Source organism: Ictidomys tridecemlineatus, chromosome 12, assembly GCF_052094955.1.
Source record: "Ictidomys tridecemlineatus isolate mIctTri1 chromosome 12, mIctTri1.hap1, whole genome shotgun sequence".
Lineage (NCBI taxonomy): Eukaryota > Metazoa > Chordata > Mammalia > Rodentia > Sciuridae > Ictidomys > Ictidomys tridecemlineatus.
In genome coordinates this window covers 2,150,865-2,287,030 of record NC_135488.1, presented here as the reverse complement: position 1 = coordinate 2,287,030, position 136,166 = coordinate 2,150,865, and the positions used below count along the sequence as shown (strand labels likewise).

Sequence of the window (136,166 nt, the reverse complement as noted above, 5' to 3'; positions counted from 1 at the left end):
AGGGCAGGTCTAAAACCAAGTCCTCTCTCCAGAGGGGGTAGGTGCTTTCCTGAAGGGTCCCCAGATGACACATTGATTGTTGGGATCAGAAGGCTGGAAGAGAAGCTGTAGGCTGGCTAGGAAGTGCACCACAGCAGAGGTGAGCCACCCCGCCTGACATGGGACCCTGAACCAGCAGCAGAGCCATGCTCTCGGCAGCAAACAGGGTGCCGGACAGGCTGGGGCAGAAACAGTGCCAGAAAGTCCCTAACCGGGGAGCAGCAGCCTTTGCCACAAGTAGACCTGGCTCCATCCAGAGGACTGTCTCCCGTGGAGGTGAGGAGACTGGAATCCTGGGAGATTCCAGTTCCTGAGTATCCCAGGAATGGCACCCCTCTGGAAGGCGCCATCCGCATCATGCAGCTCCCCAGAGGCCACACTCTGGGGAGCACAGCATCTTGTTCCCTGTATTTCTCCTCCGTCCACCCCTCTCCACCTCCATGGCCGTGGCTTTTCCCAAACTCACTATGCAAATGAATTTTGAGGCTGAACATCTTTTCATGTTTATTGGTAATTTCCACTTTCATCTTGGTAAACTATCTACTTGCAATCTTTCCACTAGTTTTCATTATTTTATTTATATTTTGGTACTGGGGATTGAACCCAGGGGCTCTTTACCATTGAGCTACATTCCTAGCTTCTTTATCTTTTTATTTTGAGACAGGGTCTAACTAAGTTGCTGAGGCTGGCCTTGAACAGAAATCCTCCTGCCTCAGCCTCCTGAGTAGCTGGGATGACAGGCTGCCCGCAGCTCCACAGTTCTTCCTTTTTCACTAATTGGTATTAACCCTTTGTCTGTCTTATATGTTGAAAACATTTTCCCAAGTTGTCTGTCTTTGGATTTTATTTATAAAGTGAGTTTTCATTTTTATGTTGTTAAATCTTATCAGTCTTTTGTGGTTTCTATCTTACTTGCAAAAGTCTGCCAAGGTTATAAAAATATTCTTTTACCATTTTTCATACTTACAAAAGTTTTAAAAAGCAATAACATCTAGCATTTGGTGAATTAGAAAATGATACCCACTCCCGACTGAGAATGTGAGTTCTGATAGCCATCTGGAAAGTTCTCTGGCTGTAATTACTAACAGGTAAGAATGTACATATCTGTGTCTCATCTATCCCATCTTAGAAATATTTTATTTATTTATTTAGTACTGGGGTTTGAACCCAGGGGCACGTAACCACATCTCCAGCCTTTTTCTTTGTTTAACATATTTTACTTAAGAGACAGGGTCTCACTGAGTTGCTTAGGGCCTTGCTAAGTTGCTGAGACTGGCTTTGAAATTGTGATCCTCCTGCCTCAGCCTCTGGAGCTGCTAGGATTACAGGCATGCGCCACCAAGCTCAGCTTCAGTCAAATATTTTACACACACACACACACACACACACACATACAACATTGCTTCACAAAAGTACATGTGCAAAGATGGCAGGCAAGAAACAACGTGAACGTCAACCAACGAAGCAACAGTTAAACCCACTGATGGGCGTCCACTAAGTACATCTAACTGCTAATAAAAAGAGCACACAGGCACAATGAGGCCGATTACCACAGAGCTGTAAACAGTTACAATGGCAAATTTTATGTTCTGTGTATTTTCCCACAATAAAAATAGGAGGAGAATGATTTAATATCCACAGTATCCCAGAGACATGGTCATAAAAATTGTTAGGAAAAAACCCACATTTCTCTGAATTGTTTAGTGTGTGTTAAAAGGAAAAGGTGTGGGGGACGGACACCACTTCTTGCTGCCTTGGGCAGTGCTGCTTGGTGTCTGCACAGGGCCCTGGGCTTAGATCTAGGCTCCAGTCCTAGCTGCACCACGACTCCACAGTGACTTGGGTGGAGCGCATGGGGGTTCTCATCTAAGTCAAAGAAGGAACTAGTGCTGTGATGAGGGCACTAGACCTCACAACAGGGCCCCTCGCAAAGGCGCCACTGTGTCTCCACTGCCCCCATGCACTTCTCCATCCTGCGCTTCTTGACTGAGATGCAAAAGGGTTTGATTGTGATGAGAGAAAAATCACAGAAATATAAACAAAATACAAACAGCCTAAAGATGAAGGCTGCATAAGTCCTTGCTTCTGATTCACTGGACTTGGCCTTCTCCTAAGGCCATCTGACACTCCAGACTTTGTCCCTAAAGGGCTGCCGAACCTTGGGAGACTTTTCTCCCTGCTCACCTTCACCTGGCAGCTGCTCTGAGACCCATAGCCCATCATCTCCTTCTCCAGGCCTCCCACTGTGGCTATGCTCTCAGCCATCTGCAGCACCATCTTCCTCTTCCTCTCTGGCCACACCAACAGCTTCTTGCCCTGCAAATGCTCTGTCTTCCTGAACTCTCTCCTCAGGCAGACAGGTAAGACTGTCTGAGCCCTAAAAACCACTTTATGCAGGCCCAGCTCTGCACTCTCAGGGGAGACTGCTCCCTGAGTGTTCTCTGGGTTGAAAAGGCTGGAGCCCAAAGAAGACAGGGAATAGATTTCCCCATGTGCTTTACACCATCCCACATTCAACAAGTTCATTAATGCTCATTATGGAACCAACGAAGGACCTCTACCAGTCTGTCTGGCCCTCGGGGCAGTAACCTGTGAAGTCAGAACAGGTGGCCTGCACTTTCTCCAGAGGGCAGCTCTTAATACTGTTGATCACAGTGCCTTGCTAGAGTCCAGCCGGCCTCCTCTCGTGGACCTCCCGGGTCACCAGGCCTCTTCCCTGCCCCACTTTCTTCTGCCATTTTCCTGTTTCCTTTCCTTCCTCTCTTTTCTTCTTCTTTTTTTTTTTTTTTTTAGTTACAGGGGACTAAACCCAGGGGCACTCGACCACTGAGCCACATCCCAGCCCTATTTTGTATTTCATTTAGAGACAGGGTCTTACTGAGTTGCTTAGCACCTCACCATTGCTGAGGCCGACTTTGAACTCATGATCTTCCTGCCTCAGCCCTCCCAAGCTGCTGGGATTATTGGCCAGCCCCACCACGCCCAGCTGTCTTACTTTATTTTTATTTTTTTTATTTTTGTAGTTGTAGGTGGACAGAATGCCTTTATTTATTTTTATGTGGTGCTAAGGATGGAAACCAGTGGCTCACACATGCTGGGCAAGCGTTCTGCCACTGAGTTACAGGCCCAGCCCATGTCTCACTTTATTTTGATGGGAATCAATAACTTGAACTGTTGCTAACTATAAGAAATTCAAAGTAGACAACAGAAAGATAAACTTGAAGCAGCAGCCAAGCCACACTCAGGCCTTTAGAGTATGTAGGTTTTTTGTTTTTGTACTGAGGATTGAACCCAGGGGTGTTTAACCACTGAGTCACATCCCCAGCCCTTTTCAGTTTTTGAGACAGGTTTTCACTAAATTGCTCAGGACCTCACTAAGTTGCTAAGACAGGCCTTGAACTCATGATTCTCCTGCCTTAGCCTCCTGGGTTGCTGAGAGTACAGTTGTGAACCACCACACCCAGCATATGTAGGGATTTTAACCTTTGTCCTAAGAGCACTTGAAAGCCAGTGAAAAGTTATTCGAAGGAAGAGCTAATTTTTTACAGCATATATTTTAAAAATACCTATTATGGGCTAGACATTGTGTTAAAGAACGTACTTCTATCATTTCATTTAATCCTTTAAACAAACCTATGATGACTATTATTGTCCCAATTTTACAGACAGGTCTGTATGAAGAGGGTCTTGTCAGAGGCCTAACTTCAGCTCCAGCTGGTAACTACCAATTACCCTTGCTAAGAGAAAGAGAAGTAGTTAAGCAAGTGGTGCAGCTGACTCTAATCTCCCCAGCAGGATCAGCCCAACAGTGAGGTTGATAGCAAAGAGATATCAGGAGCTAATGAGCTAATCATTGAATTTAATCCTTTTCTTCTTCCTCCCTATTAATAAAATAACTTCTAATTACATTCTGGCTTCCCATATAGATTTTTCTGCAGGGAGATAATGCACTGACACTGACTAGTCTACACATGCACTTTATTGCTGTTGACAATGTTAATACTCATTGTTGATAAACTGGCTTTCTACTTTTTAAAAATGATGTCGAAACAAAGAAATTATGAAGTAGTTTTATAGTTATTTTTCTATGAAGGGTTAGTTTGAAAAATTAAAACCAAGTAAAGGGGCTGGAATTGTGGCTCAGTGGTAGAGCACTTGCCTAGCATGTGCCAGGCCCTGGGTTGGATCCTCAGCACCACATAAAAATAAATAAACAAAATAAAGGTATTGTGTCCAACTACAACTAAAAAATAAATGTTAAAAAAAAAAAGTAAAAATACCATGTCTCTTGTAACTTAATCTTTTCTAGCTGCCCGCTTTGACCCTGATGATCTTAAGTCTGGGGAGTACCCTTTCTTCTTTGTAGAAGCCCCTATCACAGCCCAGAGCCTCTTTTTTTTCTAACCCCTTTTCCCCTGCTCCCCACTCTCCAAAATTTAAGCTACTTCTCTGGTAGCAGAAGTTGGAGCCTGTCAGAGGTCTGTTCAGTTCTTGGGGTGAAGTGCATCCTCCCATGATGGGAGCAAACTGTTCCGGACACCAGAGCCTGGTGTCCTTGTCACCAACGTGGGCTGCTGTACTACCTGCCCCTGCAGGGATGAGTGACCTTGCCTGGCCATGGCTCCGTGAGGTTCATGTGACCCTGAATGAATGAGTCCCACTCCCCACGGCTCCTTGGGGTCACTTAGACACCTGCCCCAGTGCCACATGAGCAGCTCCGCCTACTTGTGGCTCCCTGGGTCACCGTGTGTCTCCCCAGCAAGAACGACCTACCCCGCCTGTGTTCCCCGGGGCCACAATGACCCCTGCCCAGGATGAGTGACCCTGCCTGGCCATGACTCTCCGGGGGCGACTCCTGCTCCTGCTGGCTCGGTCTGTTTTCTTTCTCCTTCCCTGTAATTCCGTTCACGGACAAGACCGGGACCAACCAAGTGGGCATTGCAAAGCTAGAGCTTCGTGGAGCGGCCGAGCGCGGTCGCGGGCCTGGACAGCTTCTGGGAAAACTCAGGTCTGCGTTCTCAGCCGCTCTGAGCACGCGACCGAAGTGCCCAGCACGGTCCGCCGTCCCCTCGCCCACCGGCGGCCGCCATCTTCCCCCAGGCCGTTAGCCACAGCCCTCGAGCCTCGGGCGGGCGCCCAGCTCGGTCCCGGCCGCTGGGGCGCGCGGCGCGGAGCCCCGCACTGCCAGCACAAAAGCCGCGCTTCCAGCCGCCGCCACTGGGGGCGGTCGCGGACGCTGGCCTGCAACGGCCGGAAGGGCGGTGCCATGTCGCGGCGCGGGGGACGACCCTTGGAGCCCTGTCGCCGTTCGTCCCTCGTCGACAGGGAGCGAACGTCGAAGCAGTCCTCTCGCGTCTCTTTCCACCGGTCGGGACGGCCCCGGATGGCTGACGCCCGCCTGGGACCAACGCTCGCAGGATCCCCCCACCCCGCGATGGTTCTGCCCTGCGCGGCCGCACCTCCCCGCGCGCATGGGCGGGACCGGGGGCGGGGCCTGCGAGCTCCGCGCTATAAATATCGGACCCCGCTGCTCGCCGCCCTGCTCGCCCTGTCGCCGCTGACCGAGTGTTCTTCCTCGTCCGCGAGTTGCTCCTTCGCCGCCGGTCTGTCCGCTCCTCAGTGCTGCTCTTCTGCCGCCATCGCCGACATGAACGGTCAGCTCAACGGCTTCCACGAGGCGTTCATCGAGGAGGGCACGTTCCTCTTCACCTCGGAGTCTGTGGGGGAAGGCCACCCAGGTGAGGCAGGGGCGCGCCCCTCCCCCACCTGGCCGCGCGCCCGGCCCGCGGAAGATTCCAGAAGGGGGGTGGCGGGCTCTGCAGGAGGGCGGCTCCGCGGGCCCGCGGCGGGAGCCCTCCGTAGGCGGCCCGCCCCGCGCGCCCCCGCGGCGGGTGCGCGCCCCGCATTGCAGCCCGGCGGCCGCACGTGGCGAGGCCGGCGCAGGCGCGCGGGCAGCGCTGCGGGGGGACCTCCGCCAGGCCGGCGCCCTCGCCGCTTCCCGGCTTTGTGTGTGGCCGCCATAGTGAGCCGGGCCCGCGCCTCAGGAGGACATCGTGTCCGCGGGCTGGGCTGGGCGCGCCGCCCTTAAGCGCGACGCGCGGGCCCGCCTGGGCCTGGCCGGTGGCGCGTTTTTCGGGCTGTCTGGAAAATTCGAGAGTGTTGGAGGTACTCCCCCTTTCTAGAACGGGTGACGTAGGTGGGGGCCGAGGGACTGGGGCTGCCGAGCCTATGCTGGAGCCGCTCTGATGACACAGCCGGATGGCCGCCGGGTCACTCCTTTTGTTCATGGCTGTTTCCTTTCGTGGCTTAATTCTTTCGTGTCCCTTGAGACCAGGAGCCTGATGACACTGGCCAGATTGTCCTGCCACATCGTGTGCACGTGCCAGTGCGCATCCACGAGTTCACCGGTGTGCGGTTGTGCTGCACCGATTAAAGGCCGTGGTGCCTGCGGTTTGTTCTCCCAGGGTCCCTGGGACCAGGGTCTGGCAGGTGACAGTGGAGGTGGACGAGAACGTTGGAATGGTTAGGCTTGGAACGGTATTTCAGAACCTCCGGCTTTTTAGAGGTGGCCCCGAAGTCCTTGGGAGGTGTCGAGTGCACACATCATAATGGATGGATGTGTATTGGATATCTCGAGGGTTCTGCTGGCTGACTGAGTCAATGAGTTTGTGCGACTATATTAAGACCGCGGTGTCAAGTTTTTAAGTAACACGGACTCCTGTGTCCAGCATTTATTATTCAGGCAGACTGCTTCTGGTAAAGCAGTGCTTTACAAAAAGCAGCAGTTAGATCATACTTAATGCACTGAGTGATTCACTTCAAAGTTTTTATGATGTTTCAAAATAAAAAAGTAAAATCTCAGTGTGTGTTTGTTTTTTCTTTCCTAGCTGGGCACAGTGGTAAATGCATGCAGTCCCAGCGATCAGGAAGCCAAGGCAGCAGGAGGAGCACAAGTTGGAGGCATCAGCCTCCGCAGTTTAGGCCTTAGCAACCTTTTGAAATAAATGGAAATGGGGTGGGGCACAGCTGAGTGTAGATGTGGTAAAGCAACTCTTAAATTCCCCCTTCCTTTTTTTTCCCCAACAAAGTTTTTTTTTCCAGTTCATAGAGAAAGGGGCATCCCATACTTAAATAGTAAAAGAAATTGATTTTTCCCCCCAGATAAGATTTGTGACCAAATCAGTGATGCTGTCCTTGATGCCCATCTTCAACAGGACCCTGATGCCAAAGTGGCTTGTGGTAGGTTCAGAACATGTGCTTTTGTTTATTGCCTGATTATAAAGGTAACATTGGGAGAACTAATTTATAAAAATGTTTTTTCTGTGTGAATCTCTCCTTTATTAGAAACTGTTGCTAAAACTGGGATGATTCTTCTTGCTGGAGAAATTACATCAAGAGCTGCCATTGACTACCAGAAAGTGGTTCGGGAAGCCATTAAGCACATTGGATATGATGATTCTTCCAAAGGTGTGTTTTCATTTTGCTTTTTTTCTAAGCTTATGTTTAGATATAATGGTTGAAACTGTCTTCTAGGAATGTTCCTAGTAATCCTTAACTCCGATTATGTAGATATGTAGTATGACGTTTTGGTATTATAGCCTCACCTTGCCGTGGAGGACAATGTTCTAAGACTAGCAGATGCTGAAACTGACGAATATTTTTTCCCCCCGTACATGCTTGGCTACAGTTTTGCCTAACATAAATGAGGTACATTAGATTTGCAAAAATAAGTTGGAAGTTAGTGTACAAGTTATAAATGTGATCTGACAAAATGTCTATTGTACCATAGATCTTAGCAATCCTGGCCATCTTTTCCCCTTCAGAACTTGCACCTGTTTGCTTTGAGGTACACTATAGGTTTTCTTGGCATATTCAAAGTATTAGCATTATTCTTATGCTTTGGGGCTATTAAGTAAAGTTTATTTGAACATAAAGCCACTGTTCGGCCAAGACCTTTCAATAGTTAAGTGATTTAGCAGTGGGTAGCATGTATTTGGATGATGATTAGTGTCCTGGGAAGGGAAGAGTTCATCACACTCTCGTGGCAATTTTTTTTTTTAGAAAAATCACAAATTTCTGGAATTTTCAATTTACAATTTTAAGGTAACAGAGTGAGTGGAAGGTGAAACCATGGCTAAGGAATTACTACTGTATCTGATTTCTTCAGCAGTAGCAGTATTTAGAATTCCAAGTAATTGTGAGTGGGTATTATGGCTTTTTGTTCTTAAAAGACATTTTTGTTTATAGGGTTTGACTATAAGACTTGTAATGTGCTGGTGGCCTTGGAGCAACAGTCACCAGATATTGCTCAAGGTGTTCATCTTGACCGAAATGAGGAAGACATTGGTGCAGGAGACCAGGTATTGTAAAAGGCTATTTATGTCTCTTCTAACATTAAATTAAGCTTTAATGTTACATCACTGGCTCTTTTTTTTTCAGGGCTTGATGTTTGGTTATGCCACCGATGAAACTGAGGAGTGTATGCCTTTAACCATTGTCTTAGCACATAAGCTAAATGCCAAACTGGCTGAACTACGCCGCAATGGCACTTTGCCTTGGTTACGCCCAGATTCAAAAACTCAAGTAAGTGATCTTAAAGCTATATTGCCTAAAATTACTTTGTAGAAAAATCCATGAATTTGAAGACTGCCAAGAATAATGTATTTTTGCTCATTGTAATTTTCTTTTTTTGATACTGGGGATCAAATTCAGGGGCATTCTGCCGCTGAGCCACATCCCAGCCTTGTTTGTATTTTATTTAGAGACAGGGTCTCACTGAGTTTACTTAGTGCCTCACTATTGCTGAGGCTAGCTTTAAACTCAGTCCTTGGCCTCAGCCTCCTGAGCCATTGAGATTAGACATATACCACCATGCCCAGCACTGTATTGTAACTTGATAGAGAACCAAGTACAAAACTGATGGTGTTCTGATAATCTGTGTTGACTTCAAGGTGACTGTGCAGTATATGCAAGATCGAGGTGCTGTGCTTCCCATCAGAGTCCATACAATCGTTATATCTGTTCAGCATGATGAAGAAGTTTGTCTTGATGAGATGAGGGATGCCCTGAAAGAGAAGGTCATCAAAGCTGTTGTACCTCCAAAATATCTTGATGAGGATACCATCTACCATCTGCAGCCAAGTGGCAGATTTGTTATTGGTGGGCCTCAGGTAAATGTCAGTTCAGCATACTCTTTACTATTTTGAGTCTTTGGTTATTTGAAAAGTTTGAGTCACTATCACCTTTTAAGATTCTGGAATTTGCTTGTGAATCTTTAGTGGCATGGAATAGGCATTCTAATCTAGAACCACTTACTGGGAAGGATTAGGCATAAAGTGACTTAAATCCTGTAATTTCAGGGTGATGCTGGTTTGACTGGCCGGAAAATAATTGTGGATACCTATGGCGGTTGGGGAGCTCATGGAGGAGGTGCCTTTTCAGGAAAGGATTATACTAAGGTGGACCGCTCAGCTGCTTATGCTGCCCGTTGGGTGGCAAAATCCCTTGTTAAAGGAGGTCTGTGCAGGAGGGTTCTTGTTCAGGTATATATTCTTTTTATGTAATTGGAGTGGTAAACAGCCATATAAACGGGAGGGATATAACAGTAATAAGCTTCTTGCCCATTTTATACCAATGTATACAAGTATGCATTTGAATTACTGACTGTTAACATTTGAATCCTTTTAGGTCTCTTATGCTATTGGAGTTTCTCATCCGTTATCCATCTCCATTTTCCATTATGGTACCTCTCAGAAGACTGAGAGAGAGCTATTAGAGATTGTGAAGAAGAACTTTGATCTTCGCCCTGGGGTCATTGTCAGGTAAAGATGGTAAAGCCTATTGCTAGTGAAAAGTAGAGGGTGTGGGTATATGTGTGATGCATACTATCTAGATATGAGGAGGTAAAGGTAGACTCCTCAAATGGGGAAACATTTTAATTCCAGAACATGCTGATGTTTTAAAATTGCCTTCAGGGTGCATTTAATTGAGAAATACAAGTCACAGTGCTCTGTGGCTTATATTAATCACCCTAGAAAGTCTTTCACATTTAATATTGGGCTTTGTGCTCATCATACCTAAGGGTGTTTAAGAAATTAATACAGACAAGTGGGATGTTCAAGGTTCTACAAAGAAAAGAACCATAGTGGGCAGTGGGACCTTGGTAAGTATCCATGATCCTCAGATGAGCTTTTGACAATTGGAATTCCTCAGAATAATGACAAGTTTTCATATTTGTTGAGCCAGGGCCGGAAAAACAAGAACTGTAGTTACTAATAAGGACTGTACAAGGACTTTGGACACCAGGGAAGTAACAAACACTTTTGCCACAAACTTTTTTCCTAGCATACCCCAGAGAACTGAACTCATTTGCCAGAGCTCTTAAATGAGTCTTGCTGATTGTTTTGCTTTATTTTAATCCAATGCTACATATTAAGTTATGGACTTGTATATTCCAGGGATCTGGATCTGAAGAAGCCAATTTATCAGAGGACTGCAGCCTATGGCCACTTTGGTAGGGACAGCTTCCCATGGGAAGTGCCCAAAAAGCTTAAATACTGAAAGTGTTAGCCTTTTTTCCCCAGACTTGTTGGCGTAGGCTACAGAGAAGCCTTCAAGCTCTGAGGGAAAGGGCCCTTCTTGCTAAATTTTCTTGTCCTCTTTCAGCTCATCAGTTGCAGTCACTCTCTAGTCAATGACATGAATTTTAGCTTTTGTGGGGGACTGTAAGTTGGGCTTGCTATTCTGTCCCTAGAAGTTTTGTTCACCATTATAATGAATTTAGTGAGCATAGGTGATCCATGTAACTGCCTAGAAACAACACTTGTAGTGAATAATGCTTTGGAACTGAACCTTTGTGCCCTATCACCCAACCCTCCAAAGTCCTAAACACATTGACTTTCCTACCAAATGCTGAAAATATCCTTGTAATGTGCACGTAAAAGTACTTGTAGTTCCACTATAGCCTGTCTGGCAATGCCACAGCTCTCAGCATGAATTTGTAATGTCTTGAGCTCTATTATGAATGTGAATCCTTCCCTTATCCTCCCTGTAACTCGATCCATTTCTAATTATGTAGTTCTTTGTCAGGGAGTGTTCCCTACCCAATCTATCTTGCATGTAACGCAAGTTCCAGTCGGAGCTCCAGCCTGACATAAATCAAAAAGGCAGTTACCATTAAACCATCTCCCTGGTGCTTATGCTCTTAATTGCCACCTCTTTAATAGCACCAAATCAAAATTTCTCCATCTTTAGCTGTCTTTTGGAGGACGTACGTAATAAGGTTTTCATTTATTAAACCAATCCTATGCATGGTTTCAGCACTAGCCAAACCTCACCAACTCCTAGTCTAGAAAAACAGGCACTTGGCACCCTTGTGATGTCATACAGAGAAGTCACAGGGCAGTACCTGAGGGTCTGTAGGTTGCACACTTTGGTACCAGATAACTTTTTTTTTCTTTATAAGAAAGATGAGTACTCCACACTGCACAATAATTCCTCCCAGGGTTTTAACTTTGTTTTATTTTCAAAACCAGGTCCAATGAGCTTTCTGAACAGCTGGTGTAGCTACAGAGAAACCAGCTTCCTTCAGAGAGCAGTGCTTTTGGCGGGGAGGAGGAAATCCCTTCATACTTGAACATTTTCTAATTGCTTATTTATTGTATTCTGAGGTATGGTGTAAGTACAGAGAAGCCATCACCTCAGATGGCAGCTTTTAAAAGATTTTTTTTTTCCTCAACACCATGATTCCTTTAACAACATGTTTCCAGCATTCCCAGGTAGGCCAAGGTGTCCTACAGAAAAACCTTGGGTTAGACCTACAGGGGGTCTGGCTGGTGTTAAGCGAAGGGAGGGCAGAGCTGGTGCGGCTGACCGTGGAGAGAGCGGACTTGGCTGGCGTGGTACAGAGAAGCCAGCTTGTTTACATGCTACTCCATGACTGCTTGCCCGAAGCAGAAAGTGCCTTCCAGGGTCTATTTTTGGAGGTTTATTACGTATGTCTGGTTCTCAATTCCAACACTTTAATGAAGATCTAAATAAAATGCTAGGTTCTACCCTGTGTTACTGTTCTTTAATTGCTGTGGCTACAAATAACCTGAAAATTGTATACATACTTCTTGAGCAACTGGGAATCAACAGGTCTAGACTCCCCATCTGGTTTGTCCAATATTGCCTTCTAGACTGAAATATGTCCTTGTTGCAGCCACCCACTGTCATTTTTTTCCCCTCTCCCCATATTGGTGATGAACCCAGGACCTTGCAGTAGGCTTTCCAAAACCTAAAGTTGAGAACAAAATCCATATGCTGGGATCAGAAGAAGGATCAATCTAAAGCTGATTGGCTGAAAGGCCAATTCTCAGAACAATTAGACCTCATTTTTCTTGGGACATGGATAATTATAGTGAACACTTTATGCCATAGGTCAGGGAGGTGGTGGTATGCTGCCATGAAGGCAGCATCCTTGCCCATGTAGAGTACTTTAATTAGAAGTCTTCCAAAACATAAGGAAGATAGCTGAACTAAGGTATGAAGAATTAGAAACAACTGGTCAAAAAACACCCCCTCCCAACCCCCCTAACTCTTTAACCATTCAAGGAACCCTAAGTAAGACCAAGTGTTTCAATAGCTTGCATGACATTTTCTGCCTATCCTATAGGTCACAACCCACACAATAAAATGTCTTTCCTGGTCTCAATTGAATTTCAGTGGAAAAAATTGATGGGACTTGATATTAAAAAGCAGGCATATGCAATCCCAGCCACGCAGGAGAATCTCAACTTCAAGGTCAGCCTGGGCAACCTGTAAAAAGGGTACAGCTTACATAATTTGCTTAGCTCCAAGTGTGATTCCTGATACTTTGGTGTGTGTGTGCGGGGGGGGGGGGGGGGGGGGGGGGGAAGGGGGACAATAACTTCCTTAGCTAATGGAAACCACTGTCTAGGCAACTGGAAAAAACCAGAATAAGGTAAAACCACTTTGTACGTTAACATTTCAGGCTGACTCACAATGAATCAGGAACTACCAATCTACCCCTTATGTTTTGGATGTCTCGGGCAAATTTATTCAGTTTGTATGGGGATAAGGGATACTACAGATTAAGTATAACATATAGGTACATGTGTAATAGCACTTAGGAACATTAACCATTACAGGGGTGTTTTTGGAGGGCAGATACTGGGGATTGAACTTGGGCGTTTGATCACTGAGCCCCATCCCCAGATTTATTTAGAGACAGGGTCTACTGAGTCTCCTTTGCTCAGGCTGGCTTCCTGAGGCACTGGATTACAGGTGTATACACCAGCATACCCACCTGAGCTGGTCAGTTTTAACTCATCCCCCTTTATTCTCAACCTCCTCATGGCTCCTCAATCTTCGATTGAAATATCTTTATTAATTCCAAGCTGTTATGTAATGTAAAACAAATCTAAAAATGTTCACCATTGCATAGATGCTGTGTCTGTGACTGGCTGCTCCCATATCTGCATCAAACATCCGGGTGCCCTCAGAACTCTGAGTGCATAGGATCAGGATTTGTCTCAGGAGGATTGGAATTTGAAGACTCCCTGTTTGAAGGACTTGATTCACCATCTGTTTCAAAAGGGCGCCAGTTTGCATAAGTCACCTCTTGGGCCAGCTGCTCCAGGGGAGGGCGGCCTAATAACAGATTTCTAAGTGAAATTCGAGTCATCAAGAAGCTGAAAAACAGGAGAAAAGCCAACCAGTCCAAACTTCTGTTCAAAAACAGTTCCAGCCAAAGCCCTTAGGGAACACCTAGCCCCTCTCCCCCAGCTATCTGAGAATCTCCCTGCAGTGACCCTTTATGTCCCAGTCCTTACATGGCCTGGCAGATACCAGGATTGGGGCATTGGCCATCAGACACAGGCTACTTCCTCTGTCTTTAAGAAGTCTAGTGTTACCCTCATGAAAGAGAAGTCACCAAGCTTGCAACGGTAGGTAGAACTCACCTACGACGAAAGATGTATAGTTTTCGCAGCAAGAAGCGAAAGAGTCGCTCGTGTAAAGGGGTATTTCGCCGGCGTTGGATCTCCTGGAGCCTTTGCTGGCGTCTAAGAAAAGTCTGAACCAGAGGTGTTGGCTCAGGGCCCCCTTTCACTTCCCCTTCCAAAAGAGGCTGCAGCTCTGGAGGTAGAGGCCCCGTTTCTACCCAGAAGACAACAAAAGAGGAATCACTGAGATAGATCCTGTCCCTGAGAACTCTTCACCACGGAGAGTTTTTTTTTTGGTACCGGGAATTGAACTCGGGGGCACTCAACCATTGAGCCACATCCCCATCCTATTTTGTATTTTATTTAGAGATGGGGTCTCACTGAGTTGCTTAGCACCTTGCTTTTGCTGAGGCTGGCTTTGAACTTGAGATCCTCCTGCCTTATCTTCCCCAGCCATTGGGATTACAGGCGTGTGCCACTGTGCCCAGCCCAAGTTCATTCTTTAATGGCTAGATCCTTATTCATGACCTTGATTTCTTGAAACCCGGGGGTCATATCCACCTGACCCTTCATACACTCACCACTTCCGTTTTCCACCTTTTCCTTTAATTCTTGTAGATAAGCCAGGTCTTGCTCCAGTGCAAGCTCTGTAGTGTTGACATAAACGTACATGTAGCAGGAAGGGCCAGGTGATGTCGTGTGCACCTTATGGTACTCACCAGCAGGCAGCTGAGGAGGAGAAAAAACCCGGCTTAGCCAGCCTGGTACACTGTCTCCTCATTCTTTTGGAGTCTAAAGTAACTGACCTCTGGGATCCTGGAGGAGGCTACTTAGAGCCAGAGACTGCCCGTGTGCACTCTGCCACTCTTACGCCCCTACTGAATTCCTGCAGCACCACTGCTGTAAAGCATTTTCTGGTCTAATAAACCCTACCCACCTAAACTGTCTGCCACTGGTAATCCCAGCAAAATACCTGCATTTTTTCTCCCTCCCGAAGAGTCTGGTTCTTCTCTTCTGCCACCAACTCCACAGTCACCTCCCCCTGCAGCAGCTGGATGCTAGTGTTGCCCAGGTCTTCACTCACAAAATTCTCCAGATGCAGCCCTGCCAAGGTAACACACCACAGTAGAATGAACTCACTCCCTGCCAGAGCAGAGGTGCAGTTCATCCCTGCGGAGGGCCTTCCCACTGACAGAGGACCAGGGAAAGTAGCAAGGCCTCCCCACGCAGCCTCCTTACCAGGGAAGTCTGCAATGAAGACCACCTCTGTGTGGTTGTCCAGGCTGCTCTTGATTTCCTGCAGCTTGGTTCTCCAGGGAGACAGGTCCATCAACAGTGGCTGCACCCAAGATGTGCGCTGGAAGGGGGACCAGTCGGCCTGAACGATGTCCACACGAGGGTCAAAAAGCCTTAGGAAAGAAAGAGCTTGTTCCAAAGAGGCCATGACTGCCCACCCACTGCCACTTCTACTTCTGTTCTTTTCATCACTCCCAGGGAGAGGGGACAGGGTTTCCAGATAGAAGAAACAGCTGATGTCAGCATGCTATTGCCAGCCCAGGGCAGAGGGAAGAGTCTGCAGCACTAGAAGGCGGGGCTGGGGCTACCTGTGGAAAAGGCACTGTAAGGGACCAGCAGCTCACTCCTCTCCAGGATGATAGTGCCCCTTGCTGGAAGCCACCACCAATGCCCACAACCAGACTGACCAGGATGTGCATATGGCAAGACAAGGCCGCCGTTCACCTTGCTTCAAAGAGCTGTGTGCAATTTCCCCTTTCCTGCTCCCCTTGCCCACCTCTGCTGGAAGCGGTCATTGATGGAGACCCATATATCAAAGTAGATCTGGGGCTCAGTGACATTGTACTTGGGAAGCAGGCGGCTCAGGCAAGTGGCATACTGCTTCAGCATATCTGCGTGATCCTTCCATCGCCGGCTCTGTGTGAATACCTGACCCCAAACCCCACATTAGTCCCACCTCACATCTTCAGCCTCCCGACAGGCATGCACTGCCCACGGCATGAAGAGACCCAGCCTGCTGCCCTTTCTGCCAGAAAAAGGTCAGCACTCGCCTCTGGGGATGAACTTTTCATTGCTGGGCTAATGGTACTTACCTTGCCTAAATCTAGTCACAGTATAAAGAAGTGGCCGGCATTCTACCTCTACCCACCTAAGAAAAGGTTCAATCTGACTCCTGAGAAAGAGCAGAGACCCAAATTTGTTTTACTTTTTGATGTGTGTAAAACCAAACCAGGCCCCAAAGATCAAGAGGACTCTGAAGAACAGACTGTCATTAGTGTCAGATGCCTCACCCCAGGGTTGAGGTAGCCCAGCTCGCCGGTAAGGCCATCACGGTAGGTGATCTTCACATGCTGGTGGGAGCGGGAGTGCACCATCATGTCCCAGGAGTAGCCATACAGCCCATTTGTCCAGTTGTTATAGCCCTAGGAAGGCAGGGCGGGGGGGGGGGGGGGGGAGTGGGGGTCAGGTCAGATCAACTTGTCTCATGCCAGTTCCTTCCTCTACTGACAGGCCTACAAAACCAGTTCATTCTTTCCCACTTTATGATTTATGTCACCTCTGCCAGTTTCCAAGCCCAGCTCCTGCTACACGCACACTACGCCACTAACCTGGGTGAGGAAATGGGAATAGGGTAGAAAGAGCTGCTCCAGGAGGTAGAGCAGAGTGAAGGCAGCTCCCAGCTGGTGGCGCAGCCCTGGCTTCTGGGCTCCTTTGGCTCGGCTCCTCTTAGAGATGCAGGAAGCACTGGGCTGAGGGGCTGCCTTGAGAGGCAGCAGCTCCTGGAGCCTTTTGGGGCAGTGGGATATCAGCTTCCGAGGCCACTCAGGGGAGCAGAAGAGAGGACTGGTAGCCAGCATGACATAAGGGAACATACCTAGAAAAGCAGGGAGAAAGGATGCAGGATTGGCCTGAACCACACCCCTCCCTCAGGAAGCCTGTCCCAGATGCTCTACTTAAATCAAGCATTAAGCAGAACACCTGCCTAGCTTGTACAGGCCCTGAGTTAGACCCCTGCATCACACACCCCTATGCACACACACACAAAAAAAAGGAAAAGAGAGTTCTCAGCTACAGGATACTGGATGCTTACTCTTCCCAGAGACTCCTTACACAGCACACTGAGCCCAAAGCCCCAATGCTCATCCCATCCACTCCCAATTCACAGTGACTGCACTGGGCTCAGCTCAGCTCCTAGTCCCACCACTGTTTCCCAAAGGACGCCTCTTCCTAGTCTCTCTCTCTGGCTCCTGTTCATCCAAGCTACAGATACTGACCAATGCTGAAGAGCTGGGAATTCATGCAGTGGAAGTAGGACACAAAGAAGAGGCCAATGGATCTTGAGGCATCAAAGAAGAGCAGGAAACCAGCAGAGAGGTCCAGCAGCAGCCCACACCAGTGCACCACCAGGAGGCTGGTCAGCTCTTCAGACAACACCAATCTGTAGGCAGGCACAGGGACCCGCATCACAGAATACTCACACATGAGATGCCTCACGGCCCTGTCCTTGCTGACACACACTCACTGGTGAGGCAGACCACCGAAGGGCCCGAGCCACCCCAAGATGCTACAGCAGAGTTCTCCAACTCCTTCACAGGTTCAGGTGTTCCATTTTTTTCAGCATACGCTATGTAAAAGGCAAGGACAGATTTCCTAGCACAAGATAGGCCTGAGAAACGTGTACTGTGGGGACAGGAGATTCCTCGTGGATGTCATGAATAAAAAAACACTTCAGGAAGTGGAAGAGGGAAAAATAAAGTAAAACGAGAAGAAGGGAGAGGAGAGAAATCAGAGGTGAACCTGTTTGGGACAGTTGGTAATAATGGTTTGCTTGGAGCAGGAGCAGTGGCTGTCCATCTTGGTGAGAGCTGAGGCAAAGGCAGGCATACTGCACCTGGTTCTGGCCCTTTCCTGTCTATTTCTTTTCCCTTCTTGCGCACCTGTAGCACAAGTCTCCCAGGTGCAGCTGGGCCTTAATCTTTTAATATAATTGACTCTCCTCTGTCAAGCAGGGAGATGAGTGGACAAAGGAAGTCAAGAGGGGTGAACTTGGGCACAGTGGGAATAACACCCATTACTGCAGACCACAGAAGCCGAGTGCCTGCTCTGCTCCAGGCTCCAGCAAGGCCTCTACTCTGACTGCCACTCACTTGAAGGGATTGAAGAGCCAGTGCCGAGACAGGTGCTCCATGGAGTAGCCTTCCACCCAGTCTGCATCCAGTTTCTTCACACCAGCAATGAAGTACACAATGAAGATCTGCATGTACAACATGCAACACTCAAACAAAAAAGAACCTTGGTTTTCAGGGTTTTTTGCAGTTCTGGTGATTAAACCCAGAGCCTTGCACATGCTAGGCAAGTCCTCCACCACTGAGCTACGCTGCCAGGCCTAAGAATGTTGTTGACTATTTAGTCATGAACAAAGTAAGGCCTGTACTCCCAAGTATCTGGGAGGTTGAGGCAGGAAGATTCCAAGTTACAGCTGGCCTAGGCAACTTAGCAAGACCATCTCAAAATAAAATTAAAAAGGACTGGGGGTGTAACTTGGAGGTGGAGCATCCCTAGGTTCAATCCCTAGCACCAATAGAAATAAGTTCTGAACTCAGTCCAGGACGCAAGGTAGAGCAGATCCACTCTTCCACTGTAAGACATTCACTCACCCAACAAGCAGCAGACCCCGAGGGAGAGGACAAGACCCGTCCACTCAAGAGGGCTCCACAGCCCACACAAACAATACACTTCCCTGGACAGGGTGAGAGAACTCCCAGAGTAAGGACTGGAGAAAATGGAAAGCCAGCCTGGCTTCCCGCAAAGGGAAAGAGTCAACCCAGGAAGGCAGAGTATACGCAAGCTGGCATGGGAAGGCAGGCTGCCCACAGTGGCTATCAGGAGCATCTGTCCTGAAGTCCTGTACCTGGCCACGCAGCACTGTATAGTTCCAAAGGGGCACGTGGGCATTCCTCTTACGGGCATTCAGAAGGCCGTCCACAGACCTGTACCAAGGAGTCGACATGAGGGAGGCCTCCTGGTCCAGCCCTGTCTCTCCCTCTCCTTTCCATGCTGACAAACCCATCTACCGTAGGAATACCTCCATGGCCTCCCTGGTTCTCTGGGCTATTCTTGAAACCCTTTAGAAATGTATGAGAAAATTCTGAATTTTTGTTTTTTTGCAGTGCTGGAGGTTGATCCCAGAGCCTCACACATGCTAGGCAAGCACTGTACCACTGAGCAACATCTCCAGCCTATTGTAAGAAGTATTACTATAGCCAGCAATGCACGCCTGTACTCCTAACAACACAGGAGGCTGGGGCAGAAGGATTGCAAGTTCTAGGCCAGCCTGGGCAACTTAGCAAGACCCAATCTAGGATGTAGCACACTGGTAGAGCACTTGCTTAGCACATGAGATCTTGGTTCAGTCCTCAGTATTGCTAAACAAAAAAAGAATTATAGATTTTTTATTTATAATAAAGGTACATCCCAGTAAACTTACCATAACTTGAAAATATTATTAAGTTGAAAATGGATTTTACACACACACAAACTTACTGAACAGTCTAGAGTAGCCTAGCTTGCCATAAATGTGCTCCAAACATTTCCATTAGCATACAGTCAGGCGAAACCATCTAGCCCAAGCATACTTCATAATCAAGTATTTTATCTCATGTCATGTAGTTCATTAATAGTGTACCAAAAGTAAAAAACAGGGCCGGGGACAAAGCTCTGTGGTACGGAACTTGCTCAGCGTGCATGAGGCCCTGTGTTCCAGCCCCAGTATGGAGGAAAAAAAAAGTGAAAACCAGAATGGCTTTATGGGGATGCTTTTGTACTGCCACAAAGTAAAATACAAATACATAAAACAATAAAAAGTTTATTGCTTACTACCAGCTCATAATTGAGTCTGTACTAATGGATCAAATTGGGGAAAAATGCTAGGCTAGAAAATGACTGAAAAGGGAAGAATCTGAGGAGTGTTTGAAAAGTTAATGAGGAAAAATTTTAAATGTGCCTGCCATGCAGAAAGCCCTCAGTAAATGATAGCAATTTTTTCAAAACGTATAAAAGTCGTAAAAATGGCATTTCTCAGGGATATTCTGCCAAAACTGTGTCTTCATTCTCTGTGATCAGAGATAGACATTCTGAATGAGTTTAAAGTTTTACAAAAGGATCCTGGAGATGCAGCTCAGTGGTAGATCAAGTGCTTAGCATGTACAAGACCCTGGGTTCAATCCCAGGACTGGATAAAGTTTTTTTTTTTACAAAAGAAGAATTTGCATATGTCCATCAATGGATGTAACTTCATGGCTGTTCATGAGTTCAGTGTTTGCGATTTTGTTCATATACCCATCTTACTGACATTTCACGTTTGCTTTTCACTTAGCAAAGGGAAGACTCTCTAAGGCATCCACCCTGCCACCCTGACTCCAAATCCTTTCCCCCACCTCCCCAAGAGATGGTCACCTAAGCCAGAGATGGGAAGGGCTACTTTCTCCCAGGATAGCAGCCCTAGTGGACCCTCTCCTCCTGACATGATCTCCGCCTCACAGCAACGTCTATTTTTGGTTCTAACTCTCCCCTCTGGGCTCACACAGAGAAAGTCTGCTCTCTGTTTCACATGAGCACCCTTGAAGTATCTGAAAACAGCTAGGTCTGGTTTTGGTCTTCTCTTCTTCTAAGAGGGTTACAGGAAGTAGAAAGGTCAAGGCACCTGGGGAGATATGGAAAAAGTGAGGATGGGATGGAGGCATTTGGCCTTTTGTCAACCCCACTGCCCCAAATGGCTGGCATTGCCCCTCCCAAATTCACCCCAAAGTGTAACCTTGCAACCATGCTTTGCAAAACATGGTTAAAAAATATGCCTGTTGGGGCAATTTCTAGGACTTTGATGAGTCCTCATCTCTGGTAAGCATCCTGATCCACTGACCCTGCCCCTATATTCCCAACTCATACCAGTAGTGGTGAGCATCCATGAACGTCAGCTGGAAGGCCACCAAACCATACAGGTAAGAATGGTTGTTCCACGACGTCTTGTCCAAGAGAAACACATACCAATATGGCAACAAGAACAGCACACAACTCAGCCGGTAGCACAGCCCGAGCATCATGCCCAGCGCCCCTGGGATGCACAAGGAGCAGAGGTAAGGCCCCAGGGTCACCACAGGCCCAGCCATGACTGGGATTAAACAAAGTCATCAGACATCTTGTGATCAGGCAAAACTAAATGAAAATTACACACTATTTCAATATTTTGAAAACAGAAGGTATGGGTTCACAGCTGAGAAGACCTACAGATGTGTAGCATGAAAACTAATCATGCAGAAGTGAAACAGGCACCCAAGACTTGGACATTCACCAGCAGGTCAGTCAATACTCCCATCTCTCCCAAGTTCCCCTCACCCAGAAACATGATGGTGTAGACAAGATACATCCAGTCAAGTGGCAGTGGGCGCAAGGTATCCAGCAAGGGGAAGCGGCAAACGTCCAGTCCATCCAGGTATTTGCGATCCAGTGAGCTGAGCCCCCGCTCCTGGGGAATGTCCAGCACCATCAAGAACGCTGTAGAGGCAGCAGGAGAGGGGACTGTGAAGCTTCAGCTAGGGCAGCAGTGGAATACAGGAGGATAGCTAAGTGTACCCAGCCCCAGCTTCTTCTTACCTTGGTTCTCCCATTCACTCAACAACGATCACTGAGCCTTGTCTGTGTTGGGTGACATGCCAGCTGTGTGACCTCAGATAGCCCCGCAGCTCAGAAAGTCAATGCCCCATTTGTGAAAGAGGGCTCATAATACTTCATAGTGTTAGAGATGATTGAATGAGAGAAATGTACAGAATGCTATCAAAACCAATAGGTTCCAACAGTTATAAGGATCTATCCTACAGAGCTACAGAAAGTTCTCTGGGGGTCCTTTGCAGGGGTACTTAGCAAACAAACAGGTAAACAGAAAAGACTGATCAGATTAGGAAGTCATTTGGATTAAGGCAGAGTTTCTAACCCTTAAGGCCAGTCCTATTTTGGTCTGGGTATCTGTTGGGATGGCTGCCCTGTGCATTACAGAACATCCAGGAGCAGCCCTGGTGCCTGCAGAGATACATGCTACCTATTGCTCTGGCTCCAGGTTGTGACAAATCTCAGACATTGCCAAATCTTCCTGGGGAGCAAAACTTTCCCCAGTTGAAAACTACCAGACTTGGGAACCTTGGCACCTGTGTAGCCAATTCCAAGGACATGTGCTGTCACTCATTCCAAGTCCTGGGTCAGACAAAAATGTTCCTTTCTTGTTGTCACTCTTGCTTTCTGTTACTCTCAAGTTAGTTTTTGGGCAACTTAATGCCACAAACAAAATGGGTCCCTGCTCCTCTGCCTCTATTTCATCTAGCCACAGATGAAAGCTCCTCTGGCCACCAATAGAGGGGGCAAAGCCAGGCAGGTTAGACCCTAACGTCACAGAGACCTCCCACTCGCCACCGTCCTCAGCTAGGTGTGCGAGCAACCCAGGGAGGCAGCGCTGTCCTTCCCGCTTCGCACCCGCAGCGTGGCCTCACCAAAGAGAACCCGGAAGACCGCTAGGCTGGCCGGATCCGTCGGTCGATTGAGCAGGGTCACCAGCCTCTGCCAGCTGGACAGGTCCGTCCACTCGAAGCCCAGGAGCGCCGCCATGCGGCCGGCCTGCGCGGGTGCCGCGGCCTGCGGGGGCCGGTCCTTCTGCACTTGATCTGCAGCCGTAAGAGTAGGAGTGAACGAGGGGCGCCGGCCTCTCCCCGCCGCCCCGGGCCAGCGCCCGGCTCCCGCGGGCCCTCCCGCCCTGCATGCACCGTGGACCCCGAGCCTACCAGAGCCGGCAGGCGCCCGCGCGGACCGGGCACGCACTGCCATGACCAGCCCGCCTGGAGCCGTCCGACACGTCGGCACCGCGCGGCGGCCGGAAAGCGTCGCGCTGTCGTGACGGGTCTGCGCCGGCGCAGCCGGGCGGCCGTTCCTCTGAGCGGGCTTGGGGGCGGGGAGACGGCCCGGCGGGAGTGGGGGCGGGGCCAAGGGGTTCGGGGGCGTGGGGCGGGGCCAAGGCATCCGCAGGCCCCGCCCGCTCCCGGGGCCCTTCCCACCGGCCGGCGGCCCCAGCTGCGCGGCTCTGCGCTCCGGGGGCGGGCTGCGGCGCAAAGGGCGGCGGCCCCCACCGCTGACCCCTGCCCCAGGGCGGGACGGCGGGCGCTGCGGGCCTGAGCGCTGCGGCCCCTGGGCTAGGCGGGCTCCCCGCCTCGGGCTACCGCGGCCCCTTTGCACCATCAGAAGTCGCGGCCCCAGAGGCTGTTGACCTGATGGTGCGCAGCGATACTGCGGGCTGGAATTTCGTCTGTCGAGTTGCCGGTGCTGGGACAGGGAGTGCTCCGCCAATGAGCTACCCACAGCCCTGGGCGTTTTTAAATAGAGAACTTTGTTAAACCAGTGATTTTTTTTTTTTTTGAGATTTTTTTACTTATAGGTGAACACAATATCTTTATTTTATTTTTATTTGGTGCTGAGGATGTAACCCAGTGCCTCACGCATACTAGGCGAGCCCCTAAACGAGTTATTTTCAAAACATCAATTTATTAAAATACAATGAAATTATTAAGGGTTTACGCAAATTTTCTTGAAAAATAAGTATATCTTCCATAAAAATTTAGATTGCTTTCGTTTTGCATTCGGATCTCTTTAATGTTTGGTTTCATTGAAGACAAACTACATTCTCGCATCTGCTGCATTTTATCTCTTGTGAAATAACTGAAGGTTATGAAGGAAATCTGGCCTTGCTGGCATTTAATTGAAAAGGGAAGATCATTTTAATAGCCTTTTAAAGTAATTGTGAATATTCTTTGAAATCTCACCTAAATGTATAAGCACTATTTTTTTGTTTGTTTGTTTGATTGTTTGTTTGAGTGCTGGGGATGACACCCAGCCTCCTGCATGCCAGGCAAGCCATCTACACAGACCTATATCACAGCCCCTTGGGTTTTGTTTTGGGTTTTGTTCTGATGCTGCGGATGAGCTCAGGGCTTCAGCATGCTAAGCCTGAGCCTTTCCATAGAACTCCAGCTGCATCACACAGATGGTAATCTTTTAAAGATCACTTGGAATGTGGAATCTGAAGCCATGTCTATAAACTTTAGACTCCATTACATTAACATCTTTGGATGGACATTTTACTCACAAGTGATATTTGTAACAGCATATGTATTGTCATTTGCAAAACATTGATTCACTGGATTATACAAATTGTCCAAATGTTGACACATTTGGTTGATACCAAAATTAATATGAGCAGCCAGTTGTGGTGGCTCCTGCTTGTAATCCCAGTTTACTCTAGAGGCTGACCAGGAGGGATCACAAGTTTGAGGCCAGCCTCAGCAACATAAGAGTCTGTCACAAAATTAAAAAAAAAAAAAAAAAAAGGCAGGAGAGGCAAGGCTGGGGATATAGCTCAGAGCTGCTTCACTAGCTTGCTCAATTGCCTGGGTTCCTCCCCAGTACTGCAAAAAAAAAATAAAGAAAAAGCAGTATCAGTGGGAACACAATGACCATCACTCCTGCTACCAGTCTTCATTCCTTCCAAATTACTCACCATTACCCACTGTTACTTTTGCATCAGTACAAATGTCAATTTAATTAAAAAGGCAAATATGTCAGTATTATAGTGGCTTTGTCTTTGGAGATCACAGGGGTCCTGGGCCACACTAAGCACCATTGACCACTGTCTTAAAAAATGGCAGGGGTAGACATAAAAGTAGGAGTTGCTAGGGCCAGATGTGTTTGGCAGCTGGAATCCTGCTGTTGATAGAGCCGACTACCAGTTCATCAGGACAGGCAAGGCAGACCAAGTCACTTCAGAAACCATACACCTTAAGAAAATGGTCGCTCACAAGCTCTCTCTCTCTCTCTCTCCCCTCCCTCCCTCCCTCTTCCCCTCTCTCTCTCTTTCTTGACAGTGCTGGGATTGCACCCAGAACCTTGCATATGCCAGGCAAGTGCTCTACCACTGAGATTACTCTCTTTGTTTCTTTTTCTTTCTTTCTTTTTTTGGACCAGGATTGAACCTAAGGGACCTTAACCACTGAGCAACATCCCCAGCCCTTTTTTATGTTGTATTTAGAGTCCAGGTCTCACTGGTTGCTTAGGCTGAGGCTGACCTTGAACTCATGATTCTCCTGCCTCAGCTTTCCAAGCCTCTGGGATTACAAGTGTGTGCCACTGCACCCAGCCTCTTTTTCTTTTATTTTTATTTATTTATTTGGTACTGGGGATTTAATCCAGGGGTACCTTACCACTGTTCCACACCCCCAAACCCTCTTTATTTTGAGACACGATCTTGCTGATTACCCAGGACCTCACTAAATTGCTGAGGTTGGCTTTGAATTTGTGATCCTTCCGCCTCAGCCTCCTGAGTATCTGGGATTACAGGCATGCAGCAACATGCCCAGCCTTTCTTTTATTTTGAGATAGGATCTCCCTTAATTGCCCAGGCTTGCCTTGAACTTGAGATCCTCCTTCCTCAGCCTCCCCAGTAGCTAGGATTATATCTGAGGCCATGGGTTCCACCACCAGCATCATAAAAAAATTCCATTAAGTTTAGTGCTTTGATCTGTTATGTGCTAAGGACTAGACAAGTTACACAGGGCAAAAAATGACTAAGTTGTGGCCTCTATCCTTAAACTAGGAGTTTAAAGGCAAAGGAACAGGACAATGATAAGAAAATATAGAGGGGACAGTGACTGGCTGAGTAGTTGGGTCCTGGACAAGTGTGGGATCCAACACCAAACACGGTGCTACAGAAACAGTTGGTGCTAACTGAGTGTAGGAAGTCATAGATACTAAGCGAGGTGAGGGCAGCACAGAGGAAGGAAGGGATGAGGACTGGGGAAATCAGGAACGCTTGTTCTGAAGTAGCAGTGCTGGCACTGGCTTTGAAGATAGGTAAAATTTTGAGAGGGAAGTCAAGTTCTTCATAGTCCTGGATGAACTAAGCCCTGTGGGTACAAGAAGTGCAAGGCTGTTCAGCCCCTCTCCCCTCATGTGCACTCTTTACTTAGCGGGTGCCTGGACTCCTGCTCATCCCCCAGATCCACTGTACAAAGCCTTGTTGCATTAGTGTTCATTTATCCATCAAGTGGTCCCAAGTTAGGAAAGAAATTTCTTGGTGATTTTTCTAATAAAAATTATCCGTCTGCAACAATTTTTTTCTCTGTGGCAAATACTTGCATCAGTATCCAAACCGTTGAGTAAGTTGTCAACCATGTGTACGGCTTATGTCATGGGCCACAAGGTGAGGGCTCAGCCCCTGCCTGCTGTGAGGGGAAGCCCTTAAGGCTGACTCTACTTCTCTGAGACAGAGTCTTGCTCTGTTTCCCAGGCTGGCTGCAGCGTCTTCCCACCTCAGCCTCCCAAGTACCTGGGACAGCATGCCCAAGACCGACTGTATGAAGTGGGAGATGGCAGGGAGACTGCGCACCTGCTAAGGTCGAACCACAGAATGTCCCAGTAGACTTGGATGACACCTCAGGGGTACACTGCCAACCTGGGCCACAGGGAAGAAGACTGGGGTGGATGCCAAAAGCCACACACCCCCAAATTTGGGTCATTGCCTTTTCAGGCTATAATATTCCCTCCCATTTCTCATTCCATTTTCTCTGTTAGCCTCCTTTTTCATTTGTAAAGTACTTCAGCAGAAGTATGGATTATGTAGTGTTCACATCTACATGACTTTTTTTTTTCGCCTTTCTGTTTTTGAAGTTCTGGAGATGGAACCCAGGGCCTTTGAAAGTTGTTGTTTTTTTGTTTTTTTTGTGTGTGTTTTTTTTTTTTTTTTGTTACTGGGGATTGAGCCCAGGGGCACTTAAGCTCTGAGCCACATCCCCAGCCCTTCTTATAGTTTGTTTTGAGACAGGGCCTCACTGGGTTGCTGAGACTTTGAATTTACAGTCCTGCCTCGGGCTCCTGAGTCCCTGGGATCACAGATATGGCCACCATTCCTGGCAAGAATGACTCTTAAGGCATCTTTCATTCTCATTCCTGTTTGCATACCAGGAAAGAGAAGCTCCCAGCGGGAAGTGAAGTGCCCAGGACGACACAGCAGCCTAGATCCAAAGGTACCCCACTTTCTGGCCACCAAGGCATTGCTTCTGTGGCCACAACTGACCACCTAGCATTTTTTCCTTACAAAGCAGATGAAACCATTCTTTCTGGAGTAGAGCTCTCCTGGCCTCTAAGGGAGTCCATGGCCATTTCTGGTCGTCACAGAGGCTGGCTCAGTGCCTTATTGAATGTGTCACCTTAGGGGTCATATCAAGGCGGCCTCCTGATAAGGCGTAGCTCTGTGTCTGCACAGGTGAGAACAGACCTGCAAGGTCCTACTCTGTGAAGACAATAGGCTGCAGGCCCAATTGGGACACTCTGGACGGTTCCTGCTGCAGGTGGATGGGTCCAGGACAAGGGTCAGCTCCCTCAAGGACATCCTGTCTGTCCGAGGCTGGCTATGGCGCCCACGCTCTGGGGACTCCTTGGCTCTTGATTTGAACTCCCACCCTGGAGGCTCATCCTCCATTTCTTTCTGTTCCCCTCATCCACGCTTTTCTGGTCCTTAATTTCTTGGCACCTTTCATGTCCTCAGCCTGCCATCTTACACTCAGCAGTTGGAATTGTTTCTCGTTTTTCTTTTTGTGTGCTGGGGGTTGACCTCGGGCATGCTAGCCACACAGTCTGTCACTGTGGCCCTAGCCCCTTGGAACTCTGTGTATGAGGGTGGGGGCAGATACTGAGGATGATCCCAGGAGTGCTGTGCCTCCGAGTTACATCCCCAACCTTTTATCTCTTTTTAATATTTATTTTTTAGATGTAGATGGACACAACACAATGACTTTATTTTTATGTGGTGCGAGGATGGAACCCAGGTCCTGCCCGTGCTAAGCCAGCGCTCTATCACTGAGCCACAATCCCAGCCCCTCCCAACCTTTTCTATTCTGTTTTGAGATAGGGTCTTGCTAAGTTACCCAGGCTGGCCTCAAACTGGTAATACTCCTGCTTCAGCCTCCCAAGTCTCTGGAATTATGGAATTCTTAATAATAACCACAATAGCCAACATCTACTATACTGCTTTTTTTTTTTTTTTTTTTTTTTTTAAGCATCAGGCACAGATGATGAGGTATCTGAGGCTTAGAGTTATTATACAAGTTTGTCTATGGCCGAGTAAATACTAATCATAGATCAGCATGTCCAATAGAAATATGATTAGAACTACAATATAATGTATAACTTTAAATATTTTATTAGAGAACATAGCTTGCCTAGTATTTGAGAGACCCTGGGTTCAATCCCCATCCAGTATGGTAAAAATAAATAAATAAATTTTTTTGCTGGGTGCAGTGGCACATGCCTATAATCCCAGCAGCTTGGGAGGCTGAGACAGGAGGATCAAGAGTTTAAAACCAGCCTCAGCAAAAGCAAGGTGAAGCAACTCAGTGAGATCCTGTCTCTAAATAAAAATACAAAATAGGGCTGGGGATGTGACTCAGTGGTCAAGTGCTCCTGGGTTCAATATCCAGTAGCAAAAAATAAATGAATAAACTAAGAATAAACAAGTAATATTTTTTTTTACTATTCATGTAATTTAAACATTTCTACAAGCCAAATTAAAAAGTAAAAGCTGGGCTCAGGGGTACACTCCTATAATCCCAATGACTGAGGAGGCTAAGGCAGGAGGATTGCAGGTTCTAGGCCAACCTAGGCAATTGAGCAAGACCCTGTCTCAAAATAAAATTAACAAAGGGGCTGGAAGTATAGCACAGAGTTAGAGCACCCCTGGATTCAGTGCCCAGTACCAAAGAAAAGAAACAGGTGAAATTTATTTTATTATCTTTTATTTAATTCATTATATCCAAAACATTTCAATAGGCCAATCAGTATATAAATTATTGAGGTTTACATTCTTTTTTTTTCATACTAAGCCTTTGAAATCCGGTGCATATTTTACACTTACAATACACCTTAATTTAGACTGGCCACATTGCAGATGTTCAACAGCCACATGTAGTTGGTGGCTACTGCTGTATTGGAAAGCAGCAGTGTGGAGATTAAGGATTCTAACCAGGGCTGGGGATGTGGCTCAAGCGGTAGCATGCTCGCCTGGCATGCGTACGGCCCGAGTTCGATCCCCAGCACCACATACAAACAAAGATGTTGTGTCCGCCGAAAACTAAAAAATAAATATTAAAAAAAATTCTCTCTTTAAAAACAAAAAAGGATTCTAACCATCTCCACCTGGCCATGCTTCAGGCTTCCTAAGGATAGTGAAGTAGGCAGCCACAATCTCTGCAGAAGTAGGATGACCTGGCCACCAAAGTTCATGTCTGGATAATCCAGTAGCCTTATAATTCAATGGGGACTACATTATAAATTTGAACTTATTGATTGATTGATTGGTATCGGGTATTAAACTCAGTGGCACTCAACCACTGAGCCACATCCCCAGCCCTATTTTGTATTTTATTTAGAGTCAGGTCTCACTGAGTTAGTTGAATGCCTTGCCATTGCTGAGGCTGGCTTTGAACTCTCAATCCTCTTGTCTCAGCCTCCTGAGCTGCTAGGATTATAGACTTGGCCACCGCGCCCCGACTGTGTAAATTTGAATTTATTAAAGCGTCTCATGTTAGATGTACAGCTCAGTGGTAGAGTGTGTGCTTAGTAGGCACCAGGCCATTTTAATCCCAGTGCCAAAAAACTATTCTTGATGTTTAAGTGGGTTAGAAGGCATCTGGATGACATGGCTTCTCCTTTGGCAGGGTCAGTCAGTTGTCATTTTGGTGGACATACTTGTAGTATAAAATGACTCTTTCAGGCCCTAGGTGGTGGCGCATGTCCATAATCCCAGCAACCCTGCGGGGATAAAACAGGAGGATTACAAGTTCCAAGCCAAGCCAGGCAACTTAGTCAAACCTTGTCTCCAAATAAAAAATAAAAAGGACTCAGTGGTGTCAGCGGTAAAGCCCATCTATGATTAATCTCCACTACCATGAAAATAAATAGTTAGATAGATAGATAGGTCGAGGATGTTGCTCAATGAGGATGTAGCTAAATGGGTTGTTATGGGTTCAATCTTCAATGCTGCAAATAAAAACAAAAACAAAAACCCTCTCTCCCCATGAGCACTTAAGTCTTGCCACTTGATGGAAAAATCAACCTGTAGAATGTTCCCTGCCCCACCCAGTACTGGGACTGTTTTGCCACTTGAGATACATTCCCATTCTTTATTTATCGTGAGACAGTCTCACTAAATTTCTGAGGCTGAACTCCAACTTGCTATCCTCCTACCTCAGCCTCCTGAGTAGCTGAGATTACATAGTACGATCTTATTTAGATGTGAAATTCCCTAGTGTAATCTTGTTCCTGTTTGTTTGTTTATTTATTTATTTGTTTGTTTATTTATTTATTTATTGTGCTGGGGATTGAACCAAGGGCCTTGGGCATGTGAGGCAAGCACTCTACCAACTGAGCTATATCCCCAGCCCCTTGTTCCTGTTTATTTTTAAATTTTCTTTGGTTTCACTTGAAAGGGAGGGTGATGCTCAGTTTTAAATGTTAAAAGTGTACAAGTTGCTGTGTTACAGTTAAAACTGAGCGGGCAGTGGTTGGGATATATAGTTCATTCATGAGGGCCTGGGTTCAATCATTAACACCTCAAAATAAATGTACACAAAGGGAAAAAATGTCTTGAAATGGGTCCAAAACTTATAAAGGCCTTTTAAAAAAAATATTTGTTGGAGAAGCTGACATCCCCTCTCAGAACTGGGATTTCTTTTGGGAAGGACAAGAATATTGGTTCCCTCCTATGTGGCCCTGTTCTTGTTCTTCTGTCTTGATAAACACCATCCAGGAAAAGTGGATTTTCTCTGGCTCAGAGCCAGGTCGGTGGAAAATTCCTTTGCCCTGAGCCCCCCTCTGTGGTCCACAGGGCAGTCATCTGACCACTGCCTGGAGGTCAGTGACCCTGCAGGGAAATGCACCCGGCAAGGCGAGGGGTGACAGGCCCCCATTTCCTAAACTTCTCCTCCTTTCTCCCGCCACGGTGCTAGGCACCCCCACATGCCTCTTTCTGCTCCTGCCACCACTGTTTGAGCTCAGCCTCAGCACCTGCAAAGGCCTAAGTGGTCGTGCTCTGTCGCACAGCTAGTCGCCCCAGCTTGCTGGCCTCAGAGCCTGATTTGACAATCCAAAGAAGTGGGGGGGAATTTAGTGCTTTCGGCCAGGGAACCAGGAACAGGGTTGTCCAGTAAGAAAGCTTCACACCTCCATTCTCTTTCCAGCTGACCCCAGGGTGCTCACGCGGATCCGGGTGTCCAGCGCTGGCATTAGTATCCCCGACGCCAAGGGAGACGTGGACCTGGGAGGGCGGCCAGACCCTTCCTTTCTCCCGCGGGAGTCGGAAGACCCCGGGCGCCGGGGAGCCTAGGCTCCGGAGGAGCCGTGGCCGCCGCCTACCTGGGGACCTGCCTAGGTGTGGCCTCGCCGGGATGCGGGGGGCGGGGGCGGGCGGGCTGCAGCAGCAGGAAGTGAGCGACGGCCGCGGGCAGCAGGAAGCCGACGGGCGAGTTCTGCTGCCGACGGACGCGGCCGCCCAGACATGGTAAGTGGGCTGGGGGCCGGGCTGGGCCGGGGTGCGGGCCCGGGGCTGGCCGGGGCGCGAAGGGCGAGCTGGTGGCAGCCAGAGGCTGGGCTAGCGCCGCCCGGGGCCTCCCGGCGTTGACAGCTTGGCCGCCAATGCCCTGCGTCGCCTGTGCAGGGGCTCCTGCTGCTCGGCTGACCTCGGCTGGACCCGAGCAGGGCTCGGTGGGGGTGGGGGTCGGAATTCCTCGGAGTCCGCCAGCGCCCTCCCCCCTCCCGCTCCAGCTGGGCCTGGCCGGTGTTGTGACACCAGGTAGCCAGCGCCTCTGCCACTCGGTCTCAGATTCCAGGGCAGGCGGGGGTAGTTTCTCCCTTTGGCCTTTTACCGTGACCCTTGCAGACGCCCAGTGGATTCATCTGTCCCCTGAATCGAAGGATCAGCCCCTTCTCTGTGAATAGGAAGACAGCCAGGACAAGAACCAGTTGGTTCTCCTGATAATCTGGCCCAACCCTCACCCTGGCATGTTTCTGGAGGCCCACGGAAGGACCATCAAGGGGAGAGCCTAATACTGTTTTTCCTCCTTGTTCAAAACCCTGATCTGAGGCCTCAGCACAAGCAGGCCTGCACCAGGGAGGCCTGCGCCCCACTTCCCCAGTGCCTCGTGACAGGCACTGTTTTCCTTAGTATCTGCATGATCAGAAGGCGCCTGTACAGCCTCCCTAGTGGTGGGGACGCTGAAGTGTGGGCAACTTTGGTGGCAGCCCCTCATGGGGCCTTGCTGGGTCTCAGCCATGGAGCTAGGCTCCCTGCCCGGAGGTCCAGGAGCAGAACAGCTCTCTCACTGCTGCCTGGAGAGGGAGAAGGGCTGGACCAGGGAGGGCTCCTACGCTAGAGCCCACTCTTCTAGTGAGAACCTGTGGAATCGAGGAAAGGGGTGGCTCTGGGAACTGCAAAGTAGCATTTGGCTGTGCACTGGAGAGTGACACTGTACACCAGCTCTGGGGCCCCAGAGTCCTCACAAGCACCCGGGAAAGAGTCAGTGGCCCTGAAACTGAAAAAAAAGGTTGGTCCTCTCTGTCTAGCTTCAGCTCACTTTCTGGGGCTTAAAAATGCACTTGTGTTTGATGACGCAAGCGATACATGAAAACATTCTCTGTAAACAACTCAAGCATTGCAAAAAACTGCAATCCACCCTGTGCTGTACCTCCTTGGCCGCTTGGATCCTCCTCCTCTGGCCTCACTAACCCCTATGTTGCCCTCCAGGAGGAGGCCGGCGGAGGCAGGGGACATGACCAGGTGCGGAACCTGCAGAGTGAGGTGGAGGGAGTCAAGAATATCATGACCCAGAATGTGGAGCGGATCCTGGCCCGTGGGGAAAACCTGGACCATCTCCGCAACAAGACCGAGGATCTGGAAGCCACCGTGAGATGGGGAGCCTGCTGGGGAGGGAGGTTCTTGACTGTTCTGGGAATTGACATGAGTCCCCAATTCTAGTTCAGCACCACTCTGGATTGGTTTGGAGTCCAGGAAATGGATCCAGTAACTGGGTTTGGGGAGGAGACATTTTTTGCCACAGCTCAGTCTTTCCTCTGAAACCGATTCTCCCTTTGATGCCTGCCTTTGAGTCATTTTGGCCTGGAAAAAGTATCAGCTTTGGGAAAATCCTCTGGCCTTTGACATTCCCAAGGGTTATTATGTGGGGGTGAAAACCTCCTGGAGTCTTGCTTAGTAGGTCTTAAAGAGAATCTGGAAAGAGCAGTGAAATCCTTTGAAGCCAGGATCTGCAAAGGCTGGAATACCTCCACTCATCTTGTTAGGCCTTTCCTTTCCAGCTAGGGGCCCAGGCCAATGGCTTAGGGAGAAAGTCATTTCCAAGTTCAGATGAGGCTGCAGCCTCAGGCCCCATGTCTCGCGGAGAGACTGGATCTGGCTTTTCAGACTTGTGTGTGGGATGCTTATCGCTTCTTGGTCTCTGGAGACTGAGTGCCCCTCTGCAGCCTCATCTAGATACAAGTGTGCCGGTGCAGCTGGGGAAAGAGGAGCGCCCCCTACTTCCAACCCCCTGTACTGCTCTGGTCCTCCCTACAGTTCCACAGCTCCCAGGGGACAAGGAGTCCTGGAGCCAGGGGATATACTCACCTGGAACCTGCAGCCCTCAGCCCCAAGGTCTGCCTTCCCAGAGACAGACTGCTGCTAGGGTCACATCAAGAGCAGGGGAACTCCTAGTCCCTGACACATTCAGATGGAGGGTCCCTGAAGCCCAGGAACCTCAGCTTGGGCCTGGCTGTGACCCTGCTATCAGTGCATCTGTGAAGGTGGGAGGGGAGGGCAACTTCTGCTTCACAGCTGATTGCCTGGGCTTATGCCCAGTGGGCAGGCCCCAGGCCCCTCACCTGGCCTTGTACCTGACAGTCAGAGCACTTCAAGACCACGTCTCAGAAGGTGGCACGCAAGTTCTGGTGGAAGAATGTGAAGATGATCGTGCTCATCTGCGTGGTCGTGTTCATCTTCATCCTCCTCATCGTGCTCTTCAGCACGGGTGCCATCCCCACCTAGGCTGCCCTGCCCCGCTCCTCCAAGGAACGCTACCCGGTGAGGCCCCTGCCACGCCCCAGGAGCAACTTGATGCCCAGAAGGCGAGAGCTGGACTGGTCCCTAGAGCTGCTTGGGAAGACCCAGAGGACCCTGTGTGTGGCTGGGAAACTGTTGGTGGCTGGTGGGCAATAAAGACCTTTCAGTGTCTCTGTGTGTGAGGTGTCCTCCCTCCGCAGTTAGCCCTGGGCCTTGCATTCCTTCCTCCTGGGCTGCCCTCTGGCCAAGCTGCTGGAGGGGTGGAAAGCATGTTTGCAGAAGGAAGGGGGGGTCCCTGTCTTTTTTTGTTTTATTTATAGTGCTGGGGACTGGACTCAGGGCCTCCGTGTGCTAGGCAGGCACTTTACCACTGAGCGACACCCTCAGTCCTTGATATTTTTTATTTTGAGACAGGGTCTTTCTAGGTTGCCCAGGCTGGCCTCACCCTTGCACTCCTCCTAAGTCGCTGGGATACAGGCATGGCCACCACATCAACTTTCTTCATTCCACCCTGTTCTATATTGTCACAGTTCTCAAGAACAAGAATTTTCTTGAGGATCTTGACATAAGGAAAATGCAAACCCTTCACAATACCTTAGAGTGACATGCGAGACTCAGTGTCCCCCTTGGGCCCTGCCACGTCCCTTCGTTCCTCTCCTTGGAAGCACTGGCTGAGTCATGAAGCGCTCCTGAGCAATGTTAGGCCTGGTGGAGGGCCTCCTGGCTCTGCTGCCATTGCCATCTATCTCCCTTCTATGGCCCTGTTGTAATCCAGAGCCAAAAGTTGAAGGAATTAGCCTGTTTTCATTTTCTGAAAGTTGAGCATTCTGTTTGTCTTTTGTCTGTCCCTTCCCTGAGATTGAGCAGGCCCTGGTTCTTGGCTGTTCTGAGGGGGTGAGCATCTCTTCCCCACACCCCCGGCTGGGCACAGTCAGGGTCACAGGACAGGCCTGTGGCCCTCCTTTCCCTGCGTGCACAATGAGCTTTCTGTCTTCTGATCTTCCGTCTCCCCACCAGGTCCCACTGTCCCTGGGGCTCGGTCCGGTGCCCAGTCGCCTGGTGGGTGGTAGGGTTCCTGTCCTGTTTCCTCCATAGTCTTCACAGCACTGGAAGCAGCTTGTTAGGAAGAGTGGTGAAGGGGTTGGATTGAGAGGATTGGGACTGATTGGAAGTCATATTCTGGAATGTTCTCTGAACTCTGGGAAGGCAGGCTTCCGGAGACTGCAGTCCTTACTCTCCTCACTGCACTCCTGGATGCACCATCTAAGCTTGGGACGCAGGCCCTGCACAGTGGAGTGCAGATCTGTGCTCACTGAGACTCGGAGTGGGGATGTTAGGACTGGCCAGTTACGGGTCAGTTACTTACCAAGCTGGCAAAGCCCCTCCTGTCCTGTGGGGATGTCTCCAGGGCCCAGTAAGGAATGGATGGGGTAGGCACATATGCGTGATGAGTGAGTGAATGACACCTCCCTGTTAAGCCCATGAACCCACTTCCTATGCCTCCTGGGAGGGCCACAGTGCTACTATGACCGCTATGCCACTTCCTATAGTGGGCTTCCGAGGGGTGGCCAGCATGCAGATTCACCTAGCGCAGGCTGACTAGAGATAACCTAATCCACCAGGAATAGCTTTACCACCAGGAATAGTCCAATCTACCAGAGACACAGCCCCACTCACCAGGCACAGCCCACCCATCTAGTATAGCCCCACCCACCATGTATAACATACTCACCAGGAATAGTCCCACCCACCGGGTATAGCCCATCCACCAGGAATAACCCTTCCACCAGGTATACCTCCATCCACCAGGCATAGCCCATCCACCTAGTATAGCCCCACCCACCAGGTATATCTCCATCCACCAGCCATAGCCCATCAACCAGGCATAGCCAATCCACCAGGCATAGCCCACCCACTAGGTATACCTCCGTCCACCACACATAGCCCCACCCACCCGGCATACATCCACCTACCAGGTATACCTCCACCCACCGGGCATGGCCCATCCACTGGGCATAGCCCCACACAGCAGGCTCATCCCTATCCACCAAACTAGCTCCCTCCGCCAAGCATAGACCCGTCCATCAGGTGGCATCCATATTCCAGCGCCTGCAGCCCGGCAGGAGGCGCCCCGCGGACCTTTGGCTGTCTGTCGCCTGCCGCTTTCGATTCTACCAGGTCTGGGTCGCGCCTCTCGGAAGGTCCAGCGCCGGCCCCGCCCTCGGCTTCCTCCGGGGCAGCGGGCGCGGAGCAGCGCGGCGATGGTGAGGGTCCAGGAGGGCCGGGCGGGCCAGAGTCCCGGGCGGGGGCGGGGGCGGCGGGACGGTGCCCTGGGCTGCGCTGCCCATCTGCTTGGGCGGCGCAGGCGGACCGGGTGACCCGGGCTGGGATCCCGGCGATTCGACCCGGAGAGTCACTTAACCTCGGAACCTCCTTTTCCGCACTGTGAAGTGGGGTCGGCAATACCCGTCTTATTGGGACCTTTGGCTGTTAAAGGCGGTCCCCTGGCCGACCGGGAGCTGGGAGCCACCGCGGGTGGAAGGTGGTGGCACTCCAGCCCGATGGCACTCCAGCCATCCCGGAGAGGAGCCAGGCCTGGCCCGGGGGTGGGAACCTGAGAGGCCAAGGTGGTAGAGGCTGTTCCAGCCCCTTGGCTAGTGCTGGAGGACACATCCCTTGGGAGAGAGAAGAGAACTTGTTTACTGTAGAAGTTCCACCAACGTTATCGGGTGGCCCAGGCCTGACTCCTCCTAGCCTCCATTCAGTGACATCCCTGAGTTGTCACCCCACTCCTGCTGCAGTCTCTGGGCTGTCCTCACTTGCTTCTCCAAGGCAAGGGTGTTAGGGAGGGCAGGTCCCAAGCTCCCACCTCCCCTGGGGCTCCTGGGAAGATGCACCAGGCTAGAAACAGTCTTGGGAAGCTGGCAGAGGTGTGATGGAGGTGGCCCAGGCAGGGTCAGGATGCTGGATGGCTTAGTCTCCAGGGACCTGGAGGCAGGAAGGGGAAGTGGTGCAGGAAGGTTAGACTGAGCTCTGGGGCCACCAGGAAACTGGTGCTCCAAGCTTGGGGACAGAGCCAGAGCCCATTCCTGAGCACGCAGGGCAAGAGAGCAAGCAGGGCCAGAGGAAGCTTCTGGCTGCCCTTAGCCTCGGGGAAGAAGGCAGGGCCAGGGTAACTTACTGGGGGCACTGGGGGATCTCTGGACTCTCCCAGGTCCCTCTGTGTCAGAGGTGTCAGAGCCGGGGCAGGCTTACTCTCCTCCACCAGCCACCTCCAGTCCTATTTTTCTTCCACTCTTGCCCTCTCTGTCCCTAGCTCTTCCCCTCCTTCTTTCCATCCCTTTCCCTGGCCTTTCCTCCTTTCCCTTTTCTGCTCCTCTTCTCCGTGCCTCATTGGATCAACACAGAATTTTTTGGGCAGTTCCTCTGTGCCAGATGTGGTGACAGTAAAGGGATTAAAGCAGGAACAAAGCCAAGATGGGAAAGGTGGGAGCTGATTGCCTGCAGCCAGTCACCTTGGACAGGTCCTAGAGCATCGAGGTGCCGAGCCACAGGCCCCTCAGAGGCACACAGATTGGGCTGGCTGGGCCAGGTAGGCCCTGGACCTCCTTCACCTGATCCGGTGTAGCAGGGGTTATGCATGTGATCCCCAGGGCGGGGGTGTGCTCAGTGGTGGATCCCTTGCCTATCAGGGTGAGGTTCTGGGGCTATGCACACACACATACACACATCCCTGGGTTCCAGTTGGTTCGACTCCCAGACTTTCTACCCACTGGCTCTGTGACCTTCCACAGGTGATTTAACACCTTTGGCCAAAGTCCTCATAAAACTGGGATAGTAATACTGCATTCAGTGGGTTGTTGTGAAGATGGAATGAAATAGAGTGAGTGAGCAGCTGGCAGCCTGGTGCCTAGGCCAGGGCACATGTCCTCTGAAAGGCGGCCACGTTCCTGCTCAAGATTCAAGGGCCCATGACACCAGATGTGATAGCTAGATGCTAGTTCTCATGAAAAATTCCCTATTTAGGTTAGGAACAACCAGGCATGGTGATACACTCCTGTAATCCCAGTGGGTCAAGACGCTGAGGGAGGAGAGTCGAAAGTTAGTTCAAGGTCAGCCTGGGCAACCCACAGAGATCCTGTCTCTAATTAATTAATTAATAGGACTGGCACATGCCTGTAATCTCAGTAACTTGAGAGGCCAAATCAGGAGGATTGCAAGTTTGAGGCTAGCCTAAACAATTTAGCCAGAAACTGTCTCAAAAATTAAAAATACAAAGGGTTGAGGAGTAAGTTCAGTGGTAGAGGACTTGTCTAGCATGTGTAAAGCCCTGGGTTCAAACCCCAGCACTGCGAAAAGAAAGGAAGGGAGAGTGGGAAGAAGGAAAGAGAAAGAAGGAAGGAGTGTCCAACAGAGAAGAGTTTTATTGCTTGTGCATTTTGTGAAAACTAAGAGGATTTAATTGATTGATTGATTGGTACCAGGGACTGAACTCAGGGATGCTTAATCACTTAGCCACATCCTCGTCCCTTTTATAAAAAAAATTATAGTTGTAGATGGACAACAGACTTTATTTTGTTTATTTATTTGTTTTATGTGGTGCTAAGGCTCTCTGCCACTGAAGTATGGCCCCAGCCACTGCCACCAGCCCCTTTTTATATTTTACTTTGAGGCAGGGTCTTGCTAAGTTTTTTAGGGCCTCACTAAATTGCTAAGGCTGGTTTTGAACTCATGATCCTCCTGGCTCAGCCTCCTGAGCTGCTGGGATTACAAGTGTGTGCCACCATGTCCAGCAAGAGGTTTTATTATTTATTTATTTATTGTTTTGGTAATGGGAGTTGAACCCAGGAACACTTTTTATTTTTATTTACATATTTTTACATACATGTATTTAAATTCCCTTTTTATTTTTTATTTTGAGAAGGGTCTCCCTAAATTTCCCAGGCTGGCCTCCAACTTGCAATTCTCTTGCTTCAGCCTCCAAAGTCCCTGGGATTTCAGACATGCACCACCACAAGTGTAGTGCAGTTCTTAAGATCTGACTGCTAGACAACATGTGAAGGAAAGCTAGGGAAATTGGGGATACATTAATTTTAATGATAGTCATTTATTGAGCATTTGGTATGTGTCAGGCATTGTGCTAAGCTTTTTGTTTAGAGTATATCACATAATCTTCAACTAATATTGTGAGGTAGGTATTGTTATTACCACCACTTTATAGATGAGGAAGCAGAGGATCAGCAAGGTCATATCCTCCGTTTTTGGTCACTGGGCTGGTGAGTGGCAGAGGCAGGATTTGAACAGGATACAGCAAAGACCCTGCTCTTTGTGACTGAGCTCAGCGCTGAGCCAGGGAAATCACAAGACAGAACTTGCACCCGCCCATCCCCAGCAGATGGGAACAGGACTTCTTGGAGACTCAACAAGATACAGGAGACAAGAGAGTTGGAGAGGGAGGTTGGTTGATTTGTCTCTCTGTGTTGCCCAACCTGATCCCAAGCTCTGGCCTCCAACCTCAGCCTCCCCAGCAGCTGGGTTCACAGGTGCATGCCCCTGCACCTGGCAATAGGCCCAGTTTTTGCTTTTGGTTTTGCAGTGCTGGGGTCCAGCTCAGGGCTTGGGTGCTGGGCTAGTAATAGACTCCCCTAGCCCAGAAGGGAGGTTTGGGGGAGCTGCATTTTCAGAGGAGAAACTAAGGATGGGGCCTGGAAACGCCTGAAAGGGAATTTGAAGGTGGGGAATGTAGCTTGGGGGTAGAGCACTTGTCTAGCATGTGTGGTCTTGGGTTCTGTCCCTAGTGTGGAGGTGGGGTTGAGTGACAGACAGGAACATCTGTCAAGAACATTTCCTGCGTAACTGCCACCCTGTCTGGCAACAACTGCTACCCCTCCCCCTGGCTCCAAACCCCATGTCCTGCAGGCCCCTGGCAGGTTTCAGAAGTGCCTCTCCAAACTGCCCTTCCTCTCTGCGTTCCTGCCCCTCCTCACCCCAGCCTGGCAGGCCTCTCCTCACACTCCGCTGATTGCCCCTGTACCCTGCTGGCCCACCTCTCTGACCTCTCTGCCCAACTTCCCTCACTTTGATCCGTGGCTGTGGAGTCAGAGGGCTTCCTGCCCTCCAGCGGCTCCCCTCTGACACTCGCTTTCTCCAGCCCACTCAGCCCCTCTGTCCTTCTCTGGTTCTTCACTGTCTGGGTGGTGTCCCTGCAAAAACAGGCTCAGTCCATTCAGAAAACACGTGTCACGTGCTGTGTCTGCCCTTTGCCAGGCACTGGGTTGAGTCACAAGTGAGGCAGGGCAGCCTGGACCCTGCCCTCCAGGTCCTCTCCTCCAACATTCCCCAGTGCTTTCTCTCTCACATGCCAACAGAGACTGTGCACCTGGTGTCCTTTTACCCAGGGCTGAGCAGGACCAAGGAGCACTGAGTCCTGAGTCTCTGTTTTCTCTCAGGATAGATAGAGCATGTCTTTCAGGAAGGGGCCTCTCTGGGCTCAGAGAGGGAGACTGCTGTTGACTGCATCTGGGGGCACAGCCAGCCCTTAGGAGAACTGACCCGGTGTCACCCTGTACTGGAGCAGGATAGCTACAGCTGTAGAGGTCATCACACAAAAGATAACACCCAGCATCTTCCTGTCTCTAGCCATGTTTCTCATTTTTGAATCTTTGTCCATTCCCAAGCATTTGCCTTGGACTTCCGGAATGTGGAATAAGACTGCCTGGGAAGATATTGCAATAGAGGAGAGGGGGACTTGGGAGAGGACACAAGCAAGCAGCCATTACTCCCCCAGTTTCCCCAGCCTGTGAGTGCACACCACCACCTGTGGTTGCCAGACCCTTCTAAAGAAGCAGGTTGTTTGTCTAGTTCCTGGGTAAATATTTGACCTGTTTGGGTTTCAGATGCTTGTCTCTTGAAACTCCCAAAACTCCCACTGGGCTTTATAAGCGCACCAGGAGAACATCTCTGACCATCAGAGTTGTTTTTGGATAGGCTGTAAAGAACTGGCCAGCTCACCAGACCTGCAAGGGTCAGCGCTGCGCTTGTGGTGCAGAAAGAGGGCATGTCCCTGCTATCTCTCTGGGAGCGTGTGGTCCCACTGGGGAGCTTCAGGGGTCCTGAAGGAAGAGGGGGAGGAAGTCCTCTGGGACTACCAGATCCTTTCCAATGCCAGAATGTCTGCTGAGGGCAATGGCCACAGAGCAGGCAGGAATGGGAGCTTGGTGACATTCTGAGGAGGAGACAGAAGAGGGACAGGGTTGTGGGGATGAGGGTTAGGAGGGGAGGGAGCTGAACTGTCCCTGGACCTGCTCCTGGGCCTGCAGCTGATGGGGGATGGGGGTGGGGGTAGGGGGGTGGAGGCTTCCTGTCCTGGTCCTTAGTCATGTGTGTCCATCGCCCAGCTGGCTCGGAACCTGCACTTCCCTTCCCAGTCCTACAGAGTAGGCTGGGTTGGTTCAGGTGAGAGTTGCTGCCCAGGCTGGGAAATTTAGGGGTTGGTCTCACCTCTGTGCTGACTGGAAGGCTGGAGGCTAGAGGCTGAGGTTCCCCAGCAGGAAGGGGACTGATGTGGGCACTGACGTGATGGGGGATGGGCAGGAAGCAGAACAGGCCTGACCAGCCAGAGGCCCAAGGAGGGGACCTGGGAGTCACTCTGGGAAAGCTTAGGCAGACACTGTGACATGAGCTGGTCCAGAACCATTTTTCTAGCCCTGTGGATTGACTCTCCTCCCTGTCTGTCTTGCCACCAAGTCACTTGTTTCTTTGGGGCCACCTTAGCCTGAGTTCAGTGGGAAGCTGTAGGAGGATGTGCACTGGGTAGATGCCGCCTGCAGGTCTGGGGTCCTGTGGAAGCTTCCCACCTGGGGCAGCTCAGAGGAAGTGAGGCTCTGGAAGCCAGGCCTGATTTATGCCTGGCCTTGATGGACCAGGGAGGAGCCCCACCCACCCGGAAGGTCAGCCCTTCTCTGCCCACATCTTGCCTTATGTGAAGGATGCTGTTACACCTCCCATGGGGGAAGGAGGGTTCCAGCTTAGGGCCAGATGGAGCCTCATACAGCCCTGACCTTGGGCTTGGTGCCCAGGCAGGGAACGAGTTGGAGCGATGCCAGAGGCAGGCGGACGAGGTGACGGAAATCATGCTCAACAACTTCGACAAAGTCCTGGAGCGTGACGGGAAGCTGGCAGAGCTGGAGCAGCGTTCAGACCAACTCCTGGACATGGTGTGAGGCCCGGGCAAGCACAGATGGGAGGGAGAGCCTCTCAGGCTGTTCTCAAGGCCTCCAGGCCCTTGGTGGAGGCCTCTGGGTCTCCTGAGGCACCCTAGCCTAGATGTGCAATTGGGTAGGCCTCACACAGTAAGAAGGCCTGGGTCTGAAGGTCGGGGGTTGGCATTGCTAACCAGGGGTGAGCCGGGAGGGCTAATAGCCAAGGGCTACCTGGTGTCTGAGACTAGAAGCAGACCAGGAGAGTCCCAGGGCAGTGTGTGAGGAGGACCAGGGGACCAGGCTCTGCTGGGATGGACGGGAGGAGTTGGCTCAGAGGCCCCATGGGAGCCACTAATTCCCACCTGTGTCTGGGGTATCCACAGAGTTCAGCCTTCAGCAAGACAACCAAGACCCTCGCCCAGAAGAAGCGCTGGGAGAATATCCGCTGTAGGATCTACATGGGGCTGGCGGTGGCAGGTGGCCTACTCATACTTTTGATTGTACTGCTGGCCATCTTTCTTCCGCAGAGCAGTGGGGACAGCAGTGCCCCACAGGCCCGGGACACAGGCGTTGCCTCAGGGCCTGGGGACTGACACAGCAGGCCTGGGGGAGAGGCTGAAGGGCTTCAGTGGTCAGCTCTGGTCTCCAGAGAACCCTGGTGTTTGTCCCCTTCTGAGCCACCCCAGTGACACCAAAGGGCAACCCTGAGACGTGCACCACTGCACCTCCCATCTTGCAACAGACTGGTCCTCAGTGGCAGCTTGCCACACCAGCAACACCAGGCCAGCCCCACTGGAGCTCAGTAAAAGCCACTGTCTGGCTAAAAGCTGGTGTGAGTGTGTGTGTTTCTGAAGCTCCTTTGCCGCCACCCTGGGGCTGTTCAGCCTTCCACCCAAGGGGCTGCATCCCCCTCTTTTATCTTCCCTGCTTCTTCCTTGATCCAACCCTGCTCACCTTTCTGGAGTAAGAGTGCAAGGACACAGTGTTGTCGGGTGTCCTAGGCCAGGGCCTAACTCTGGGAATACAACGAACCAGCTCTGGCCACCTAACTAGGAAACCAAACAGAAACAGGATGGGGAACGGTGAAGAGCAGGAAAGGAACTGTAAGGGGACCCATGTCCTTAGCCCTGTTTTTGAGGGGACAACTGTGACTCTGAGGTTTTATCAAAAGGGGAATGAGAGCAGGGGTTTGGGGTCTGCATAGCTGGAGGCTATTCATAGCTGCCAAAGCAGTGATCTCTTTCCTTTTTTGGCATGAGGAATTGAACCCAGAGGGGCTTAACCACTAAGCCACATCGCCAGCCTTTCTTAAAAAAATTTTATTCTGAGACAGTCTCACTAAGTTGCCTAGGGCATAATCAAGTTGCTGAGGCTGGCTTTGAACTTCTGATCCTCCTACCTCAGCCTCCTGAGCTGCTGGGATTACAGGTGTGTGCCAATATGCACAAGCCCAAAGCAGGTGATCTTGATCAGGTGTGGTCTGTCCATCATTATCTCAGGATTGGTCAGGCAGGCCTTGTTGAGATAAGGAAGGTACTGTTGCCTGTGGGTAGGGGAGTGAGGAGCTTGGATTCATCACAAGATGCTCATCAGATCACACTTTGTTCCTGGAATCGAAGGTGACATGGAGTAAAGGAGATGGATATAAAATGTAGGCAGAGATGCAAAGTCTTTAATCCTGCTTTTAGGAACCCTTTGGACATTCGCAGTCATATATATACACACACACACACACATATTTGTTTTATTTTTTTAATGTGGTGCTGAGGATTGAACCCAGCGCGCCTCACGCATGCCAAGTGAGCACACTACCACTTGAACCACATCCCCAGCCCCTGGACATCTGCAGTCTTAAGACTTAAGAGTCTTAAGTCCTTGTTATAACAACAGTCATCAAACCAGAACCTTGAGCCTACTTTCCTGAACATCAAATCTATTACCTTTGACATCTTGGGAAACTCAGAGGGACTTTAGGTGGGAGGACAGTACTTCAGAGATGTTTTCATGAGGCCGTCACCTGCAGCAGTGGGGTCCCAGGAAGCTCCCCACCTGGGGAAGCTCAGAGGAAGCTGAGGTTCTGGAATCCAGGCCCAATGGACCAGGGAAGAGAAAAGAGGGATGCAGAGTCAGATGGACATTTCCCCTCTCAATACTCCCCCTCCCCAATTTCACTGCCTGTGTTCCTTCTTAAGCTTTAACACCTGCAGGGGGGCGCCTGTGGTACTACAGTGTAGGGTCATTGTCCTGTAGGAAAGAATCCAGACATTTCAACATTCCAGAGACACATGTGGCCACAGGCATGGAAGAAGGAAAGAAGGTCCCACACACTGTGGAAGCAGGGCAGCTTCTGCATGGGCTACTTAACTGCAGCTCAAACTCAAAAGTGAGTGGCAAAGGAATTAGAGGTAAAGTGTGTAAAATTAGCAGTTCCTTGTTAGATAGAGGGTTACTGACAAAGAAGAAAAAACTCAGAGTTTTGTGACCTTTACTCACAGTGTGACACAGTGAAAGTACACTTTCACTGGACTTATCATGGTCTTTCTCTTCTGGGAAAGAAGGAAGCACCATTTACAGACTGTGTCATTTTGAGTGAACCCTTTTTTGGCACTGGGGATTTGGTACCAAGCGTGATTTACCACTGAGCTACAACCCCAGCCATTTTATTTTATTTTTTTAGTTTGAGACAGGGTCTCGCTAGGTTTCTGAGGGACTCCCTAAACTGCCGAGGCCGGGCCAGTCACTTCTGATACTTGCGTTTTACGTAATTAAAAGGGCAGAAGAGAGGCTGAGGGAGTAGCTCAGGGGAAAGCACGCACTTAGAGGCCCTGAGTTCAATCCCCAGCAGCTAAAATCAATACTGCATGATTGGGTTTAGCTCCCAGGACTATTGCAAGGATCACTGATACTGTTTGTAATACATCCATCAATGCAAATAATCCAGTGCAATGATTCTCAGCAATGCCTCGCCTTAGAATCACACGCCGCTCCGCAGACAGGCTAGTTTGAAATCTTCCGGATAAGAGCGCTACCCGCTCTTCTGAAGGTGGGGGGTGGGAAATGATATGCAGCCAGGGATGCAAACTAGTAATTTAGCTCAAGAAGCTGCGCAGGGGGCTAAGGTAAACAGCCCCGAGCAAAGGTGAGGCTGCCCGCGTTCATCGCCAAGCAAATATATCGGAAGCGCAGGAGCTCTTCCCCGCGCAGCGAGGTGCAGATTCCAGCACCCGCACGTTGAGACGGCGAGGCCACGGGGCGGTGGAAGACCGCAACCGCCCTTTCGCCTCCACGACTGAGATCACGCCAGAAATTCCCGGGAATTCCTTCTTCCTCCGATCCCATTGGTCGCAGTCTTTGGTCACCTGACTCGTCCTACCAACCAGAGACGGCAGAATCAGTACTTCCGCTTTCTGTACGTTAACCAACCACTACGCCCGCCCTTCCAGTATCCTGATTGGCTGGCTCCTCCCAAGTCGCCAGTTTATTGGCCAGCGCCTCGGGGCCGCGACCCAGCGGGTCCGAGGGCTGTGTCAGACCGCAGCGGCCATGGCGTCCTATTTCGACGAGCATGACTGCGAGACGTTGGACCGCGAGCAGGATGCCCGAACCAACATGCTGCTGGAGCTCGCAAGGTGGGCGCGGGCCGGCCGGGGCGGGGCCCTGGGGGCGGGGCGCCGAGGGGAAGCGGCCCAGCCCACCGCGGCTCGGGCCCAGGCGCTCCCGGAGGGCCTTGCGTGGCCTGGGCTACTCCCCCGATGTGCCGGGGTATTCGGATCAGCTGCAAGCCAGTCCCAACGTGCTTTTTATCTAATAATGAGCGCCAACTGTGTACAGGGTAGCTGTTATTACTGCTAGTTGGGAATTGAATCCAGGGTCGCTCAACCACTAGCTACGCTCCTAGCCCGTTTTAGTTTTTATTTTGAGTCAAGGTCTTGCTAAGTTGCTTAGGACCTCACTAAATTGCTAAACTGGCATTGAACTTACATCCTCCTACCTCAGCCTCTCTGGTCGTTGGGATTACAGGCGTGCAACACTGCACCTGGTCCTCTTTATTTAAAAAAAATTTTTTTGTGTGTGTACACACACACATCACACACATTTTTTGGTACTGGGCACATTTTTTTTTGGATATATTTTTGGTAGTGAGGATAGATCCTGGGATCTCAAGGGGATGCTGGAAAACACTCTACCACCCAGCTATACCCGGAGTCCCTCTCTCTTGATACAAGGTCTTGCTAAGTTGCTGAGGCTGGCCTTGAAAGTGTCATCCTCCTGAGTTTGGGGATTACAGGCTTGCTAGTGTCTGGGTACCAGGCTGGGCAGGATATTTGTGTGTTTGTCCTCAGTTACTTTGGGGCAAAGAGGAAGTGTGGCTTTTCTTGGTTCTGACCTTGCAGCCTCCTCCCAGGTCTCTCTTCAATAGGATGGATCTTGAAGACTTGGGACTGGTCGTAGACTGGGATCACCACTTGCCTCCACCAGCTGCCAAGGCTGCGGTGGAGAGCCTCCCCAGGACAGTCATCAGTGGCTCTCAGGCTGGTGAGGACATCACATCCTTCTGCTGTCTGGGCAGGTCTGCAGACTGTGGTCTAGCCCTTCAGTGTTCCAGACCCCCACTGGGGCAAGCCTGACCTTCGGGAGTGGGAGCTGGGTGGGGGAGCCTGCAGCCGCTCTCCTGATCAGCACTCCTTCCTCAAGAGCTCAAGTGCCCCGTGTGTCTTTTGGAATTTGAGGAGCAGGAGACTGTCATTGAGATGCCTTGCCATCACCTCTTCCATTCCAACTGCATTCTGCCCTGGCTGAGCAAGGTACTGCTTCCTTCCTTCCTATCATCAGTTCTTAGGGTTTTTTTCTGGGATCAAAGAACAGTGGAGTAGGGGTTGGGGAGCTGGAGAGGGTGATTAGCTTGTGAATGAGACCAGACTTGGGCTGAAACATAACCTACTTTTCCCAGACAAATTCCTGCCCCCTGTGCCGCCACGAGCTGCCCACTGATGATGATACATACGAGGAGCATAGACGAGATAAGGTAGGACCTGGTGAGGGCTATCATGGGTCCTTGGCCTGGCCCCACTGTGCTCATTCTCTTCCTCAGAAGGGTGGGCTAGGCCTTTGGATTCCCTGGCTTTGGCCACCTTTTCAGTGATCACTAAGGAGCAGAAATCTCAAGAGTGCAGAAGCTAGGGGCCCAACACGAGATCTAGCCCTGTGGTTGCTGCCCATTCCTCCCCGTGGGTCTTCAGGCTGGCCCTGCCTGTGTTCCCTCTGTCTTCCAGGCTCGAAAGCAGCAGCAGCAGCACCGCCTGGAGAACCTCCATGGGGCCATGTACACGTGAGACAGCTGGGCTGAGTGCCCACCCTCCACAGCGTCTCCCTCCACACCTGAACCCTCATTAAACATGTCTTTGCCCACCTGCAACTGCATTGTTCACAGGCTGGGGCAGGGGCTGGCGTCCTCTACCAGGTCCCTGCTGCTCTTGGGTGAGGTGGTGCTGAACAGCAGAAGGTGCCAGGCTGCATGTCCCTCCCCAGCGGCCTGTCTAGACTCAGGGTGGTGGAGCTCAGGTAAAGAGCCTGCCACCAGGCAGCCAAGGTTTGGCCTGTACTGGTGGTTGGAAGGCACACTCTGCCAGGGCCTGTACCTCGCAGCTATTTAAAGCTGATAAACTAACCTGCACTTCCCTCCCCCCACTGCAATTTCTAGTTAACCTTGGAACCTTCAGTTAACCTTGGAATCCTAGAGTGTTCTTTAGCACCAGAGAGAAAATTGCTTTTAACATTTTAAAAGTTGCTCTGTATCTTTCCCTCCCCATATCCCCCTACCTTAGAATCAAAGTTCAAACCAGACTGAGTGGGGGAAGGAAGTGAGGCTGTCAGGCCAGGTCAGGACTTTAGACAGTTTAGAGGCCCAGGAAGGGTTTCAAGCTCTGGTGGGTCTTTGGATAGTGTCTGACATCCTTGGTTCCTGACAGCCTTGCTCTTAAAGAGCTGTGTATATTCTGGGCTCTCTCTGGGGGCAGGGGTTAGGGAAAGCCATCCGGATTATGCTCTCCCTTATTCCAGAAGAGACTACAACATGCAAATTAGAATTCTTTTAATAGATATAAAAAAGTACTAAAATACCCATGTGGTTCTGCTGTGTTATTTGCCCTAAAGGAAGTGAGGGGCAGAGTGAAGATCCAGTGCAGCTCAGGGGCCCAGGGCGGGCCTTCCTGTAGGCTAAGGCGTGCTCTTTTCCTCGTCCTCCCTGCTGTCCCCAGCCCCCAATTCCTGCAGCAGGAAGCCCCAGTGGTCTGGCTGTGGCACTGGGAGAAGGCACCTGAGGGCTGGCTGGAGGGGAGGACTGGCTGAGCACAAAGCAGCTCTGCGGCACACGCATGGCCACTTCTCCAGGGCAAGGATGCCCAGATCCCAACAGAATACTTTCTAAAAATGGTTTTTGGTACAAAGTAAATGCAAAGAAGATGAGGGGTGCTGCAGAGCTGGCCAGCCGCCCTCCAGACCTCAGATCATGGCGATGCTCTCGGGGGCACAGTTGAGGTGTGTGGAGGTGCTGCTGCTGCCCGAGGACTTGCAGGCCCTGCCAGGGGCAGGCTGCAGAGCGGCCACCAGAGTGTCTGAAGACACTGCCCCAAACTCATAGCTGAAGGTGCCATAGAAAATGAGGATATCGATGACGAACACCCACTCACACAGGGCTGCCCCGTGCTGTAACTGGGAGCTCTCGTGGACAAAGAAGACGCCACCTGGAACACCGCTAAGGAAGGGCTCAGGAGGCTGTGCGGGGACCTGGCAGCACCCCTTCTGCAGTCCCACACATTGATCAGGCTGGGACAAGGATCAGGCCTCCCCATGGACAGTGTGGACTACAATCTACTAGGCCCACCCCATCTAGGAGGAGAAAGGAACTAGTGGGTGAGTTCCTGGCCACACCATCTTAGAAGGATACTGAGGACCAGGGTGACGAAGGCGATGGCAGCCAGCACACTGCGCAGGTAGGCCACCACCAGGTCCAGGGGGGTGGCTGCTCCATGGTAGGACAGGGCACAGTGCAGGCAGACAAAGAGCAGCCCTGCAGGGAAGGCCACACCAGCTCCCACGTAGTGCAGAGGCTTGGCATGGTCCACCTGACAAGGCAGAGGCTCATCGTAAGGTCCCCCCACATCCACAGAGCTGGCGCCTGAGCCCAGGAGTGCTCTACCAGGGAGCCATATCCCCAGCCCTTATTTTTTGAGATGGGATCTTGCTAAGTTGCTGAGGCTGGCCTCAAACTTGAAATCTTCTTGCCTCCGCCTCCCAAACTGCTGAGATTACAGGTATGTGCTAACGTGCAGGCCCTCCTGTCCCTCCCAGCCCCTCTCCTCCACCTCCACCTTGAGGTGGTGCCCCTGCAGGCAATCAGGCCCTACTAGGGGAAGTCCATAGGGTGTTGGGGGGCACCTGAAAGTTGCCAACCACCACGAGGCCCACGGCGTTGGTGCAGCCTGTGATGAGCGCTGTGGTGTTAACCCAAGAGTGCCGGCTCTGCTCCAGGAGCTGCCCATACCGCAGGAGGCAGATGAGGGCCACTGGGGGAGGAGACACTGCTGGGGCCAGCCTGGCACTTCCGGCCAGTCCTGCCCCTTCCAAGGCCCTTCTGAGGGCCCAAAGGGGACAGACAAGGCTGGGACTGGCAAGTAGCTGGGGTGGCAGTGTGGGAGCTGGCCTTTGGTCCTCAAGGAACAGGAGAGCTGCTACCCCTCTGGTCTCCCCTTGGAGGATGGCTGAGGAGCAAGGCCTTCTGGACCTTCCTGAAGAGTGTAGGGGCTGACAGAACTGGTGAGGTGGGGCTGAGGTACCACTTACCCATGAAAGCACCCACGTTCCCAATGAGGCTGAAGAGGCAGCTCTCGGGGGGGTAGGTGCCGCACTTGCTGTGGAGGGAAGGATGGCATGAGGCAGCAGCACTGGTCAGCCCCTCTGTCCCCCGCTTCCTTGGTCTGCCTGCTCCTCAGTGGGCAAAGCACTGAGTGACGAGGAGGGCTGGTGAGCCCCATAAACACTGGCCCCAGACTGAGCCCCCAGCAGAGCCCTGTGTGGAGCGATTAAGGGGTTCCCTGGAGTACCCTGGAGTGCTGGCGAGCTGAGTCCCTGCTGAGGCCTCTGGCTGGGCAACCAAGGATGTCAGCTTAAATCCAGCTGCCTACTTACTATCTCTGACCTGCCCAATAACTCTGAGCCTCAGTTTCTTCACCTACAACAGAAAACAGCAGCCTCCCTGCTGGGAGAATTAAGGGGCATCACACACATCGCCTTCAGCAGAGCCAGCTCCTAGCAACCAAATGGTATTAAGTAGCTCTTAGTATGATGATTATTCCTGTGACCCAGGGACAGGCCTTGGTTTAAGGGCTTTCTGGAAGTCTGGGAGGACTTTATGTCTCACTGACTTACCTGATGAGGGGGACATCGTCCAAAGTACAGCATGTCTTGGGGCCCCCTTGCTCAGCAGGGTCAGGAGAGCAGGACTCGTTGTAGGACCTGGCAGGCAGGACACTGAGTAGACTGGGGGAGGGGGTGCCCTAGGCCTTGAGGAGGACCCGCTCCCAGACCTCCCCAGCAAGGAACCAGAGCCTGCTCCCCAGAGCCTGCCTGAAGCAGAAGCCAGAGGGGTGAAGGGATGGTGGAAGGTGGGCAGATGGGCAGGAAGCCGTGCCTGGGACCAATGTCAGAGAGGGAGGCCCAGGGCCTGCGCCCAGCTGTGCAGCAGAGGGCCGGGGAGGGGACAGATGAAGGGAACTCTAGAGCGAGCTGCCTGCGGAGCACTGCATACCAGTTCTCCACGGGACACACGTGGCGGTTCATCACTGCCATGGCATACCTGTGGGAGGAGAACCGTCACCCTTCGGACAGTCCTTCCTGGCCCAGCCACCCCCTGCCTCTCCATCTTGACTCCTAGTCCCATCCAGGCTGTTGGCCTTGCTGGGTCCTTGGGCCGGGATCGCGGCTGGGCTGAGCGTTGACTACACCAGAGCTGCGGCAGGGCCCCAGCTGGAAACCCTCTGGAAACTGCCCGGGCTACAGCCTGTCAGTCGGTTCTTGGGCTGCCCGGCAGTGGTGCCAGCTTGTCCAAGGGGCTGTGTGCCCAGGCACCAGGCCAGGCTTCGGAGGCAGCCAGAGTGACCCTGGGCACCACCCTGGAGCCTACTACAGGACAAGGGACATTGTGTGTGCCATCAAGCATCAGGTCGCTGTCCCCCGCCCCCCAGCCCCTCTTACTTACACAGTCCATATGCCAGTGATGGAGAACGCTGACAAGCTGACAGGAAGGAGGATCCAGGCGGTCATGAGGGAGGGGAGCCAGGGTGGTGGAGGTGAGGGGCGGACAGCAGGCAGGTGGGGGAGAGGGGGCGGGCCACAACCATCAGCTGCCCCGGCCTGGTGGGGAAAGAGATCGAAGTCCAGGGTCCCCTGCCAAAGCAGGAAAGGGGCGGGGGAGGGGAGGCGGTCCACACCTCGCCCTGGCCGGTGGGCGTGCAAACTTTGGGCTGCGCCCACGCCTCAACCTGCAGCTCTGGGTACCCGCAGGGCCCCGGCGTGCCGCGCGACTCCACGGGCAGCGGCTTCGGCAAGGGACCCCTCCCTCGCCCTAGGGCCGCGGGGCGCTCAGGGCGCGCAGGGAGAGTGCGGGGGCGCCGGGAGGGGGCTACGCACCGCGCGAGCGCTGGCCGCCGCGCCCCGCTCGGCCCTCGTGGCGCGGTCCTGGGCTGCGGCCCCCGGAGCAGCCCCGCGCGTTTAAAGGGCCGGCGGCCCCGCCCCACCGCCCCTCCGCGCCGCGCCGCGCCGCCCGCCGGGACCTGCAGTCCGCGCTGCCGGGACTACAACTCCCGAGCCGCCACGCGCCGCCCAGGCGCGACCGCACCGGCCGCCGACCCTGCCGGGCTTTCTTCGCGCGCCCTCTTCGCATGTACGAGAACACCGAAAGCCGGCCAGAGGTCGCTGCGTCCAGGCGCTCTCCGACTGGTCAGCACCAGGGGGTGTGCGCTCTGAGCAACCCACCAGGTGCAGGGTGGTAGGGGTTCTGGTGGCCAGGTGTGGGAGGCCGGGAGGAGGAGGCAGGGTTGTGCGGGCTAAGCTATCCACTAGCGTCACCATAACGTAGAGGCCAAGGACATTCTTTTCATGACTGAAGAGGCAGGAATGCTTGCTCTCACATACCGCAAGTGTGCCTGGGTCTGCCTGAAGGCAGCCCGGCTTGCGATGGCACTGCTGGGCGGCCACGGAGTCAGGTCACTAGCCGGTCCAACAGGGACGGCCAGCGCTCAGGGGCAAGAGGCGGCCACACTGGTGAGGCAAAGGTTATGTGCACAAACAGGGCCCCGGAATGCAAGGAAACAGCAGAAGAAACTGCAATGGCGAAGAGAAACCTTTTTGGACCCCACTGGGGGTAGAAATGGAACCTACACCCAAAGAAGGTGGACATGGGGAGTCCTTTTCCCACTCACATCAGGAGTAGGAGTTAAAGCAGGGTCAAGAAATAGGGCTGTAGCCGGGCATGGTGGCGTAAGCCTGAAATCCCAGCGCTAGGGAGGCTAAGGCAGGAGGATGTCAAGTTCAAAGCCAACCTCAGCAATTTAGTGAGGCCCTAAGAAACTTTGTGAAATCCTGTATCAAAGTAAAATACAAAAAGGGGATGTGGCTCAGTGGTTAAGTGCCCTTGGGTTCAATCCCTGGTATTAAAAAAAAAAAGTATGGCTATATTGCGAAATAAAAACTAGTGTGGCTGTGGCAGATGTAGTGGTGCTGGCCTGTGACCCTCCTGACTCTGGAGGCTGAAGCCAGCTTGGCCAACTTAGGAGACTCTTTCAAAAAACAAAAACAACTCAAAAACCTGGCTGAACTAGGGAACATAAAATCAGACTACCTTTGACTGGTCCCAAGGTCAAAGAGACTGGGGATTATAGCCAGTCCTTCATTTTTGAGACAGGGTCTCACTAAGCTGCCCAGGCTGGCCTTGAACTTGTGATCCTCCTGCTTCAGCCTCCCAGGTTGCTGGGTTACAGGTGTGACCACCATCCCTGCCAAGCTTTGTGGTTTTGAACACTTAACTGTGCTCCTGTTGAGCTGGGTCTGCACCACTGTCCAATCACCAGGTTGAGAGGACTCCTCAGATTCAACTGGCTGTTCTAATATGACGTGGGGTATAAGGCTAAATTAGCATTCTGGAGCTGTAACACTGGAGGCACTTTTAGGCTTAATATGACAATCCCAATACTCCTAAACTAGAATAAGTCCAAGCTAGAGCTCCCTACTACAAAGGGTCTCCTTCTGAGTACCTGGTGGGGCAAATCAGATGTTTCTAAAACTCTTCCACTGCTAATGCTGAGTAGGCCTAGCTGTTGTGCTCTTAAAACAGGCAAAGCAAGAGGAGATGCTAGAGTGACTTCAGGGCAGGAACTAATCTCCTCTGCCCACATACACAAATGATTTCACAACTCTTGACAAAACAGTGTTGTAAACATAGTTTATTGGTTTAACAAAATACTGCTTTTGAAAAGTGTCTCCCATCTGGGACTTTCAAATACACTGTTTTATTTACCCACAACAGCAGACACACTGGGAGCCAGAAAACATAACCAAGGCCTTTTCACACCTGGCACCTCGAAGCAGCCAGTGCAACCTGCCGGGCTCTGCTGGCTCCGAGAAGGTGGAGGAGCCCTTCACTCAGCAGGTCCTCACTTCTACCTCACTCCAACTCCTGGGGAAACTTGGGGTGGGTGCCTATGGCTTCTTGGTCATGTGATTCCTGGAGGACAGGACAGGAATTTGGAGGAGTTAAAGTATGTCAAATACTGGTCAGCATTTCATGGTGATTCTCCCAAAGGCTGAGACAAAAGGGGACTCCATTCTCATTCCTCATTTGATAAGCAAAGGCCTCATTTAAACTGTGAACCATCAGGGAACCCAGCACCCTGAGTTCATGGCCAAATTCACAGCAGGTTGGGCACTCACCACCCAAGGGCTTCCTCCTATCCTGGGGACTCATCTCCGATTGGCAGTCTCCTGTCCAGAGAGGCTCTTCCTGTGAATGTTAGCCTATTGGCTGGTGGGGCTTGGGGTTCCCACCTCATACAGCTTTCTTTTCCTTTCCCTGCGCTGCACTCCAAGGCCTGCTTGCCAGTGGGCTGCAACTCAGGCTTCACAGCTCACTGAAGCACAGTTCCAAGACCTTGCATGACGGCTACCTCCTCTTGGTAATCACTTTGTGGCCCAGGAAACAAAAGCTTTAAGATTCGGGCTTAACCTCAGATAAGAACAGAAGGAGGAACACTCCATACCCAATGGACATGTCTATCAGACTTTTCTTTAAGACAGCCGAGAACATATCTACTCAAGTGAGAGTTGCTTCACTCAGGCTAAGATTGCTGCCTCAGCACTGACCGGCAGAGGGCACTCCTCTAGTGGACATCTCTAGAACCTGTGAGAAATGCTGTGGACAAGCTCCTCCAGGCAAAGCACAAGTTTCTAAAACAGGTGCAAGCTGTCTGGAGGCAGGTTTAAATAAGGTGGATAGCACCATCCTGGCCCCAGATGGATGGTGGTGGCGAGCAGTGGGGCTGAGCTCTGGGCAGACAGCAGTATCTGCTCCAGCAGGGCAGCTCTGAAGGACCACCTCTCACTGAAATACAGGCCTCAGCACTTTATTTAGTCACTGCAAAAGTCATACATGTATTAGAATGCTGTCATGGGTAGAAAATATATGTCCTTGATAAACAAAAGTTCCTAAAGAAAAAAGGGGTAAAAGTAAGGACTTTCTGTCTTCCTCTGCCTTAAGGGGCCTTTGTGAGACTCACATGACAAACACATAAAGGGACCCAACAGGCAATCACTTAACACTGCCTTCTTTTACCTCTTCCCCCTTCAAGAGACAGGAATGGTGCCGTGTCCCCCAACGCCTTTTGGGGCCTTCTTTCTATGTTCTATCATAAAACCAGGAAACAGGCAATCAAGCTGCGAGAAGACAGATACCGCCTCCCTCCCAGGGAGGCAGACTTCCAGTGAGAGCCCATGTTTCAAGTCACACATCAGCTGGAGAGTTGGAAGACTAAAAAGACTCGTCCTTTCCCTGCAGGAAGAAGTGGGTAGAGTCTGGAAGGGCCCCCTCGGCCCAGGTGCTGGACGGTAGCTGACATTCTAGGTCCAAAGGCACTTTATAGCTAGATGCATAAGTAGAGGTCAGAGACTTTCTCCTCTAAAAGCAGAACTGAGCCTGGGACTAAGGTTTAAGGCACTTGACCTTGGGCTAGCAATGTAGGTCTGGAGCACAGGCCCCTCTAACTTACCACCCTACTCACTTCCCAGTGTTTCTCTGACACTGCAAGTTGTGGCTCATAGTGTTTAATGTTGTAATAGTGCAGTTGAAGTAGCTGCCTTGCCCCATTCTCCAGGGGTCAGTTTTCAGGGGTGCAGGACACAAACCAACAGTGCCCTTAGGTGTTCTTTAAGAGATGGAACAGTCAGACTGATCTTGAGATCCTGATGTATACAGAAACCCCTGGGGATGGGTATTTTGGTTTCAGGGACTCAGTGCTCACAGGCTCACTTATAGTCCACATTTGGAGTCACTGATGTTTGATTTGCTGGGAAACCGAGGTGCTTTGGAGCTTCAGTGCACAGGATATCTTGTAGACTTTAGACCTTAGCCTCCCCACCTCCTCCCCACCTCCCAAAGTGGTGCTGGGGACTGAACCCAGAGTCTTGTGCATGCTACGCAGGTACTCTACCACTGAGCTGCACCCTCAGTCCTCTTGTCTAACCCTGTGTTAGAATGGAGCTCAGTAGCAGTGTGCTTGCCTAGCATGCAAGAGGCCCTGGGTTTGATTCCTGGGACCATTCCAAAAAATAAAAATTCTCTACATACAGCATATTGGCAGAAGGATTTATAAACCCTGGCTCTCCCTAAGGTCTCTGTTACCAGAGCACAAGGTTCTCTAATCAAAATTCTCAAAAAATTTCAAGATAATAGGCCAGCCAAATGGGCCAACATACTATTACTGGGGCTCTACAAGACTCTTAGTTGTATATTTTTTGGAGGTAGGAAAGGAAAACACGTGGGGCAGATAAGGGGCTAATTTTACTTTTTCTAATATGGGTTTTCTTTGGGACTTTTTTTTTTTTTTCTCCTGGCTACTGGGGCGCTAAACTTATGCTGATTTCCACTTTGCACATAAAACTGTTCTAGACTTTAATACCTTGTTTTGACAATTCCCCTTTAGTCTGAACAGAGAATAGTCTATTCACAACTGGGGATGGGATCAAAAGCTGGAATTGCTTAACTCTAACTAAAGCAGGATTCACTGAGATCCCCAGATTTAACAACAGCATCTTTTTCCTAGGTGGCCTATCTAAACAGCGCAAAGCAGTGGAGCATGGGAAGAAGTCATGCAAGGAGAAGAGAACAAGCTTCCAAGCAGGCCTCTCCCATCTTACTGGTGCCAGAAATATTCGGAGAACTTGTTAGAAAGGTAGATGCCCAGAACTCCCCACCAGCAAAGCCCTTAGTTGTGGAGATGCATAGTCATGTCAAGAGATGGGGTGAAAGGAACTGATGGGTTCTACCTGAGGCAAAAAGAACAAAATTTAAGCGGGGGGGGGGGGGGTCCTAGGAAACTACAGTGGAAGCAGAAACATGAAAGAAAACAATAAAGTAACAAACATGACTCATGGTATGGGTGGTCAGGCATATGACCTCAGTGAGAGAGCAGCATATTGGCAAAAGGCTTTATAAACCCTGGCTCTCCCTAAGTTCTTAGCTTCAAGAGCACCAGGTTCTCTAATCAAAATTCTCAAAAAATTCCAAGACAATAGGCCAGCCAAATGGGTCAACATACAAGAAAGAATTGCTGTAAAGGAGGTGGGCTAGGTGTAGCCCTGCAACACCCCTGTGGAGGCAGCAGCTTATAAGGGTCTCAAGATCAGACAGACAAGTCCTAGCACCGCAATGTAGGGTGGGCTCCCTAGTCAGAATTCATCCAAGTGCAGGATTCTGGCCTGGAGAGAATGCCTTCCACCTGGTCAGTGTCGGCTCTGGCGTTTGGCAATCTCCTCCTGGATACGCAACTTGAGGGCCTCTTGCATGGGTAGATCCAGAGGTGTGTGTGCTGACACTTCCTCACTCACCCTTCCTGGGTCATCGTCCTACGTGGAGGAAGAGTCAGGAAGCTCAGGGCTTCGTCTCTTGCAGAAAGGCAACCTTCCCTGTCCCCAGACAACACTCTCACAGAACTCCATTTGGCTCAAGGCTTCTTGTCAGTACCTGTCATTTCTCAGGTGTCCCCTGCAATAGTGATTCTCAACTGGGGGTCACAATGATGATTCTCCCACTGAGAATCACCGAGACAGAACTGAGATGTGCTCTTGAGCATCGCCTGGCAGTTCTGTGCTCTCACGTGGGGCAATCTTCACACTGGCCCTGAAGCAAATAGTGGCGCTGGGTCTGGCAGTGATTTCTACCACAGCCCAGGACCTTCAGGTGGCAGCTGTTTCCATGAGGCGTACCTGATACACGATAACTGATGTGACCTCTCCATTGTCCGACTCGTATTCTAAGCAGAAGAGCTGGTGGCCAGAAGGCTCCAGCTCGGAGCCACCACTACTGCTGCTTTCACCGGACTCCTCACAGTCTGGGTTGCCTGGGTGGGTAGAACCATCTGTAGGGATGAACCAGAATGAGAGGGAAGAAGGGATGCTGCTGAAGGGCCTGCCCACAGAGAAGATGCAGGAGAACACAGGGAAGAGAGCCCTGCTCTTCTGAGGACCCCTGTGCTCGTGCCCGCTGTGCTTCCAGCCAGGAGGTTTCTTAACCTTGGTATCCCTGCTCTGGGCTGGCTTGATCTTTTTACAAGATAGATGCACAGTGCACATTTGTCCAGCAATAGGATTGGGAGGGAGTGGAAGAGTGGATAGAGCTCTGCCTGGGTTCAAGTCCAGGCTTTGCTGTTTAAGAGCTCTGAGGTCTTGGGCAAGTTACTCTACTTGTCTACGCCTGTTGCCAACCAACAATAAGGAAACCTGAACAGTTCTAACTCGCATTCAACGAACGGATCTACACATGACCTAAAAGCATTTTAAACAACACTTAACAAGCTCAGTGCCACAGGTCAATTACGTGACCTGCACGTCACAAGGAAACTGGGCAAAAGGCCATTTCTCTGGACTCCTCCGTAATTATGTCCTAGTTACTTATATTTGTGCCAGGCGTCTCTGCCAGGCAGCGGTGACACTCGCACAGGACTCGGCGGGACGAGCGGTTGGCAGCCTCGTCGCCGGCTCGCAGGCCCCTCCGACCGCCGAGGCTGCAGCCGGGCCGCGGGCCGCGGGCCGAGGTTCTCCGGGAGGCTGTGCGGCGGACGGCTCGGGCGGGCCGGGCCTGGCCTGGCCTCGGCTCACCTCGGCGCCGCGGCAGGTACACCTGCAGGTCGGGCTTGCGCGGCCGCGTGGGCGCGGGCGTGTGCCGCCTCCTCGCCTTCTCCTTGGCCTGCTTCACCTTCTTGTCGTAGTCGTCCCTGCGGGGAGCCGGGCGGGAGTCAGGGCCGGTGGGCCGGGCCGGGCCGGGTCAGGGGTGGCGGTGGGGCGGGGCGGTACCGAGCAATCTGGTTCCGTCGTATGTGGTGCACGAAGCCGTGGCTCATGTCCAGCCGCCCGCCGGGCCGGCAGCAGAGCCCCGGCCCGGGGCCCGGCGCCGCCTCCATCCGGAACGCGCGGTGCGGATCCACCGCCGGCCGCCAACGGCCCCGCGGCGCCCCGGGTGAACGGTCCAGCCACGGCCCCGATCCTCGCCAGGCCCGACTTCCGGCCCAGGCCCGACTTCCGGCTCGAGGCTCGACTTCCGGCCCTGGGCCAGAGGCGCGGCGCGGAGCGAGCGTCGGGTTTGCGGCGGAGGCTGCCTCCCTGGGCCCCCGCGGCCGCCGAGGGGCTGTTTTCCTTGGGACGCGGTTAGCATGAAGCGAGGGTGTCGGCCACGGCGGACCACAGGGAAGCCCAGGGAACAAAAGGGCTGAGGCGGTGTGGCTCGGTGACAGCGCGCTTGCCTGGCACGGGCCAAGCCCCAAGTTAAGTCCTAGTGCAGAAAAAAAGGGAAAATTCGGACAAATGCAACCCACGTGAGAGCACCCCACGTGTCACTCTTCCTGTCGCACAAACTGTGACGTTCCTTCACCAGCTTCGAGTCCTGGGAGGACGCCCTAACCCCGCTGTGCACTGGAGGCACCCAGAACAGAGTGCCTGCTTCAGGCCGCGAGGCAGCACTGGGCTCACCGGTCTCTCGTGTCAGGCTCTCACTTCAAAGGTCAAAATCAGGAATTCATGTTAGGACAGGAACAGACCGTGGCCCATCTCCGCGATGGAAGCTACTGCCCAAGCAAAGAATCGAGCAGTCTCTACCCCTGCATGACACGGCCAGAGCCCGGATCCCGTAACACCGATGCCGGCTGAAAGAGCCTAGCTAGAGAGCGAGCGTAGTGGGGCCTGGGCATTGCGCTCCAGGAAGCACGGCCACTCTAGGGGACAGCAGCTCAGCAGACCGCGTGGCCTCCCTGGCGTACAAGGACAGAGTTTCCCTCTTTTCCCTGCGGGGATGGCTTTGCAGGTGCAACCATATGTCAGAATTTAGCAAACTGCAGACGTTAGACTTACAGCATCTTCCCTGTCAACGGCAACGCACCGCAGTAGACCAGTTCAGACAGGCAGGCGGAACTGCCTGCGCCCAGCGTTGTAAGACCCGCCCAGCGTTGTAAGACCCGCTCAGCGTGTGTGAGACCCGTGCGACTCCCAGCCCCCGCAAACCCCTCACACCCATAAAGACGGGCAAAGGAGCTCGAGACAGCCGTGGGGTTTTCAATGGTTGCATGGTGAACACTCCTGGCAGGGTGTTTGCAGTTTCATGATACCAAGAACCCTGTAAATGCGGAATTGTGCCGCCAGGTTCCCACACGGAGGGGTTAAGGTGGCATGCATATAGCTCCCTTTTCCTGTGAAGGTCTTATTACAAGGTAGATGCACAGCACACATTTGTCCAGCAATGAGATTGGAAGGGAGTGGAAGAGTGGACAGAGCTCTGCCTGGGTTCAAATCCAGGCTTTGCTGTTTAAGAGCTCATCAGCCTCCAAGGCGAGGAGGTTGCGCGAGACAACCTCCGATGGCGGTTTCGAGGCATAAAGTGTCTTGAAATCTGGGTTCCAAGTACAACTGCCACTATCCAGAAAACGCAGTATCGATAAAACGTCCCTGTCTCATAAGCAAGGAGAGCCAACAGGTCCTGAGGCAGGGGGTCAGGTAGCGGCGCTTCCTGCCGCGTGAATTGTCTCCGCCGGCGACTCGTAGAGCGCGTCGAGCTCGGCCGCCCCGAGGCTCCTGATTGGCTCCGTGCCGCGCGCTTGGCGTCCAGGCGCTTGCGCGGGTTGCTGGGCTGGCGGTGGCGATGTCCAGCCGGTCTAAGCGAGAGTCGCGGGGCTCGGCCCGCGGGAAGCGCGAGTCCGAGGCGCGGAGCAGCTCGGGTCGCTCAAAACGGGAGCGCGAGCGCGAGCGGGAGCCTGAGGCGGCCGGTTCCCGGGGCAGCCCGGTGCGCGTCAAGCGCGAGGTCGAGCCGGCAAGCGCGCGCGAGGCCCCGGCGCCCACCGTCCCGGCGCCACGGGTGAAGCGGGAGCGTGAGGCCGACGAGGACTCGGAGCCCGAGCGGGAGGTGCGAGGTGCGCGGGGCCGGGCGGGTGGGCGCCACCCGGGCGGTCTGGGTTTTCCCTGTGGCCCCGCCACTGCTCTGCCGGTGTCGGGTCCAGGCCCTGCGGCGGCGAAGACCGCGCTGGTCCAGCGGCCGCCCCTTAGCAAATGCCCAGGGTTTCTGCAGCCACCGTACCCCTCATAGGGCCCTGCGGTGCCTACTGCGGACGGACGGGTCGGCGCGCGCCTGAGACTGGCTGTGTCCCGCCCGCAAGGTGGACGGCCTGGGAGACTGTTCTCCGTCGGGCCCTGAGGTTCTGCCGGTGTGGGCCACAGGCTGGCGGCCTTGGCTCCGGGCTTAGCGTGTGGGTTCAGTGAATAGCAAGGGGAGACAGGCTCCAACCAGCTCTAGAAGGTGCGAGTTCTATAGGCTCTGGGCTCTTTGGTCAGGCACCACACCTATGCAGTTTCTCTTCCCGGGGCCTTGTGGGAAGGACACCCGTGCTATATTCTAGCCACTGCTGTTGCTTGTTAAACAGTCTTTTGTTTTGGACCCAATGCCGAATTTGGTCCTTCAGTATCCATGAAAACTGGTAGGCTAAATTGTTAAAGGTTAAATCTGTGACATGGATCCAGACAAGTGGCACATTTAGGATATCCATACACACTCCTCTTTAAACTGTACTTGTGCATTGCATTGACCTTATCTTAGCACTTGTGATATAGTTCACGAGATCTTCGATGTCTCATTGAATTTCTTTATGTAATGTATAAGTGAATCTTGTTGGTTAAATACATAGCAAGTGCATCCTTCCAGCTTCTGGCTTGTTCCCCTAGTGGACTTTTAAAAAGATGATTTGCCATATAAGAAATTAGGAGTTCATCTGGATTAGATTTTCCATTTCTTTGTTTCTTAGCACTGGTAGTTGATTCTGAATATAGAGTTGTCATTTTCAAAATCTGCAATGATTTTCCTTTTAGCAAAGAATGGTCGCGTGGATTCTGAGGATCGGAGGAGCCGCCACTGCCCATATCTGGATACCATTAACAGGTCAGTAGGATAGAGAAGCTGAGGATGGCTTAAGAAAAGTGTGTGTGTGGGGTCTGCATGGAAAATTCTTTGGATTGTACATCAAACAACACTTTATTCCTTTAAAAGCTTTCTGCCAAGAAAATTGTGTTTCTTGCAATATTTGTTAATGTCATTTTTGGGGGCGTCTACTGGAGAATGAACCTGGGGCATTCTACCACTGAGCTACATCCTTAATCCTTTTTATTTATTTACTTAGTTTGAAACAGGGTCTTGCTGAGACACTGTAGGGTTCAGTAAGTTGCTGATGCTGACCTTGAACTTAGCATTCCTAATGCCTGAGCCTCCCAAGTTGCTGGGATTACAAATGTGAGCCGCTATACCCTATTTAATCTTTGTTCTTCAAATATAAAGTGGCAGAAATCATTTTCTTTTTTTTAAAAGGTGGGCATATACTTAAAGAGCTTTTAGCTTATTCTTAATTTGTTTTTTTGAAATAAGAGGACACATATTGTACTTAAAATAGCAATAACAAATATTTATTGAGCATTCTTTGTATATCAGGTATTATTCTCGATGCTGAGGATTCAACAGACTTAATAGTAGCAAACGTAAAGTATTTACTACTAGGCATGGTGGCGTACACCTGAAGTCCCAGCTATTTGGGAGGCTGAAGCAGAGGATGGCAAGTTTGAGATCAGCCTGGGCAATAGATCCTGTCTCAAAAATGAAAAGGGCTGAGGGTGTTGTTCAGTGGTAGAGTGCCCCTGGGTTCAACCCCCAGTACCCCCCCCCCCCGCCACACACACACACACACACACACACACACACACACACACACACACACACACACACACAATTGTCAGTAGTTACAGTTGCACTATACAGGATCATTTATAATTCATTAGAGAAATCCCTATGTGGGTTTGGTGGAGGTAGAGTTTTTTTGTTATTCTCTGTCCAGTATTCACATCCTGTTACTTGACACTTGAATACATAATATAGTTGGAGGTATTCTCCTAAAATCTTTCAAGTTTCCCCCTTATTTTTATGGAGAAAAAGAATTTTTTTCTCAGGCTGGGGTTGTGGCTTAGAGGTAGAGCGCTCACCTGGCATGTGCGAGGCCCTGGATTCGATCCTCAGCACTGCATACAAATAAATAAGTAAAATAAAGATATTGTGTCCAACTAAAACTAAACAATAAATAGTTAAAAAAAAAGAATTTTTTTCTCTTATAAAATGGTATATTCAGTCTGTTTATGTCCTCTCATCTCCCAGAATGCTGTGGGGACCCTACTATAGTCCTATATCTACCTTTCCCTTCAGAGAAGGTCATGATAATGAAGGGTTCTTAACTGGCTACAAATATAATCATCCCTTGGTACATGGAGGATCGGTACTAAGAACCCCCATGGATACCAAAATCTGTGGATAATGAAGTCCCTTAAATAAAATGAATTGCCATAGTATTTACATGTGATCTATGCTCATCCTCCTGCACACTTTAAATTATCCTAGGTCACTAATTAATGCTAATATAAGTACTGTATAAATAGGTACCATACTGTATTGGTTATGAAATAATGACAGGGGAAAAATGTCTGTACTTGTTTATTACAGATATAGTTTTTGTTTTTTCCCAGATACTTTTGATGTGTTTGGTTGAACCGACCAGTGTAGAACCCATGGATAAGTGCACACTACTCCTATTAAGGAAAAGGGTCATGGGCATTATATGTCAGGTGCAGACACCTCCACACTGCCTTGGGCATGGTAGCTGGAAGTGGAGAATGATTAATGCACTCCACAATTTACACTTGATTCTAAACCATTCTCTACAGGGTACTGTGGGACACATGGAATCTGGGGCTCTGTTTGGGTCCCTCTTAGACTTGAAGCCAACACATCTGTTTGGTGCCCTCCCAGACACTGACCTATTGATTATGTGGTCTTTTTTTGTGTGTTGTTTTGATTCTTTTAGGAGTGTGTTGGACTTTGACTTTGAGAAGCTGTGCTCTATCTCCCTTTCACATATCAATGCATATGCCTGTCTGGTGTGTGGCAAGTACTTTCAAGGTGAGTGAATATTTTCAGAGCTATCTGCAGGTCTTCTTTTATTTATTTATTTTTTTAAGAAAGCAGTTTGTTCTTTTTTTTTTTTTTTTAAGTAAAGCTTTTTATTTTAAAAAATAGACATAAAAACATAAAGTTAAATATAAAATGAGCATGCATTTTGTAGCTAAAGAAGGAGATTTCAAAGAACTCTCTGAACTGCATCCCAGAATAGTTGAGTTCTGGGTTTGCCTCCTTAGGGTCAAAGCTGGAGACTCTCCTTATAGTATATGTGGCACTTCCTACAGGACCCTGGCCAAGTTATGCTTGATTTTGATGTGGTAATTTCATTTACACACCCATGATTATTCTCAAATGATTACAGAATTCTTTCTCCTACAAGGGTCCAGTTATAGAAAACCAAGTTGAAAATGTTGCCAGAAATTGAAGTTCATGGCTTCACTGAGCCTTTATCTATTTATCTGGTCCACATTTCACCTAAAAATGAAAAGCACAAGTCTCCATGACTTCAATGGAATCTAAAAATCAGGTGCAAAGTAGTATTTACATTATGAATAAAAAAAATCCAAGCTGTTTCATATCAGCAGTCCAAAGCAGGGAATTATGTTCAAAGATAATAGATAAGATCAAAGTTAATCTTTCCATTTTGATCAAAGATTCCCTATGAGTTTAATATATTTTGCCTTCAAGATAAAATCTGTTAAATAATCAGAAATGCCTTTAAACTACCTTTAAAAAACAAAATCTGACTGATGGATGAAAGGATAAAGAAAATATAGTGTATATACACTGTAGGTGTAGCAGTTTGTTCTTGAGAGTCATGTCTTGTAATCCCTCTTTGTTCCAGGGACATTGGAATACTCTTAGAAAACCAATAAAAAGGTCTGTGGTCAGAACCTGAATACATCTGAGAGGAATAGAGGACTAGTTCTGTGAAAGCCAGAGACTTTGGATTTCTGACTTTAATGTTTTCTGTACTTATATCTTTCCTTTTTTTTTGGTACTGGGAATTGAACTCAGGGATACTCGACCACTGAGCACATCCCCAGCCCTATTTTGTATTTTATTTAGAGTCAGGGGCTCACTGAGTTGCCTAGCACTGTGCTGTTGCTGAGGCTGGTTTTGAACTCACAATCATTCTGTCTCAGCCTCCTGAGCTGCTGAGATTAGTGGCGTGAGCTACTGTGCCGGCTACTTATGTCTTTCTTGTGTGTGGGTGGGTGGGTGGGTGGGGTCCTGGGAATAGAACCCAGGGCCTTACACATGCTGGTAGATAAGCGCTCTCCTACTAAGCCATACCCCCGGCACTACGGCACTACTTTTGTTCTAAGGACTTTTTTATTCTGTTTTTTTCTAAAAATTTATTTCACCTCATTCAGACTAAGCAAATACTGTGCACATAGTATGGCAGATGTTTCAAACAAGGTGTAAACTTCATTCTTTGCTCTTATAAGGAGCTTATGAGAAGTCTGGTTTTGACAAAAATTGGTGAATCCTATAAGACCAAAAAGATTCCTGCTAGACCGTGTGTCAGTGAATAAAAACAGGGGCAGTAGGAGCTGAAAAATGCAGAGGTCAGTGCTGACTGGGGGTGTATGTGACTTCATGGAGGAAGTGAGGTAGAACTTGATCTGGCAGGATATGTAGGTTTTTTTTTTTTTTTTCCTTTTGGTACCAAGGATTGAACTCAGGGTCACTCAACCCCTGAGCCACATCCCCAGCCCTATTTGTGTTTTTTTTTTTTTTTTTTTTTAAGAGAGAGTGAGAGAGGAGAGAGAGAGAGAGGAGAGAGAGAATTTTTTAATATTTATTTTTTTTAGTTCTCGGCGGACACAACATCTTTGTTGGTATGTGGTGCTGAGGATCGAACCCGGGCCGCACGCATGCCAGGCGAGCGCGCTACCGCTTGAGCCACATCCCCAGCCCCCTATTTGTGTTTTATTTAGAGACAGGGTCTCACTGAGTTGCTGAGCCTCGCCATTGCTGAGGCTGGCTTTGAACTCACGATCCTCCTATCTCAGCCTCCCCAGCTGCTGGGATTATGGGTATACGCCCAGCTGACATGCAGGTTTTGAACGGAGCAGGGGAGGAAGATCCTAGACAGCAGTGGCTGCCTGAGTGAAGTGCACAGGAACGGGACAGTCTGAATATGAACAGTTGGAGGTTAAGGACTGGGTGATGGGGCTATCACAGGGCATGTGTATTTACCTACATAATGTCATATATCATCATAGATAGTCCTAGTTTCTGATACTTAGGAATCTAGCTCTTGTATGCGAGTGTATGTATTTTGTATTGAAATCAGTTTCCCCAACCTCTTTCCAGCGAGTGAAGTAACTAACATGCTATTGTTTTTTGCTAATCTTGTGATAAGATAGGCTCATGTGGAGATTCTTTTTTGGATGGTGTAATACTTTGTGCTGCTTTTAACATGTTCCAATACAAAATAAGGGAAGGAGGACCAGATCTTGTCTGTGTCTTCCTTGGGCCTGACCCTCTTATAGTCTCTTGTCCTTCCCTACAGGCCGAGGTTTGAAGTCTCATGCCTACATCCACAGCGTCCAATTTAGCCACCATGTCTTCCTCAACCTCCACACCCTCAAGTTTTACTGCCTTCCAGACAACTATGAGATCATCGACTCCTCCCTGGAGGATATCACGGTGTGTGTCTGTGTCCAGGGAGGCTGGCTTGGGGCAGTTTTGTATGTGTGTGGTTCTAGGAGTTCACATATGCTAAGCAAGTGTTCTACCATTGAGCTGCATCCCCAGCCTGTTTTTAAATTTTGAGACATAGTCTTACTAAATGGCTGGGGCTGACCTTGCACTTGGTGTTCTTCCTGCATCAAGTCTTCTGAGTTACTGGGATTACAGTCTGTTTAATTATACCCAGTTGAGGCAGATTCTTCTGTGAGCCAACTCAGGGCTCCCTGACAACTGCCTCACCTGTAATCAGGGAGAATCTGGATAGATGGAGAAACTGGGGTAAATTTGAGGTTCCAAAAGGAGTTCACACTGACCTCCATCCAGTCTGTAACTTTGGGAGTATTCTACTCCCACCGTCCACTCCCAGGGAGTCCTAGAGTCCCCAGTCCTGCCCAAGGGGAGGAGGTACTGCACTCCTAAGCTAGGCACACATGCCATACTGGGTAAGGCTCAGGTTCCTGCTGTCTCTAGAGATTGAGTATCCTACAGTGTGACAGCCATTTATCTTGGAGATGGTCAGACATGAGGTTGAAGAGAGATGTGGGATTTATTGATTTGGGATACGGAGAACCCCTTGTTGAGAGGGGTTGACCAGCAGTGTGGAGAGGAGCTGTGCTGAATTACTTCGTCTTCATCCTTGTTGCTTGCGGGTCTTTTTGAGTGTGTGGGAGGTGCTCATGACCAAAGCATTTTTGGTTTTTGGTAGAAATTACTGTTCAGGATATATCTTCTGAACTCTGTTTATATCTCAAAAATAACGTAGGATTTTCTTTTTCTTCACAGTATGTGTTGAAACCCACTTTTACAAAGCAGCAAATTGCAAACTTGGACAAGCAAGCCAAATTGTCCCGGGCGTATGACGGTACCACTTATCTGCCGGGTATTGTGGGACTGAATAACATAAAGGCCAACGACTATGCCAATGCTGTCCTTCAGGTAGGATCCAGATAGGAAGGCCGAGGGGAGGGGGTGGCAGAAGCTGTATTGAGTCTGCCAAGACATTGCTGTGTTCTTGCTGAGTGTGGTCAAAGGGCCCAGACGTTGGGTTCCCTTGAGTATTTGTTCTACAGTAAGCCAAATTTTCCTGTTTCTGCTCATGGGGCTGCTGCCAGATGCTTAGGCATTTTCCAGCTTTTTCATGGCCTTGGAGTTGCTGGGGAAGGAGGGATAGAATCCATGTTGCCAGGAAATACCAAATAAGAATTTTTCTTTCCCCAGTGCTGAGTATTGAACTCAGGGAAACTCTATCACTGAACTATACCCACAGCCCTTTTTATTTTTTATTTTGAGACAAGGTCTCACTAAGTTGCCTGGGCTGGGCTTGAACTTGTGATTCTCCTGCCAGCATCCCAAGTTGCTGGTATTACAGGTGTGGCCTCTGCATCAGGCACATTTCTTTTTTATGGTATAGATGTTCATTGTGTGGGCTGTTGTCTTATTCCCACCCAAATTTTTTTATTTACACAGGTTATATATGTTTATTATAGAAAAATTAGAAAATGTTGGTAAGCAGAATCTCACTTCACCAAGAAAAAATTGATTTAAAAAATTATAGACATAAACAGGATTATTGAAAGGAAGGTATATGAATTATAAAGTAAAAGCCTTATTCCTTTCTCTCCTTAGTATTCTGTCCTGGAGTACTTAACAGTATATAGTTCTAGAATTGTTGTGACTAAGGAGGCTGAGGTGGAGGGTCACAAATTTGAAGCTATCCTTAGCAACTTAAGGGGACCTTTAGCAACTTAGACCCTGCCTCAAAATAAAAAGGACTGGAGATGTAATTCAGTGGTGAAGTACGCATGGGTTCAATTCCCAGTCCCCAAAACAAACATGGCTGGGGTTGTGGCTCAGTGGTAGAGCACTTGCCTGGCACATGTGAGGTACTGGGTTTACTTCTCAGAACCACATAAAAAAATAAAGCTATTATGTCCATCTACAACTAAAAAATATTTTAGAAACAAAGAAATAGAACTTTTTCTAAATGTGTATAGCATAACATGATTATTTTGCCGTAAAATCTGACGTAGTTCACATTGTCTCTTGTGACTAGTGTGCAGTCTCTTCTCTTTTTTTAGTTGTAGATGGACACAATATCTTTATTTATTTATTTTTGCGGTGCTGAGGGTCGAACCCCCTGCCTCACATGTGCTAGGCAAGTGTCTACTGCTGAGCTACAACCCAGCCCTGCAGTACCTTCTGACGTGTTATTTTGCACACACACATTCCCCCTCCTGGTTTGTTTGTTTTTTGGTGGGGGGTGAGTGCTGAGGAATTGAACCCAGGGCCTTGCTGCCCCTAGTCTTTTTACTTTTTGTGACACGTTTTATTATATTTATTTTCTGTAATTTAAAAATGCACAAAACTGTTTATGAAGCAACATAGTATGTACATGTCTCTCTTCTTTTTAGTGGTTCAACTCAGGGCTTCTTGCTTGCTAGGCAGGGGCTGCACTGCTGACCTACATCCCTGGCCCCTTAATGATTACATGCTATTGAGTTGGAATTGATTCACCCGTTCTTATACTAGTGTACATAGGATCTAGATTCCAGATATAAGAACAATCTCTAAACCCACCAGCAACCCCAAAGAGTGTTCTTTCATCTTGTGTTGTCACTGTTAGCATTGACAAAATTTTTTTCTATTTTATAGGTATCTTTATTTATTTATATATATATATTTATAAATATATATATATAAATATATATATGTATATAAAAATATATATTTTTTTAGTTGTAGATGGACATAATAGTACCTTTTATTTGTTTATTTTTATGTGGTGCCAGGGATTGACCCAGTGCCTCACGCATGCTAGGCAACTGCTCTACCACTGAGCCACAACCCCAGTCCTGGGTATCTTTATTTTTAACTTAGGAGTTTTGGATCACTTCCAACCTTAATTATTTGTGTTTGTGTATAATTTATGTATTTAAATGAATGGGTCGTAAGTACTCTTTTCCCTATTGTTTCACCTTATTAAGCTTTATGAAATACATAAGAAAACCATCATTTGGTTTTATTGTACAGGTTGCTATATTGCAAGTATTTTCTTGCAGTTTTTAAACTTGGCCTTTAAATGTTTTTTTTTTTTTTTTTTTTTTTTTTATCTTTATAAAAGATTACTAATTCAGGGCTGGTGCTGTGGCTCAGTGGCAGAGCACTCGCCTAACACGTGTGGTGATCTGGGTTTGATCCTCAACACTACATAAAAATAAATAAATAAATAAAGGTATTGTGTCCAACTATAACTAAAACAATATTTTTTAAAAAACAGACAACTTGGGGGGAAAATCGAGTGTGATGTTTTCAATTAGAAAAGCCTGAATTTTAGAGGACAAATTGTGTAACGCAACGAAGGCTACGAGAGAGAGAGAGAGAGAGAGAGAGAGAGAGAGAGAGAGAGAGAGAGAGAGAGAGAGAGAGAGAGAGAGAGAGGGGGGGAGGGAGGGGGGGGGAGGGGGAGGGAGAGAGGGAGGGGGGAGGGAGGGAGGGATTCCTGCTGTGGGTGCAGCGGGAAGAGGCTGAGCAGCCACTTCCAAGCCAGGGGCAGAAGGGACTCCTTCCTTCCCAGGTGTGTGGACTGCCAGTGCCTCTTCCAGACAGAGATTGCGCTCTGACCAGTCTGTGCCCTACATCCTAGGGCTGCTTGTATGGGAACAGGAGGAGACCTAGGAAGGGTTTTATATTTAGTTCTTTTCAGTTATTCATGACGTGGAGTGTATTCTTACCCATCACACATACATGGAGTGTAACTTCTCATTCTGGTGGTTGTACATGATGTGGAGTTTCATTGGTTGTGTATTCATATGTGAACATAGGAAAGTGATATCTGAAAAATTCTACTGTCTCTCCTATTAGGATTTCCACCCTTCCCTTCATTCCCCTTTGTCTAATCCATTGAACTTCTGTTCCCCACCCCACTAGTATGTGTTAGTATCCACATATCAGAGAGAACATTCAGCCATTGGTTTTTGGGGATTGGATTCTTTTACTTAGTATGTTAGTCTCCAGTTCCATCCATTTACTAGCTAATGCCGTAACTTCATTCTTCTTTATGACTGAGTGATATTCCATTGTGTATATATGCCACAATTTGTTTATTCATTCATCTATTAAAGGGCACCTATGTTAGTTCCATAGTTCAGCTTTTGTGAATTGAGCTGCTATAAATATGGATATGACACATTACATTACCGAATGCTGATTTAAGTCCTTTGGGTATATGTTGAGGAGTGGGATAACTAGGTCAAATATCATTCCAGGTATTCTGAGAAATCTCCACATTGCTTTCCAGAGTGATTGCACTGGTTTGCAGTCCCACCAACAATGTGTGAGTGTACTTCCCCCCACATCCTGGCCAACATTTATTGTTATTTGAATTCTTGATAACTGTGCCATTCTGACTGGAGTGAGATGAAATCTCAGTGTAATTTTGATTTTTGCAATTCTCTAATTGCTTGAGATATTGAGCATTTTATATATATTTACACACACACACACACATATACACACGTGTATTTTTTTTAATTTGTTGAGAGATCATATTTCTTCTGTGAAGTGCCTGTTCAATTCCTTGCTTATTTATTGATTGGGTTATTATTTGTTTTTTTGGTGTTAAGTTTTTTGAGTTCTTTATATATCCTGTGGAGTAATGCTGTGAGGTGTAGACGGTTGTGATTTTTTCCCATTCTCTAGGCTCTCTTTCACATTGTTTGCTGTGAAGAAGCTTTTTAGTTTCATGCCATTCCATTCTTCTTTTTTGGGGGGGGGGTGGCGAGGGTCGGTAATTTGGGATTGAACTCAGGGACACTCAACCACTGAGCCACATCCCCAGCCCTATTTTGTGTTTTATTTAGAGACAAGGTCTCACTGAGTTGCTTAGTACCTCACTTTTGCTGAGGCTGGCTTTGAACTCATGATCCTCCTGCTTCAGCCTCCTGAGCTGCTGGGATTAAAGGCATGCATCATCATGCTTGGCCCATTTATTGATTCTTGATTTTACTTCATGTGCGTTAGGAGTCTTGTTGAGGAATTCAGTTCCTGAGCCAACATGATGGAGAGTTGGGCCTACATTTTCTTCTATTAGGCACAGGGTCTCTAGTCTAATGCCTAGGTCTTTAATCCACTTGAGTTGAGTTTTGTGCATGGTGAGAGATAGGGGTTTAATTTCATTTCTACATATAGATTTCCAGTTTTCCCAGCACCATTTGTTAAAGAGGCTATCTTTTCTCTAATGTATGTTTACGGCGCCTTTGTCTAGTATGAGATAACTGTATTTATCTGGTTTGTCTTCCTCTGTTCCGTACCATTGGTCTACATGTCTGTTTTAGACCTAGTGCAGTTTAAAATCCAAAACATTTTCATAAAAGGTTGGTGATAAGCATAAATTTAAATAATTGGTGCAATATTTTAAAATATTGGAAAATCATGGCTGTTTAAATTCTTTACAGGAAGTGTTATCTTGGTAAAAGAAAGGGATGGAGTTCTTATCTCAGAGGGAACAGATATACTTAGCTCAGGGTGCTACAATTCAGTGCCAGGTGACTGTCCCATAGAAAGCCAAGGACCAAAATAAACAAGGAGAGTAATGAATTACAGTAGATGGGGTAGAGAGAGAAGAAGGGAGGGGAGGGGAGGGGGGATAGTAGGGGATAGGAAAGGTAGCAGAATACAACAATTACTAATTGGGCATTATGTAAAATTGTGGATGTATAACCGACGTGATTCTGCAATCTGCATTTGGGGTAAAATTGGGAGTTCATAACCCACTTCAATCTAATGTATGAAATATGATATGTCAAGAGCTTTGTAATGTTGTGAACAACCAATAAAAAAAATTAAAAATTAAAAAAAAAAAAAAAAGAAAGCCAAGGACCCAGAAAAGAGGGGACAGGTATTCATTCCTTGTTCAGCACTCTGATAAAGAATGTTTCAGGAAGTCTTTCTAAAATATCATTCAGAACTGTGAGTTAGATCCCAATTGCAGCTATCTGTTCCCCTTGCCAGCCTCCCCTCCCCATATGGTTCTCCTCTCAGAAGTAAAATTAGGACAGGACTGCGTTCTGACAAGAAGGGTGGAGACCAGTCCCAGGCACTCCAGTGTGGGTCCTATTGCCAGCTCCGCTGGAGACCTGTACTCAGCTAGAGGAGAAGTGATCTGCACGATTGTTCTTGGGAAAGTCTGGAGTTCAAGAACCTTATGGGGCCATCTTGAGATCAGATAAGCTCAACATCCAAAAGTATCCCTGGATTTGTTCTTTCTTCTGATATTTTGTGTCCTTGGGATCAGGGCCTCTTTTGCTGGCACCTAATAATTCACAGTGAGGAGTTTGATCATATAATCCTTTGCACTGAAGGGTGGCGGTTTTTTTTTATTTTTTGGTAAAACATTTAATTTTTTTTTTTAATTTTTGATTGAATCCTGGGGCTCTTAACCACTGAGCAACATCCCTAGCTCTTTTTAAAATTTCATTTAGAGACAGGGCCTTGCTAAGTGGCTTAGGGCCTTGCTAAGTTGCTGAGGCTGGCCTTGAACTTGAAATACTCTTGTCTTAGCCCCCTGAGCAGCTGGGATTACAGGCATATGCCACCGCTTCCAGCACTGAAGGGATTTGATCTGCCACTGTCTTCGTATGAGATCCTGGAAGTAGTTATAATTGATCAACGCCCACCATTCTTGAAAGCTTTCAGATAACTCGTTCTGTCAACCAGCTCCATGGCAGAACATCATAGTAGAAGGTGCCAGCTCACGGCAGCTGGGGAGCAGTGCACTAAACTTTTTAAATGTATTTTTACCATAAAGAATTATGTAGCTGGGCGCAGTGACCCACGCCTGTCATCCTAGCGGCTGAGGAGGCTGAGGCAGGAGGATCAAGTTCAAAGCCAGCCTCAGCAAAAGCGAGGCACTAGGCAACTCGTTAAGACCTTGTCTCTAAACAAAATACAAAATAGGGCTGAGGACGTGGCTTGGTAGTTGAGTGCCCCTGAGTTTAATCCCTGGTCCCCACCGCCTCCACAAAAAAAATAATTGTGTAAAAGCTAAGTGGGGGAAAGGAAGGAGGGATGAAAATTGGAAAGACAGTAGAAACTCCACATCATGTACAACCACAAGAATGGGAAGTTATGCTGTATGTGTGTATAATAATAGGTCAAAATACAGTCTACTGTCATGGATAACTAAAAAGAACAATTTTTTTTTTTTAAATGGAAAAAACAAAGAATTGTGTAAAAGAATGTAAAGACCTGTCTATTCTATTTGGTGATGGTTCCTGGTGTGGTAACTAGTTCCTGGAAAGGTCATTTTCTTAGGTGGAGAGAGATGTTTCAGACTCCTCCTCCTATAAACTCTCACAACTTTGAAAACTATCGTGCGTAGGATGGTTAGTCCTGGCTTTCTGAATCTTAATTCTCATGGGTGAGTCTCTTTATATATTAAAATATTAGGTGAACAAACCCTCTTTTGGTGATTTCCCCACTGAAGTAGAGTTGAGGGGACCTGGCTCTAGTCTCTCTCTGAGGCTGCCTGTCACTAGATGTATTGAGCCCTGAGAACACCTCTCTCTATAAGGTGGATAACTGAGAATTAGGGTTAACTTAATCTATACTTCCCTCTTTTTGAGAGTAGTTCTCTTTTTTAGTAATTACTGCCTGAGCATCAAGCCCGTGTTCCTTTAGCTGAGCTTGTGCTATATGTAGCTGGGCACGGTGACCCATGCCTGTTATCCCAGTGTCTGAGGAGGCCTGATCCCCTTAAGGTTATGGTGATCTCCAGGTCCCAAGACCTCCCTGCCTGGACCTATCGTAGTTAGCAGAAAACCTCTGTCCTCCTTCCTAAGTGGGTTGCCAAGGGAAAATGTTCTGGGACTCATGAACCCATTGGGAATGACCCAGGGTATACTCTGCTTGTATTCAAGGTCTGTTCTGTGGTCTCCCTCCCAGTTCTGAGCTGAGATCAGCAACCATGCCTTTCTTCCTGAAGCTTACATGACTAGTTTTTCTCTTTTTGCCCGATGAAGTCAGATTTGTTTTTTTGAGTGTGTGTTTTTAAAAATTTTTTAATTTCAATTCATCGTACACAAACGGAATGCAACATTTCAATTCTCTGCTTGTACATGGTATAGAAACATACCATTCATGCAATCATACATGTGTCTAGGGTAATGATGTCCATCTCATTCCACCATCTTTCCCACCCCTGTCAGATTTGTTTTTGTTCTAAATGTCTGGCCATTTTTCACCATAACAAGTACATTCAGTTTTATGTGCAATTGCATGGTTTTATTAGAGAAACATCAAATTTTTTGATTTTCATATTTTTTCCTTCAGGTTTTTTGTTTGTTTGTTAGAGCTTTATAGTTATACATTGTAGTTAGTTCATTCTGCCAAACTCATACATGCATGGTCACATTATTTTAGTATGGTGTCGAGAAGTGGGGGCTAGTGTTCCCCAGATAGTTGTCTCTACTCCAGTCAAAGGAGGTGATGAAAGAGTACTTGGTTTTTGGCCTTTAGTACCTCGTGAATTTCCATATTGACACAGGTCTACTTAGAGTAAGAAAGGGAAGTATTGAGTGGCAGTAGATAGCGATTTGAATACCTTTTTATTAACTTCTCTGTGATGTCCATATCTACCAAGTGTCTACAGAACTGTATTCTGGAACCTAGTGTGAAGGATATTTTTGTAATATCATGTCTAGATAGGATTCTCAAAGGGTCTGTTTCCTTTGGACTCTTCAGGCTGTCCCAGGCCCCTTGCAGGGCTCTACCAGAAGAATGTTGGCTGGAAGGGCTGGGCCCAGCGACCCTGCAGAGGGGTTTTGGATTAAGTACAGTGTTTGATTTCCAGGCTCTGTCTAACGTTCCTCCTCTCCGGAACTACTTCCTAGAAGAAGACAATTACAAGAACATCAAGCGTCCTCCAGGGGACATCATGTTCTTGTTGGTCCAGCGTTTTGGAGAGCTGATGAGAAAGCTCTGGAACCCTCGAAATTTCAAGGCTCATGTCTCTCCCCACGAGATGCTCCAGGCTGTGGTCCTCTGCAGCAGGAAGACCTTTCAGATCACCAAACAAGGTAAGGAGCAAGGGCTGGAGGGAGGCTCTGTGGCAGAGCATTTGCCCAGCACCACAGGCAGAAACACAGGTCAGAAAGGTCATTTGTGTTTCTCTCATTTGAGGACAACAAAGCAAGTTTGAGGAAGAAAATGTACTTCTGCTTTGCAGTGAATCTTGATGATAGTCGTGAGTGAGTGAGTAGCTTGAGTGGGTTCCTTACTCCTCTCTGCTCAGAGTCCCAGAAGCTGAACAGAAGGCCTGTCTTGTTTGGTGAGGTGGACTGTCTGGTGTAGGGAATGCCAAGAGGCTAGGCAAGGCAGCAGCCCATGCTGAGTCCCTGCCACCTGTGCTTCTCACCTTGTCAGGTCTACACATGGGTCCTCTGATGAACCTCAGGTTGCTGTCATCTCTTTGGCCCCAGGTTGTCATTGCCTTGTGAATAAAATAACTCTTAGTACCTGGATCTTGGGTGCTGTCTGCTAGTGTGCACATTAGTTTGCTCAGCATGCATTTGTGAGGCTAGACTTTAGAGCCACAGGGAGCTAAAAGCTAAAGGCAAGGTAGTTGCAGAGAAAGGTAATCACAGAGTGTTAGGCTCTGTGGTAAGAAAGGGCAGAGTGTGCTCTGGAGGGAACACAGACAAGGACCCCAGCTGAACAGGGGGAGGCGAGTTGTGGGCAGGCATTCTGGGTAGGAGCATAGAGGTACGGGATCCAGGCTGGCTGCCTGCACTTAGCTGGACCTTGGATTCTGGGGTCAGTGGAGAGCTGAGGTGGAGACAGGGAAGGAAGGACCAAATTCCTGGTTTATGTGCCACTGTGGGAGTTGCGATTCTCTTCTGTCAAAGGTGGGGGCCAGTGAAGACTTCTATGTGAACATGTGACAGCAGACTGGGGAACAACTTAGTGGCTTTTAAGAGTCTCAGGCACTTAGGAAAGGAGAAGTAAGGCATGATCGGTGAGTAGGTAAGGAGTGAGCCCAGGCCCCTTGGGGACTTGGGGTGATAGGAAGTAACACCCACACTGGGGTGGTAATGTTGGCTCATTCCCAAGGGCAGAGGTCATAGTCTCTGAGCGAATGGTGGTGGTAGTCTGTGGCCTGGCCTGAGGGCTTCTTCTGGGAGTGGGTAGCAGGACTGCAGCGTGGCCGGCTGCGGGCTTCACCTCCTGCCTCCAGTTCCCTCATGTTCCATGCCTCCTTTTCCCCAGGAGATGGAGTTGACTTTCTGTCCTGGTTTCTGAATGCTCTGCACTCAGCCCTGGGGGGCACAAAGAAGAAAAAGAAGAGTAAGTCTTGTTGCTTATAAAACAGCTGTTTTTCTTTGCTGGTCCATCTTTAAAAAACTACAGCTTCATGTCCTCTTGTTCTTAACTGTTTGTCTCTTTTGTGGGGAGAGGGTTGGGATTTATTGTATACACCAAATTTTATTCTTTTTTTTTTTTTTTTTTAATTTTAATATTTATTTTTTAGTTATCGGCAGACACAACATCTTTGTTTGTATGTGGTGCTGAGGATCGAACTCGGGCCGCACGCATGCCAGGCGAGCATGCTACCGCTTGAGCCACATCCCCAGCCCCCAAATTTTATTCTTGAATAGCTCCTGTCCATAATTTTTTAATGTTAGAATGTGATAATTATGCCCAGTGGTTTTTTTACTTTTTGTGGTCCTGGGGGTTGAACCCAGGTTTCAGGTGTGCTCAGCAGGTGCTCTGCCACTGAGCTGCAGCCCCAGCTGTTCCTGTAGCAGAAGTGCCTTGAAGACAAGTCAAGTGAAAGGCAAATCCTGGACATTCTCACTCGTGGGAGCTGAGAGAGTCTGGTAGCAGAGAATAAAGAGTGGTCGCCAGAGGCTGAGGCAGGGTGGAGGGTGCAGCTGGACAGGAGGAGAGCGTCTGATGCTCTGTGTGTAGCACGGTAGGGTAACTGGGCAACAGCACTTCACTTTGGGTTTTGAAATAGGCAGTGGAGAGAATTTGGAATATTCTTACACAAAGAAATGGTAAATGTTTGAAGTGATAGTTATTATACCAGCTGTCCTGATTTGATCATTACATACTATATACATGTTCTAAATTGTTACACTGTACAATCATTACGTGTCAATTAAAATTTCTTTTAACGATGCAGGTGCACCACAAAAATAAAAATAACTTTTTAGGTCAACTTGTCTGTTTGACTTCCTCACATGCTAATCTGATTTATTCCTGTTTATAATAAGATTTTTTTTTTTATCAGGAATGGGTACAACAGTGCCCCAGAAATCCTGACCCAGTTTCAACACACAGGACAGCATGTTATGGACCCCCAGGCTCTTGCCACTGCAAGCACTAATGTGGGTGGTGGCCTGGCCTTTGAGTTGAAGGTTAGAGCTGATTCGCTGCCAGTTCTTCACGCTTGCTGGACCTGTACTTGGAGGCAGGAGGCTGGCCTGCTGGGGTCCCTGCTAGGGTCCCAGACCTAGAGTCCCTGTGCCACTCATTGTCTTCACTGGCTTAGGGGTACCTACACATCTATCAGCTCAAAGGCTGCAGAGCTGGGCAAGCCATTGTAGAGACCTAGGTAGACTTCTTGACTTCTGAGTTGAGGGCCCTGGAGGTGTCCTGCAGGCCTTGTATTCTCTTACTTGAGGCCTGCACCACCTGGTGTCTTCATCTTGTGCATGTCTTCTGCATCCTCGCCTCATGTCCTGGGAGGATTCTAGGACCCAGTGTGCTTGAACTTTCTTTGCTTTGCTTCTACTCTTTTTTAAATATTTTTTTGATGTTAATGAACCTTTATTTTATTCATTTATTTGTATGTGGTGCTGAGAATTGAACCCTGTGCCACACACATGCTAGGCAAGTGCTCTACCACTGAGCCCCAGCCCTAGGCCTTTGCTTCTGCTCTTGCCCATATCTTAGTCTGTAGTTTTGCTTTTGTGTCCAGTATAGACTGGACTTTATTTCCCTTGTGGGCAGCATATAGTTAGGGCAATTCCTTGGTTGGGCCCTGTTTGCTTGTGAAAATACACACACACATACACACACACACACATACACACATAAACACACATTCAGTACTGGGAATTGAACCTAAGGGTACTCAACTACTGTGCTACATCCTCAATCCTTTCTTTTTTTTTTTCTTTTTTTAAATTTTTTAGTTCTCGGCGGACACAACATCTTTGTTGGTATGTGGTGCTGAGGATCGAATCCGGGCCGCATGCATGCCAGGCGAGCGCGCTACCGCTTGAGACACATCCCCAGCCCTTTTTTTTTTTTTTTTTTTTTTTTGAGACAGGGTCTCACTAAGTTGCTGAGGCTGGTCTCAAACCTGAAATCCTACTGCCTCAGCCTCTCAGGTTACCAGGATTTCGTGGATGCACCACTGTGCCCGGTTGCTTGTGAATTTTTTCTGAGTCATGCATCTTCAGGCTCTGCGAATCATTCATCATTTCATGCGTCTCTCATGGGCCAGGCCCTGTCTTGGAGGGCCCACGTGCCTTGGGGAGAATACACATGTGATCACTTCCACAACAATTATGAAAGTACCGCATGGTGTCTATTTCCCAGGGAATCTTCTGTTTAGGGAGGGCTTCTTTGGGTCTCATGCTGAAAGTTGCAGGTTTATTTCAGAAATTGCGATGTGTTTCTGACATGCTTCCCAGGCTCACAGTGTTTGTGCTTGCCTTTTGTTTGTGCAGCAATTGTGACGGATGTTTTCCAGGGGTCCATGCGGATCTTCACTAAGAAGCTTCCCCATCCTGATCTGGTGAGTGGGTGGAGCCGGTACAGGACTGATCTGTGTTGCCTGAGTGGACTTGGGAGAAGCAGAGAGACACTTGGAGGATAGAGCTGCCCAGAGCCTCTGCTCAGGCCCCTATGGGTGGCTGTGGGCTCTGGAGGCAGGGGCTGGGGTAGCATGCTGGAGGGAGGGCCTGGCCCCGAGTGTGCTGGTATTCTGAGAAGGCTCAGCCATGCCTCTCCTGCTGTCACAGAGCCTTGGGATAGTCTGTCTATGAGCAACGTACCCAGAAGAGGCTGTTTTGTTTGTTTGATTGGTACTAGGGATAGAACTCAGGGTGCTCCACACTGAGCTGTACCCCAGCTGGTTTATCTTATTTTGAGACAGGGTCTTGCTAAGTCCAGGCTGGCCTCATTCTCCCAGGCAACTGGGGTTATAGGTGAATGCTACCACACCTAGCGAGCTGTGAATTCTTGAATAGTGTAGTCATGGACACTGCCCAGGCTCTGGCACCTGCTCTGTGCTGCTCACATGCCTTCCCTCCTGTTTCTTCTTGCCTGTTTCTAGCCAGCAGAAGAAAAAGAGCAGCTGTTGCATAATGATGAGTACCAGGAGACGATGGTGGAGTCCACGTTCATGTACTTGACGCTGGACCTTCCTACTGCCCCGCTCTACAAGGACGAAAAGGAACAGCTCATTATCCCCCAGGTGCCGCTCTTCAACATCCTGGCCAAGTTCAATGGCATCACTGAGAAGGTAGCCACGTGTCCTTCTGTGCTGCCAGGCTTCCCTTGCCCTCTTGACTTCCTCATCTTCCTGCTCCCACCGCCTAGGGCCTGGGCCTGCGGGCAGTGCTCTTCCACTGGGCTGTACCCCTGCCCATCATTTTCTTTTTGTACTTGAGCGTTGCCACTTGTTGATGCATTTGTTATAAAGTGTGTCCTTTTGATCAAGCTCCTGAATTCTTTGGAGTCTCGGCTCTTAACTCACGTGCCCTTTTCTATGTCTCTTCTGTCCCTCCGAGCTCCCACCTCAGATGTGCTTCAGAAACTCAAAGGCAGGAAAACACACCATCTCTCTCTCTCTCTCTTTTTTTTTTTTTTTTGGTACTGGTATTGAACCCAGGGGCGCTCTATCACTGAGACACATTCCCAGCCTTTTTTTTTTAAGTTTTTCTTTAAGCTTACATAATGTCAAGATTCCCATGAGACCTTAGTATTGATCTAAATTTATTCTTTTTTTTATATTTATTTTTTAGTTATAAGTGGACACAATATCTTTATTTTGTATTTATATGGTGCTGAGGATCGAACCCAGTGCCTCACGCATTCTAGGCGAGCGCTCTACCTCTGAGCCACAACCCCAGCCCCTCATTCTTATTTTAATAATACTAGCGTGGACTAGTACAGACAGTTTCTTCTGGCTTTAGCTTTTAAGCAGATACAGAGCTATAACATGTTTACAGATGATGTACAGAACTTTTAACTAATTGATTAATAGTGGTGATGTAATATGATTTTTTTTTTTCTTTCCTGGTACTGGAGATTGATTGAACCCAGGGTGCTCTTACTATTGAGCTATATCCCCAGCCTTTTTTATTTTCATTTTCCTTTTTTTGTGGTGCTGGGTATTGAAACCAGGGCCATAAGCATGCTAGGTAAGTGTGCTATTGCTGAGCCATGTCCCAGCCCTGCCCTTTGTATTTTTTATTTTCAGACAGGTCTACTAAGTTGCTGAGACTGGTCTTGCCCTCACCATTCTCCTGCCTCAGCCTCCTGAGTCATTGGGGTGATAGACACGCGCACTGCATCTGTCACGAAGCTGTTTCTTAGTGTTCTAAACCTTCATCTGGGTGATGGCTGCATGCATGTCGCAGCACGACATGGGTTAGGACCTCATTCCTTTTTGTGGCCCAGTTACATTCCATTGAGTGAACATGCTGTATTTTGTGTATTCATCAGCTGGTGGGCTTTAGGCTGGTTTTCACCTCTCAACTGTTAGTGCTGATGTCAACACTAGTCTGCAAGTTTCTATGTGGGCATGTTTTCCCTTCACCAGGGCACATGTTAAGAAGGGGTGCTGCTGGGTCATGTAGCAACTCTACATTCAGATGTTCGAGGAGCTGCAGACTGTGTCCCAAGTGCCTGCACCACTTTCTTTACACTCCTACCTGTAACTTATGAGGGCTCTGTTCTTCATGTCTGCACCAACACCTGTCTCTTCCTGTCATTGATTACAGCCAGTTTTTCAACAGACAAAGGATCTGAAAGAACACTTCACAAAGATGATATACAAATGGACAACAAATATATGAAAAGATGTTCAACAGTAATCAGGGAAATACAAGATCATGTGTCATTTTAACGCTGAGTAATATTACATTGTGTATATATACCACAGTTTCTTTATCCATTCATCTACTGAAGGACATCTAGGTTGGTTCCACAGTTTAGCTATTGTGAATTGAGCTGCTATAATCATTGATGTGGCTGTGTCCCTATAATATGATGATTTTAAGTCCTTTGGGTATAGAGCAAGGAGTGGGATAGCTGGGTCAATGGTGGTTTCATTCCAAGTTTTCTAAGGAATCTCCATACTGCTTTCCATAGTAGTTGCACCAGTTTGCAGTCCCATTACAATGTGTGAATGACTGTACCTTTTCCTCCACATTCTCTCCAACACTTACTATTGCTTGTATTCTTGATAATTGCCGTTCTAACCAGAGTGAGATGAAATCTTAAGAGTAGTTTTGATTTTCATTTCTCTAATTGCTAGAACAGTTTTTCATATATTTGTTAATCGATTGCGTATCTTCTTCTGAGAAGTGTCTGCCACATCTAATTATTTATGTGTGGTTTAGGTCTTCCATTTCTCTGTTGATCATCTGCCTGGTTTTTCTATTATTGAAAGTGGGGTATTGACATTTCCAACTTTTTTTTGGTGGGGTGGGTACTGGGGATTGAAGCCAGGGGCACTTAACCACTTAGTCACATCCCTAGCCCTTTTTATTTTTTTATATTGAGACTGGGTCTCACTGAGTTGCTTAGGGTTTTGCTAAATTACTGAGGCTGCCCTCAAACTTGTGATTTTCCTGCCTCAGCCTCCTGATATGCTGGGATTACAGGTGTGCGCCACCAAGTCCAGCTTGTCTAATTTTAAACAATACAGTGGGGTGGTCCTTGGAGGGGTCTGCTATTCCTTCCTGACCTTGCTCCGAAGGAGGAGGCTGTCACTGGTGCTTTTTTTTTGATTAGAATTTTACTAACTTCAGCATTAATTTGATAGTTTTATTTTCTCTTTATTAAGGATAAGAATTTATTAAAAACAGATTCATGTCCACCATGTTTTTGGTACAGGGATTGAACCCAGGGGAACTTAACCACTGAGCTTCATCCCCAGCCCTTATTTGTATTTTATTTATATACAGGGTTTCTCAATTGAGTTCTTAGGGCCTTACTGTGTTGCTGGCGAGATTCAAACTCATGATTCTCCTGCCTCAGCCTCCGAGCGCTACCATGCCTGGCTCATGTTCTCCAGCTTAAAAGCCCCTTGGGCTGGGCAGATACCCCGTTCCTTTGCCATTCCTCCTCCTCAGTGTACTGAGTAAGACCTTAGGAAATATGGCCTGGCAGATGCTTTGACCCATAATTCAGGGACTTTTTTGTGTGTGTGTGCTGGGAATGGAATCTGGGCCTCATGCTTGCCAAATACACACTCACACTGAGCCACACACAGCCCAAGTTTTGGGATCTTTGAAGAGGGAGAAGTGTGGGAAGATGGTAGCTACCTCTACTGGATATGTGTGGTGAGGGCTCCTCACTGTGGGAAGGCCAGGAGGTCCTGCCTTGCTTGGTGGTCACCAGCTTCAGCAGGGCCTCTTTCCTCTGGCTGCTTGGCTTCCTAGGTAGCTGGTGCCAAGGTATTGTGGTTGTAGTTGACAGAGTGATCATACACTGACTGAAGCCGCCCATGGTCAAGGTCTTTTTAATACCACTCAGCTGAATTGCTGGCCTCAGCCAAGTATCTTCAGAAGTCTAGATATGAGGCAGAATTATATTTAAAAAAAACAACAAACAAACGAACTCATGTCCCTGCACCAGCACCTGCAGAACTCTGGCACTAATGCGGTAATTCCATTCTCAGGAATATAAGACTTACAAGGAGAACTTCCTGAAGCGCTTCCAGCTCACCAAGCTGCCTCCCTACCTGATCTTCTGTATCAAGAGGTTCACTAAGAACAACTTCTTTGTGGAGAAGAACCCCACCATTGTCAACTTCCCTATCACGTGAGTGCCTTCCTGCCTAGCTCCCTCTGAGGGGCGGGGCACTTTTCCCATCCTTCTATAATTACCTGTGGACTACCTGTGTTGGGGTTGCCAGGAGCAGAGCCTGACCACTCTGCCTGCCTTGGGTCTCACTGTGGGGGTGCTGATCTTGAGGGACCGTGAGAGGATGTTTGCCTGCAGGCAGCCTGCTCTTGCCTCTGGATGCTGGGACTCGTCCTGCAGCATAGGGAGGAGTCACTGGGGCTGCCTGGGCTCCGTCTGCTGCTCGCCCGGCAGACTCTGGCACTGGGGGGCTTTAGGCTCCAGATGGCCTGCCCTCATGGAGTCTGCCTCTTCTCTTTTCTTCCCAGACATCGACATCTAGACTCCCAGTTTCCTCCTGTGGATGTGAAGTCGTGACATTCAGTTTGTCATTGCAATGTGTTTTTATGAAGCATTGCACTTGAATGGGAAATTGGGAGGATTTATACCCAAAGCTTCTAGTTTGCTGCCTTCTAACTTGGAAAGAGCTGTTGGGAGGTACCTTGGGGGTCTTTGAGTACACAAGAGATAGGGTTCTTCTCACTGCAGAGAAGTCTCTGAGAAGGGGAGGAGGCTGCTCGGGATCGGACCAGGCCAGGCGAGCAGGTACGGAGAGAGCTGGGCAGAGGGTCAGGGAGACAGTTGCGTGGGCATATGATGTCCAGCTGGGTGGTCGTTTCTCAGGTGTTACTTCTCAGTCTTTATTTTTCTGAACTTTCACAAAGAGTTTGGAAGCTGTTAGTGGGCAAAGGCTTATCTCCTTGTTTCTTTCTCCCTCTGCCTTCTTCCGTTTCCTAGTCACCCTGTTAACGCAGGACTGCCAGTTTTTTCCTTTGAAGATAGTTCTAGTTGTTAGCTCTCTGTAGTGTTTAAGAGAATGATGTCTAAAATTCAGAGGCCTGAGTTCTGGGCTGCCCTAGTGGTGACCACAGAGACGTCATCTGCCTGTTTTCTGCACGTATTCTCTCAGCAACTCCGTGAGGTCCTTAGCAATCTTGTGAGACCCTGTCTCAAAAATAAATAAAAAGGGATGGGGTTGCAGCTCATTGGTAGAGTACACCTGGGTTCAATCCCTAGTACCACCACCACCACCACCACCCCTCCCCCCAAAAAAAAGAAAATTACTGTGAGACAGGATTTTGCTAAGTTGCTAGGTTAAACTTGAACTTGCTATCCTCTTGCCTTAGTCTCCTGAGTTTTGGGGATTATAAGTATGCACCACCACACCCTGCTGGGATAACTTCTTAACGATAATTCCAAGGGAATCTTTTTTTCTTTTCCACTCTTTGTCTTCCTGTTCTTCACTCATATCTCGTTTGTGTGACAAGTAGAATCAGTGGGGGACATGAAATAGATTTCTGCTATCTCGAATGGGACCACAGAGACACTTTCTTTGAAATTCTGTGGATCAGATTTTTTTTTTTTTTTGTAATACTTAGTTGTATTACAGAATGCATTCCAATTCATCATACACAAATGGAGTGCAACATTTCAATTTTCTAGTTGTACACAGTGTAGAGACGCATCATTCGTGCAATCATACAAGTACCTAGGATAATGATGTCCATCTCATTCCATCATCTTTCCTACCCCCCCAACCCTTCCCCACCCTCCCCTTTGCCCAATCCAAAGTTCCTCCATTTTTCCCATGGCCCCCCACCATCAGCATCCACTAATCAGGGAAAAAATTTGGCCTTTAGTTTTTTGGGATTGGCTTAGTTCACTTAGCATAATATTTTCTAACTCCATCCATTTACCTGAAAATGCCATAATTTTATTCTCTCTTAATGCTGTAGTAATATTCCATTGTGTATATATACCACAGTTTCTTTATTCATTCATCTATTGAAGGGCATCTAGATTGGTTCCACAGTTTAGCTGTTGTGAATTCAGCTACTGTGAACATTGATGTGCCTGTGTCACTATAGTATGCTAATTTTAAGTCCTTTGAGTATAGACTAAGGAGTGGGATAACTGAGTCAAATGGTGGTTCCATTCCAATTTTTCTAAGGAATCTCTATACTGTTTTCCAAGGTGGTTGCACCAATAGGCAGTCCCACCAGCAATGTATGAATGTGCCTTTTTCCCCACATCCTCACCAACGCTTATTGTTGCTTGTATTCTTGATAGCTGCCATTCTAACTGGAGAGAGATGAAATCTTAGAGTAGTTTTGATTTACATTTCTCTAGTTACTAACATTGTTGAATACTTTTTCATATATTTGTTGATGGCATGTATATCTTTTGAGAAGTGTCTGTTCAGTTCCTTGGCCCATTTACTGAGCCCATTTACTGATTGGATTTATATATATATATATATATATATATATTTTTTTTTTTTTTTTAATTTTTAATATTTATTTTTCAGTTTTCGGTGGACACAACATCTTTGTTTGTATGTGATGCTGAGGATCGAACCCGGGCCGCACGCATGCCAGGCGAGCGAGCTACCGCTTGAGCCATATCCCCAGCCCGTGTTTGGGGGTTTTTTGGTGATAAGTCATTTTGAGTTCTTTATATATCCTGGAGATTAGTGCTTTGTCTGAGGTGCGAATGGTAAAAATTTGCTTCCATTCTGAAGGCTCTCTTTCACCTCACTGATTGTTTCTTTTGCTGAGAGGAAGCTTTTTTTAGTTTGAATCCTTCCCATTTATTGATTTTTTTTTTTTTTTTTTTTTTTTTTTTTTTTTAAAGAGAGAGTGAGAGAGAGAGGGGGACAGAGAGAGAGAGAGAGAATTTTAACATTTATTTATTTTTTCTTAGTTCTCGGCGGACACAACATCTTTGTTGGTATGTGGTGCTGCTGAGGATCGAACCCGGGCCGCACGCATGCTAGGCGAGCGCCCTACCGCTTGAGCCACATCCCCAGCCCCCCATTTATTGATTTTTGATTTTATTTCTTGTGCTTTAGAAGTCTTGTTAAGGAAGTGGTTGTCTAATCTGACATGATGGAGATTGGGGCCTAATTTCTCTTCTATTAGGCACAGGGTCTCTGGTCTAATTCCTAGATCCTTGATCAACTTGTTGAATTTTGTGCATGGTGAGAGATACAGGTTTAATTTCATTTTGCTGCATATGGATTTCCAGTTTTCCCAGCACCATTTGTTAAAGATGTACATTTTTGGTGCCTTTGTCTAGGATGAGATAACTGTAATTTTGTGGGTTAGTCTCAGTGTCCTCTATTCTGTACTATCGCTGTGTGTGTCTATTTTGGTGGCAATCCCATGCTATTCTTGTTACTATTGCTCTGTAGTATAGTTTAAGGGCTGGTATGGTGATGCCTCCTGCTTTACTCTTCTTGCTAAGGGTTGCTTTGGGTATTCCGAGTCTCTTATTTTTCCAGATGAATTTCATGATTGCTTTTTCTGTTTTTATGGGGAATGTCATGAGGATTTTGATTGGAATTGCATTAGATCTAAATAGTGCTTTTGTTAGTATAGTCATTTTTACAATATTAATTCTGCCTGTTTAAGAACAAGGGAGATCTTTCCATCTTCTAAGGTCTTCTTTAATTTCTTTCTTTAGTGTTCTGTAATTTTCATTGTAGAGGTCTTTCACCTCTTTTGTTGAGTTGATTCTCAAGTATTTTATTTTTCTTGAGGCTATTGTAAATGGGGTAGTTGTCCTAGTTTCTTTTTCAAAGATTTGTCACTGATGTACAGAAATGCCTTTGATTTGTCGGTGTTGAATTTTATATCTTGTTACTTTGCTGAATTTATTTATTAATTTTAGAAGTTTTCTGGTGGAATTTTTTTTGATCCTCAAGGTATAGTATTGTGTCATTGGCAAATAGTGATAGTTTGAGTTTTTCCTTTCCTCTCTGTATCCCTTTAATTTCTTTGATCTGTCTAATTGCTCTGGCTAGAGTTTCAAGGACTATGTTGAATAGAAGTGGTGAAAGAGGGCATCCCTGTCTTGTTCCAGTTTTTAGAGGAAATACTTTTAATTTTTCTCCATTTAGAATAATGTTGGCCTAGGGCTTAGCATAGATAGCTTTTATGATGAGATATGTTCCTGTTATCCCTAGTTTTTCTAGTGTTTTGAACATGAAGGGGTGTTGTATTTTGTTGAATGCTTTTTCTGCATCTTTTGAGATGGTTATATGATTCTTATCTTTAAGTCTATTGATGTGATAAATTACATTTATTGATTTCCATATGTTGAACCAACCTTGCATCCTGGGATGAACCTCACTTGATCGTGGTGCACTGTCTTTTTAATATGTTTTTGTATGTGATTGGCCAGTATTCTATTGAGATATTTTGTGTCTTTGTTCGTTAGGGATATTAGTCTGAAGTTTTCTTTCCTTAATGTATCTTTGTTTTTGGAATCCGGATGATATTAGCCTCATAGAATTAAGTTTGGAAGGGTTTCCTCCTTTTCTGTTTCATGGAATAGTTTGATGAGTATTGGTATTAATTCTTTTTTTGTAGGTCTTATAGAACTCAGCTGAGAATGCATTTGGTCCTTGGCTTTTCTTGGTTTGTAGGCTTTTGATGGAGTCTTTTATTTCCTTGCTTAAAATTGATCTGTTTAAATTGTGTACGTCCTCCTGATTCAGTTTGGGTAGATCATATGTTTCTACAAAGTTGTCATCGAAATTTTCTGTTTTATTTGAATATAAATTTTCAAGATAATTTCTAATTATCTCCTGTATTTCAATAGTGTGTGTCATAATGTTTCCGTTTTTCATCATGAATTTTAGTAATTTGAGTTTTTTCTCTCCTTCTCTTTATTAGCATGGCTAAGGGTTTATTGATTTTACTTATTTTTTCAAAGAACCAACTTTTTGTTTTGTCAATTTTTGAATTGTTTCTTTTGTTTCAGTTTCATTGATTTCAGCTCTGATTTTAATTATTTCCTGTCTTCTACTTTTGGTGTTGATTTGGTCTTCTTTTTCTAGGGCTTTGAGATATGTTAGGTCATTTGTTGACTTTTTATCCTTTTAATGAATGAACTGCATGGAATTAACTTTCCTCTTATTCCTGCCTTCATGGTGTCCCAGAGATTTTGATATGTTGTGTCAGTATTCTCATTCACCTCTAAGAATTTTTGTTATCTCCTCCCTGATGTCTTCTGCTTTCCATTGCTCATTCAATATCTTGTTATTTAGTCTCCAAGTGTTGCAGCAGCTTCTATTTTTTATTTTATCATAGATTTCTAGTTTCATTCCATTATGATCTGATAGAATACAAGGTAGTACCTCTCTCTCTCTTTTTTTTTTATTTGCTGAGTTGCTTTGTGGCATAATATGTGGTCTATTTTAGAGAAAGATCTATGTGCTGCTGAGAAGAAGGTGTATTAACTCATTTTGGATGAAATATTCTATATATGTCTGTTAAGTCTAAATCATTGATTGTATTATTCAGCTCTATAGTTTGTTTAGCTTTTTGTTTGGAAGATCTATTCAGTGGTGAGAGAAGTGTATTAAAGTCACCCAATATTATCGTATTGTGGTCTGTTTGACTCTTGAACTTGAGAAGAGTTTGTTTGATGAACATAGATGTTCCATTGTTTGGGGCCTAGGTATTTATGATTATTATGTCTTGTTGATGTATGTTTCCTTAAGCAGTATGAAAAGTCCTTCTTTATCTCTTCTGACTAACTTTGGCTTGAAGTCCACTTTATCTGATATTTGGGTGGAAACCCCTGCTGGTTTCCGAAGACCATGTGAGTGGTATGATTTTTTTCCATATTTTTTTCAGTATGTGGATGTCTTTTCCTATGAGATGAGTTTCTTGAAAGCAGCATATTGTTGATTTTTTAAATCCAGTCTGCGTCTTTTAATTGATGAGTTTAGGTCATTAACATTCAGAGTTATTATTGAGACATGGTTTGTATTCCTAGTCATTTTTGTTTATTTTTGGCTTTTAATTTGAGTTTGTTTCTTTGATTGGATTTTCCTTTAGTGTACTTCCTTCCTTTGCTGATTTTCATTGTTGTTTTTCATTTTCTCCTCATGGAATATTTTGCTGAGAATATTCTGTAGTCCAGGCTTTCTCGTTGTAAATTCTTTTTTCTATCATGGAAAGTTTTTATTTCATCATCATATCTGAAGCTTATTTTGTTGGATATAAGACTCTTGGTTGGCATCCATTTTCTTTCAGAAATGGTATATGTTATTCCAGGATCTCCTGGCTTTGATGGTCTGGTTTGAGAAATCTGTTGATCTGAACTGGTTCCCCCTATGCGTAATCTGAAACTTTTCTCTTGCAACTTTTAAAATTCTATCCTTATTCTGTATGCTAGGCATTTTCACTATAATGTGCCTTGGTGAGGATCAGTTGTGATCTTATTTATTTATTTATCTATTTATTTATTGTGGTGCTGGGGATTGAACCCAGGGCCTCGTGCATGTGAGGCAAGCACTTTACCAACTGAGCTGTATCCCCAGCCCATCTGTTGTGATTTTGTACATTTGATGTCCTGTAAGCCTCTTGTATTTGATTTTCCAATTCATTCTTCATGTGGGAAATTTTCTGATATTATTTAATTGAAGAGACTGTACAGTCCTTTGGTTTGTATCTCTCTGCCTCCCTCTATCCCAATAAATCTTAGATTTGGTCTTTTCATGTTGTCCAATAATTCTTGGAGGTTCTGTTCATGGTTTCTCACCACCTAAGCTGTGTGGTCACCTTTATTTTCAAGATCATATATTTTGTCTTCTTTGCCTGAGGTTCTATCTTCCAAGTGATTTTAGTCTGTTGTTGATGCTTTCTATTGAATTTTTTATTTGGTTTATTGGTTAAGAGTCTCTCTCTCTTTTGTCTTGTGCTGGGATTGAACCCAGGACCTTGTGCATGTGAGGCAAGCACTGTACCATCTGAGCTATGTCCCCAGCCCCTCTATCTCTTTTCTTTTTTCTTTTTTTAATATCTATTTTTTTAGTTATAGATGGACACAATATCTTTATTTTACATTTACGTGGTGCTGAGGGTGGAACCTGGTGCCTCACGCACATTAGACGAGCACTCTATCATCAGCCTCAGCCCTAGCTGCCCCCCTCTCTTGAGGGGATCTTTTACTCCTCTCATGTCTCTGTGTTGGGGTGCCCAACTGCTACCTGTATTTGCTCTCTTGATTCATTCTTTCCTTTGCAGACGATTTTAATTATCTACATTCTGACCTCCTCTGACATTTCATCTGCTGTGCAGTCAATGGAATCTGTTAGTGCATTAGCTGGTGTGTTTCTTCATACTGTCCGGGTGTCTTCCTCTCCAGCAGTGTGGATTTGAGGTATTACTGTTTCTACCTTGTAATCTTGTAGTGTTCCTGCAGGTCACCCACACCTTGCCTGCAGGGTCCTGGGCAATGGCATTGTAGGTCCTGGCTCTTGTTGGGGAAGGCCACCCCACATTCACTGGTAGATGGGGTGCAGCGCCCGTGGTGTGTGCACAGTCACTTTGCCCCTATCTCGCGGCAGTCTCTGCTCCTCTCTGGATGAGGTGTTATTTCAGAACTGGCCTTCTGTGAGTGGCCACAGTCACCAGCCTGTTCCTGGTAGCAGTGTGGTGTTGGCTGCAGGGCAGCCCCCAAGGAGGACTGTGGACGGCCGCCTGCTCAGTTGCACAGAAGCTCCCTGCCCGCGGTCTTCCATGAGGGCCAGAGCATGTTTGTTTCCCCACCAGTTGCATTTGGTACTTTGGGATTGACTTCAGCAGTTTACCCTTCAGAAAGTTGTCTGGAGCAGTGAAGGAATGGATGGCTTCTTAACTTGGCAGCCTTTAGGGGCATCGCTATGTGTGACGAGTTTTGGAAACCCATTCTTTAATTACTTCACACATTGGAATTACTTTGAGAATAATGTGATGTGGTGATCCAGACATCTCTCCTTCTCAGAAGGACCCGTTTTGTGCCTCAGTCTTTTGTGACACATTCTCTGTTGGAGAATCATCCGTCTTCCAGTGGTGGATGGTGCCCTCTGGTCACTGGAGATGGAGTTTTCTGTGTGCAGGTTTCAAGTTTCACGTTCAGCTATCTAGACCACAGGAGACTATTGTCCAGCTGGATCTGTTGTTATGGTGGGAGATGTACTTTGCTCCTTTGCCCGCTTTCTGAGCAGTTCTGGTCCAGCCTGAAATGTGAGAGTAAACAGTGCTGGGTCACCCAGCTCTAGATGGCAGTTCAGGCTGAACAGGAACACCCGGGAGTCCGCTCTTAGCAGCCTGCAGGCAGCTGCTGTCTAGCTCACGGACTCTCTTAGGATGCGTGTTAAAGTCAGGTTTCACAGTGTGTACTTCTGCTGGCTGGCTGTGTAGTCTACTAGATGCCATCTACTATTAGAAACAGCTCCCTGCATAGAGAAAGGTCCAGAACAAAGCCACACGCTTGTTTATTACCATGTGGTTCACTTTTAAAATCCCTTTGTATTATTGAACTGTGGACACCCTGGCGTAGACTAAATTCAGAGGAAGAAATGTAACCGGACGTGACAGGCTAGAGATGCAGAGCTCTTAATGAGTGTGGAGGAGGCCTTGGGTCAGGCACTGGACATGCCACCATTCGTGGTTTCTTGTGAGTCCTCCTCGAGATGGCACTGCTGTGTTTCATGTTACGAGTGGCAGCATCAGGATGATTTTTCAGAGATTGGAAATGTGATGTCATTTTATTTGTGCCTGTATTTTATGAATATTTTGCAGGTTCTAAAAAATGATCTATTTTCCTTAAAATTACATAGCATGTTGGTTTTCTCTCTCTCTCTCTCTTTTTTGTGTGTATGGTGCTAGGGATTGAACCCAGGGCCTTGTGCATGCAAGGCAAGCACTCTACCAACTGAGCTGTATCCCCAGCCCAAGAATGTTCTCTTAATATTCATCTTAACTGCTGGGCACAGTGATGCATGCCTGTAATCTAGTACGTGGGAAGCTGAGGCAGAAGTATCATAGGTTGGAGACTGGCCTCAGCAATTTAGCAAGGCCCTAGGCAACTTAGTGAGATCCTATCTCAAAATAAAAAATAAAAAGCACTGTGATATAGCTCAGTGATAACATGCCCTGGGTTCAGTTGCCAATACCCCCCACACACCCACACACAAGAAATATTCCTGTTAACCGTTCTATTAAACTATTTGAAAGTTCTTAATATTTGACAATAAGCATTTTGGGTGGGGGCACTAAGGACTTTAACACTGACCTATATCCGCAGTCCTTTTTAAAACTTTTTTTGAGAAAGGGTCTCACTGAGTTGCTGAAGGTCTCACTAAGTCGAGAGACTGGCCTTGAACTGGAAATCTCCTGCCTCAGCCTTGCGCATTGCTGGGCTCCAGATGTATGCCACTGTGCCTGGTAATAGTAGGTGTTCATTATAGCACTTAATTTGCAATAAAAAAACTGATAGAATTCAACACAAAGTCCAGGATAAAGTTTTATTCTAGGTATCAGAGTTTTATTCTTGATATTAAGAATGCTCTGCACATTTGAATGTGAAGTTTCAGATATTAAAAACAAATCTAATGTCTCTGAGTCCCAATGGGAGGAACCTAGTCATTTCTTTTGGCAGTTGGAATGGAGAAACTTGGAAGCTATGGGTGGTCAGGGTGTGGGTCAGGTGGAGGAGAGAAAGCCATGTGCAAGTGAGAGGGAAAGTGATAACTAATGGCAGGAGGAAGCACAGCAGGGCGGCAGCTCCTTGGACCCTGCTCCTTCCTCAGTGCCTGGCTTCAAGTGCGATTCCTGTCTGAAACCTGAACACGTTCCCTTTTGTGCCGAAGCTACCTTAGTGGGTAGTTACTTGTAACCACTTGGCAACTTACTTGATTGAAAGAAAAACAAGAAAGTGAGGTCTTGAAAGTAACTAAAAAGTCTGACACTCTGCCTGGGTGTCATACTGAGACTTGGTGACAGGTGGCAATGTCTATCCCATATGTGGTGCTGCTGTAGTCCTGCGGCTGCATGCCAGGTGGGTGGCTCACACCTGCCGGCTCACTGCTCCTTGCGCTCCTGGAGGAGATAGTGACCCTAGCCCTGGTGATGAAGATACTCACGGTGTGGCCCTGAGGCCCGTGGCTGAGCTGAAGCCAGGGTTCTCCAGGATGTCGGCCGAGTCAGGCCTGTACCTAGAAGATGCTTTTCCTTCACAGTCTGTCCTTGTTGGCAAGTTTTATGATGCCAGCTGACCTAAGCGTCCAGGGCTCTTGGAGCCTGTCCACAGCTGGGGTCCCAAAATGGTCAGCAGCTTTGTGGTCCCTATGTGGACAGTCCCCGACTGCAGCTTGCTGTGATGTTCTGCTTTGTCTTCCCACCACAGGAATGTGGATCTGAGAGAATATTTGTCTGAAGAGGTCCAGGCAGTGCACAAGAACACCACCTACGACCTCATCGCCAACATTGTGCACGATGGCAAGCCCTCTGAGGGCTCCTACCGCATCCATGTGCTGCACCATGTGAGTGGCCAGCGCCTCCTGCAGGAATGGCGTGCTCCTTAGGCACGGCCTGCCCTTGGGACAGCATTGAGCATCAGTCGGTGGTTTAGGGCTGTGGGCACGCTAGGGAGCTTTTTAGAACCCTGAAGCCTGGGCTCACCCAGGTGGGGGCCAGTGGTGCTGCTGGAGGTCCCACAGTGCACTGGATGCCCTGCCACAGAGACTGTGGTCCAGGACGTCCTGCCAAGGTTCAGAGACTCTGGCTCCTGGAGGTGGAGAGAGGCATGGTGGTATAGGTCCCTGAAGGTTCTGGTGAGCAGCCAGGGTTGAGACCCTGTCCCCACCAGAGCCCCACCTGGCAGAGTGGGTTCTCAGCCCAGGCGTTGGCATCCCTGAGTGCAGTGGGACTGCAGAGGCTCAGCCTCCTCAGCCCACGGAGCTAGAACCTGCACTTAACAGACCTGATCTTTTGGAATTCAAACTTCAAGAAGCACTGGTTTAGAGACTTTTTTTTAGCTCACAAGTTTGTGAATTTGTCTCAAACTGAAAACAGAAAACATGAACTGAGATATATTTGGTATCAGATTTTTAGCATAAATTGTTCTAATCCGATTAGTCTCTTGGAATGTGGGTTTAATAATCACTGTGTGTATTTATCAGTGCTATTCTGAGTGCTAGGACGCATACCCAGTGCTTCCTGTATGTCTCATTTCTGTCCTTACACACAAACCCAAGGCAGATATAGTCTCTTCTCTACAGATAAATTGAGGCTCAGCATTGAGTAATTATCTGAAGTCAGTAGAGCTGGGATTTGGTCTTTGGCCTCAGAGCATAGGCCATGGCCAGGGGCTCAGGGCTGGCTTGCTTGCTGTCCTCTGTCTGCACTCTTGGAGTATCCAGGAGGTCTGCCGTGTCTGTTCTGTCATGCTGCTCTCAGACAATGTGAAGGTGCGGCAGGAGGACTGCTGCAGGAGCTGCCTGGCTCTGGAGCACAGGGAAGCCTATAGTGAGGTAGTCTCACTGGCATTGCTGGAGCTGCAGGCCAGCGTGGCAAACAGTGACCCCCAGAAACACTTCCCTTGACCTTCTTTGCTCCTCTTCTTGGGGGAGGTTCTCCTCCTAGCCAACTCTGGCCCCTCCTGCCTGAGTGTGTCTGCTCTGTCACCAGCACAGGAGGAGACAGCGAGGGTGAGCATGAGAGGCAGCCTCTTCCTGCTCTTGGCATCTGCCCAGTTTCTTCTTAGGAGGTGGGCAGGGGTGTGTGAGCCTCTGCTGCAGGAGTCGAGGTGGCTGAGTCCTGCCCTCCTCCCTTTGCCTCTGTGGCAAGGTCTCATGGCTCTGGGGTATGGTCCCTTCCTTCTGCACTGATCCAAACTTTCTGCCGTCTGCAGGGCACTGGCAAGTGGTACGAACTGCAGGACCTGCAGGTGACGGACATCCTGCCCCAGATGATCACACTGTCGGAGGCCTACATTCAGGTGGGTGTGGGCAGGGTGGAAGTGGACCGAGAGGGAGCCCCAGGAGGTTCTGAGAGACGCTCAACTGATTACCTGGTCCAGAAGGTCAGTCAGGTTTTCAGAAGAGAAGAGTAGGGGAGTGTGAGAATCTGTGAGTGAGCAAACCGGGTTGCGTTTGTGGCCAGGACCCTGAGCTCTGCCCAGGGCCCTGGCACAGCCAGTCAGCACTGTGCTTTGTCCATCTCTGTTTTGGAGTACTGACCGTGTTATTTTGACTGCTCCAGTGGAGTGAGTGCCTGCGAGGCGGGGTCTTCCTTTGTAACTACTCTAGTTAGAAGATAACAGAGGAAGACTGAGATATGAAAAGCCGTGCCTTTGTAGAAGAGAAGGAGTGAGTGTCGGAGAGGTGACTGTCTCCTCTGTGGCTTCCTCCTGGGTTGAGACTTGGCCATGCCTCTTTTGGGCTGTGGGGTCTTTTGGTGCCTGGGATCGCTCCTAGGGCCTTGGCATGTGAGTCGTGCTCTACACCTGAGCTGCACTCCCAGCCCCTGTGGGTCCTTTTTTAGAAAGGAGCTTTGAATGGAAGGTAAGAAGAGGAGAGGCTAGGTGGGGTCGAGGAATAGGGACTAAAGGAGTGTCCTGGCTGGTGATGGTGGCCGACGCGTGGTTGGGTGCCAATTGCCCACTGCGGATGGAGAAACATCCTCTTTCCTTACAGATATGGAAGAGGCGGGATGCCGGGGAGACCAACCAGCAGGGGGCGTGAGGTGGGCCAGCTTCCCCCTGAGGACAACCCAGTGAACAGGACCAGAAGTGGAGCCGAGCAGAGGCAGGCTGCAGGTGCCGTGGGTCCTGGCTACGCCACGCATTGAGGGGCCCTCCACCAGTCCTATATATAGCGCTCCTCCCTCCTTCTTGCCGTCCTCTCAACTGCAGCAGTCTGAGTGCTTTGCAGGTGGCTGTCCTTTCTCTTTAGCAGCTGGTGCATGAAGGGTGGATGATTCCTCGTAGACGTCGAGCCTCAGGGTTGTGGGAGTCATATCATGAAGCCAGTCACGCCTTCTCCTCCAGGGAGGTGGTTCTCTGTGGTTCCCTTAGGTCCTATGGGTTTTTGGATGGATTAAATTCTCTGTTTTTAAGTCAGCCTTCTGTCCTATGTGCGTCACCCACTGCTGGCAGATGGAGGCTGACTTGCCTCCTTTCCTGTCTTCACTAACTGCCTATGCTGCGGCCTGTCATCTGGCAGACACCCTCCTGTCACCTGGGATGCGTTTCTCTCTAAATCTGGAAGTGACAAGTTGTTACTGTGCTGGACCCAGCGCAGCGCCCAGAGCAGGATTGCCAGTCGGGAGCTCAGGTAGACATGGCCTTGCAGGTGGGCCTGGCTGCTGGACCTGGGTGCTGCTGCAGGTCCACAGGAACAGGGAGCCTTGCACACAGTGGTGGGCAGCCAGCTGCTCTCGCGGAGCCACAAGCATGCTTGCTGTGCCTGGCACTGTCCTCCTTCCCCTACCTCGCTAGCAGCGAGGTTTACTTTCTGGGCCATTTCAACTCTGCCTGTGGCCTCGCTTGTCATATTAATAGCATGATTCATAAACAAACCTTACCCAGAACTTCTCTAAGGTTTGTTATGTTTTGTTTTAGGAAAAACGTTGCCAGACTGGTCTCAGACTCAATCCTCCTGCCTTAGCCTCCCTAGTGGCTGGGATTACAAGAGGGCACCACCACACCTGGTTAAATTCTCATCTTTAGAGCCAGCTGCCTACTTGATACAGTTTTGGGTGTGTTAAAGTCAACTCTCACTGAACATTTTCAAAACTGAGCTTGTGCGGTTTTCTCTCAAACAGCCCCTTTCCAGTGTGTCCTGGGTGAAAGATCCCACCACTCCTCATTACATCAGCTGGAGATGGCCCAGGAGTCACCCTGGACAGCCCTCCAGCCCCTCGTCTGCTGTTGCCATGTCCTGGCAGTTTCACCTGTCATCTTCTGCCACCATGTGGGTAGCAGGGGCTTTGTGTAGGTCCAGCTGGGCTGGGCCCAGTCAGGCAAGTGGAGCCACAGCATAGTCTGGTCAAGGAGGGTTTCATTTCAATGATTCATAAGGGTAGCAGGTGGGAGTGACCAGGGTTCGCCTAGTGGGAAGAGCGGCAGACATGGGAGGAGCCGCTGTATCTAGCTTGAGGGCGCTCGTGGCCTTGCTGAGAATTGGGGCCAAGTGTGGTTCCAAACATGTGTAGAACATGTGCACCTCAGAATACTAAAATTCTGCTTTGTAGCACTTGGGGAAAGCCATTCGCAGTGGTGTCCCTCCAAGGCACCCTAACAGGACTTTCCAGGGAGGGGAGGGTCAGGTGGGGCCACTATGCCCCGCAGCAGCTGCGGAGGGAGAATCTACTAGCACCACCGGAGTCTGCCCTTCCTGCGGGTCTGCAAAGCCCTCTTCTGACGAAGCCTGTATGTCAGCTCTCCAAGGAAAACCTAAAGGGCTCTTTTCACAACAGAGGCCCAGAGAGCCATTTGGAAGTGAGGGGTGGTAAGATGCTGACTGGCAGGTCTCCGCTGGACAGCTCAGCTTCCATATGCGCTCGCACTCCTGCTTGTATCAGTTCTCGCACAACAAAGGTGGAGGTTCTGAATTTCTGCATAATACATCTGCCCTTTTCATGAGCAAACAGTTTTCACCTGTACCCAAAATGAGATGCAGTCTTGGGGGGGGGGTCACTGTTGTTATTCCCACATCCAGTCACCATCATACTGTATCCTGTTATCTGAAGATGAGGTTATAAAGTTAACTTCCAACAACTTGTAGCTATATAAAGATGGGAAAATGGTCACAAACGGTCAACAAGTGGATCATCGTGTGTGTATAACATGTAAGTGGACAGTAAACACAAAGCCAGGCACAGTGGCACACACCTGTGATCCCACACTCTGCAACTTATAAGAGCCTGTGTCGAAAGAAGGGCAGGGGATGCAGCTCAGTGAGAGAGCACCCTTGTTCAGTCCTCAGTCTCAGGGAAGCCATTTTCTGAGTTCTTTCCTCCTGCTGGCCACTCCACCTGTCTCTTGTCTCAGCTGGAGTTAGCCCCGGCTTCCTCACCAGACCCGAGCTCTCCCTCTTGTTTTGGGAAACACTTAACACTCTGTCCTTCAGCAGCAGCTGCTGCTGCTGCTGCTTACTCCAGCACTGTCCTCCCAAGAGGCCCAGGATTGTGATGAGTTTACCAAAGACTGCCTCCGCTCAGATGCAGAGGCCTGTGTCTCATGCCTGGCCCGAGAGCAGGATGCACAGAGCCTGTCCTGGTGCATGAACAGTGGGGTGGAGGAGGGCCAGGACAGACTCAGAAAGCCCCAAGCCAGAGGCAGAATGTGCATCCTGTTGTGGGGTCCCTCAGCTCCTGCAGTTCCTGGGCTCCAGGTGGAGGCCAGGCAGGAGGCTGCTGGAAAGGCAGGAGAGATGGAGATGGGGTGCCTACTTGCCCATGGGGGGAGAGGGAGGTCCTGGCGGCCCCCTCCAGGGGGCTGCAGCCCCAGAGCACCTCCAGAACAGTGCCCAGATCATGCCAGTGCATAGGGCTTTATTGGCAGTGTTAGGGCATGGCCACACGGGATCTGAGCCTGCCTGCACTGCCCCACTGAGCTTTGAGCAGAATAGTCACAGCAGAAAGGCTGGGGCTGGGGCTCAGTGGTGGAGCGTGTGCCTAGCATGTGTGAGGCACAGGGTTACATCCCTAGCACCACGTGAAAATAAAGGCGCTGTGTTCATCTGCAACTAAAAGTATTTTTTTTTTAAAGTCACAGCAAAAATAGAATCATCCTTGGAACTTTGAACAAAAAAAAAGATGAAAACCCTCTCTCTCGTTTTGCTCTGGGGGGTTGAACCCAGGATGTGTTCCAGGTTAGCTCCAGCCATACCCAACCCAGAAATCCCTGTCCTAACAAAGCAGCAGCTCGCAGGGAGAGCATCTCCGACACGGAATTTTGCCCAGTCACCTCCCGTCACCCAGGGCATGGAGTATCCACCTTGCACAAGCCAAGGGTTTCCTGATTTATTTTTAAAAAGCCTAATGTAAGGATTTTGTGTGTTTATCAGAGTATATTATGATCCCATTTTATTCTGAACTTTGAACTTCTTGGAAGTGTTGGCAAACAAGACACTGGTCTCGAGCACGTGGGGGTCAGTGTGAACTGGCCCAGTCGCTCAGCTGTCCTGGAGCTGCGATGTTCCCCCCCAGCTGCCCTGAGCGGTGGGAGCTGGCTTGGCTCTGGTGCTGTGAAGGTCATAAGCAGCCTCTGCAGACCTTGTCCAGAGGGCACTGTTCTTGCTGGCCTTACTGAGCACAGAGTGGCTGGGGCCAGGGCTGGACCACTCTGGCTGGTGGTCCACCAGTGTCACTTTGCAGGAAGGCGAGTGGGGTGAAGCTCCTTCCAGCCAGGGCAGCTGGAAGGGCAGGGCCACAAGGAGCCTTGCCACGGTGGCTAGAGACCCTCACCCGCTTCTTCCTTTGCCCTAAGGAGGGGGACATCTAGGGGGGACCTGTATCTTGCCAGGGGACCCGCCACAGTTGACGGCAGAGCTGGGGCTGCAGCCAGGCCTCTTTCTGTTTCAGTGGCAGCTCTGGGAACTGGGGAATGCTCTGTCCCTCTCTTTGGTGGCCCCTCACTCCAAGGTCCCTGGCCATCACTGATGGGGAGGGATTTATTAAGCTGACCCCTGTGAGGTAGGTCTGGGTCCAAGCCCCAAGTGCATGTGACACCAGGGCTCCAGGGTAGGCTGGGCTTCTTCCTCTCCTGGAGGAGGGCGGGCCTCACTGCCTCACCGCATGACCTTGGCTGTAGTCCTCGCCAGCCACAGGCCCTCCCTGCCTTCTTACAGAGCAAGTGGTGAAATGCATGAGGACCCTCCTGCTCTCAAGGTCATTGGGGCCACCCTCCATCCCATGTACTACCTTTGACTTGGGAAAGGATGGTGAGGGGAGAGGAGGGACTTCAAGCCCGTAGACTCAGATGGCTGTAGTGTTCCTGGCTCTGAGGGGCAGCAGCCTCTGGAGGCAAAGCTGATTCCCCTGAGGTTGGGACACCTTGTCTTGGCCTGAGTATATCAGGTCCCAAAGGCAGCTGGTCTGAAGGCCCAGGCAAAGCCGAGGAGGGCTGCTCAGGGTGGGGGGTGAGGGCTCTGAAGGGAGGGGTGGCCTCCCCCTGAGAAGGGCCTCTTCCTGGTGGGGCCTGGCACTGTGCCCAGAGCTATGCCCAGAGGTGGCTGGAACCGCCTGCAGGAGTGGCCACCTCTCACTGCCCCGTGACAGCCCCTGCCCTTCCCTCCCCCACGTAGGTCAAGACTCACCTGGAGGCTGGGTCCTCAGGAGAGGGGGCTCTGAAGACACTGGAGGGGGCTGAACTTGGTGGCACACACCCCCAAGGCCTGCCACAGGGACAGAATTGGGACTTCAGTGCCTCACTCCTGACTCTGGGACATAGGGGCAGTGCTGTACCTGCCTTCTCATGCCACCCTCGTGTGACTTAGTAGACCCAGGCCACTCCCCGAGCCACTGCCTGCAGGCCTAGAGCTAAGGAAGAGGCTGCTGGCCCAGGACACCCACTGGGGCCCTCGCCAAGCACACTGGCCAGTGGCTGTAGGCCAGCAGCTGTAGCCCAGTCAAGGAGGGCCGCAGCCGAGCCTGACACAGCCCCCATCTCTTGTGACACTTTCTTGGCTTCTTCTAGGCCAAGGCCTGTTCTGCATGAGAACATAGGCGCCTCATCTTGGCCCATGTCACTCCTGATCCAGGAGAGTGAGGGCTCTGGGGGCTTTGAGAAGTCCTGGCCAGCTACAGGGGCAGGTACCTGGCAGGTGGTGTGGGCATCCCAGCCCCGAGGTGCCAGGGCCAGCAGCTGGGGCATGTGCTGCTCCACAAATTGCTCACACTGAGGAAAGACAGAGGCAGGAGGTGACCCAGGCCTGAGGCAGCACCTCCCTCCTCAGAGTCCTGGATCCCGCCCTTTCTAGGCCTCTTTGGTTCCCTCTGGGCCCTGGTGCAGGTCCAGGCATCAGCCCCCAGCAGCTCTGGTTGCTGGGAGCAGGGCAGAGGGTGTGGAATAGAGGGCTTCTGTCAGGGAAGCCAGGGGCACCGAGGAGGACTGGCAGAGGCCCCCGCCCTCTCCATGTGCAGGTGACTAGTCTCAGCTAAACTGCTTCAGAGATGGGTGGGCAGGACCAGGGTCTCTCAGGGTCCTCTCCCAGCTACAGCTTTGGCCTTGGTCACTTGGAATCTACCAGGCCCTGGCAGACGCTGCCCAGCACTAGGAGTATCCTGGGTACCACATGGCACACCTGGGCCTCCCCTACAGCCAGCACTCCCGGGCAGGGCTGAGAGCTGCATGGGCTTCCCTGGGCAAGGCCCTCCCGGGCTGGCAGGACTCGCCTGGCACTTGACCCAGGCAGGGACGCCTGGTCCTGGGAGGTGTGGCCTTTTGTCCAGAGAAGACACCTGACCCTCAGCAGCTCTGGCCTATGAAACCATCACAGACCACTGTTTCCAACCACGTCCTGGATGCCTGGCTGGGCTCCAGCCCCGCCCATCCTGTATCTCTGGCCACAAAGGCTTTCTGGGCTCGGCTGCCCACGGCGGACAGGACCTGGGCCCCGTGTCCCTGGAAGCCAGCCTGGCTGCGCTGCTCTGGCTGGCTCCTCCTACCTTCTCCCTGTCCAGCCAGGAGCGGAGGCAGGCCTGGCGCATGGCCTGTGGCGTGGCCTGCTCGCTGCTGTTCCAGGCCCGGGTGGTCACGGACACGCAGAGCTGGCACTGGGAGGCCGGTGGCAGCCATTCGTCGGGCAGGGAGCCCAGAGCAGGCAGGGCTGCAGAGGAAGCAGTCAGGTCTGTCCTGCAGAATGTCTGGTCCTGTCCTTGGACCAGAGAGGGAGGGAGCGGCCTGGGCCGCAGAGCCTGAGAGGGCAGGGTGGGCGGCGACTCACCTAGGCCAACGCCATCTTCACTGGAGCACCGGAGGACCAGGCCGCAGACCAGCTGGGGCAGCGTGCGGCCCAGCAGTGCGTCCAGCAGGAGAATGGTGTACTGCTTGGCTAGGCACTGGCAGATGCCGCCCACCACCAGGGGTACCACGTGGCACACCTGGGCCACAGCCACGGCCAGCACTCCCTGGGGCGGGCCGAGAGAGGGCGATGTGGGCCTCCCTGTCCCAGCGTGGCCTTCCTGCACATGCCCTCCCTCTAGGAGGGAGGGTGACTGCAGGTGAGGACGCGAGAGGCAGCTCACGAGGTGCACATGAGGGCACTGGTCAGAGTGCTCTGTGGTCAGAGCAGCAGTCTCAATGGACCCGGGTCTGGCTCAGACTCACTGGAAGAGGCATGGCTTGCCAGAGAGGAGGGCATTGCCAGGGTCGATGCCCGGCCAGCTAGGAGCCACACCTCCTCTCTCCTGACCAGGGCTCACTACCCTTCCCCACAGGAACCCCTCAACAGCAGATGGCCCTACCTCTGGCCAACAGGCCCCTGTTTGGGGAGCCCCTGGGAAAGTTAGCTGCTTTCCTCCTCGCCCTGACTCCACACAAGGTGGGGCAAGCTGGGCCCTGGCAGTTCCCCAAGTTCACATGTCACCCGCTTGCTCCTAACCACAAGGTAGGTGAGCCAGCATCCCTGTCATCAGGGTCCCACTAGCACTGTCCCTGGCTGGGCCTCCTTCCCTCCTGATGGGTGAACGTCCTTGCTTCTCGTCCACAGCATAAGGGAGGGCTCTGTCCTGCTCCAAGTGCTGCTCAAGCAGCGGGTGCGCTCAGAACAAGGCCAGCCCCTTCCTCCTCATGGTGCTGGGGTCAGACCCAGGCCTTGTGCGTCAGGCTCCTCCCGAGCCCCAAACCTTTCTCTTGACTTGGCTTAATGGTGTCTCAATGGGCTATGCCAACTCTGTTCTCCAACCCCTCGGCCAAGCTTGGGACAGCAGGAAGCTTGTCCACTGCTGTAGTCCCTCAGTGACCAATGGCCTGCAGGACCCCATTTGGGAATGACTGGTGAGGCCAGAGGGCAAAGGCCACTGCTGATGTGGAAGATTTCAGGCTGGACATGGCAAGATGGGCACCTATCTGTGGGGACTCTCCTACTGAGAGACTGCAGTGTCTTCCACAGACAGCCGGGACCTGCCAGTCATTGTCCTGCAGGAGTGCCAGGGCACAGTGGGACCTGAGCCTGGGCTCCTGGGTGGGCGGAGCACAGGTGGCCCTGCTTAACCTGGCGGCCGTGAGATGGAGCTCCTGCTGAGGCCCTGGCGCCTCACCTTGGGGATCATGGTCTGCACCCGCTTCATCAGAGTCCTGCAGAGCCAGCAGAAGGGCAGGGGGATGGGGAACTGCTGCTGGGAGAGCTCCTGGGGAGAGAGCCAGGGAGGTGGCTGCGGCTGGGCAAGGCCACCGTCCTCTAGGTCTCGCCTCCCCCACCCCCTGCTCAGGCAGGCCCTGCCTGGAGCTCCTCATCTGTCCCTGGCTCTGCCCCTCCAGGCCCAAGTGCCTTGGGTCTCAGCTGACCCTCTGGCCCTCTGCACCCCAGCTAACTGGCCATGGCTGGCCTCCCTCACCTGTGTATGAGGCCCAAGCCTGTCCAGGAGGGCCCCTGGCAGCACGGGGAGGGCCAGCTTATCTGGCAGAGCGTCCAGCACAGGGTCAGGTGGAGGATCTGGCATCCCAGGCTCCTGCTCAGACTGCCTGTGCTGGCACAGGCTCAGGTGCTGGCAGATGACCTTTGGGGTCTAGGGCACAGTGCAGGTGAGGGGCTGGTGGCCTGGAGGGAACCCCCTCCCACTCAGGCTGGCCCCAGGGCTCAGGGCCGAGGGCCACTCTTTGGGCTTGGAATGGTGGGGAGCAGGCTGGGTGCGGGGGGGGGGGGGAGAAAGGGCAGAGGTGGGGTGTGTGGGGATGGGGTGTCTGGGATCCTGTGTGAGTAAGCATGAGCTCACATGCAAGGACAATGTGAGTGCACACGGGGTGAGGGCAGGCAGGCCTAATGTGTGTGGGTCTGAGCAGGTGGGCACCCTCCACCTGCCTGGCTGAGGATGCTTCGTCTCCTGGTTGGGGGTGAGTGTGTGTGGTCTGAGGTTCTGTGTGTGTGTGTGTGTGTGTGTGTGTGTGTGTGTGTGTGTGTGTGTGCGCCTGTCTGTCTATCTGGGGTGCCATGGTGCTGTTGGAGTCGCCTGGGTGCTCTGGGTTGGGTGATTGGTTGTGGTGGTCCCGGGGGCCATGTTGGCAGAGCAGGTAAGTGGGAGGTCTGGGCGCTCACGATCTGGCTCTGGAAGTAGTCAATGACCAGGGGGAAGTAGTTATCCAGCACTTGGCGGCACTGGGGCACGAGCAGCTTCAAGGGGAGGTCATCACATTCATGCTCTAGGAATTTCCGAATGGTTTTCTGGGAGGAGGGAATGGAAGGTCAGCTGGCCTCTCTGAGGCCTGTACCTGCTCCAATCCCACATGGCCACCACCAGGGCAGACTGATTCCACTTCTCCCGGGGCATTGGAACTGAAACTGCCAAGGAGTAAGCGGTTGGGCACATGGAGGGCTTCTCCCCACCCAGGAACGACCATTTCTGGCTTTGGCCAAGCTCCATGCTATGGCTTGGCCCTGGCCAGGAGAAGCTTGGTGCCCCAGGCCTCACCCTCAGCCTGGAAATGCCCTGAGATGCCCCTCTGCCCACATTCCTCCAGGATCTGGGCCTCATCACCTGGAAAATGTTCTTGCTCATCTTTGTGAGGATGTTGATGATGTCCTTACACTCTTGGCACAGGTCATCCTGGGGAGGAGTCCCAAGGTGGGGCCCATGAGTGGGGAAGTGCTCCCAGCTCCACGGAATGAGGCACTCTCAGACACAGGCTGAGGGGGCCTTTTAAGGTGCAGGCAGCTTCCCACTTCATCCTGCCCAGTCCCACTCATTGAGCCCATCGTCCATCTGTCTCTCTGTCCATTTATCTCTCCATCCATCCACCCATCCATCCTATCTATCCATCCCACTTATCCATCCACCCATCCATCCATTCACTCATCCACCCATCCATCCTATCTATCCACCCATCCATCCCATCTATCCACCCATCTACCCATCCATCCTATCTATCCATCCCACTTATCCATACATCCATCCTATCTATCCACCCATCCATCCATTCCATCAGTCCATCTATCCACCCATCCACCCATCCACCCATCCATTTTATCTATCCACCCATTCATTAATCTATCCCATCTATCCATCCCACTTATCCATCCACTCATCCATCCTATCTATCCACCCATCTATCCCATCTATCCACCCATCTACCCATCCATATTATCTATCCATCCCACTTATCCATCCATCCATCCTATCTATCCACCCATCCATCCATTCCATCAGTACATCTGTCCACCCATCCACCCACCCATCCACTCATCCATTCTATCTGTCCATCCATTCATTCATCCATCCCATCTATCCATCTCACTTATCCACCCATCCATCCCATCTATCCATCCCACTTATCCATCTATCCATCCCATCTATTCACCCATCCACCCATCCATTCTATCTATCCACCCATTCATTCATCCATTCCATATATCCATCCCACTTATCCACCCATCCATCCCATCTATCCATCCCACTTATCCATCCATCCATCCTATCTATCCACCCATCCTATCTATCCATCCCACTTACCCATCCATCCACCCATCCACCCATCCATCCTATCTATCCATCCCATCCATTCCATCCCATCCCATCCATCCATCCATCCATCCATCCCAGCCGTCCTTCTTTGCCCCATTCTATGCCATCCTCCCCAGTTCCATCTATCCCACCCACCAATCCCATCACCTATCAGGGCTCTAATCCCCTTAAGCCCATCCAGCACCTTCTTCCCAGACCTCCAGGACATTGTGGGTAGTACTCACAGCTCCCGCATGTCCCCAGACTTCCTGAAGACAGTGTCCCAGGGCCTTGCACTGTAGTGCTTGCTCCAGGCTTTGACACCAGAACTCGGGGCCCTGGGCACAGGCCAGGGATGAGGTGGTCTCCACAGCTGCAGTGGAGGCCAGAGCAATCTTGGTCAGGACCCAGGATACGCTTGTGCCTGGACTTCACCCAACTTTTCTCATGCTCAATTTTTCTGGGAATTCATGGCCAACAGACATGTGGGACAACTCTGGTTCCCTACTGCAGAACCCACCAGCTCTGTGACCTTGGCCAAGCCTAGGGGCCTCTCTGGTCCTCAGCTGACTTGTCCTTAAGTGAAGATTATGGATGGACTTGGGTTACCTGGGCTCAGATCCAGTCTCAGTGAGTGGCAGGGGGCTCCGAGAGGAGGGCAGGGAACTCACCAGTGCTGGGGCCACAGAGGGTGGGCAGCAGCAGCCACAGCAGCAGGCGTGACGTGGCCATGGCCCCTGCAGCTGGGCGCCCTGCTTGGGCAGGCTCTTATAGCTGGGGAGCGGGCTGGGGATGGGCGTGGGAGCACAGGGAGCAGTGTTTACCTCCCCTGGAGAGCCCTCCACTCCTGGTCAGCCTCTTCCCAGCAGGACACGCCCAGGACCTCCACCCGCCTAGGCCTCCTCAGGGCCAGCTGCTGCTCCCTTTGCCCCTGGTCCAGGCACAGCTCCCTCCAGACAGGGGGGCTTTGAGGCTCCCCCCGTCCTGTCTCTCTGGGCGCAGGCCCCTGTCCCCCTCCCACCCGGCCTCCTCTGCTCTTGAGCAATGTTCTCAAGAGCTTCCTGCCTGGCTCTTGATCCAGGTAAGTGCCGGAAAGGCACAATCTGGGCCAACTCCCTCTCTGCCCTCCTTACCCCTCCCTAGAACCCTCTGTGCACAGATGGCTGTTGTGGGGCAGAAGAGTTCATACCAGGAGTCTGAGGTGGGAGTGGGGCTGAGGCACTGGCTCCCAGAGGTTCTCAGCGCCGTCCCAACAGCCCCTCAAGGCGGGGGGCTGGGCACGGCTGGTGGCTCAGGAGACAGTCCTCTATGGCTGCAGATTTCTCCAGCTGGGTCTCACTGGGCAGGGCACACTGGAGAGAAGGCCCAGAGCCTGAAGTGGGCAGGGGCTGATGCAGGGAGGGAGGGAGCATCTCGATGGCCCTGCCACCACGGCCCTCTCCCCTAGTCCTGCCGGGGCCGTCTCCCTACCAGGATGCCTGGAACCTCGAGCGCTCACAGTGGCAGGGCAGGGCAGGAGCCAGCCGTGATGAGAGCTGGGCCCAAGGTGGTACCATGACACTCGAGGCCACTTGAGCACCCTGTAGTTTCTGTTGGTCCTGAGCCCTTGTCACATGACAGCACAGTTGCCACCACGGAAGCTAACCCAGTATGTGGGAGTTCCTGACCCAAGGCTGGGAACCTGAGGCCTGCAGAAACCCCAGGGCCGTGGACCTGCACCATGCTTGTACCTGGGTGTGGGACCCAAGGGCCGAGTATAGAGCGTCCTTAGGGGATACTCTGGCTCCAGCCCCTCACCCAGAGCAAAACCAAACAGAATCCAACAACACACCAAATAAGCAGAGCTGCGTTGGGTCTGGGTACCCTTGGGACAGGTGGTGGCCCATGGCTTCCACCCAACCCTCCAAGGGGGATCTCTGGACTCACGGCTGCCTTCCAGGAGCGCAGCCGAGGAAGCGCACCAAGCTAGCTGTGGACGGCTGCCCGCCTGCTGGCCGTGCCAGCGTCCGTGCCAGGCCGTGGTACCTGGTGCTCCCTCAGGGCACAATTGCCACAGGGCTGGGCTGAGTGGCCTGGGCATGGATCTGCCTCCCAGATGGCTGCCAGCCTGGCCTCTCTACTCCTCACTACAAATAAGAAGAGAGACGTGGTAAAGGAAGAAAGGCGTCAAGGCCCCTGTGTGATAGCAGGTCCTTTGTGTGTGCTGGGCCGCCCTTCCCTGAGGACCTGGGCCTCTGCTCTCCCTCAGCACACTCCTGCCCTCAAGTTTATGTGAGTGTGGTCTCCAGAGCAGCCTTGGGAAGTCCAAAGCGAATGCCAACCTGGGGCCACAGGAGAGCCCTCCTGAGCACAGCCCCATCTTCCCGTTTAGTCTTGTTTCAAAAGGGATTTCTCTAGAGGATGGGCAGGGAGGCCTGGCAGGATGCTTAGTTTATGAAGAACTCCTGCTCCTTCATGTATTGACTGAGAAATGAGCTGGGAGGTGGAAGGACATGGTCAGTGCCCTGGGGACTCTGATCTATGGAGATCCGGGAGTAGTAGCCACAGCAGGAATCCCAGCCATTCTGGAGGCTGAGACAGGAAGTTTGCAAGTTCAAGGCCAACCTTTGCAACTTAAGTGAGGCCCTGTCTCAAAATAAGAAATAAGAAGGGCTGAGGTTCAAATCCTAGTCCCAAAAAGTTCAGAGCCCTGGGTTCATCCCCCAGCACCACAACACCAAAAACCAAACAGGAACCTCCAGGGTGGGAGTAGGTGGGGCTCAGAGCAACGGGGATTGGGCTCCACCCAGGCCTCAAGACTCAAGGTGTGGGGTTGGCCTGGTGGGACTGGGAGGAGGTGCTCCATACTGAGGAGTCCTGTCCAGGGAAGGTCTGCTGGAGAGCACTTGGAGCTGGCCAGGTTGAGTGGTCCTCACTGGCTGGGGAGGCAACTGGAGCCCACTCTACACAGCAGGTCCGGATGGCAGGCAGCTGGTGGACCGACAGCCAGCCCCACTCTCCAGCTCCTAACTACTTCTGAGCAGCCCACGGGCCCCAGACCCTGCCCTGCCTGCCTCCTCACGCCCAGCTGAGTCTTCCAAGGGAGGAGCTGGCGGTGTCTCTGACCCTCCTTGCATCCCCTACTCTCTGCGTTCACCTGTGGGCTGAGCTGCGTCCCCCAGGAGGAGTGAGGAAGGGACCTTGTTTGGAAATGAGTGTTTGCAGATGTAACCAGGTCATGATGTGGCTGTGGGGCCCTGATTCAATGCCTGGGGCCCATAAGAAGGAAATGTGGACACAGAGTAGCAGGTGACAGTGGCAGGGAGACTGGGGGACAGGGCTGCAGCTGGGGAGCGCAAGGATGGGCATCCAACAGGGCTGGGCCAGGCAGGAAGGGCTGCCCAGAGCTGCCCACCTGCTTCAGACCCGTGGACTCCATGAAGAAGACTCTCCTGTGGCCTGCAGCCACCCAGGGCGCTTCACAACTGTGCCCTCAGGCCAGCCTCCCTCTGATTCTCCACCCAGATTGTCCCCAGGGGATGACCTGGGGCCAGGACAGATCTGGTGCTGACCATCAGTGTCACTGCTGTGTCTCAGGGGCACGGCTAAGAGGCCTGATGGAGCTGGCTGGTGTCAGGTGCACAGGATTGGGGTGACCAAAGGAAGCTGCTCCATGGCCTCCTCTGAGCTGAGGACCACAGCCTCCCTTTCATAAAGAAGTAGAAATATCATTATTGGGTGCTGGGGTGGAATGAGGGCTCAGCCTGCACCTGCCACTGAGCTTCATCCCAGCCCCAAACACTATGGCCTCTATGAAACTCTGCCTCGTGGACAGGTGCCCAGTGCTTGGTCACCATGGAGCAGGAGGCAGGCAGAAAATGCTCGCTGCCAGAGTGGTCCCCGGTTCTCCCAGAAAAAGCCCCAGGCGGCAGTCACAGGCTGAACCACCTCTGTTTTCAGAGAACACTATTATTATTATTTTTTATTATTGTGGTAAAAATACAAAATAGGGGCTCGGGTAGTAGCTCAGGGGTACAGCACTTAGTGGGTACACGCGAGGCTCTTGGCTCCACTCCCAGCACCCCAAGGCAAAACAAAAGCAGAAGCAAAGCAAAACCCCACACAACACAAAATCTATTGCCCTAACCATTTTTGTGCGTGTGGTTCTGCAGAGTTGAGTGCGTTCACACCCTGTGAGCTAAGTCTCCAGAACTCTCAGAACTCTCTCATCTTGCAAAGCGGACTGAACCCCGCCACCACAGTGGCCAGCTCCCCGTGGCTCCTTCTCCCCAGCCCCAGGGGACCTCATTCTTCTCTTTGTGTCTGAGTTTGTTTGGTCTTGTTTTCTGGAATGTCGGATGGAACCTGGGGTCTCACACATGCCGGGCACGTGCTGATCCACACCTCAGTACAAGGCTGTGTCCTTCTGATTGTCTTATTTTGGAATTCTGTTAACTGGGTTTGGATGAGAGCTTCCTTGTACCCTGGATGAATCCTACTGATCATGGTGCACGGCTCTTTCTACCATTGCCCTGTTCAGTGTGCCGCAATCTCTGCTTCCATACTCCTCGCGCAACTTTCTCCTGAGGTTGTCTTCCGGCTTCGGCACCAGGGCAACCATCTGATTTACAAGAGCTTGTGAAACCTTGGTGTTAGTTCTTCTGGTCCAAAAGATCCAGGTGCCATGAGCCATCCCTGGGTGGTATGTGAGCTATGTGCATTGGAGCCATACGAGGGGATAGGCCTGGCATTGCACGCTGACTGGGCTGTGCCTCATAATGGCGCCTCTTCTCTGGTTCTTCCTGTGTCCCACACAGCACCTGAGATGGATGTGACTTGCCGAGATGTCAATTAATCTGCTGACCACAAGACATCACGAAGTAAGACTCCACCTTTCGAAACCCGATGATCCCCCGCAGACGGAGTGGGTGTGAGGAAGGTGGGTGCCAGGAGGGTGGCAAGGAGTAGGGTGAGCTAGAGGGAGGCATGTTGTTGTGAGGGTTTCTCAGGCTGAGGAAGGTCCTCCTCAGAAAGGGGGAAGGAACCCTCAGACGTGAGATGTGGAGCTTTAGAGGATGCTCAGGGGCAGTGGAGCAGACGTATCTGTGGGAGGAGGATGGTGGATGGTCAGGCTGGGCTCCCTTGGTTGGAGGCCGGGCTGGTTTTCAGCCTGGAAGTGTGAATCCTTGAAGTCACTTTGCCTGGGGATCCTGTAGGCAGGCAGCCGTGGGAGTGCACAAGATGATCCTTGGGGGCCCTTCCAGTTAGGTGTCAGGGTGGGCATGACACCAGAAGGAGGAAAGAAATATACCCAGTTAAGAGGAAGGAGACATGTGACCTGGAGGTATCAGGTATTAGAGTTTCCTGGTGATTCCAAATCTGTGTTCGGATGAAACTAAGAAGGGGATGACTGAGATATTCTGAAAGAATGCAGGGTGAAGGGGTCACCCCAGGGGGTAAGGGTGGGCATCCATATATCACCTCAAAAGGGAATGTTTGAGTTGGCTTTTTGGGGAGTGCCCTAAGGCAAAACAGGGCAACTGGGAGAAGTTTGACCCAGTTGAGATGTGGTGAGGGAGAGCTTGGTGAGGGTCTCCTTTAGGGTGGGTTACCGCATTCTACCTGCCTGAAGAGGTGGGGTGATAGGGAATGTGTATATTGCAGGGAATGTGGAGAGCCCCAGCAATGTGTTGTGTGAATTGTGAGGTAAACTCGGGCCATTGTCTGATGGCAAGGAGATAGGGACCCTGAATCTTAGGATGATATCTGAGAGCAAAACAGAGGCGACCGTGCATGCCCTTTTGTTGGTGGTAGGAAAAGCTTCCCCCCATCCTGAGAAGATGTCTACAAGGATGAGGTCATAGAGATACCTCTAGACCCTGGGCATGCGTGTAAAATCCAATTGCCAGATGGCTGCTGGGAATTGTCCTCCAGCCTGGTGGGCGGGAAAGGAGCCTGGCTTCAGAGGGATGTTTGGATTGGTTCTTTACGGCCAAATTGGGGTGCTGTAAGGGGAATGGGTGGGTCTTATTAAGCCCTTGTGCCATAGGTCTTTAATAATGGGCTTTAGGCCCTGAAGACTGCTAGTTGGAAGTTGAGGTTGACAGGGGAAATGCTGAGGGTCCTTAAGATGAATTCTGACAGGGACACAGTGAGCCAGAGAGGGGGTGAAAGTGCCCATACTTGAGGGTTTACCTCTGGAGGAAGAGAAAGAGGGGAGCCTGTGAACATGTGGGCTGCTTCTGCAAGGGTGAGGGTAAAGAAGGGCTGGGGTGGAGTGGGATGGAGGCTTGGAATTTGGCTGAGATGTCCCTTCCCAATAAGGGAATGGGGCACTGGGGTATTACCAGAAACTGGCAGGAGAAAAGATGGTGGTAAAACCTACAAGAGAGTGTGGGGGTTTTAAGGGAAAGGATTGTTTATCTCCCTACTCTGACATGGGGGAACAGGATGGAACAGTAGGTCCCCAAAACTCCGTCAAGCCTGAATAAGTGGCCCCTGTGTCTAAAACAAAGTTAATCGGGAGTCCACCCACCATAATAGTGACTCTGGTGAAAGGTGATGGTGGTCATTGGGGAGGGAGGCCCAAGGTCCCTTCAGTCATCCAATGCCAGTCCCAAAAGATCCAGGTCTGGGCTTGCGGCAGATCTAGCTCCCTTCAGGGGCAGGGGCAGTCCACAGCCCAGTGACCCCTTAACTGGCATTTAGGGCATGGATGCATAGGCGGCTGGGATTTGGGCACTCTTGTGCCCAGTGTCCCTCTGTCCCACACTTTAAATAGGACCCAGGGGCCATCTTTAGTGGTGGGAGTTTGGCCAGAAATGAAGGGGCCCTTGGGATGGGTCCCCGTAGAGCTTGTGCCAGCATCTGGGTTTTTGCTTTCTGGCTGTCTCATCCCAGTTGTGGTACACCTTAAAGGCTGTGGCTAGGACTTCAGTCGGGGTCAAGGTCCTGTTCCAGTTTGGGAGAAGTAGGTCATTAGGAGTTGTCTGCCATCGGGGGTCTCAGGGTCTAAATTAGTGTATTACTGGAGGCCTTAGTCAGTCTATCTAGGGGGTAGAAGGGTTCTCGTTTTTGTCCTGAATGTTTCTTGGAGTTTTTCAAAGTTTACCGCCTTCTGAGCTGCCCGTCTCAGTCCGGCAATTAGGCAGGTGGAAAATTGGTCCCTGGGGCTAATCCTGCCATGATACTGTAGTCCCAATTAGGGTCCTGGTAAGGAACTGCCTGGGCACCTAGTGAGTGGACCAGGGTGGTTTGATGGACCTAGTCAGCATAATTATGGGCTTGTTCCCAGATTGCCTGCCTTCCTCTGGGAGAAGAGTACTGGCCAGGACCATGTAAATGTCATGAAAAGTGAGACTCTAGGCTTGGAGCAAGTACTGAAATGCCTTTATGTACGAGACAGAGTTGGTGGTGTAGGAACCCAAGTGTTTTTTGATTCTGCTATGGAGAAGGGCACGTGGACCCTAACGATCCCTTCCTCCCCAGCAACCTCTCTCAAAGGAGCCATAATTGAAGCAGGGTGTGGCTGGACAGACTGTGCGTGGGAATGGGGTGACCGGAGGACTGAAGAGGAAGTGGGGGCAGAGTCTGAAGAAGGAGGAACCGAAGGGGCAGGGTCGGCTGGATCAAAATCCATGGATGAGAAGGTAGAAAGAGAGGAGGGTTTAGAGGCCAAGAGGACATGCTTTGGGTTGCAGGAGGTACAGTGAGGTGGAGGAAGAAAGCCTGAATATATAAAATCTCTGCCCATTTTTTCGATCTCTCACAATAGTTTTAGAGATCCCACAAAATGGCAGGGTCTAAGGTCCCATAAGGGGCCAATGGTTTTGGTTATCTAAGGGATAATTGGGCCAATCCTGAGTAGAGAATTTTATCAATTTTGGGGGATTGATCTCCGGGATTAGGCTGAGAGTGTCCAAGTTGTTAAGGAGGCATTTGAGAGGAGAGTCAGCCGGCAGGGAGGAGGAGCCCCCGCACGGGGCTATGAGGAAGGGCATGATATGTTGACTGGAGAGGCATCCCACTCAAGCCAAATATCAAAATGAGACCTCAGGCCAAGGAATTGGTCGTCGCCGATATCCGCCGGTGAGGGACCCTGGAGTGCTGTGGGAGCTATGGGTCACCTGGAGCCAGGCTTTTCGAAACGAGAGTGGGAAGGAAGAGACCCAAGCTCAAGGAGGGGAGGGGGCTCGCCAGTTCTCAAGCTGGCTGAGGCATGTTGGAAGTGGTCCAAGAGGACCACTGGGACCGTGAAAGTCTGGGTGGGGTGCATTCCTCCCCACGAGACACCACAGGGGCTTCTGGATGGTCAACGGCCAGTTCCCTGTTACCGTGCCTCTGCAGGTTTAGGAGTCCAGAGAAGGGGACTCACCAATTAATAGGCCGATGGTGGATGCAAAGGAGGTGGTCAAGAAGATGGGCGCAGGTTGATCTCCACTCAGGTGTGATCTCTGGCAGGATGGGGTCTTGCTTAAAGGCAGGGGTGTCCCATCCGAGTCACGGCACCAATGAGAGGTGAGTGACTCACCCAAGATGGAAATTCAACTAAGAGATTTTATGGAGGGGCTGCCTGAAGGGGAAGAAAGGAGAGGAAGAGAGCAGAGAGCGTGAGCTTGCAAGCTTCAGCTTAAGAAGGGTTGTTTGGCAACTTGGCGGGTACTGATTGGCAGATTGACTCAGGAACCAGGAGTAGGGATTAGTTGAGAAAACTTTTGACTTTGGCGCCCTTTGGAGAAGAGGGGAAGGGGTAAAGGTTTATATGATGTTCTGCTCCCGAGATGGAGACTTAACTTCAAAGGGGAGAAAACTGCTGGGGGAAATAAAACCAAAAGGCAAGGTTCCCACACACCCAACAGTTGTAACCCTGATAAGAGTTAGACGTGTGATATCAGGGTGGAAATCAGCAAAGCACATGTCCTGACTCTAGGAGTGAAAGATGTCACTAAGAAACCTGGTAACAGCTGATAGGGACCCAAAGGGTGGACAGAAGCTCCCAAAATTTGATATAAATATTGGAGCAAATGACCATTCAGCCAGCCGACACCGATGCACACACACCTGAGAGCCTGATGAGGACCTGGACTGGCATCCCGACTCTTCTCATCCTGATCCTCTGCAGCGTCCTCACGGCTCTCAGATTCTACAGCAGCCTCTTGGCTCTCTCCTCAGCTAGCCATCAGCTCCATCCCAGGGGAAGCTTCTATTGGTTCCTGACCTGGTCACTTCAGTCTGAGTGAGCGGGCATCTGCTGGTCTTGAGACCTAAGACTTAAGATGTAGATCTAGCCCAGACCAGCAGCTGGAGCAACCAGAGCCTGCAACCTCTCCCGCCTGCCCATCCTCTATCTGCCCACCCTCCACCCACCCTGTCCCGGGGTCTCTTTCCCCCTTCCTTCTCCTGCGCACCCCCTTGCTTTCCTGCCCATCCCGACTATTCTGCCCCCAGCCTCCCGCCCTTCCCCTCCTGCCTGCTCCCCTTTTCCCCTCAGTTGTCTTGCGCCTTCAGTTTTTGGCTTTCACCCCCACCAGAGGCCAAAGACTTGACCACTCAAAGTCCAGCCCCCCATAACACTGCTCAACATGGACACCGGTGTGATTGAAGGTGGATTAAATGTCACTCTCACCATTCAGTTACTTATGCATAGAAAGGAAGTTGGCAGTATCATCAGAAAGAAAGGAGAATTGGTTAAGAAGATGCTGGAGGAGAGTGGTGCATATATCTCAGAAGGGAATTGTCCTGAGAGATTTATCACTTTGGCTGGACCCACTAATGCCATCTTCAAAGCCTTTGCTATGATCATTGACAAACTGGAAGAGGACATCAGCAACTCTATGACCAATAGCACAGTTGCCAGTAGACCCCCGGTCACTCTGAGGCTGGTGGTCCCTGCTAGTCTGTGTGGCTCTCTCATTGGAAAAGGTGGTTGCAAGTTTAAGAAAATACAAGAGAGTACAGGGGCTCAAGTCCAGGTGTCAGGGAATATACTCCCCAATTCAACTGAGTAGGCCATCACTATTGCTGGCATCCTGCAATCCATCATTGAGTGTGTCAAACAGATCTGCGTGGTCATGTTGGAGACTCTCTCCCAGTCCCCCCACCTGCCGCCCCCCCACCCCAAGAGCGTAACCATCCCGTACCGGCCCAAGCTGCCAAGTTCTCCAGTCTTCTTTGCAGGTGGTCAGGACAGGTACAGAACAGGCAGCCACAGTGCGAGCTTTCCCCCACCACCCCATCCATGTGCCTCAACCCTAACCTGGAGGGACTACCTCTAGAGGCCTATACCATTGAAGGAGAGTATGTCATTCCACTGCCAGATTTGATCAAGCTGCACCAGTTGGCAATGCAACAGTCTAATTTTCCTATGACGCAGGTCAACACCGGATTCAGCGCAGCAGGTTTGGATGCATCTGCTCAAACTACTTCTCATGAACTCACCATTCCAAACGATTTGATTGGCTGCATAATCCAGCGTCAAGACGCCATAATCAATGAGATCTGTCAGATGTCTGGGGAGTAGATCAAAATTGCGAACCCAGTGGAAGGATCTACTGATAGGCAGATTACTATCACTGGATCTGCCGCTAGTATTAGCCTGGCTCAGTATCTAATCAACATCAAGCTTTCCTTGGAGACGGGTGGCGTGGGGAGCAGCTAGAACAATTCAGATTCATCCATTATCCCTTTCTGCTGTTTACCACCACCCATGATCCATCTGTGTAGTTTCTGAAAAGTCAGCGACTCCAGGTTTTAAATAGTTTGTAAATTTTCAGTTTTTACACACTTTATCATCCACTCTTGACTTTTTAATTAAAGCATTTTAATTCCTTTCTCTGTTTAGCTGTTAGTGCTGAGATCCATATTTAGTTTTATAAACTTCTTCTCCATTTTTTTTTTTTTGCTGATGAATTTTTCTGTTTGTCATGGAAATTAAGAGTGGACTATTAATACATTTTAGTTCTGTAATGTCAGGAATTTTTCAAAAAAAATTAAAAGATGGACTGGAGCTTTTTCTTTGTGAATAGAAAAAAGAAAAGATGTAGATGTAGCACGCAGAAGGAATGTATGCAGTAGGTCTGTCACGATGAAGTGTTTGCAGCGCTGAGTTAACTTGGATTTGTTTGCTCCCAGTGGATGATGTCTACTGCAGTGCCCAGCATTACGACTGTCATTCCTTGACTAAGAACCTGAAGAGTGAGTTGTATTAAGGATTTGAGTGAATAAAACATTAAAAAGGGCAGAAGCGCGTGGACGATGGAGGACTTCACACTTGTGCTCATGGCAACACAGGCAGGAGGCGGCTGGAGGGACGGGCAAAGCGAGGTGGCTGGGCCTTTGATGAGCACTGGGTGGGCCCTGCTCCTAGAGGGCAACCAGGACAGTTCATGGGGAACCATGAGCAGGCACAGCCGTGGCGCCGCGGCGAGGCTTGTGGGTTCGGCCAGCACTGCTGACAGCGGACAGGCGGCTCAGGACCAGAGAGGCGCGGGGCGAAACCCTCAGGACCTCAGGCAGAACTTGAGGTCATAAAATACAGAAGGCTCCTCAGCCACGCAGCGGAACAACATGGCGGATAAGTCCCGCCTCAGCGCCTTCTGGCTTCTGTGTAGTCTTTACCGCTGCCACTCAGGCGGGGCTTCCGGCCCCGCCTCCCGGCTACTCACCTGCACTTCTTGCCTCTAACTACGTTATGTGCTGTCACATAGAAAAAAAAGTGCCCATCGAATGTTGAAAAATGCATCCAAACACTTTTTAAGAACCATGTGGTTTAATAAGATTTATTTTAAATTGGGTAATTATATAATAATAAGCTGTACCTTTCTTCTTCTTCTTCTTCTTTTTTTTTTTTTTTAGTTTTAGGAGAACGCAATATCTTTATTTTGTTTCTATGTGGTGCTGAGAATTGAACCCCCTGCCTCAAGCATGCTAGGCGAGTGTGCTACGGCTTGAACCACATCCCCACCCCCTGTACCTTTATTCTTGATGCATATTTTCCTAGTTGCTTAAGTAATCTATAATCTTTAATTCATAGGATAATTAACATATATGTATTTGCTTCTAATCATTTTCCCTCAATAGGAAACACATAATATATGTTTTCATACATGCATTTATCTGATGCTATGCTTGTACAAGTTAGAGATATTCAAGATAAATGTACTTTACTATAAAATACTTATTTCAAGAGATACTTTTAACTGAAGGTTAAGATACAACCATCAAGTAATCTTTAATTACTAATCATCTTATATACAGAGTATCCAAAGGCTTTGGCCACATTTTCATTGAGATATCTCTTCTTATCAAGGCATAATAATTTGCTTAGATTCTAAGATTTACAGGAATTGCTCCAAAGTATAACCAAAAAGAATGCTAGAAGGAGACAAAGAAATGCTTCTACAGAGGGAACAAAAACTGGAGAGTCTTAAAAGGAAGAAAGAAATCATCTCTGGGTAAAAAAAAGGACTTTATGTATTCAAGACTTTAATGATGAAAAGATTTTCTTAAATAAAAAAAATCTTTATATGATTATCTAGAAATAATTGAGAAAAAGACTTATGCATAACTAGATTGACTATAAGTATATAAAATGATCTGTTTTAGTATGTTTCAGGGTTTTCCCTGATATTATTATGCTGATATGAACCAAGATTTTTGTCCATATTTTGAGGTGAAAAAAACTTGTTGGAATATTAGCTTATTTTTATTCCAATAAGGTCATTACATACCCCTAGTGACTCTTGCTGTTTAAATAAGGACTAATTTTTAATGAATTAAATTTCATACATCCTTGACTAGATAATGGATGTCTCCAAATACCACCTTAAGTTCCAGTTTTCAAGCCTCTCTTTGAGGACTAAATTTAATTGATTTAAAAACATCAATAATTATGATAATTATTACTAATTCTCACATATTAATTATATCGGTTTACTAAATATATGGGTCTTTGGGATATGGGATTTGAAAGAACATTTTATCAAAACTGGTGTTCTCCAAACTAAAGTTATATGTTAATTATAAACTATAGAAATTACAAATTTTATTGGGAATTCATTTTTATCATATAGGGCTCTCTAACTGGACATGTTATCAATAAACTATATTGTAAGACTTATATGTTGCTTCCTACACTGGAAAGTAAGCTTGATCTACTTTTTAAAGACAACTGAGAGAAACTGACTTGTTTAATGTGTACTATTATGAGATACAGGGCTATTTGGAGACCTTCTCTCAGGAAGGGATTGAAGGTTCTCTTAATTTGTTCATTTTCTATATCCCATCAAATGGATCATTTGTAATGGGAAATTACAAATGATCAAAAAAAAGTGTCTCATTTTCATGTATTGTTAGGTCTAACCTCGATCACTGTCATGAGAGAAGGACTTAAAAATTACCTATTAAGGAAGAAAGATCAAAGGGACCGCTCCAGCTTCATACAGACAAGAACAAATTCAGGGAGATTTCTGAGCAATCCAAATGTGTATATTGTAATGTTTCAGAACTTATGCCAGATGTCTGACCTCACCTAGAAAGATGTTATGCTATTACTTAGCTAAACTTTAAAAGGTGAGGCCACCCTAAAAACACTTTTAAAAGATCTATCTTAACCAGTGTCCCATCCAGCAGGACACATCAACGTGGGCAGCGAACCTAGATGGGGAGGAATGAAGGGACAAGAGACATGAAAGGTGACAGCAAGACAGGAGTCTGATCAAGCTGCAAACTTTTATTGTTCACACAGGGGTATTTATATGCTGGGGATGGGGAAGCTCTCTAATCAGCAATTGCTGGATGTGGGTGGTAAAACTGCCAGCTGCAAGATGTCTGATGATCCTGATAATCGCAGGATATTCCAGGGAGATAGGTAGCTGAAGGATGCCTCCCAGGCAGGATGTCTCCCAGGGGGCTGTCAGGCTAATCTTTGAAGGAGAATTTCCTTCTAGTCCCTGACATCTCCCCCTTTCTTATATAAAATATTTGACCATACCTTACCAGTCATGTTATTAGGGGATGATAGAGGCTCTGTTCCTCTAGGAGGCCTTAGAATATCTCCTGATCTGAGCTAGCATCTTCACTAGGAGATTTCGAGGTGGCCTTGGCATGTTTTTGGAGGAGACGGCTTTGAGGGGGGAGCATGCCAACCGCCATCACCAGAGCATGTCACTCAGAGGTCTTGGATTTTGGGATCCGTGGATCCATCCTCCTGCAGTCCTTCTTGCACCCTCTGTTAATATGGCCTAACATCTTCACTCCATGGGTGTGTCCTCCCCCAAGTGGAGGGGCCCATGGAGGAGCGAACCCTTATGGCAAGGGCAGAAGATAGTTGGTCAGAGCTGTTACTTATACTTTTATATAAGAGAGATCTGTGGGGATGTAAACTTAAGAAATAAGCCTGAGAGAAGGGTAGAACATCCTTTTAAATGTTGGCAGTGTGGTCTTCCATCTCCAGATGATGATAGTGGACCTGTATGGGCTTAGAGGCCAAAATATTAATCTGTTCTTTAATAAATTTTACCAGCCTGTTGGGTGAGGAATGATTTTGTACTGTTGAGCAATTTCCAAAGGAAGTAACTCCAACATCAATATCATAGGTATTATTCTGCATCGCGCCTAAAAGACTGTAAGTGTCCGGCAAAGCATCGGAGGAAGAGACCACCAAGAGACTGACTCATGCAATTGCAGAAGGGGATTTATTGGGGATCCATTCCAGCGCGCTGGGGCTCCGTGCTCTCTCAAGAAGGGAAAGCAGCCCAGAGCCCCGAGCAGAGGTTAAGCAGTGCTTAAGTACGCTTTTTGGGGAGGGCGGAGGCTTTGCATACATCAGGACAAATCATCATGAGGCACGGGAAAATCAAACAACAATTCTTAAACTTGATTAGTACATTCATTGGTGGGAACAGGTCGGGCGAGGGTGATTGGTCACTCCTAAGCAGGGTACACATTCAAACTGATTGGTTCGACCTTGTATGCTTAGGTGACAAGCTGCACAGGGCCCTAGGCTATTAATCAACTAAATGGCCAGTAAGGCATTGTCTTAACTGCCTCAGGAATTTCAGGTTCTGGGTATAGCAGAGGAACTTAACAATACCTGGTCCTTCACTTTTTAACTCAGGCCTTGCAGCTTAGAAACTTTACAATGCCTGGTCTTTTACATTTTAACTCAGGCTTTGCAGCTTAGAAACTTTACCCTTTCATTCCCCACTCCTTTTTTCTGACTACTTTTAATCTAAAAAGTAATGAATCATAATTATTGGGGAGTCTCATTTCATGAGCTGTTTTGCATTCCCTGGAATCATTCTCAGCATGGCCTCCATTTTAGATTTCACTCGGTATTAGACCTGATTTATCTAACTACACTGACTACCTAACTTTAAGTCTGGCTTTATTCCCCCCTCTAATTTGGGAACTCCTTACTGCTGTAAGGAAGAGGGGGCGAAGAGGATCTTTCTGGCTTCTTCAGGCTGAAAAGGGACGGCGTGGGGCAAGCAGTTTGGAGTCCCCCTTTAAAAATCGGGTCTATCGAGTGGTCCATGATAAAAGTCCAATTGAGAAGTAATAGGCTGGAGGGCCATTTGAGTGATGGGTGGTCTATAAGAGAAACAAGAATTCATTAGTTCTGGAGCCAGATTGATGTAGCAATAAATCCCATAGCACAGGAATATGCCAATGAGTATGATGACAAAGACAGAGACTAACAATGTTTTCCATCAGGCAGTACCAGGAACTAGGAGCAAAGATAATGTTTTCATGACAAAGTTGCTGAGTACATGGCTTCTATCTGAGCATGTAAATCTTTAAGGATATTTGTCACATTATCAGAAATGTCAGGCATGTAAACATAACAATTAACATTTAGGTTTACAGATGTCCTTTCCCTTAAGATATAGTCTTATAATTTAATGTCATTTGATCTTGCAAAATCCTTTTATTAGTATGACCTCTGTGTCTAATAGGGAAATCTTTAATTCTGTTACTTAGGGCTGGATAACCATACTAGCAAACATTAAGCCTATCTGCGTTGGTTAGAAATAAAGGTCTTAAGCTAAAACTACTCTGGCAGTTCCTTTTGATAGTTATCAGGCATTTTTACCTAAGAATCTCTTTTGCAGCCTCCAGTTTACTTATTTTGGGAGGTTACATTTAACTATTATTATTATTTAAAATGCCCAGAAAATCTGTGTTTAGGCTTTGACTGTCTTTGCTAAGTGTTTAAGATGAAGTAAGTCAAACTGACTTTTGTTTCTATCTATTATCAACAGTCAGCTGAGTTTCCCTGGGAGTCCTCAGGGAACTTACAGCAGCTTCTCAGTTCTGCTAGTGCCATTTGAGCTAGGATGGGTCCAGGCCTTGCTTGACCATATGGCTTCCCTTGGAAGCATCAGGGATGTCTCCTCTTTCTGATGACCCTCCTCTTCACAGCAAATGCACCGATTGGCCTTCTGTCCTCCACTGGTCTCATTAATCTCCCTGCTCAGGAGGTTATGTGGCGTAGAGTTGCAGAGCCCTTTGGAGAAGTCCCCTATTCCCTGATTCAGACTGACTCAGAGGGCAAGAGCCAAATTTTCAATTGTAAAACTTAATCTTAAACATCCAGCAAATAAGTTAACAGCCTTATATTAAGAGTACTGGGCTTTAATGTCTATCTCTCTATCCTGTAGGTGATAACTCCTTGTAACTCATTATCTTAAATTAACCCAGGTCGTGAGTTCTTAAAGTAGTACCTCTGCAAAACATTAACAGGCAATTTTTAAACCATCTATAATCAAACTACAAAACAAAACTAACTAGGGTAAACACATATTTAGTTTTTGTAATAGCTACCTTGAATTCTGACAGAGTTATACATTATAATCCCCTGTTTAAGATTCTGGCAGTCGTGACAAAAACCAACTTTTGGACACAACTTTAAATGTACTGAAATCTGGCCTACTTCTTCCATAGTTACTTTTACATGTAGTGAGCTGGGACATAGAGCCTTATCTCAAGTAAGACGGGGTTTTTCATAAATCTTAAGTACTATAGTTCTGAAGCTGATCTTTGTTTTTTGGACATCATTTTATAAAGCCTTCATAAATTGTTGCTCAAGTTCACATGAACATTAGCTAACACAACATAATATCACATCTAAAACATGAATTAAAGAAAGGCTGAGGGCTGGGGATGTGGCTCAAGCGGTAGCGCGCTCGCCTGGCATGCGTGCGGCCCGGGTTCGATCCTCAGCACCACATACCAACAAAGATGTTGTGTCCGCCAAGAACTGAAAAATAAATATTAAAAATTCTCTCTCTCTCTCTCCTCTCTCACTCTCTCTTTAAAAAAAAAAAAGTAAAGAAAGGCTGAAGGCTTTTAACCTTTTGTGGAAAAGTAGCAAAGTATTTTTGTTTTATTACAATAAAACCTTCACACAGATTAGGCTCTCATTAACTTAAAAATACATTTAAATTGTATCTCAGTGTAAAAAGTAACATAGAACTTTACATATCTTATTGATAACAAGTCCAGTTATAGAACACAAATGATATAATTAAATCTCCAACATATTTTTCTTTTAAGCCTAAAATTACCATACAATTTTAGAACACCAGCTTGATATAATGCTCTTTTGAAGCTTCTATATGACAGACTTGTATACCTGGAAGATATGAATACATTAATAGCACCACAATTACATTGATGATTTTATATTAACCAAGTTTAGCTTTTAAAGAAATAACATTACTTGGGGCTGGAGATGTGGCTCAAGTGGTAGCACGCTCGCCCGGCATGCGTGCGGCCCGGGTTCGATCCTCAGCACCACATACAAACAAAGATGTTGTGTCCGCCGAATACTAAAAAATAAAAAAATATTTTTTAAAAAAGAAATAACATTACAATATTGAAAAATAACAGTTGTTGTTTAACCATAGTTGTATAATTTTTAATTTCTTTAAGATTACTTGCTCAAAAACTTATACATGTAACCTACTTACACAAACCTTCTTTATCACTTACTTAAACCCTCTTAATTACTTAATCACATAGACTCTTTTATCCAAAAACACATTTTCCCTCTATTAAATCCATATCTAGAACCTTCTAGTTTCTCTTTTCCATCTGTTAACCTCCTTCTGTTCACATTTTGAAACAATACTTGTAAATTTTTGAATTTAGGCAGATTATTTCATAGACATCAACATTTTATTAGGGTCTTTTTGAACACCTAGAAAATCTTATAAACTTAATTTGAAAGACATCTTTACTTTTATCTGTTTACCCAATTTAAATTGAATCATTTGAATCACGTGAATTAAAGATATTTGGATCCATTTTTAATTTTTTATGAGCGCTCCTCATCTGTCAATTGTCATATCACTGCATGATATATGGACATATACACATACAGACATATCGACATACAACACATAACACAAGTGTAACACATAACACAATAGTAAAGGCCTTGTAGCTTTCTCAGGTGAAATCTCATTGCAATGTTTAAAAAAAACTCCAGTTGATCAAAAGTAGAACTTATCAGAAAAACATTAACTTGTCTATAGGATCAAAATCATGAGCTCAAAAAAATATATAATCTAAGAAAAGGCAAAAGTCCTAGAAAAAATTGACCGGCCAGTAATTAAAAAATGCCATACAATTTAGTCTTTGGTTTAATCTAGTTTGAGTACTCATAAAAAGCCACTTTTACCCTTTTTTTCCTTGGGCCTCAGATCTGTCTCCTATTGAGTGCTCCAGGCTTCTTCTATTTGCATATCAACTTAAGTCCTGGCTGAGGTCTGGAAGGAACTGGGAAAACTGGAATTCTGAGCAGAAACCTCATGCCTGAGGCACTTTAACCATAATTCATAAGTTCCAGGTTTGGATGTTGAAAATTATGATACAAGTTTAAGATGTAATTCCCAAAATTTTATATCTTTCTACACTAGAAAAACTTGCTCACATAAAACTGGAAATAGGATCTCTACCATCAGAAGAAATTTCTTTAGGATCATTAAGCTACTTCCTTTGTTCTGAAGTTCCTAAAGTAGTATTAAGTTACATTAAATCACCTGAAAGAGAACTACACACTACCATGTATATCTAAAATTAAGCTTTGAAAATTTCCAAGACTGTTGCTATTTAATTATTTAATGTCATTTTAATAAGCCAGACCAACGTTCTAATATAACACTTTTTTTCCTGAATCTTACACACTGAGGGGAAGAGATACCATATCATAATTACTATCCTTGCCCAAATTAATGCGCTGGTACACCTAGTGAAATCTTTTCAGGCTACCCAGTTCAGAAATTGAAAAAATAAAACTAAATTATTGGGAGTTACTTGCCAACTTGGAAGTAGAGTTCTTTAATTTTCTATCTTAAGTATTTAAGTTTTCTAGCATGAACTATCTGAAATCAAATTAAACAATTACTTGAACTTAACTTTTTAACTGCAAGATAGTGCAATGTTTTAGAAACCCATTCAGATACCAGATTGTTGGTGGTTGGCACTCCTGGCTTCCAGGACGGGGTGATACACACTTAGCCGAGATCATCCCCAAGAAACAATTTATAACATCAACACATTACTGAATTCATTGTCCCTTCTTTTTTTTTTTTAGTCAGAGATGGAGTAATCCTTAAAGTGCAGGTAAGGGAGAGGGAGTTCCCCAGAGCAAAATGGCTCTGGCAGCTGCTGGGAGTTCCTTAGTCTCACCTTTTACTTATAGGATTAGTCCCTCCGGTTTGGTCTGACCCCAGGCACCAGGCATTTTTCACATCTCTTAACTTTTTAGCAGTCAGCTCCCAAAAAGTTTATCCTCTGTTTGCAGTTGTTTCCCCAAGAAAGCAGAGTGGGGACTCTTTAAAAGTCCCCTCGGGGGTGTCAAAATTTGTGACTGAAAATTTGGTTCCCATCTCCCAAAGCCAATTAACGCCAATTTAATAATGAGGACAGGGCTTTGAGAAAAGTCAAAGTGAGATGTAAAAGTTGTTAAATCCCCAGCAGGCATCTCCATTTGCACTCAAGCCGACTACAGGAGGGAAAGAAAACATTGCTTTCCTAATCTCACTTAACAAAGGAAAGTAAAGTTTACCACCCACTTTGGGCTGCATTTCCAAGCAACCGGACTCCGGGAAGACCCGTTCGCTTCTTTGGCCCCGGGATTTGGTGATCCCTGTGGTGGGGCGGGGGGCTGTAACACTTGGGGGGTTTGGGACCCAGTCCCTTCTACCCCCACAAGGGAGGGAGAGGGCCGGGTGCCCCCGAACCACCTTCCCTGCTCATTGAGCAGATGGGTGTGTGTGTGTGTGGGGGGCAGTCCCCCACCAACTCCACCTCCGACCCCGCCTGCCCAACTGTGGTGGAAATGCGCATTTGCAACAGATGATCGCCCAGTTAACCAGACCTAAGCGAGCCTTTGGTCTCAGAACCTTTGGAGTGGCTTCTTTAATTCTATTCATTGTTTCTATAATTACAGCCTCTGTGGCTGAGTCTTACAACTTATAACATGGGAATTTTTTTAAAATTTGACTCAACATACTTCCAAAGCCCTCCATAATCAGATAAATATTGATGAAAGGATTGAAACTAAGTTGAACACTCTACAAGCCACTGTAATAAATATTGGAAATGAGTGATGTCACCATATCCAGGATATTAAAAAAAAGATAAAATCGATCTTTTGGATCCTACCTCTCTAGGTGATCAAATACTTCAAAAACGAAATGGCTTTAATCCTAAAAACATGTTGAAACATTTTACATTGTATGTTATTGAAATAATATGTTTTCTATTAATTCTTCTTATGTCATGATAATAGATCATGACTCCCTCAGATCCAAGATCCTGTGACTGGAAGTTTTAACTCTTTGATTGCATTTATAAATTAAGACAGGGGGAGATGTTGTGAGCCTCTGTGCAGCAGCTGGCAAGAGCTAGGTGTTGTTTTCACTGTTTTTTCTCAAATTTTGTTTTATATTTTTTATTTCATTAATCTCCACTCTATCTTTTTTTTATTTCCTTCCTTCTGATTAGGTTTAGCTTGTTTTTCTTTTTCCAATGTCTTAGGAAGTTTAGGTTCCCAAGAGGAAGAGTTGAGATCTTCTTCAATGTAGGCATCGAGAGCTATAAATGTGCCTCTAGGCAGCTTTGGCTGCACCCTGTAAGTTTTGGAATGGGATACTTTCATTTCCCTTCACCTCTAAGCTGCTTCTTCTTCTTCTTTTTTTTTTTTCGTGTGTGTGTGTGGGCCACCTCTAAGTATCTTCTAATTTTCCTTTTCATTTTTGCTTGGTGTTTAGGAGTGAGAGGTTTCATTTCATTTCCACATGTTTGGGGGTTCCCCACATTTGTTCCTATTACCAATTTCAAGTTTTGTTCCATGATGGCCAGAGAACGTAGTTTCTATTATTTCTTTTTTTTGTTTTGTTTTGTTTAAGAGAGAGAGGGAGGGAATTTTAATATTTATTTTTTAGTTTTCGGTGGACACAATGTCTTTGTTTGTATGTGGTGCTGAGAATCAAACCCAGGCTGCATGCATGCCAGGCGAGCACGCTACCACTTGAGCCACATCCCCAGCCCAGTTTCTATTATTTCTATCCTCAATTCATCGGGGCTTGCTTTAGGGTGAGCACAGTCTCCCAAGGAGCAATGCTAGCCATGGCTCTCTGGCCCCTGGTTTCCCATAAGGAGCCAGCTGTTAATGCCACTAGCTCCCCTAGGAAGTGATGAGTTGCTTTCCTTCCTGTTTTCTTTTTGTCTTTGACTTTCAGCATTTGCTATCACCTGTCTATCTGTGGGCCATTCTTTCATCCTTCCTAGCAGGAGTTCATTGAGCTTCCCCAGAGTGTGGGTTGTTTTTCACTAAATCTGGGAGGTTTTCATTATTAGTTTTTCAAATCTTTTCTCTACTGTTTTTCTCTCCTTTCCTTCTGGCAGGCACACGCTGGAAGGCTCTGTGTCCCGTGGTTTTCTGAGGCTCTGTTAATTTCTCTTCATTTTATCTTCTCTGTTATTTGGGTTGCATAATCTATCTTTAATTTTGAAAATCTTTCTTCTGCTTGTTTAGATCTTCTGTTGGTAGTGTGTTGGTGCATGCCTATAATCCCAGTGGCTCGGGGGGCTGAGGCAGGAAGATCATAAGTTTGAGGCCAGCCTCAGCAACTTAGTGAGGCCCTCAGTAACTTAGCAAGATCCTGTCTCAAAATAAAAAATAAAAAGGCTGGAGATGTTGCACAGGGATTAAGTGTCCATGGGTTCAATCCTCAGTACCAGTACCAAAAAAAAAAAAAAAAAAAAAAAAGAAAGAAAGAAAGAAAAAGAAAAGAAAAAGAAAAAAGAAAATAAAAGAGTGATCAAATCTGTAGTTGGGCTTCTCCATGATTAAAGAAAAAACTTTTTTTTTTTTTATATCTATCACTGAGCTACATCCCCCTTTCATCATTATTATAATTTTGAGACAGGGTCTTGTTACATTGCCTGGGCTGGCCTCAAGCTCTCCAGCCTCCTTCTTCGGCCTCCTGGGTGGATGGGATCACAGGTGTGGGCCAGAGTGCTAGGCTCCTGTTCAGCAGTTGTACTTTTTAATTCCAGATTTCCATTTGGTTCTTTGTTTATAAATAACTCCACCCCTCCTTCCTATTTGATTGTCCTCGTACCTCCCTTTACTTCTTCAATCCAGTTCCCACTGTTTAGGAATATTTTGTAGTGGCTGTTAGGGCCTGGTGGCTTTCACAGGCAGCTGGACCGCTGTGGCCCCCACCCAGGGTCCTTCTTCCTATTTTTCTCCTAGCTTATCATTCCGTTGTTGGAAACTGGGTATTTGAACAACGTGGGGCAGAGGCGGGGTGCTGGGTGGCCCACCCCCCAGTCCTCTCCCAGCTTGGTGCTTTTCCACTGGGGTGGGGGTGGGGGTGACTGGCCCGGCTGTCCAGTGCTGCCGAGGCAGCCTCCTCACGCCATATGCAGGCTCTGGTTTCTCTTAGCAAAGCCCAGACATAAATGGCTTCATAGTGGAACCCGAGGTCGGGCTGGAGGTGTTTTGGGGGGCCTCTTCACGGCTCTTTGGCCCTATTTTTTCCAGCAACCTAGGGGCTGACCATCTCCGGTGACTCTGTGGACCCAGTGTAGAGGCAGAAGGACCTCACTGGGGGTCTTGAGAATCCTAATCCCAGACACAGATGTAGATACTTCTAGATCAGTGTTGGAAGGAGGCCGGGGAGTCAGGGCTTAGAGCAAACTGTTGCTCTTTACCAGGTAGTAAATATTCCTTCGGGGGAAATTCTGCTGAAGCTGAGAACAGGTGCAGGGGCCTCGGGACTGTAGAAGATGAAGGAAAGAGTGTAACACGTAGTGAAAACATCCACGGAGGCCGAGAGTGCATGATCTGGACGGGTCTGGAGGCCTGGGCACTGCGTGCTTGGCTACCTGCTCCCTGGTCCAGGCAGCGGCAGGCCCTCTCCCTTGAGCCTCCGCATCCCCTGAGGAGGCTCCCTATGCTGCTTTCACTCTAGTTTTCCTTCTGTTCCCTGGGGTCTGCCTTCCACAGGACTCCCGCAGTGTTGGAGAGCAAGCTGGCCTCGCGCCTGGGTCTGGAGTCCTCTGCCAGCAGGCTTCTCTCAACCTGGCTGGGAGCTGGCAGGCCCCTCCGGAGATGAGCACTCAGTGCCCGGGGAAGTGGCAGCCTTGGTCTCCTCTCTTGGCCCTCCTGAGGAACTTGTGACCCCCTGGCCTGGCCCCTGCATTCCCAGTCCCACTGTGGGGGTGCAGGGGCTGCCCTTGCCTGGAGCTGCCTCATCAGCAGGTGGCTGGGCAAGACCAGCAAGGCCACCCCGTGGGAGGACTTGAGGACAGGCGCTGGGAGAGCCTGTGCTCCTGGCTGGGCCACCGGAGGGGAGCTCCCACCCTTGCCTGGGGGGCAGGGAGGGTCTGGCCTTGGTGCAAATACCACAGACTCTTTGCAGTTCTCCGTGAGTTTCAGTCAACATTCTTGAGTAAATATTTCTTCGTTTGATCTCTGCACTTAGGTCAGTTTCCAAAGAATTAAAATAGTTGTTTTTAAAATGACTTTCAGGCTGTGTGTGGTGGAGCACCCTGTGATCCCAGCAACTCAGGAGGCTGAGGCTGGAGGATGGTGAGTTTGAGGCCAGCCTGGACAACTTAAGGAGACTCTGCCTTGAAATACAAAGGACTGAGAGTGTGGCTCTGGGGCCGAGCACTGCCCAGAATGTGCGGACACTGCCCAGCAAGCACTGCCCAGTGCGTGGCCCTGGGTTCTTCCCCAGGACTGGAAATACCCGCTTTGAACAGTGACAGGCTGGTGGAGCTCCTCAGATGGGCGGAGATGGGCGCCCTGCGATGCCTCCTTTCTGCAGGGCAGCTGCAGGGGAACCAGAGAAGGTGGACACAGGCCAGGCCTTGCACCAGCTGCTCAGCATCACACTCTTTTGTGGCCTGCTGGGCGACAGTGACGTGGGACTTGCTTCCAGTGCTCAATGCTTTGCCCACAGTGACTGATGTCAGCCCAAGGAGGCCAAGGAGGGAATAATCACCAAGCTTGGCAGATCTGGGACCTGAACCGGCAGCTGGCCTCTCACTGCCTAGCAGCAACAAGAATACCGCATTGGGCTCCCTCATCACTGGGGCAAATAACCTGGGCACCGTCCTCGAGGAGCAGCAGGATGGGATGCTGTGCCCACAAGGGAAGGTTGGGTGGGCACCAGGCTCTGAGATTCCCCTGGACATGCCTCACTCCTGCACAGGGCCCAGCTCTGCAGGACAGCGCGGGTCCCCACGGTCTTATATGGGTTCCCAACCAGCTTTGGCTGGGCCACCATGTTATATGAACTTCTTTTCTTTTTGCCAAGGAATCTTGGGACAGTCATCTCAGGTTAGGAGGGATGTACTGGTCTTTGGGCCCCATGTTGGGCTTCGCTGGGCGGGGAAAGGAGGGTTCTTTCTCCGGACTAGGGGGGCTCATCAGCCCACTTCATTGAGGGCCAGCAACCGAACCTGACCCAGGCTAACTTAATGTTACCGCTGTTGACCGGTGACGAGTCCTTGCTTCCCCAATGTTGAAGATTAACAAGAAGCATGCCGAGGCAAGGTCAGAATAGAAATTAGAAGTTTATTAAAGGACAGCAGAAAAGACTTCTCCCAGAGGAAGAAGGGGACCCAAGAGGTGGAATCCGTGGAAGTGTGGTTGTTTCCGCTTTGTATAGTTTTGGTGATGGAATGTAGGGGGGGAGGGTTGGGACATAGGTGGGCCAAACAAGTAATCTGGGCAGGAAAGACTTCATTAACACTTCTTTGGGATTAGCTATCTCCAAATCTGTTGGGGCTGTTCATTAACATTCCTTTGGGATGGACTTTGGGCCTAAGGACTTCATTATCATTCCATGAGTTGTCCTGGTTTCCCCAGAATCATTCTCAGCATGGCCTCCATTTTAGATTTCACTGATATTAGACCCGATTTACCTAACTGCACTAACTACCTAACTTTAAATCTGGCTTCACTAGGACAAGGAAAGTGGCCATGGCCACTGCTGCCAAGGGGTGGAGGGACCCAAGCTTCCACAGGAACCCGCAGCTTCCATGGGTGGATGGCTGACCAGCTCCCTGGTCATTCCAGGTGTGACTGTTGGGATGAGGGAACTTCTGCCATCCCTTGTGTTCCCCGCTCCAAAGCCAAACTCCCCAGGAAAACAAGTGTAACTCGCTGAGCTTTGACCCCAGGCCTGCCTGATTGCTGGGGGAGATGAGGGGAGGCCGGAGTAGGAGGCTCAGAAGACCCTCTTGGTTTAGGGAGGGAGGACGCATCCTGGGGCTTGTGCACTGCAGGTTCAGATAATGCCCCACAGGAGACGATGGTGATGGTGGGAAGGATGGACAGACGTCATGTGTCCAAATGCACACTTGCAAAGGCAGGAGGTGCCACCATGGTGGTCCTTCTAGCTACAAGCTGTTGCTCTGGTAGGAATCTGGAGGGGCGTTTGCTTGCAGGAAGGTGATAGAGAGCCGAGAGCTGGGAGCTCACCGGCAGCCTCCAGAATGCCACCTCAGCTCACTGGCGGGTCCCGCTCTTTCCTGCCACTCACGGGGGCAGGGCTGGTGGTGAAGGACCCTCGAGGGGAGGCAGCTCAGCAGCCCCCTCGTCTGCTGAGTCTGAATGTCTTCCTCTGGCGGGACTGACATGGATGCTGCCATGGGGCCTCTCCTCCTCCTTCTGCCCCTTCTCAGTGGTGCTAAGTGGGTCTCTTTCTTGACCCACTGAGGACTGGGACCCCTGTTTCTCAGCCCCATGCACAGAGAGTCCATGTGTCCTGCCTCGGCCCTGGGCCTGGGGGAGGTCCACCCCAAATCTGTTCTTGGTTCTGGGACTGCCAGTAAGTCCTGTCCAGGCTGCCCCCCTGCCCCAGCCAGGGATGACCTTCCGTGGCCTGGGGACAGAGCCTCAGCCCCCAGCAGCACAGGTGCCTGGCAGGCTGGGGGCTGCAGAGGGCAGGACTTCTCAACTCACTGCGGGTCCCTTTCAAGTGAGCTTAGATGTGCAGCATGCGTTCTTGAGAAGCTGTGGGTCATTTCTCACATGCCCCTCTCCAGCAGCGGTGGATGCTCCCTGCTGAGAACCCGCTCTGGGGCAGCTGCTGCCACCTACTGGAGAGATTGCTTTGTTGCAGCTGAATGAAAAGAGTTGGTAACCCTAGAGCCTCAGGGCTCTCTGGGTCCCCAGTCAGCTGATAGGACCAGGACCAAAGGGAGACTTTCTGCATTTCCAGGGTAGCTGGGAAACCCTGGGCTCTCCATCTTGGGCTTCCCAAGCATGTGTCCTCTTGTTCCCTCTATTGTCCCAGAGCCAGATGAGGAAGGTGAGATTCAGACTAATTCTCTGCCACCACTCAGCTGTCTTCCCCCACCTCTGACCACAGCGCACCCTCAGCCTGTTTTCTAACAGCATAAATGCTTCCAAAGGCCGCAGAAGTCCCAGAGTCCCCTGAGTGTGCTCCAGGACCGGGTGTGTGTGTGAGGAGGTGAGTGCAAGGGATGGCAAAACCAGGTGCCCGCGTGGGAAGAGGTGTGCAGACAAGGAAGGATGGAGGCAGCTTCCACAGGCTGGCTTCTGTGCATTCAGCCACCCACAGGCTGACTCTGGGGGAAATTTCCAGAAAGTTCTAAAAAGCAAAACAAATTCTCTGTGTGTCGAGTGCTGTGCCGGAGCCACTTGCTTGAGTTGGAGCATCCCCCTGCAGCCCTCACCTCAGCTCAGACCCCGGCTCCCGGCAGGCCAGGCGGCTGCTCCTGGGTGGATGTGCAGCTGCGTCTGTGATGCTGCATCTTCCATGGCTGCGTCTGCCCTGCAGGCCAGACAGTGCCCTGCAGGCCAGACAGTACCCTGTCGCGGCCCCAGGACTCAGTGAGACAGCTGCTCAGGTAGTATTCATGGGGTACGAGGCGTGACAGGTCATCTAGAGATGCCTCAGGTGTGGGAGGATGCCCTAGGTCCCATGTGAAGACTACGCCTGCCGTTTCTATTAGGAGCGTGGGCACCTGGGATCTTGGTCTTTTCGGGGTGTCTTGCACCTGGCCCTTGTAGGGTATCCAGGGACAGTGGGTACTCTAGCTGTGTCCTGATCCTAGTCTGGATCAGGAACTCCTGGTACTCTGAGCCTGTTAGCCCCCTCGCCCTGACCTTGGTCGCTAAGTACCTTTCTCTACCAGGCAGCTGAGCTCCTGGGGGACATGGCTGATTCTCGGCTGGGGCAGGGAAGGTAGCAGTGAGCTGGGAAGACAAGGCAGAGCTAGAGAAATCACTCAAGAGCCAGGGGGGACACTACCAAAGGACGCAGGAGCCACACTGAAGGGCTCCGGATGGTCAGATCTGAGACAGTGTGAGTAACAATAATCATTGTCACAGATTACAACCACAGAATTAGGAACAGAAAGGAGGGAGGGAAGCTCCTCTTTCCTTAGAATATCAGGTGACAAGTGTGGGAGGCTTGATGGAAACAGAAAACCAGCCTGCGGCCAGCCTCACGGTGGTGAGTGCTGTGGCCACGAATACCCACCACGGCCATGTGTGTGGGGGGGTGCAGGTGTGAGGGGCAGACACTCCGCAGCTTCCTCTTCACCCGTCGGAACCACAGGACAGAACGGCCCCGAGACAGGGCTCGGCAGTCACGCCACCTCTTCCAAGTGACCAGAGCGGATGCCACCAGGAGTATACTGCCAGCCTCCCGCCCACGGCTGTGCCATAACCTCACAACCCTTCATCCCGAAAGCCTGAAGGTGAGGGAACCATCTCGGGTGGCGGAGGCTCAGACAGTGGGACGGTACACCGTAGGGTCCTGGATGGGTCCTGCGGCAGGACATCTGCGGGACAGCTGTCAGCCTGAAGGAGGCTGGGGGATGAGTGAATGGAGTCCCTCCGGGTCAGAGCCCCAGTCAGGTTCTGTGAACACTCCATCTACGTGACCGGCCAACCTGCAGGAGAGGCTCTGTAGGAATCTGCATCTTTGTACCATTTTTGCTCTTTTGGTTTGCAGTGGTGGGGCTTGAACCAAGGCCTTGTGTGCCAGGCAGCCCAGGTTTTTGCAATGTTTTTAAAGTTCAAAATGATTTCAAGGTGAAAAGTTAGGCATGGTAGCTTCCATCTCCAGTCCCAGCTACTAGGGAGGCTGAAGCAGGGGGATGGCAAGTTCGCGGCCAGCCTGAGCTGCTTAGCGAGACATCAACTCAAAGTACAACGTCAAGGGCTGGGGTGCGGCTCAGTGTCGGAGCACCCTGGGTCCTGTCCCCAGCACCATGCCCGGGCACACAAGGCCTGACAAGTGGGTTGACTCCCACGGGTTTAGAGCCCTGGGACCTCAGGGCTCTTGGGCCTGCGTCCCTGCGGGGCCATGTAGGGCCATGTGGGCTTCTGCGGGCTGCACCTTCATCAGCACAGAGCAGAGGCAAGCGAGTGAGCGAGGAGCATCACCTGGGGGAGCTCCACCATCAGAGGAGGACCGGGCACCGTCAGAGGAGGACCGGGCACCGTCAGAGGAGGACCAGGCACCGTCAGAGGCCTGCCCGGGGGCCATAGGACAGCCCTTGAGCGAGGCCCACAGGGCTGGAGTGGACCTGCACGTGGACGGTGCTCCAACCCAGGAGGTGGCGCTGCTCTGCCTGCTCCCAGGACTGGGGGTGACCACTAGGTCCCCTGCAGACCCGGCCAGCCAAGTGGCGAGCTGGCTGTGGCCAGACGGCTGTGCGGAGCCCATGCTCTGAAGAATGAGGACGCCGTCAGGCGAGTTTGGGGCATGAGTGCAGCGTTCCATGGGTGTCGGCCTCCAACCTGTTCAGATTTGGTATAAATCCTCACTGAGTTTCGCCACAGAACAGGTCAGTGTTCAGACCCAGTCACAGAGGCACAGGATGGGCTGGCACTAGGAGCCCCTGCTTATAGCATATTCTCTGTGAGGGCTGCTGGTGACACCGAGGTTCCAGCTCACTGGGTTCCTGCCATCCCCTTTGGGCCAAGTCACCTTGACTCCTGGGGAGCTGCACTGCTGTGTGTGCCCAGGGAAGGAACACACACCCTTCCAGGCAAGAGTGGAAAGGAAGCTGAAATAGACAAACCCAGATGGTGTCCCACCTCCTGGGCTGGCCCTCCGGTCTCTGCGAAGTGCTGCGCAAGACACGGACAGCCCAGGACTCCCCGTCTTGCTGTGTGACCTTGAACCAGCCCTGCCCTCTCTG

The 136,166-nt window shown here is 49.2% G+C and overlaps 9 protein-coding genes, 2 long non-coding RNA genes and 1 pseudogene across 28 annotated transcripts in view; 6 read left to right on the top strand and 6 right to left on the bottom strand.

The window, feature by feature from the left end:
- Window positions 1–5,591, bottom strand: part of LOC144368980 (uncharacterized) — an 8,422-nt gene extending 2,831 nt beyond the window's left edge. Inside the window, exon 1 of the long non-coding RNA XR_013428394.1 lies at window positions 4,813–5,591. This is a non-coding gene — a long non-coding RNA (uncharacterized LOC144368980). The remainder of the gene's footprint in view (window positions 1–4,812) is intronic.
- On the top strand, window positions 5,563–12,092 carry Mat2a (methionine adenosyltransferase 2A). The gene is made up of 9 exons (XM_005338455.4): window positions 5,563–5,777; window positions 7,201–7,278; window positions 7,384–7,506; window positions 8,287–8,399; window positions 8,479–8,622; window positions 8,991–9,209; window positions 9,399–9,581; window positions 9,727–9,860; window positions 10,497–12,092. The coding sequence occupies exons 1-9, from the start codon at window positions 5,687–5,689 to the stop codon at window positions 10,597–10,599; spliced, it is 1,188 nt and encodes a 395-aa protein (XP_005338512.3). The 5' UTR covers window positions 5,563–5,686; the 3' UTR covers window positions 10,600–12,092.
- A 1,317-nt stretch (window positions 12,093–13,409) lies between these two features.
- Ggcx (gamma-glutamyl carboxylase) lies at window positions 13,410–22,985 on the bottom strand. 4 transcript variants are annotated; one of them, XM_078027961.1, is made up of 15 exons: window positions 22,826–22,985; window positions 22,538–22,708; window positions 21,393–21,551; window positions 20,946–21,111; window positions 18,913–18,991; window positions 18,149–18,255; window positions 17,276–17,439; window positions 16,610–16,875; window positions 16,292–16,423; window positions 15,778–15,929; window positions 15,225–15,394; window positions 14,959–15,089; window positions 14,567–14,714; window positions 14,004–14,199; window positions 13,410–13,733 (listed from the first exon to the last, which is right to left on the bottom strand). In XM_078027961.1, exons 1-15 carry the CDS (start codon window positions 22,866–22,868, stop codon window positions 13,541–13,543), a joined length of 2,277 nt encoding a protein of 758 aa, XP_077884087.1. In that variant the 5' UTR covers window positions 22,869–22,985; the 3' UTR covers window positions 13,410–13,540. The 4 variants fall into 4 exon arrangements, with proteins under 4 accessions (XP_077884087.1, XP_077884088.1, XP_077884089.1 ...); XM_078027962.1 differs by having other exon boundaries at window positions 13,410–13,692; XM_078027963.1 differs by having other exon boundaries at window positions 13,410–13,626.
- A 5,877-nt stretch (window positions 22,986–28,862) lies between these two features.
- On the bottom strand, window positions 28,863–31,420 carry LOC144368981 (uncharacterized). The gene is made up of 2 exons (XR_013428395.1): window positions 31,305–31,420; window positions 28,863–29,894 (listed from the first exon to the last, which is right to left on the bottom strand). It is a non-coding gene; the product is annotated as an uncharacterized LOC144368981 (long non-coding RNA).
- Window positions 31,421–31,503: 83 nt separating this feature from the next.
- On the top strand, window positions 31,504–34,362 carry Vamp8 (vesicle associated membrane protein 8). Its single transcript, XM_078027964.1, has 3 exons — window positions 31,504–31,641; window positions 32,884–33,042; window positions 34,033–34,362. Exons 1-3 carry the CDS (start codon window positions 31,639–31,641, stop codon window positions 34,174–34,176), a joined length of 306 nt encoding a protein of 101 aa, XP_077884090.1. The 5' UTR covers window positions 31,504–31,638; the 3' UTR covers window positions 34,177–34,362.
- Window positions 34,363–36,295: 1,933 nt separating this feature from the next.
- Window positions 36,296–43,218, top strand: Vamp5 (vesicle associated membrane protein 5). Of its 3 annotated transcripts, none has more exons than XM_005338454.5 (3): window positions 36,296–36,455; window positions 42,270–42,407; window positions 42,776–43,218. In XM_005338454.5, exons 1-3 carry the CDS (start codon window positions 36,453–36,455, stop codon window positions 42,983–42,985), a joined length of 351 nt encoding a protein of 116 aa, XP_005338511.1. In that variant the 5' UTR covers window positions 36,296–36,452; the 3' UTR covers window positions 42,986–43,218. The 3 variants fall into 3 exon arrangements, with proteins under 3 accessions (XP_005338511.1, XP_077884086.1, XP_040127551.1); XM_078027960.1 differs by lacking the exon at window positions 36,296–36,455 and adding an exon at window positions 39,358–39,648; XM_040271617.2 differs by lacking the exon at window positions 36,296–36,455 and adding an exon at window positions 41,589–41,646.
- Window positions 43,219–45,864: 2,646 nt separating this feature from the next.
- Rnf181 (ring finger protein 181) lies at window positions 45,865–47,808 on the top strand. 4 transcript variants are annotated; one of them, XM_005338452.5, is made up of 5 exons: window positions 45,865–46,021; window positions 46,798–46,928; window positions 47,088–47,197; window positions 47,344–47,418; window positions 47,666–47,808. In XM_005338452.5, exons 1-5 carry the CDS (start codon window positions 45,936–45,938, stop codon window positions 47,723–47,725), a joined length of 462 nt encoding a protein of 153 aa, XP_005338509.1. In that variant the 5' UTR covers window positions 45,865–45,935; the 3' UTR covers window positions 47,726–47,808. The 4 variants fall into 4 exon arrangements, with proteins under 4 accessions (XP_005338509.1, XP_040127555.1, XP_077884085.1 ...); XM_040271621.2 differs by having other exon boundaries at window positions 45,875–46,021; window positions 46,787–46,928; XM_078027959.1 differs by having other exon boundaries at window positions 45,876–46,035; window positions 46,758–46,928; window positions 47,344–47,428; window positions 47,675–47,808.
- Window positions 47,809–48,466: 658 nt separating this feature from the next.
- Window positions 48,467–52,361, bottom strand: Tmem150a (transmembrane protein 150A). Of its 6 annotated transcripts, none has more exons than XM_078027952.1 (8): window positions 52,223–52,361; window positions 51,649–51,803; window positions 51,199–51,246; window positions 50,820–50,906; window positions 50,235–50,302; window positions 49,830–49,957; window positions 49,339–49,516; window positions 48,467–49,146 (listed from the first exon to the last, which is right to left on the bottom strand). In XM_078027952.1, the coding sequence occupies exons 2-8, from the start codon at window positions 51,711–51,713 to the stop codon at window positions 48,899–48,901; spliced, it is 822 nt and encodes a 273-aa protein (XP_077884078.1). In that variant the 5' UTR covers window positions 51,714–51,803; window positions 52,223–52,361; the 3' UTR covers window positions 48,467–48,898. The 6 variants fall into 6 exon arrangements, with proteins under 6 accessions (XP_077884078.1, XP_077884076.1, XP_077884079.1 ...); XM_078027950.1 differs by lacking the exon at window positions 52,223–52,361 and adding an exon at window positions 52,080–52,213; XM_078027953.1 differs by lacking the exon at window positions 52,223–52,361 and adding an exon at window positions 52,080–52,213 and having other exon boundaries at window positions 48,467–49,135.
- Window positions 52,362–53,875: 1,514 nt separating this feature from the next.
- C12H2orf68 (chromosome 12 C2orf68 homolog) lies at window positions 53,876–59,250 on the bottom strand. 3 transcript variants are annotated; one of them, XM_078027956.1, is made up of 5 exons: window positions 59,010–59,250; window positions 58,815–58,930; window positions 57,924–58,075; window positions 57,437–57,563; window positions 53,876–54,171 (listed from the first exon to the last, which is right to left on the bottom strand). In XM_078027956.1, exons 1-4 carry the CDS (start codon window positions 59,114–59,116, stop codon window positions 57,441–57,443), a joined length of 498 nt encoding a protein of 165 aa, XP_077884082.1. In that variant the 5' UTR covers window positions 59,117–59,250; the 3' UTR covers window positions 53,876–54,171; window positions 57,437–57,440. The 3 variants fall into 3 exon arrangements, with proteins under 3 accessions (XP_077884082.1, XP_077884083.1, XP_077884081.1); XM_078027957.1 differs by lacking the exon at window positions 57,437–57,563; XM_078027955.1 differs by having other exon boundaries at window positions 53,876–57,563; window positions 59,010–59,249.
- A 1,537-nt stretch (window positions 59,251–60,787) lies between these two features.
- Usp39 (ubiquitin specific peptidase 39) lies at window positions 60,788–96,926 on the top strand. Of its 3 annotated transcripts, none has more exons than XM_078027948.1 (13): window positions 60,788–61,111; window positions 62,061–62,130; window positions 64,091–64,185; window positions 66,707–66,843; window positions 67,669–67,821; window positions 75,734–75,959; window positions 77,149–77,226; window positions 79,623–79,690; window positions 80,231–80,371; window positions 83,807–83,949; window positions 94,216–94,351; window positions 95,722–95,808; window positions 96,506–96,926. In XM_078027948.1, exons 1-13 carry the CDS (start codon window positions 60,844–60,846, stop codon window positions 96,551–96,553), a joined length of 1,650 nt encoding a protein of 549 aa, XP_077884074.1. In that variant the 5' UTR covers window positions 60,788–60,843; the 3' UTR covers window positions 96,554–96,926. The 3 variants fall into 3 exon arrangements, with proteins under 3 accessions (XP_077884074.1, XP_077884073.1, XP_077884075.1); XM_078027947.1 differs by having other exon boundaries at window positions 60,790–61,111; window positions 80,231–80,419; XM_078027949.1 differs by lacking the exons at window positions 60,788–61,111; window positions 62,061–62,130; window positions 64,091–64,185; window positions 66,707–66,843 and having other exon boundaries at window positions 67,683–67,821; window positions 75,774–75,959; window positions 80,231–80,419.
- Window positions 96,927–99,811: 2,885 nt separating this feature from the next.
- Window positions 99,812–107,204, bottom strand: Sftpb (surfactant protein B). The gene is made up of 11 exons (XM_021735353.3): window positions 107,144–107,204; window positions 106,718–106,845; window positions 105,510–105,578; window positions 105,071–105,196; window positions 104,373–104,543; window positions 104,076–104,165; window positions 102,761–102,944; window positions 102,483–102,643; window positions 101,632–101,712; window positions 101,132–101,209; window positions 99,812–100,058 (listed from the first exon to the last, which is right to left on the bottom strand). The coding sequence occupies exons 1-10, from the start codon at window positions 107,202–107,204 to the stop codon at window positions 101,147–101,149; spliced, it is 1,134 nt and encodes a 377-aa protein (XP_021591028.1). The 3' UTR covers window positions 99,812–100,058; window positions 101,132–101,146.
- A 7,695-nt stretch (window positions 107,205–114,899) lies between these two features.
- LOC101970005 (poly(rC)-binding protein 2 pseudogene) lies at window positions 114,900–117,270 on the top strand (annotated as a pseudogene).
- Window positions 117,271–136,166: the final 18,896 nt, after the last annotated feature.

Bases quoted from the DNA above. Each gene is read 5' to 3' on its own strand.
- C12H2orf68 (XM_078027956.1), bottom strand. From the start codon at position 59,116: ATGGAGGCGGCGCCGGGCCCCGGGCCGGGGCTCTGCTGCCGGCCCGGC. The intron at 58,931-59,009 runs GTACCGCCCCGC...GGCTCCCCGCAG, and splicing joins CGACGGAACCAGATTGCTCG to GGACGACTACGACAAGAAGG. The intron at 57,564-57,923 runs GTACGCCTCATG...TCCTCCACGTAG, and splicing joins CATCAGTTATCGTGTATCAG to GACGATGACCCAGGAAGGGT.
- Ggcx (XM_078027961.1), bottom strand. From the start codon at position 22,868: ATGGCAGTGCGTGCCCGGTCCGCGCGGGCGCCTGCCGGCTCTG. The intron at 22,709-22,825 runs GTAGGCTCGGGG...TTACGGCTGCAG, and splicing joins GCGGGCGCCTGCCGGCTCTG to ATCAAGTGCAGAAGGACCGG. The intron at 14,200-14,566 runs GTGAGTGTATGA...TCTTCTGGGTAG, and splicing joins AAAGGTGGAAAACGGAAGTG to AAACGGGGCCTCTACCTCCA.
- Mat2a (XM_005338455.4), top strand. From the start codon at position 5,687: ATGAACGGTCAGCTCAACGGCTTCCACGAGGCGTTCATCGAGGAGGGC. The intron at 8,400-8,478 runs GTATTGTAAAAG...TTTTTTTTTCAG, and splicing joins ACATTGGTGCAGGAGACCAG to GGCTTGATGTTTGGTTATGC. The intron at 9,861-10,496 runs GTAAAGATGGTA...TGTATATTCCAG, and splicing joins CGCCCTGGGGTCATTGTCAG to GGATCTGGATCTGAAGAAGC.
- Rnf181 (XM_078027959.1), top strand. From the start codon at position 45,936: ATGGCGTCCTATTTCGACGAGCATGACTGCGAGACGTTGGACCGCGAG. The intron at 46,929-47,087 runs GTGAGGACATCA...TCCTTCCTCAAG, and splicing joins CATCAGTGGCTCTCAGGCTG to AGCTCAAGTGCCCCGTGTGT. The intron at 47,429-47,674 runs GTGAGGGCTATC...CAGGCTCGAAAG, and splicing joins ACGAGATAAGGTAGGACCTG to CAGCAGCAGCAGCACCGCCT.
- Vamp5 (XM_005338454.5), top strand. The intron at 42,408-42,775 runs GTGTGAGGCCCG...GGGTATCCACAG, and splicing joins CAGACCAACTCCTGGACATG to AGTTCAGCCTTCAGCAAGAC.
- Usp39 (XM_078027947.1), top strand. From the start codon at position 60,844: ATGTCCAGCCGGTCTAAGCGAGAGTCGCGGGGCTCGGCCCGCGGGAAG. The intron at 61,112-62,060 runs GTGCGCGGGGCC...TTTTCCTTTTAG, and splicing joins GCCCGAGCGGGAGGTGCGAG to CAAAGAATGGTCGCGTGGAT. The intron at 64,186-66,706 runs GTGAGTGAATAT...CCTTCCCTACAG, and splicing joins GTGTGGCAAGTACTTTCAAG to GCCGAGGTTTGAAGTCTCAT.
- Sftpb (XM_021735353.3), bottom strand. From the start codon at position 107,204: ATGGCCACGTCACGCCTGCTGCTGTGGCTGCTGCTGCCCACCCTCTGT. The intron at 106,846-107,143 runs GTGAGTTCCCTG...CCTCCACTGCAG, and splicing joins CCTCTGTGGCCCCAGCACTG to CTGTGGAGACCACCTCATCC. The intron at 101,713-102,482 runs GTAGGAGGAGCC...GTCTTTCCTCAG, and splicing joins CCTGGCTGGACAGGGAGAAG to TGTGAGCAATTTGTGGAGCA.
- Tmem150a (XM_078027952.1), bottom strand. From the start codon at position 51,713: ATGACCGCCTGGATCCTCCTTCCTGTCAGCTTGTCAGCGTTCTCCATC. The intron at 50,907-51,198 runs GTATGCAGTGCT...CCTGCCTGCCAG, and splicing joins GTGTGTCCCGTGGAGAACTG to GTCCTACAACGAGTCCTGCT. The intron at 49,958-50,234 runs GTAAGTGGTACC...CTCCTCCCCCAG, and splicing joins GAACGTGGGTGCTTTCATGG to TGGCCCTCATCTGCCTCCTG.
- Vamp8 (XM_078027964.1), top strand. The intron at 33,043-34,032 runs GTGAGATGGGGA...TGTACCTGACAG, and splicing joins CCGAGGATCTGGAAGCCACC to TCAGAGCACTTCAAGACCAC.